The sequence below is a fragment of the Diadema setosum genome, chromosome 22 (genome assembly GCF_964275005.1).
Source record: "Diadema setosum chromosome 22, eeDiaSeto1, whole genome shotgun sequence".
Taxonomy (NCBI): domain Eukaryota; kingdom Metazoa; phylum Echinodermata; class Echinoidea; order Diadematoida; family Diadematidae; genus Diadema; species Diadema setosum.
Window position 1 is genome coordinate 4,900,862 of NC_092706.1, and position 144,179 is coordinate 5,045,040.

Consider the following 144,179-nt stretch of genomic DNA (forward strand, 5'->3'; position numbering starts at 1 on the left):
CAGTGAGCACGGCTCAAACCAGTGTCCCTGAGCCAATCATCCGCTGAACCATGGAACCCAAATGTACACACGACCACGAGCAAGGCATGCTTGCAAGTGCATCATCTACTTGTTCAGCATGTAATTTTTATGACTGCGATGCATTTAAAATAGAGTACATACCTGTTTGTGGTCACTGCCTCCTTATAGGCCTATACCTTACCGGGAGGGACAATCACAGTACAAGCAAGGAGCTTTGGAAAAGCTTCTTGTTAGAATTAAAGAATCTTTTCGCGCTTATTCTTGCCATCTGGATTTACTGCAGCAAGTATAGGAGCTATATTTTTCTTGTGCGAGTTTTTCTTTTTTCTCTGTGCTTCTATCCCACGAAACCCTTTCCAAAAAGTCAGAGAGATGTCCTAAAAGAGCGAAAAGAAAAGAAAAGAAGCAGAAGAAGAAGAAGAAGAAGAAGAAGAAGAAGAAGAAAAGGAAATGCAAGTGTTGCGAAAGCTCTTTCATGGAGCGTCAGTGGCCCCATGTTAAATTGTATAGTGCAAACACCCGCTGGCTGCGCAAAATGCGCACAAAAGCGGGGAGAGCGCAGGAGTGTGCCGTACCACTGCCAGCTCAAGCACGCTTGGGGACTGGGCGGACGATGACCCGAGACCTATGGCGGGATAGATACGAATCGACCGACCGACGTACGGCCGCGTGAGGGGATATAATAGCCTGATTTCAGACATCGCTGGATTATCTGCCGTTATTGTCGTGGGACCCTGCTTTTTATGGATAATTCACACACTCCAGCCTACGCACGACATATTTTAGACCCTCTTTCCATGGAGCGTGAAGGTCCATGCTCTTTCCCAAGTCGAATATTTCTTCATAGACCGGAGCAGCCAATACCCCCTCAAAACATATTCTGATAAAATGGCGCCTACGCATAAAGGGGCCTATAACTAGAAAATACTCACATGATATCAACACACATAGGACGTACTAAATCTGTGCATTTCACAGACAATTTCATGTTTTGGTTTTGTTTGTTTTTCTTGTGGAAACTCTCCTAGTTTATTATCGACATAATTATTTTACTCACAAACACAATGCAATTTCATTCCGATTTCCCCACCATCACGCGAATTCTCATTTCGCATCGCCGTGGTTTCTATATCACAGGGCCTGTAAGTGGTACATTATTTTGGTGTGAAGACGCAGAATAGATGCATAAAATCAGACATTTAGGCCTATAGTTATATGCACGAGATATGTGTTGTCCCTTTTGTGACTTTGCGAAAAGTAAAATGCCGTTGGATTTGGAAGGAAAGACGCAATAACGAGTCGTCATAACGTACAGTCGTTTGGCGAAAGTATTGTATTATCAGCGTAAAGAGAGATACGAGGTTCACGGACCACGAGTGATTTTCGGGTGACCAAGGAGGCAGTATCGCGCCTCCTTGCTGCTGTGAGAGTATATCCAGGGCCTACATGCACTCCCATGCTGCTGAGACCACGGGGCTCCATCACACCGGTCTTGTATGTATGTGGCTCCATGATTTAAAACACAGGATGAGTTTCATGGTCATGGTATTCTCCAAGTCACTATTCTTTCCTTCTTTCTTTCTTTCTTTATTTATTCATGTTTTCTTTAAAAGCAGGGTTGTCCCGTTCAGAGCCACATGGCCTGCTTTGCAAGGGAGCCCTGCATTCTTTCTGACATTTCATTTTGTTTCACCAACCAAAACCGCATGTATAACCATAATAGCAAGCATAAAGGTAAAACTTTCCTAAACCGATATATTGATATAGCACTGCCTGTAAGCGCATTTATAATCGAGAGACAAGACGCCATGGCTTATGTAAACAGATAAGAACCAGACGAAAAGAATGGTGGAAATGTTAGAAAAGGTCATCATAACATTTTATGCATTAACATTTTATACATTTGGTTGATAATTAGCAACTCCCCCAAGTGATCTTTACAACAGACAGACAGACACACACAGATACACAGACTCACACACACACACACACACACACAAACAAATCATACAAAGGATACTTTTTCAACTTGTGATTTATTTGAGAGAATAAGATTCTTTTGAGAAAAGCAAATATAATTTAGTGAAGATTAGTGTATGGCATGGTCAAATTTGTGAACGATCATCAATGCATATTATATTTTGAATAAAAAAGTTATTATATAGTGATTGGTTGAAAGAGCTGCAGGTGATGATTTGTATTTTCGACTATTTCAGAATGTTGGCATGCTTGACACTCCATAATATGCTATTTGTGAAATGATGTCACAAATCAATTATGACATCACAAGGCATTTGTGAGAACACAAAGTAGGCCCTACTTGTGACATTGCGCGCTGCTTACTTTGTGAAATGTTACAGAACAATTACTGTGACATCACAAATCACTTGTGACATCGCGCGCTTCTTACTTTGTGAAATGTTGTAAAACAATTATTGTGACATCACAAAGCACTTGTGACATTATACGCTGCTCACTTTGTGAAATGTTACAACATAATTAGTGTGACATCACAAAGCACTTGTGGCTTCGCGCGCTGCTTACTTTGTGAAATGTTATAAAACAATCATTGTGACATCACAAAGCAATTCTGACATCGGATGTGACATCGCCCCCTGCAGCTTCGTATAACGTCGCTGTATAGATCGTATATGTACATAATATGCAACAGTATACTCTGCCTAATTTCTAGTTTTTGGTTAAAAACTATGGGCCTCGGTGCCTCCAATAGTAATACTCACTTATCGGAACTGCTTCCTTCAACTACAGGAAGTATTATTTTTGGGTCACCTCTGCCCATAGTTTTACCAGAATCTCTCAATTATTATATAGTACACGTGTGTTTCCTATTACATTTACCATTACATTAATCATATTACTGCATCGCGACAACGGTTGTAATGCTTTAGTGACTTTCCTTTAGATTCGATATTGATGAACCTTTCTGTTTGTTTTTATTTTACTCAAAGCCAACTTGATCAGTGTGTAGCATCCCACGATACGAAGTGAAGGTTTGTTTAAATGCTTATGAGAAGAGTAAAATCTGGTTCGCAATGTTGACATATACTGAGTAGATGTGGGTATCAAACTTACGAGCAGTAAGTGCTGTTTGCGTGATATGAATCTGCCATTTGAAAGTAGTGACCAAGACCAAAGACACACAGAAAGAGAACAAAAATTCTGTTTTGTTTTGTTTTGTTTTGTTGTTTGTAAGTCTGTCTTGTTTTGCTGCGGTTTTTTGTTCTTTGTGTGTAAACGCGCAGACGCAGCACAGAGGAATTAGGCTTATACAAGGGGTCGGCAATCTCCATAACAGCGGATATCATTAACCACGTCGATTGCGCGCTGGAATACAGCGCAGGAAACTAGAGAATATGTCAGAGGTATCAGGAGGAATGGGACAAGCAATGCAAATAGAGAAAGAACCCCACTCACGACTAAAATGACAGTGATAACATGACAAGAATAAACAATTACGTCATCTTCCACTCAACAGGAAAATGGATAGATGATGTAATTGACAAGTCCTTAAGAGGCTAATAATGTCAGGGCTAGAAAATATTTTGGTATTAATGAAAAATTATGTAGGAATATAAGTCGTAAGCCTTATGTACAATACAATCTATCGACCTGAGGATACTTCTATCAGTATAAAGGTGTAGGCCTACAAGAAGAGCTGAATAAACAGTGGAGATTATAAACTCTCCAGATTTGGGATGAAATAAGCAGGGTTGTAGCAGAGTCCCTCTGTATTCAGATCTAACAAAGTTTATATCGTCAACTGCGACGAACTTATATACCACGTCAATATCTGTGAACGCAAAGCTACTGCGCAGGAAGCCATACCAGCTCCTAACCTAAATAATATAGCTCGTTCTGGTTTGTCAAATAAAATGGAGTGATCGCCGATGTTAATATCATATTTTGTTTTTATCCTTGACTTTTTTCATTTCCCAAACATTTTTAGTTCCTTCCTCTGCCCTTTCATTGCCACAAATTGCGACATAAAGTTAGTCTTCTATTAATTGAATCCATATAACATTTCTATGATGCATGATCGCGTAAATATCGAAAAGCAGCCACATGCTGTCTGCTGCATTGTATGCCATGTACCCCCTCTCGTCTCGACCCGATCACACGCTGTCGCTGGCGTAAAACGTTACGCAGAGTCCCGAAAAAATATATAGATTTACTTTTTTAAGGACGTAAGAAACTCGTATCGTTGAGAAACGTGTTTGTCTGATAAATTGAATCGACTTCTCGGTTTGTTGTCACATTTTCATGCAATTTTTCCAATGTTACTTTACTATCGTCGCAGGTACATTATTCGCGGACAACGTGCGTGATGCGGATGTTTTGCTCCGTGCTAAGAGCATGTTTAAAACTAGACTGACCTAGAATAGTCAATGCAGGCATAACGTTCAACGTTAACTTTGAATGTGCGATTTACGTGGAATTCTGTACTTTCTTCATTGGAAGTCCACATCTCCTGGACTTCTAAGGATTCAAGGCGATTTGTGAACATTCTTCGGACTTTTAGGGGAATCTAAGCGACAGGAGGATCGCGTGCGAGCACTTCGTGAAGTCGCACGATAAACTACATACCAAACTCTTTGGATAGTATTGTGCACGGTTCACGTTGAAATTGTCTCTCTCCGCTTCTCAATTGCTCACGTTGCAGGACGTAAACATAGGAATTCGGATGTGTTGTATACAGTGTGATACGCGATTACGCCTGTAACTCCGGTTTCTCTCAGGATTGACATTAATTTGGATTTCAGACATTGTCGTATATGTATGCAGACTGTCTCGATTGAAACAGGTAAGTCAATGTTAATGATTTTATTCCCTGTTTGTGGCGCCACGTTTGGATAACGAGTCGTTTGTTTGGTGGGGGAGTTGTGATCGTTGGCGTTGCATTGGTGCAGTGTAGTACTACACGCCAGTCCATTGCGTTGCACAACTCGTAGGGGTTCCTCACTGCTGCTCACATACACTATCGTATTTTATTGCTCTGCCACTGCCATAGACTGTGCAGACGTAATGGTGTGATGGATTTGGCACACTGACAAAGGTGTGTGTTGTGTGACTATGGTGTAAGATAGATTAGGAATCCATGCTGATTCTGTAATTGTGTGTAGATGCAAGATCCTAAAAATGACACAGATACAGTGTATATGACAGGAGTTACTGTAGTAGGCCCTACCATTCATTGCTGATCATATTGGCATATGAGTGCTTCACATTGTAGTCTAGCAAATTGCTGGCAAACAGTACAGCAGTAGCTAATATACAGTAGATGTGTTTGTAATAATTTCTGGTATCTTTGACTCAGTGTAATGTCATTATATCCTTCAAAAACTAATCCTGATGTTATGTGGTTGTAGTATTTTCATGCTAAACAAAATTAATTATAGTAAACTGGCACAAGGCATTCCAGTGTACTGACATATCCACCACTAAAATTCCTCTGTTTTGTTTGAGTGTGGGAGACTTATTTTCTTTGATATTGTGCGTGCATAATTTGTGGTAAAATGGGCTTGAATAAACTTGACATCTTGGATTTTCAAAGCTAAAGACTGAATACAACGGGGTTCAGGTCTGGTTGAGTAGAGAGGGTGATATGGTATATGAGTGAACTACTTGCATTGAAAAAAAAGTGTGCTGTTATGATTTATGAGCATTAATTCTTGTCATCGAGAGAAATATGCATCCAGTAGTTATAATGTCTGTACAAAATCCCCTAAAGTCTGGTATGTTGTATTTGTTTTGGTTTTGGCCTAATCTTGAAAAGAATGTGTAGCATGCATTGCATAACTTCCATTTATCATTGATATTGTAGAATATGGTGTATAGTGTTTATATTTAATGTGCTACAACCAAAAGTCATTGTGAAGGAAAGACTAACTCTTATATTGTGATGAGACAATAAAATTCATTATTTATCATCTTTTCATCTTTCATTGGAAGCCACTCAGGCTTTTATCTTGTACAGTGTATGTACCAGATTATGTTGGTTTCTTTGACCACTGTACAATGTACATGTAAGCACTGACTTCATTTTTTTTTTTCAACAGCTGGTATTTAGCTTTTTGGTATTACAATAGTGAATTTCTTGGTTTTTTTGTTGTTGTTGTTGCCATTATGTATGATTATATCCTTTACTATACCTTTTGAATACTTGGAAGATTCTACTGATTTAGTGAATGCTACCAAATGTGCCTTCCAATTTTACTAGTAGCCCGAGCTTCAAGCAATGTTCATGATAATTTTGTCATCTGTTTTAGATTTTGACACTTTTCGCAGCTAGAGAATCTTGGAGAATCCTAAATCCACAAACGTTACTCTTCATGACATTTATGATCTACTTTAGGACATTTATGATATCATTTATGACATTTTGCAGTAGACCGACCAGTTGCTGTTTTAGGTGTGTGTTTGGAAAAAAAAATGTAATGCAGAAGAAAGTGAATGAAAGAAGGAAGAAGAGAAAGTATTGAAAGAAAAAATGAAAGAAAGTTAGAAATTAGGGAAGAATATTAAAAAGGTACAGGAAAACAGGGACAAACTCAGTACTGTCACAAACTAGTTTGCAGTTTTTAGGTAGAAGAACAGTAAGATGTGTACAGGTACAAAGTAAACATTTGCACCCATACAGTGCTACAGAGATACACATTTCAGGTTTACAATGTACATTTTCCTTCTTGATCTATTTTACTGGAACAATTCGGATATGGCTGACTGACTTCTTGGCAGTTGCACAATGTATTTGCTTTGTGTGATTTGTATATATTTTTTTAAATCTTTTGATTAACTTTATAAAATCATGTTTTACTCAGGCCCTGTGTACCCAGACTACTTGGTCTTTAGGAGATAAAGAGCACAGTTACAGTAGTTTTGTTTTTGTTGAGGCAGATCGTTGTTGTTTTCTTTGTAATTAACATAAGTTGTTATATGTACATAATGGCTGCTTTACATTTCAGCATGAGGTACAATTGTACATGGATTTTTTGTTTGTCTTTTCTTATTGTTTCATTTTATAGAAATTACTTAAAATATACTTGAGGACTATGCCATACTAACATAGCTCTTTTTTTTCTTTTTTAGCTGTTAAAGCCATTTTTTCTAGACAGAATCAAGGGGACTGATTTCTGTGCTAAACCACTAATTTATGATGTAACAGGATGCATTTCATGTCAGGTGCATTTACCAGTTGTATTGTCCTTTTACTCAATAAATGAAGTAGCTGAAAAGATTATCCAGCAAGTACAATGAGTTTAAGAATTTGACTTTAATGGGGAAGAATACTGGTTAATATACAATATATTATCTAATATTTGATCTTTGTTGATAGGGACATACAAGAGGAACTCTTGAACTATATATGGTATAAGTACAAATGTACGTATAACAGTGTCATTTGAAGCATAGATTGCAAGTGAATATGGCTGTACATATTTTGGATAAGATTAGGTCACACCACTTTTATCACTACTTAGCATATCTTACATAACTGAAGAAGGTAAACCAGTTCTTTGTGGATTTACTTTTATTTTTTAGCAGTTATTGTGCAGCTGTAGCATGACCAATACCAAAATAATGATAACCATGTTAGTGGTAATACTGATGATATTAATATTATGCTGACAAGAATTAATACCAGCCATTGTGCATATCTTTAACATGGGAAAACAGATTTATGTATCAAAGTCACAAAGGTGTGTGAATTTTAGACACAGGGTTGCACGTAAAGTGTTCATGTTGTGGTTTGTGGTTTCATGCACATTTTGCAGGCCTAGGCCTACGACTTTCTTGACATTCATTGATAAAGTGATTCATATGACCCACAGACTTTTTCAAATACAGTTGGGAATATGCGTATATCTGCCTTTCAGTTTAGCGGAATGTTCCCAAATTAGAACTTAATGGCCAGCATTCCATGTCGTTCACAGGTGTTAAGATACTCAATGCATTTTTTCCCCTTGAATCGAAGATATGGAAATGTGATGACATATGATGGAATAGTCAACAGTGCTACCTGTCAACTGATGTATGCCTTATATGTTTCTTAAAGGGAAAGTAAACCCAAAGAGCAATGTGGATTGAGTGAAAGCAGCAACATTAGTAGAACACATCAGTGAAAGTTTGAGGAAAATCGGACAATCGATGCAAAAGTTATGAATTTTTAAAGTTTTGGTGTTTGAACCGCTGGATGAGGAGACTACTAGAGGATATGACGTATGAGTGGACAACAATACAAAGAAAATGTAAAGGAAATTCAACAAAAATTCACTTTTCTAGAATTATGAAAGAGCAACGGACCAACCGCTTTCAGAAAGCAGGGGGAATAATTGCTACCCTTAACATATGTCAATATCAAGTTGATGGAATTTGTAATTTTCATGAAAAATGGAATTTTGTAGTATTTTCTTTATATTTTCTTGGTATTGTTGTCCACTCATACGTCATAACCTCTAGTAGTCTCCTCGTCCAGCGGTTCCAACACCAAAACTTTAAAAATTCATAACTTTTGCATCGATTGTCCGATTTTATTCAAACTTTCACTGATGTGTTCTACTAATGTTGCTGCTTTCACTCAATCCACATTGCTCTTGGGGTTTATCTTCCCTTTAAGTATGCGGACAAATGTTTGCCATGGAGTTGTGGTCTGAGAATGGGCTGTATCACAGTTACATTGTAGATCTGTGCTGAATGTGAAATCTGTGGTATGAGAATTGGTTCAAAACACATACCAGACATATTTCCTCTTGACAAAGAACAATATTCTAGAATAGATGATAGGTTTTCCAGAAGCAAAATAATTTTAGCAAGGCATAACAGATACCTGACATCAACAGACGCCTGACATTGTGATTAAATATCAAACAGATTTTTCATTTCACTTTTTGCCAATATCATAATATCGTGTCTCTGCCTTTATCAAGAAGTACTTTACTGGGTATAATCATATACCATGTAGATCTTCTTTAATCACAAGCTCTTATTTACAGTGCATAATTTATGATGTGTAGGTCACTGTCATTTAATGTAAATTCCTTGGTGTTTATGTAGATTTTCATGTTAATGTGATTGTTGTAGGATTATATCTCAGAAGAAGGGAATGCTTGGCTATTTCTTGCTTTTGTGGTAAGGACATAAAATACAATGGTGTATTATGCACCTTGCAAGTTTAATGCAGTGTGTTGCATAATGCCATGATATGAAAAAGTTTGTGGTTGTTTTATTACTTATTTTTGTAGATATTTTTTGTTGTTGTTGAAATGGATGTCATTCTGTAAGAATGTGTTTGTGGTAACACTTAATAGTTTGTTCTCCAAAAAGTTTCACTACCTTGTGGTGGTTCTCTGTTTTCTTTCATCCTTCTGCCATCACTTCTTTTATAATGTTATGCCAAATTTCAAAGAAAAGAAAGCTTTTATTATTTTTTTTTGACAAGATGAAACAAGTCCATAACCTTGTGGCTTGAATGAAAAAGATATGTCAGAATGGAATGTTTCCAGATATCAATAAGGCTATGCTGTTAAAGGGCATTAAAGTGATTTATGTTGTGTGGTGTTTCTTAAAATAACTTTCAATATTGAGTCGTCTCACAGCATATATACATTGTATATGGTCTATCTTGTCCCCTCCTCCTGTCTGCCTTTAATTGTATTAAATGGCTCCGTAATGCGAATTTGATTTGGAATACCTGGGTGCTACAATGCCTCGGCCGTATTTGGTGACGAGGTATGTACCAACTGCGACTACTTTCCTAATTTTTGTCACATCATCTTCGTCTGAGTCAGGCACGGAGTGCCGGCCAAGTAGGAATGAATGAATGTGCAACTTGGGACTGGGGACTGTCACTCAGCTGTTGCATGACAAGGTTCTTTCTGTGCATCCTCTGCCGCCTCCTCCTCCTTCTCACGTTCTTTCTCTTTCTTTCCTAGTTTTGTGGAACAGGGCCAAGGTTGATACGGTGTAGTTGTATAGGAGCAGCGCATCCTGTGGTATGATTATTCCATGTTGAATCATTGTCAAGAGCGCTTTGCTGCTACAAGGCTGTCTCGACCTGCCATCACTTTCATTTTCAAAGTCTTGGCATTTCACAGTCACAGGCATCAATCTTCCTTATGTGAACATCCATTTAAGGTGATATTTCATCAAGTCATTACAATGGCAATTGACACAATATTTAAGATTGTTGTTACGTGAAGGGGGTGGGGGTGTTGCAACATGAGTTTTGGTGTATTCGTGAAACTGCTGTTGTAGACAGATATCTTAATGCCTCAGCTTAGCAGGCAGTGGATTACATGGTTTTGCTGTATCCAGCAACCTGGTCTGCTGTCGAGTTGCAATAAGCTAAATCTTATGTTCAACACATGTATTGGTGATATACAAATGAGGAGCCACTGCCCAGCAACTAGAAGATACCTTGTGACAGATTGTTTGCATTTTATAGGGCATGTCATTTTGTTTGAGCCTCTGCTTGTATTGTGCAAACGAAGTGACTATCTGTCATTAGTCCTCCCTCACAGTTTCAGAAAAAAATTAACAAAATCATTTTTCCAGCAAAGTAGGTAATCCAGTATGATTGGTTGGTCCTGCCTGTCCACAGCTGTCCCATAATTTATGAAATGAACTCACCCATATGCTCCTACCAGGTATTACCAACACAGATATGAATAGGTGGGACCATCCTTGCAGCCATTGCAATGATGGAATAATCAAACAGGGCTCATGGAGGAGTTAAGAAGTACATTGTGTGAAACAATGCAGACATTGTAACATGAATTAAATACATTCAGTGAAGTGAGTCTCATTGCAGAAACTACCACACTACATTTTTAATATGTATTAGGCCCAACTGTTAAGGTCAATGAGAGATAGTTTGACGGAAAGGAATTGGCTTTTCCATGAAATAGACTCATCAGTGCAACAAATTCAGATTATTTGACAAAGGAAGTGCCAATAGGCATTTGTTAAAGCACCTAAAAAGTGATGATGGTTGCATAACTGTCACATATTTTGCGTAAAAAATGGGTAAGTGTGGAGCGTTGCACAATGACCAAAAAGTGATTTCCTTCTTTTGAATACTATTGTATACTATTAAGGAATCTTCTATCTTTGGGAATATAATTTCCACAAAATCCTTTCAATGTAAAATGTCTTGAGGAAATAAAGTCCTACTGACACACACACACACACACACACACCCACAAAAAAACCCAAACAAACAAACAAATGTATTATATAATCATGACATTTTATACTCCCAATTCTCAGGTGGCTTATAAATGCATCAGAGGAATGAGCAAGGCTATATATCATATTTCTTTATTTGAGGTGCCCAAGGCATGTTGTGTGAAAGTACAGTGTTTGACTTTTAACAGACTGTCAAATTAGCAGCATTCTGTATTTGTCCAAGTTTATAAAAAAGGTGTTACAATATACAGTACTTCTGTATTGTTTGGCTTTGTTTAACTTCTTCGTAGAGTGCTAATTTCTATGTATACAATGTAGGTGTGCATTTCTTGATGTGAATGTTGTGTAAACGGTGCTATTGTACCAGCACTGCTGGAATGCGTCATTAAATACTGTGAAAGGATTGTGTATCCCAAGCTAAACTGCATATGGCTACATGTGTACATCAGAGTACTTAGTATGTGTATGATGCTTTGCGTACTATGATAATTTTCAGCAGTTTCATTCAGAGCTTATGCAATGATGGGTGTTTGAATGGGCTTTCAACTACTGTGTAAAAGAGTTGTTCTGTTCAGGACACAACAACATTTAAAATAATATATCTTTATAAACAAACATACATTGTAAAATCAGTGTTGCTATTTTGTGTGTGTTTGTGTCTGTGTAGTAATGCTGGTAATACATGTAGTTAATGTACACTTTGTACATTCTCTTTTAGTCTTTTCATTAACAGAGAGATAGAGAGGGCGGGGGCGGGGGTGGGGGTGGGGGAGAAAGAGATGGTAGAAATATGTTTATTAATTGTTTCTCCTCTTCAGTTCACACATTAACATTTTTCGGAGACCCCCTTTCATCCGCTAACATTTTATTGCTAGGCAGGGTTTCTCCTGTCGAGTTTCACACAAAAACCCAGTGAGAGGGTTCAAAGTGGCAAGCTTTATTACACAGATTTATCTCTTAGTGATGAACTTTTTTAGAGGGCAATAAGTCTTTCTTCATTGATTGCATTTATACATATAGGCCTACTTATAAAACAGTATTCTTGCCCTTATCATCTGATATTTGTGTTATGAAATTCCTTAATGCTGGCATAAATGCTTCGTTTTGGACTTTAAACTATGTACATCTTATTGTGCTTTGTTTGTCAGCTAGGATTATTCCGAGTCAGTTGACTTAAGAACAACAGACAAAACTTGCATAGATGGTGCAGACTGTGTCGTGTCTGCCCATCTTGACATGGTGTGTGACTGGATATTACTGGGTCGATACGGCAACACCTTCGTTAGTCAGCCGATGTGGTTTCCCGCAAAACACACACGGAGGCTCATAGCGAGGGTTATTAATGTGGGAGAGGGTCAGCTTCACCGCATCGCACATGTATGCACAGTACGCTGTCGTCTTCTTGGTGAGTTTTTATGTAATATCAAGGGCGACGAGAAACTCGGCCCTTTGTTCGATTAACCCCTTTATTCACCACATGCATCATGCCTGCGTCTACCATATGTGCAGACAAATGGCCAGAAGCAGCGCCTACAATGTACCTTCTTTTTTTTTTTTAGGGGGGGGGGTGATATTGTCTTGACCACAAAATGCCTGGCATGTGGAAACTACTTTCATTTTCAAAGGGAGAGGTGCTGCTTGGGGTTCCAGTCATTCTCATCCAGCAATGCATTGACAATGTACCGATGAGCTTGCCCAAGCTTCAGTCCCCTCATCCCATGCCCCCCTCTCCCCTCCACTTTATTCCTTTTAATGATTGATAGATGCACAGCAGGCATTTTTCAGTTGCATTCTACTGCCTTTGTTGTCTTTTTAGTACCATCATGGTTTATGAAATTCAAAAAAAGAAGAAAAAGAATGCACCATTATCTGATGCTGTTTGATATTTATTTTAATAGCTGTTTCTTCTTTTTCAACTTGTCGGCAGTGTGTACCAAGGCACTGAGATTTTGCAGCAGAATTCATTCTTTCTCATTCAGATGTGGCCGATGGCGATTACCATGACCTTTTCTTTGAAACTGGAGGATATAATTGGTTTGTTGAATGATGTGACTGTCCCATCAGCTATTTGTATTTAATACAGTTGCTTTTGTCTGTGTATAGATACCATGAAATGATTAGTTTGAAAGTGGATTCATAAGGGATTAATCCGTAGCATGGCAGTTTAAATGTTAACATACAATTCTCGCTATCGCCAATGACGTAAAAAGTACCCGGATGTTGATTTAAGCGTCATTTATGGTGCATTATGGGATAGTCCGGTAGCAAAATCACTTCCGTTCGTACGCGCGTGATACGTGACTAATGCTATTTACACACACAACCGACTGTATTCTACGTGTACTTCCGGTTTCCTTGACTTGAATTACAGCTTTGATATGATTTGAAATTTCTCCATTCTTAAGAAATTGCTGTTAATACGACTATTGGTTGTTGCTGCGAATCTGCCATGTGCTGTTCGCACGACAATAAATGAAAAAAATCTGCAGAAATAGGACCCTTACTGGCATGCGAGACGTGACGTGGCCGCGTGGATGAAGTTTGCGGGTGACTCCACAGCGCAGTACGTGCACGCGCGACTTACTAGTAGTGGTAGTGTAGGCCTAGTGCCTACAATGTACGTACTTACTTGGAAAAAATTGCTTCGGAGACGGGATAAGTTCGAGATCACGGTTCGTTCCCGATTGTGTTCGCGACATTTCGACAGAGAACAAATAAAAAAAAGATGGGCATTCCATGACGATATCCAGGTGGGTGAATATTTTCCAGCATATTTTCAGCGTATGCAGAGATGACTGATCTGTGATGTGCACATTGATTGCATGATCAAGCAGTACGCTGTACCGGTGTGTGTGTTAGCATATATCTAGTATGCGCTGCCTGCAGTGGTAAAGGTGCATGCTAATGCAAGGCCGGTGTACCGGCCGCCGGCGGGGACTCGACTACAGTGTACGAGTATGACAGGCCTGGCCACTCGCTGGGGGGCTCGGGCGGTACAGCCGCCTACTGTACTAGTATCCGTGGTCGGCGCGGCGCTATAGGTAAGGTACACGTACGCGCACGCTAGCGTTGTGCAAATTATGCTCCGCCCTGGAAGTGCCCTTGCTACCTAGTGCACTAATCTTGACGAAAAAGCCACATCTGGGAACTTTTTACGTCATTGGCGATAGCGAGAATTGTATTATTCACCTTTCCTGCTACAATAGTACAGTATGCAAACTTCTATGTTTGTGAATTGAATTGTTGGAAATGCTGCACAATCCATTCAATGTTGGGTAGTCATACAATGTCTACAGTCCTCGCTTTAGTTGTCTTTATCTTTGCTGTTGTCATCAAATCATGCACAAGATCTCATACCGCAGTACTTCATAAGATTTCATTATTGTTACTCCATAGTTGCACATGTGTGTATGAGATGATGGAGCCTTATCCTGTTTCAGGTGGGATTATGCAATTCCGTAGATTTGTTTCCTTTCTTTTCAAATCTGATTGCATTTATGGCTGATTGTTTGATGGTACCATTCATACTCAATTGAACATATGAGCAGAAGGAGCGCCAGTGAGGACTATGAAACTTTGTAGCAGTGCATTTCATATCTTGGATATCATCTTAACCAATAGATTTTGAACCAGTCTACAGTGTACATTTAGTCTCCAAAAGAAAGAAAGAAATCTTACAGTATACAATTGTGCAATAGTACATATGTACACTGTGTGTACAGTTGTACATGCATTCACTTTTATCTCATAATTGACTTTGCATAATATAAATTTTACTTTACTTTTTCAATGCAGTAGGGTATCACAACATGTGTATTACATTATGTACCAGGGGCGGATCCAGGAATTCCGTAAAGAGGGGCGCCTTTATAAAATTGAAGGGGGGGGGGGGATGGGGGGAGAGGGGTGCACGCACCCCTTTCCATTTTTTTAGATTTCTTTTGTTTTAACAAAAAATAAAGGGCGTGCACTACCCCCTGGATCCATTACTGTGTAGATACGTTGTACTGTATGAATGTGTGTATGTCTCTTTAGCTTGAAATTTTGTACTGTATTATAAATCATGTAAACATGTAGAAGAGGATGTGTCAACTGACCGTCCAACTGAACTTTATTATCTTTCCGCTATATCACTGTGATCAGTGGGAACCCAGAATGTAAACATGCATGCTCGATATTTGGCGAAGAGCAAACTTAAATTATTTGTCTACAGATCAGAGTTGCATGATGTCATGACCGAAGACTCTTCACAAAGTCTGTCATTACACAACTTCTTGTGAAAATCCCTTGCACCAATTTTGTTTTGTTTTGATATTTTGAAGCCTCCTGTTCCCCTCCCCCAAATAAAAATGATAACAATAATTGTGTTGAAATCTAGTTTTCTATGTCATCAGGTACAGAGCAGACATAACATCATTGAAAGAAAAGCCAAAACAGGAATAGAATATATGCTGAGAACTGAATTTTTCACTGTCAAATTCGACGGGGTATGTTTTCTTGGGGAAATAATGATTTGTAGCATTTCTTGTTAAGCCTCTGTATTTACAATGTCTGCTTGTAATTTGTATTTGCTTGCTGGCAGTTCGTAATGTAGTATTAAAGTATGAGTTTTAAGTCTATGCAACACTGTCTAGTTTTGAGCAATTTACAATGTAGCCAGTCTGTGAACTCGAAGCGCTTGTGGGATAACACCCAAATGTATTATTCAGAGTTGGATTCAGGCATTTTCTATGCATCATAACAAAACTATATTTAGGCATGATAAGACTGAGATCTTTATCTAATAGCTGCCATGTATAATCTCTCCCATGATTGCCTTATCAAAGGATTTAATCTGTAGAAGGCATGTTGTGTCCACAAGCTACTGTACACTAAGCAATTGTAGATCATGCAATTAAGAGTTCTGCAAAATGCTTTTTACTATTTATTGAGGTTTCCAATCTATGTTTTCAAGGTGTTGGCAATCCCTGATTTTTTTTTTTGAAATATTTATTTTAGCATTATTATTATTATTATTATTTTCTCTTTTTTTGGTAGGGAGGGTTGTATAATGTCGAGAACTGCTTCACACACAGTTTAGCGGATCTTTCCAGTGGGGCGACGTCTTATTCTTTGCTGATCTGTGTACATGTAGAGGGAGCTGTCGGCCACGACAGTATTAAGCTCGAGGGACTTTCTCCGGGGCGAGCCGTGAGTGTGTATTTACAGTACAGTATGTACTATATATGTGGTCTTGTTTGGGTTGCATACTGCTTGGAGGCCTCATCATGGAGTGAACCTGACCTTGTGGTTGTGTTGTGAGGTCTGTGTACTATCCTAGCTGGGGCCGACATGCGGATACCGTTTGATTCTGGCATTTATTTTTCAGCTGGTTATCATTTCCCCCCATTGTTTCTTCCTCTTTCATCCCTGTCTATACTCGTTGGCACTTCGTGTACTGGAAAACCCATGTTGTACAGATTTATTCTGGGCTGCAGTTTTACAGTGTACCTGTACATGCACGTTCAACTTTAGTGTACATAATCATACAATGTACAAGTAGGCCATAAAAATGCATACAACTTAAATTGTAAGGTGGCTTGATGTGGCTTCTGTGAAGCATGTTCCATCACTTTGTAGCTGCTTTGCACCAGGATATTTACATATTGTGTACTAACAATGTAATGATATGATATACTTTTCCTCGGCCTTGACCACCCCCCCCCCCCCACCTGAAGACCTACTCTAGCTTTACAGATAAGGTCCTGTGGGGTCAAGTTGATTTCCAGAGAGAAGGAGAAAAATTGTTGTAGGTCATTCTGCCCTTTGCTGACAGGTTATGAAATTATTGAGCTCGCCAAATGTAGATTTTATCCAAGACTTGAAGCAGTGGAATTATTTCTTGTCTTCATCTCTTTCTTGAAATCTCTGACTCTTGAAACTCCTTCTCTTTTCACTTTGTTGAGTATACTTGCAGGTTTTGTAAGCTTAACCTGTAGAAAGGTGGAAAAGATGTTCAAATGTGCCACAAATGTCCAATTCAAGAAAAGAATTTGTAGGTCATCTCTTCAAGGTTTGCTAGTCACTATATCTAGCTACTGTGTGTAGATGCTGTAAGAGGATTATGACAAAATTTCTGGGAATAGAGGTTTTACCCCCCTCTTGCGAAAATGTTGGCCCCCACACCAGCTGCTTTTTGTGCCCATTCAGCCCCCTAACCAGCTCTTTGTAAAGGGGTCTCATCCAGCAGGACTCCAGTGCTTGCGTCTGCCTGGCAGAGAGAGTCAAATCACTGCACAAGTTTGTCTAGCTGAATGGAAGTGGGAGTGGTCATTTCTGCCTGGACGTCCACTAGATGAATGAAGTGATGTCCCTTGTGAATTAAATATACTTTGTATTTTTTTTTCCCCCTGAAAAGGAGGACAAGCTTGTATTTGTACTTCAAGGTCGGGATCCTTGATCAGCCACAAAATTGTTGTTGTTACCTTTTTGTAATCATTTATTTATTTATTATTTTCTATTGTTGCGGGGTAGAGGAAGGGCTGCAGAAATCTGCTCTATTATTCCAGCTATTGCTGACTGCTATTCAAAAATAGTATCAATAATAATGATATCAATAACAGTGATATGCTATTCAAAATAGTGTCAATGATAATGACATCAATAACAGCAATACCTGCTAACATGTAACATTAAAATGACAGTATTGAGACAAATCTGATGAGTAAAAACAGAGGAGCATCTTCAGCAATGATAACAGGAATGATGACCTTTTTGATATAAGGAATGTCTAGATATTGACAGTGATTATACGATAGTAATGATGATGATGATCATGAATATCATGCTACTACAAATTTAAATGTATCTTGAAACTCTTCCACCACCTACTGCAAGTGATTCTGTTCAATATTCTCTGTCAGTAAACATAGTGTTGACAGTGTGTTTGCATGTATACACAGAGAAGTTAATACCAGTGACAGAAGGCCTTATGTCACAACCTCCTGGGCCTCATTGTCTCAATATCTAATGTACAAACCATGCAATTACCTTTTACAGTTGATTGCTGTGATAATTTGGATTATTATCCATGCAGATACATCGCAACTGCTATTATACGTTGTACATGTGTGTAAACATTTATTCTGATAGTATTTGCTGATCTAAAAAAGAATGTTTGTGAAAAATGTGTTAATCTGTGTATAAAAGGAGATTCTATTTGACTTGTTGGTTGGATGTGGCTGTATTTGTATGAAATGTTGTCGTGTGTGCACACATCTTTAAGGATAGAGGCTAATACTGTGTTTCAGCTGTGGTGTTCCCACGAATGCCTCAAACCCTGGCCGCAAAGTGCTGCGGAGAGGGCCAGCACGCAGACATCCTCCACGCCTCGGCCGCTATTTTCCCTTCCTATGAGGATGTAGCACAGACATTATCCTTCAAGACTACATGAAACATAAATAATGCACAGATGAGTCTGGGTGGATGGAAACTCAAGTTGTTGTTCTTTGGGGGCTTGGAAGTGAGCTCCGTGTAGAGAAATTTCTCATAGGCCTAGTGTAATAGAAGATCAAAATATGTATGACCTGATCAGTTCTAAAGATTGTCTTTCCCCTCTCCAGTCTCTACCCGCAGGAAAAACAAAAACAAAAAAACAAACAAACCCCCAAACAGCAACATGAAAACAACAGCAACAACAACAACAAACAAACAAAGAGGGAAACATGTTTTGAAAGTGTGCATAAGAATTTTGTGATCTGCATATCATTGGAAAATAAACTTTATCACATGAAGTACTAAATCTAAGAAAATGCAAATTTTAAAATTCATGTAAGATACAGAGGGAAACTCTATTAACTTTTTTCATTGAATCATTTGCTAACACAAATCTTCAAATCTTTATATACATGTATCATCTTGAATTCTTAAATCAACTTTGGTCTAGGGCAAGTCAGATTTTCTTTAGAAAACATTAAAATGCACAAAAACAGTGACTGTAGTTCACAAGTGGAAATACATAAAAGGGATGTCTTATTGACTAAAAAAAAAAAGAGAAAAATATTTGAAATTTCAGCAAGTGGGACATTAGTCTTTACAGAATTCAACTTGAATAGTGAACAGTCTTAAGCCATGTGCTGCATAAATGAAAACACTGAACATTACAAGTATTCTGTGAATGAATAGGGCCCTACATTATTAGTCGTGATATCCATAGTGATATTTCACATTTCAGTGATACTCAGTTTTGTACAAATACAGGCTGTACTTTAATACAAGACCAAGAGTATTCTGTTACATACACATACAAACGACATACATGTACATACAGGCCCTATTGACTGTAGTGTGGATGAGGATTCGGGCGAGTGTCCTCAAAATACTCAAGAGGATCACCATGTAAAGCATTCAGTGAGCAGTAAATGTATCCGTGCATTATAGGTGAACGCTGTCCGTGTGGTGTGCCTTTTCCATGTAGCCCACACCTTTCATGCTGTGCATCCGCACTGTCCATGCCATCTGCACTGACCATGCGTGTGGAGCTGCAGAGGATGAGGAGATGTTGGGATGCCTTACACTTCCCCCTGGCTGACTGGACAGGAGTCACTGTCCTCTGTGGGGCGGATAGCCGGCTGGGCAGACGGGGAGAGGAAAGCGGCAATGTTATACATTTGTCCGTTCTCTCTCTCTCTTTTCTCGGTAGCATGGCAGCGGCGGCGGCAGCCCCAGCATGCCAGGGCTCCAGAAGCATTGCAGGGCATCCATTGTTCCCGCTGCTCACTCCCTCTCTCTATTCTCCCTCCTCCTCCTCCTCCTCCTCCTCCCCGACCACTTCCCGGGGATTGTCTGCCGCCGCTGCGCCCCGCCTGGGAGAATGTATAAGTATACCCCGTGATGGCACACTAAATTTTCTTGACTTCATTTAGGAGGATTGAACTTCAACCCATGTAACACTAGCCACTGGTCAGGTATAGTTTGCAGTAGGAAAATTCTTTGAGGCAAAGTTTAATCAAGTAAATGTGTTGGCCGTCAAGATCCCTTCCCTCCTCCCCCCCCCCCCTCCCCTCTTTGTCCCCTGTCTTCTTTCTTTTTCGTAGAATTTGCCATTGGTTGGTTAACCACTGCTCCCATTGTATGCTGAACACGATGAGTCAGTATTGAGCAACATGCTGCTTTCTCCTGATGGAATTTGTCTCTAACTGACTGCACACATACTTTATATACCTGATTCATTGGTGGGAGGGGGGGGGGGGGGAGGAATGGCAGTAAAATGATATGAATGCTAGCTGTTAAGATATTTTCCATTGTCATTGAATGTGGTCATGTTTGTACTGACTTACGATGGTAATAACCTCTGCTCTGTCTGTATGGTTTGTGGAACGTGACTACAGCTAGGCAGCAATGTCATATATTTCCAGAAAGGACAATTTACACAATTTCAATGATGTTGATTTACATAGTATAAAATGAAATAAACTCTGCAATGTTTTACTCCTCGAAATGAATCTAATTACAGCTGTAGTATGATTTCTTATTTTGTATACACATGTATGCAGCACATTTCTAGAGGATATTGAAGTAATATGGGTGATAAAAAGCAATGTCCAGCCTTGGCTTTGAATAAAAACAGGATCAAGCTCGTAGTTAATTTTGTATTCTGATCCAGGAAGAGATCATGATTGTGCATGATAAACTTGATCAGTGCCTCAACTAAGGCGTGAAAGCTGACATATTTCATGTCTTCATGGGTGGACATTACATTTGCTCCTGCGGCAATTTGCTCGGGTCATATTTTTTTCCAGGGACTTCAGGTTGGGGTTAGGGCTGTGATAGGGTTTTAGGTTTAGTGTGATGTTAGAATTAGGATAAGGATTAGAATTAGGGTTATGTTTGTGGGTGGATGTCTGGCTTCACCTGTGCAGATTATTTCATGGGAGTGATTGTCCCAGGAGTAAATGTCATGGAATTGTCTCAATGACATTTCATTGGGCACAGAGACCATAACATGGCAGTGCATTTACGTGGTGGTTATTGTGTTGAGTTGCAGCGTTCTCTTCATATTTGATGTTAGTACTTCAGATTTATCTGTGCAATAAGTGGCATGGTAATTCTTTATGGGATGAAATGGGTCAAGTATGTACGGCATCAGAGTAGTGAAACTACTTGTCTCTGCTCTCAGCAGTTTTGCTCATAATTCTGTGGTGTGTACATAATATGATAGAATCCTTGAAATGAAGTGTCATAGTATGCCATATGGCTAGTGGGATTTGCAAGTTGTATTTGTTGTTGCTGGCATATGCAGTACAACAGTACACTTGTGTATAGATTAGTAGGGCCTATACAATATGAACTTGCAGATAGTACTGTATAAACTGTTATTTTCATGTACAGATATTTTCGCAAATGAGGAGGTCACAGACATTTTCGTGAGATGTTGTTTTTGCGATTTTGACACTGACACTACCATAAATGCACTAATGCCTATCGGTGTGCAGTCCTACATTGATTCGCAAACTTCGTAAAAATTAAACCCTCGCAAAAGTAACAGCTTTACAGTACTGTATACGTCATATATTTCGTGAGTCTAGTGAGTCTAAATTTTTGCGAATCGGGAGTACCCGACGTTTTCGTGAGTGGTTAAATTCACGACCGTCGAGTCCTGTAGTACTGAACGGAGAAATGTATGCATACGTCACATCCACATTAGGATCAGAGTCAATATTTTCGCGTGTCTTTACTTTCGCGAATAGCACCTGACTCGTGAAATTCGCGAAAATAAAAACCTCGCGAAATATTTGGCATATACAGTATGTCACTGGCACTGTTTCCTTTGAATGTGTACCATGTACAGTGTAGTCTGATTTCATGCACTGTATGTCATTCAAAGATAGCAAGGACAAATGACCGCACTCTAGACTCAGTGGCCCGAATTCCCGAAGGTGGTACAAATGAAACCATGGTTTAATCCATGGACAAAAACCATGGAGCGCCAAGTGTCGCATGAAATATTTCGTTACGAAATCAGTCATTTCGTCGATGAAATGATTATTTTGTAACGAAATGACAACATTTTGTAACTAAATGAACATTTCGTCCACGAAATGATAATTTTGTTAACGAAACGGTCATTTTGTCGACGAAATGACCAATTTCATAACGAAATATTCCGTGCGACACTCGGCACTCCATGGTTTTTGTCCATGGTTTAAACCATGGTTTCATTTGTACAACCTTCGTGAATTCGGGCCAGTGAGTGCTGGTGGATGTTTTGAGTGGTAATTATGATAGATAAAGCTTGGGTTAGTCACACACAGCATGCAAAACTTTGAACAGAACAAAACTGTATTCGTGTACAAATGTAGGCCTACAATGTGCATGCTTTTGAAAATGAAATTGTACTATGTAAAATGCTAGCGAGGACCTCTTCTTGTGTTGTGGAAAAAAACTTTGTCCGTTGTTGATTCTTTCTTGCATACTGACTGTGAGTACTGTTAAACTGTGAGTATTTGCATGCATATATTAATATATCTAACAAATTTATGAAATTCGTCATAATCCTGTGTAATGACTGTGGTCAGAAATTTTAGAACCGAAAGAAAGGCTTTAGCTTTGGACAGTATAGAGTGAAATCTGGTTTTATGTATGTTGGTTCTTGCCTTGATTACCTTGTGTTTGAAAAGATTTTTATATGGAATGCCTGAATAGAACATGTAGGCCCTTTGCGTTTGATGTGAACCATTTTGGAAAGCAAGAGTGTGACAGATACAAATACTGTTTTAGAGATGTCATATATTTTGCAGGGTTTGTATAAAATTTGCAAATTTAGGGAGTCCGGTGTTATTTGTGAATTTAACGTTCACATGAAAATATTTGCTCTGATTCTGACATGAATGTGATGTGCACATGTATGCACACTGGTGTGCAGTAGACCTACAATGTACACATCACATTTTAGGTGCTATTGTACTCCATAATCATGAATTTAACCACTTTGGAACTTGTTAGGTAATCCTGATTTGTGAAAAAGTAGACTTGCTATTAAAAGTGCATGGTATGGGACCCTATCCATTGACTTTATTTTCGTGGCAAAGAAATGCTCATGTGATACATCCGCATTATCTGCCATAACCATCACACTTTCATTGAGTTATGTTATAAATTTCATTATTATTATTATACCCTCTGTGTGTAAAGAGAGGTCTTCAAGTTTAATGTGACATCAATCTGATTTTGTGAATGTCTTTTCACTTTTTATCACTTCTAAGGCAGGATAATATTGCTTTTTTTGTTCAGTTTGCTGAGAGGTATGAATAGTACAGCAAAGAACAAACTGATATGATGCATTTGTGTTAGTGCCAGTTTAGAAAGTATTAGTCTTAGGGGGCAGTGAACTGTCAGCGAACAATGCCTCATTATGGTTCACATTGGTCCAAGCATTGTGCCACTTTTTCCCCTCCATTGTCATCCCTTTTTAGGAGAAATGCCTCAGAAATTAGATGGGTAAAGGTGTATTCGGTGGAGCATGTAGTGTAACTAATACGGAGAAATGATTTGTTGGGCTTCTCGGGAGATCTCAATCTCTGGCAGTTGAAAGTCACACCCTAATGGCCCATTATGTTTCGGGAAGCGACGCTCGTTTGTTGTCTGGGAAGTGCATCCCTCTCTGACCCCCTTTTGTGTTGCGGTCTCGGAATGAATGGAATGTTGTGAAACTGAACATTATGTTTGCACATTGCATCGCTTGTTTAACATTAGAGCCCTAAAGAACTGATATATCATGTCTTGTGTTATGAGAATTAAACATGCATTGTCTCTTCTTTGTTTTGTTTTGTCTTGTGTTTTTTTTTTTTGTCTCACCTTTGATTCAGTATAGTCACATGGCATAAATAAGGTACAGTTCTGTTCTGTTTCAGACTTACAACATTCATGTAACCAGATTTGTAAACACAATGCCATATGTTTGGAATAGACAGATACATTGTAGGGCCTATGCTGTGAAATTACACCTGTATGTTTGGAAATGTGAACAATGCAGGAGAAGGGGACAGTCCAATCACAAAAGTATCATACAAACTTATAAAAACTTATGAAATTTGAAATGAAACGATGTGAAAAAGAAAATGGGAATAGGTGCAGTATCAAGTCATTTTGCGTGGTGCTGGTAGATGTTACATTGTATCATGTGTATTCAAGAGCTATTCAACTCTGAAATAAAACAAAAACAAACAAACAAACAAACAACAAAACAACCAGAACACTTGAATTTAACAGATGTGTAGAATCTTTTTGCAGGGACATAATGGACCATGTTTTTGGTCATTATGAAAGATTCCATCAGTAAACCCTTTTGCTAGTCTTTTCAATGTGAATATTTTTTTTGTGCTTTTGTTTTTGTTTTTGTTTTCTTTTGCTTTTGTTTATATATATATCTTTAAATAAAGAGATCTGAAAGCTTTACAAAAACTCAGCCACTTTCTACCGAAAGTTTATATGGCCCATAAGTATGGTTTGCAACAGTAATTCACATAGAAAGAGAATATTGATGTAGAGGGAGGATAAGATATGTACTGTAAGAAACTGCAAACTATCTTACCATCTGTATTAAAAAAAAAACAACATTACTACAGAGGGTGACAAAATAATTATGATAACAATTTTGTACAGTTTATATTCATATAATTATTATAATGTCAGCAGAAATCAAAAGATAGGTTATAAAATTTCATTGTTTACCCACCAGAACACTACATGAGAGAGAAAAATATCCTTACAAACACAATAGATAATATGCTGTCAGTATGTAGGCCTATTACCAAATAAAATTGTGGTTGAACTTTTTTGTACAGATTAAGTATTAAACAATGATGGACTAATCATACTTTTTTTGACAAAGTGCACTAAAGAGTATGATGGATAGCAGCATGATGATAGTGACAATCACAAAAAAGAAGAAAGAAAGGAAGGAAGGAAGAGATGTATCAAATTACTGTAAGTAGTAGATGGCACAATTTTTATGTTTCACCGTTGAAAAAAAAAAAAACAAGAGCAAAGTACACATTCCATACATTGACATGTAGTATGGAACACAACTGTAGTTTGTTGTGAACCCTTCCTTGTAAGGCACAAATTCCTTGGTGGGAGGGAGGGAGGGAGGGGTGGGTGAATGGGTGGGGGTAGGAATCGTCCCGAAACAGAGAGGTATGCACATCGTCCGCTAGATATTTTAGGTGAAGGCAACGTAGTAGAGGGGAATCTTGGGTGGCGTGTAGCTTAGCGATGGGCAAAGATGGCTTTCATCAGGGGCAAGTGCTCCGGGAGGACTGGTAATAGCTCGGGACTATTGGGTTGAGGTGAAGTTCATGGCACAGATATGATAACCTTTTTTCCATTGAGGACTGCGACGGACGGGTGGGCCGGGCGGTGGGGGCCTACTGCTGCCGCCGTCACGGTGCATGAGAGGGGGAGGCAGAAAACGACGTGCCAACAGGTGAATTGATACTTGTAAATGCATCGTTTAGGCTTCGATTCAAATTTGTGCCGGGGGCAGTCATGACAGTTGTACATTGCACTTGCACATACAATGTCACACACGCACACGTACACATGCACAGACACAAGGGAACAAGGGAAGAATTACATATGACACTGTATCATATATTCATGCAGGAAATCCAGGAGAAGAGACAGTGCAAGAGAGATCTATAGAAAGGCACAAACAAACTTTAAAAAAGGAAGGAGAATTTAATGAAAGGAGAATTAAATGACAAGTGAGCATTTTGTCGCATTCAGAACGGCTGAGCTGAAAATGAAAATGAGACAACATATTATGTGATATTTTCAAAGAATTCCGGATTAACAAGGGAAATGGAAAACTGTGCATGTACAAAAAAGACATTTCAAGAGCTAGAAAATGCCAAACAGTTGTGTGAACCAATGAGATTGTCACAGACATTTTGTAGTTGAAAACCAACACCCTGTGCAAGGATTCTACTTGTATCTAAAAAGAAATCACATGCTGTTCATTGAAATATATATAATAGAAAAGACAAAAGTAAATATCTTTTTCAGTGCTTGATTATTAAATTGTTGCCATGTCCTTCTGAATTGAAATTCATTGGGGAAATGCAGTTTGTAATTTTTTAGCAGGCCTGAATGTGAAGTCAACCTCTATTTGTATTTCTGTGTGGAGCTACATTGTAATTTGCCAATTACAAGTGGAAATCCTCCTTAATGCAGCAGAAATGGATCTAAGCATATAAATATAATTGTATGTATATTGTCAAATATCAGTTGTCTGTACTGCATATTGGCAACTTAAAAGTGAGTTTGTCAAATGTAGGTTCATTGTGAATGTTCTGCAAGAAATGAATGGTTGGACAGAAAGTAACAAACGTACACATACTGGTGGTTTTTAAAGAGACATACATTTGTACATACAGTAACATCCCACTTGACTTTCCACTGTGACCTCGATCTCACATGCATCAACCAAGTTGGTCTACTTATCATTTGTAGCTATGGATGTCATGGTAATAATAAGATGTAACCATTATTTCATTTCATTTCATTTCATTTATTCTCACATTTAAAACAACAATCATTAGGCCTACAGTTTCAAGTCATAGTACTATAAACATATTCATTGTGGGGAACCAATTAAAACCTTTCAGGCTTGTTGGGAAAATGTCTCGAAGTAAATACAAGACTTTCTCAACTTAAAATTACGGGTACAAAATATCTAGAACATTACTAGCTGTCCATTGGGAAAAGCAGGTATTTTCTCTTTAAATCTTGTTTGATATCAGAGGTGAAGTGATGCTATTTTTTATGTTTTTTTTGTTTTGTTTTGAGTAGGCCTATATCAGTGATTTAATAGTTGTAGGCAAAAAAGGAAAAATGAGAAATTTGGCATTGTAAACAGTCATGGAATGTGTAGCTTCATGCTTGTGTGAAAACAAACAAAAACAGCAGCACCTTCAGAGAATATTTATAACAAGTCATGGCTGATCTTTTGTGCAACTAACTATGGAGAGTGGAGTCGTATGTCCTTCACTAAAGTGTGCAATTTATGAAAACATAAAGGCCTTGACTTCTGGAGACAAGGCTACAAAAGTTGCACATTAGTTTGCGCTAAATTCATGGAATTTTCGTAGGAGGGTACGGGATTTGAGGGGGCGATCCCATTGCCATCTCTGACCTTCTGAGTCACAATGAGCAAAGGTGGCAATGCAACATGCACCTAAACCCCAGGAGAGTGGTGTCGTACTTTGGTGGAAGGGAGAAGAGATGGAGAGATGGTGGGAGAGATAGATGGTAGGAATAGAGATGGGATAACAAATGAAAGAATCACAACAGATAGATGGATAGATAGATAGATAGATAGATAGATAGATAGATAGATAGATAGATAGGTACAGATAGATAGATATTAGTAGATAGATAGTCACAGACAGATAGATGATAGATAGACACATGAAAGACATGGGATAACAAATGAAAGAATCTTAACAGATAGATGGATAGATAGATAGATAGATAGATAGATAGATAGATAGATAGGTAGGTACAGATAGATATTAGTAGATAGATAGATAGATAGATAGGTAGGTACAGATAGATATTAGTAGATATATAGTCACAGACAGATAGATGATAGACACATGAAAGACACATGGGATAACAAATGAAAGAATCTTAACAGATAGATGGATAGATAGATAGATAGATAGATAGATAGGTACAGATAGATAGATATTAGTAGATAGTCACAGACAGATAGATGATAGATAGACACAGACAGATGATACAATAGATAGAGAGATAGGTAGATAGATAGATAGAGAATGACACTGGCATAGAAACTTTGAGAGAAAAAATTGGAAAGATATTTAAGGAGAGTGAGAGATATGAAAGTTAAGAGAGAATAGATATCGAGTAATATAGATATATCTTGAGAGGAAGAAGGAAACAGTTTAAAGAGAATAGGCAGAAAGAATAACCAGAGTTGTAGAGATAAAAAATGTAATTAAATGAGTGGGAAGAAGCTGTTCTACAAAAAGGAAGAAAAAGAAATGCACAAAGTAGTCACAACTCAAGAGTTAGCATTTTATAAGAAGGGAAAATATATCTAGAGAGAGGGAGAGAGAGATATAGGTTGATAGATATTTGGGGAAATACACTGTAGAGGGAAAGATTTTTTTTTTATCCCCGAGAAAGTGCATTCTAGCTCAAGGTCCAAATGGACATGGATTTACCTCTAAAGAGGAAGAAATACAAGAAACAAAGAAAAAGAGCCCTAAGAAGTAAGATCTGATCGCATCAATTGCAGGATTTAGATCGCAGGGATGACCCTGAAACAGACAAGTATAATATTGGCGGGGAAAATATAAAGTGCCTTTGTTTCAGTCTCTGTTTACTAATGATAGTCATACTCCTGTATGTATGATCATGACCTTTCTGTACTGGAACTTTGTAGAAGATAGATTATTGAGTAACAAATATATTTTTGAGATGTCAAAATATTCGCAAAAATATCCCCGTGTGTACCTCAGAAACAAGTGAAGTTTACTGAAATTGGTTCAGTGGGACAAATGAAAGCAGGGAAAGCAATGACTCATTTTTCTAATGGCATTTTGATAATCACTTTTGACCAATCATATAACCCTGAGGTATTTTCCAGTAGAATTCTTAGTGCACGTATTGTGCATATGCCATATATTTCGCGAGGTTTTTATCCTGGCAAATTTTGCGAGTCGGTTGCTATTCCCAAGTTTAAAAACACACAAAATTATTAACTCTGATCTCAACATGAATGCATCATGCACGCATGCATTTCTCTATTTGTTCCCATACTCTGAGATCGCGAAAACTACCCGCGAACTTGTAGGGAAGTTCTAATTCGTGAAAAGTTACACTTGCTAGATATATGGTGTATCCAGTATTGCTGTTTCAGTGGTTTTGATTACATTGACACCATACGAGGAAAAGGTGTGGCATAGCCTGACACCCTGTACACTGTCATCTGCAGATGTCACAGATAATTCATCATGCACTGGTGTTCTGAGCTGCATGCTGATTATCAGATCATGAAGTTTTCAACATAGGCGGTCAATGGGAATTCATATCAATGGCAGTTGGCAGTCAGCTTTTAGACTGAAGGGACTGAAGTGGGCATCGCTCTACACACAGTGAGAGATATATGTTCTTCAAATGTGATTACAAAACATAATTATTTTTGCAGTCTGAAACCGGACCAAGTGACTGGATTGTTAAAGCCTAATCTTCTCCCTATTTAGTGTCAGATGCAGTTGTTATATTATTACTCATAAATATGAACCAAACTAAGCATGAGTTAATACAGTCGACTCCCTTTATAACGAAGTCCTCGGGACCTGCAGTTTTCTTTCGTTATATTGTAATTTCGTTATAACCGAACATATAAACAATAGAAATGCATAGAGCGGATAATGTTGTGGCCTGAATTTTTACTTCATTGTAACCGGAATTTCATTATAACCGTGTTTGTTATAATAATGAGAGTGTACTGTATAAACATATCACAACCATATGTCCTTGTAAACTTTATTTGCTCAAGTTTTTACCATTAATTTGCTCAAACATGTACTTCCTGTGTCAATTTTTTTTAATGTTCATTTCCCAGAATTGACAAAATATACAAGGTGAATTAAAAAATGAGGGTTTAAAAAAAAATCAAGGTGAAGTGGTTTCTGCATCATGATGCTGATCGCAATAGTGATTTTGTACGTGTGTATGTGTGTTCACTCACAAGAATTGTCAGTTTTTGCATCATGTTGCAACTTGATTTATGAAATTCCTTATTTTGGGATGTTTGAGAACGAACCTTTTGATGTATAGGTCTTGTAGCTCATGAGATGTGCACTGTAACAGTCTTTGCACATTTCTCGTAATTTCACATCTTGCAATGCACACCTTGGGGGTATTTGTAAACGTATTACCGATGTAATTATGCAGATGAACTATTCTATGTATTTTTTTTTTTTCGTTTTTGGTTTTGGCATTTCATAGGTCAAACTGCATGCTGTTAGTGAAAGATACTGTGAAGTGGGTTTGATGAATATCAAATTTACAAAGATCAAGCAAAGTTCCAATACTCATAGATGGACCCATGTAAGAGGCAATTTAGGTGAATGCTTCACATTGCATTTCATGCACACACACACACTGATTTTAAAGAGAGCGACGCGTAGCTTTAATATCCATGAAAATTCAGATGATGAAAATTGGAGTTTGAGTAGATATTGAGAGGCAAATATGAACTTTTTAATACTAGGTTGCAAAATTCCCCTCTATCTACCATCTCTTCTCTCCCCCCCCCCCCCAAGAAAAAAAAGAAGAAGAAGAAGAAGAGAGAGAAAAGAAAGGAAGAGGTAGAAAATCGGAGGAAGGAACATGCATCACCTGGAGTTACAAAACAAACCTCGCACTATTTCGTGAACGTGATTCACCAATTACTCTGAAAAAGTCTTGTGTGCTGCTGCTGCTGCGCCCGCTTCTGTCAAGTTCCCCTAGTGACCCCCAGTTCACCCCTACAGCCTGCTGAGTGATAGTCTCGCACTCCAGACCCCCCACACGGACATATTCTTCCCCCCCTCCCACCTCTCAAAAAACTTATGTGATGCAATACATAGCTTTCCTGGTATAATGCGTGGAGATGAACTAACGATGTGATCAGTGAGCTGAATTTTTTGGAATGTACAACTTGAACTACTCTTATCTTCTTCTCTGACCAACACGGGAAATGTAGCGAGGCCATTTTTTTCTTCTAAATAAATGCCAATGTAACATCTGCTACAAGAATTTGCCGGGAGTGATGAAGTCTGTGAGTCCATCGTAGGACTGTATCAGGATAGAAAAAGGGCTATGACTTATATTTATGGTGCTCCTGTAAACAACATTGATGGAAATTGATGGTAAATTTGCGCGGGTAAAGTTTTATGACGCAGCACAGTCACTAGGAGAAATCTAGAGGCTCAGTGTCGTAAACCCGTTTTCATTATCTGCGCTGTTCCAAATGTGCATGCTCACAGCATCCATTATTGTTGTCCTTTGATATTTGCAAGTTTGCTTGATGATTACAAAAGTCGCCATGCATCAACTAAAAATCAGTATTTCACAAGATGTGATCCAAATGTGAATCATTGGCATGGGAGGTGTGTCCAAGTGATGATGCTGATGTGTGAATGCTGCACATATTATATTTTCTAGTACATTTTTTAATCACGGTTGGTATGCATACATGCTTAATGAGGAGCTGGTGTAATTGTGTATGCAGTGAATGCAACCCACAATGATGACTGTGCTCTGTTCATTTGTACTCTGTGATTGCTTGTGCAGATCGAACATCGGATTGTGTGTGTTTGTGTGTGTGTGTATGTGCCTGAATGACTCTCGTGTAACCTGCCGCGGGTACATTGAGGAACATTTTAAGATTACATAGGCATGGCTGTATTCTCAGATTTCATTGGGGGTGGGGGGGGGGGGGTGGGAGAGCAAAGAACAAGACAAGGTCGTATGCAGCAATGATCATGAAGCTTGCATGAGTAATCTGTACCGGTAATCATTTTGTCAACAGCTGATGTTTGAATTCTTTACCCAGTTCAGAACGTTAGAAAAACCCCCCAAATATTTAGCTCACCTCCCTTAACAGGCACCCTAGCAAAGGCCAATACTTGCTTAATTGGCAAGTGCTCATCCATTTTGCCAGTCCTACAGTGAGTTTCAACTGCCCTGGTGTAGAGGGCGAGTTCATTTGGGACACCCTGCCAGTGCAGCGCTGAATGCAATGAGCACTGCTTTCAAGTTGGGCGTATACAGATTCACCGTAGACTATTCTAGTAATGCGTGCCATGAATCATACTATAACTTGTCCTCGTCTTTGGTTTTGGCACAGAAGCTATAAAGCGTATGACTTTGCTTCACGCACTTTTGCCAAGTGCGTGCCTTCTTCGTGCGAGTTCCTGTGACAGCGACTGGGCAGATTCAGCTGCGCATCTTTTCGCAAAGCGAGGATGCCGAGCATGGCTTACTCTGGACTCTGCCGCAGTGTAGTGCGAGCGTTGTATCCAAATTCCGCTTGACGTCGTCTTCTTTTCTGTTCTATGTTGTCGAGATAGCTTGACAGATAATGGTCATGTGTGAATGCATCATGAGAAGTTTTCTCCAGTTGGCATTATGAAATTTGAATCTAGCATGCTCTCTGTGTCGTGTTTATTTGTTTGATTGTTCAGTAATTTAAGGGATGTGGATAGTCTTTAGTGATGATTTAATAAAGTCATTTTACATATAATACAGTAGTTTGACCTCTTTGAAAGCATTGTGATAGTCTTGGTTTGTTTGCAAAGAAAAATGCCCCATCCTCCCCCCCCCCCCCCCCAAAAAAAAAAAAAAAAAAAAAAAAAATAGAGAAATGCTTGAAATGAGTAGAAATATTCAGAAAGACTTTTCATTCACCATTTTGAAAAAAAAAAAGAAAGAAAAAAAAAGGAGATTATAATTTGTATCTCTTAAGGCTGCGAGTGGACTGGCAGATGGTGTTCCTTGACTACACACACCAGACGGAATGTATGGGACTGAGGAGATCCCATCACTGTTTAGAGTGAGTGAAAGGCTGAAAAGAGCTTGTAATTAAAAGAATTTTACTCTTCAGAATGTAAGTTATTCAACTTATCCGGAATAGAACGCATGGATAATTTTTGCGCCTACAGGGGGAAATGATGAATGAAAGTTCAAGCTTGACCAACTACGTTATCACGTTTCGATTTTAAAAAAAGGACTCGACTTCTTGTAGCGAAGAGGAAGTAATGAAATTGAATATATCTCCCAAGTCTGAATGGAGGAACTGTAATTCTATCAAAACCTGCCTCTATTTTCTTCTGTTTCTTTGTGTGATCAAATCCTGGATGCTTAGATTGTTAAAACTAAAAATAGAAGGACAGTCTGCAGTATACGAATGATTTATGAGTTGGCCATGCTCGTGACATCATGGCAGGTCTTTTTTTTTTCTTTTTTTTTTGCCTGGGACTGTACTGGTAAGGATAGAATTTGATTCTAGGGTGATCATCTTGTGAAAGCTCAGTTGGGAGTCGCATCCCTGTGTTTGCCAGAAGCTGGCTGTGTATGTATGCATTCAGTAGAATCTGATAACTGATTTCATGAAATCATTATATCTCTTTCTGTCCTTTGTTGTTTATAGTTACATGCTGATAGTTCATTGTGCATGTCATGAACCATTTTTTGTGTGTTGACAGAGAATAGATTTTAGTATCTGTGGGGGAGATATAAAAAAATGAGGCTCTTACTATTGTAAGGAAGAAAGAGTACTCACTTTATAGGATATGCTGGAATGACGATTTTAAGAAAAAAAAATCATGTGGGATCAACGTTTCAATTCTCAAAATATGCATCATTTTGTAATGAATGCTTATGAAACTTGGAAGTTCATTCAGATTTATGTGTATTAATCTGATTCAAGTTATCACAGACCCATAGAACAGGGAATAATTTTTGAACTCAAATTTGATTAGCAATTTCAGCTGATGAACAATATTTCACATGGTATCCTGTACACTTCTATGGATACAAAAGTTAAGTTTGTGCAGCAGTGGTGTAAAAATGCATAGCAAATTGCGATTCGATACCAGGAAAATTATTCCCTGTAGAATAAAATTGTGAAATTTTCAATGAATGATCCGACACGTTTAGCAAGAATGAGATTAGCGATCAGAACTGCCCCTGAAAAGCTCATTAAAACACAAAAACCAACAAGGGTAAAGACAAACCAGCTTCCAAGTACAATGCAGGTTTAGTACACAGAGTATATCACTTGTATGTCGATTTCTTTGTGCTTGAATCTGCCACACGATTAAGGTATGCGATCATGAATCGTGAAGGATGATTGGTTAGAGCCTGATGCCTCATTCTTTTATATTTTTTCTAACTACTGTGTAGCAATTTTTCGGGAATATGTTTGTTAGAAGGCACGATGCGGCAATAAATCAACAGGGTCATTGCTCGGAACACAGTCGGAAATACGTAATTTCACTCCTCCACTACCCCAGTTCTAGACTGTGTCGTTATCGAGTTTGGGTGCCGTTGCCGTGCTTCGTGAAAATCTGCTCTCAACATTTCTTGTCGTTGTCGCCACTGTCAGGACTGGGTCAGTGGAAAGGCAATATTGATCCGGTTGTGGCAATGTGAAGTTTGACACATGTGCAGATCTTGCGAGATTCTCTTGTTTTTAACTGTTCATTGAAGATAAATTATTGTCCTCGTTAAAAAATACATGTTCATATCTTTATGCGAGATGTTCATTTTTTTTTATGCAAGACATGGAGACTACATTGGTATCTCTTGCAATGGTTTGAAATTTGCATTAAAATTCCTTTATCAATATACAACTAAAAAGAAGAGATGCTGTGAATGCTCATCATTGGGAAATTTCCATGTATACATGATCACATTTCTCCATTCTTGTTGAGAAGTAAACATCAATAATACGTATTGTGAGCTGAAATGTTTGGTGCCCATAATTTGGTGAATTAAGCTTGGCTGGGCCAGCGGAAACAGGTTGTTGTTTCCAAGAGATATGGCAATAAAGATTCATGGCAGAGCTACAAACTGTAGGGTGGAATGGGGGTAATAGATTGGGGGTTTCCCCTCTAACAGAAAAAAATTTTTAATTGTAACTTCAGCTGTCAATCAGAATACAGTAGCAAAAACTGTATATGGCATATATTTTGTGATTCTAATTTTTTGCAAACTGGGGCTTGTAAGATCAATTTTGTAAGTTGATGAAATTCATGATTGAGAGCTACATTGATGGAATGTGAATAAGTATTGTCTCTTTTCAGGTGAAAAAAAAGTTAGTGATTTACCTCTTTGGACATGATATACAATGCATTTGATTTGCAGGAGGCAGTATATTTGTGAGTTGTTTATTTCGTGAATAACAGTCAATCCAAGTCGCAAAAAAAAAAAAAAAAGCATGGAAAAATATGTGGCAGATGCTGTACCAAAGTAGACATAATAATTGCCTTGTACTGTTTATGTGAGAGAAGAATTAAAAAAAATGTTTTAATTAATCATCACATTATGATGAGACATATCGCATTTTGTAGTCAAGCTTTGATATTCTCAGTGTAAGAGAAGAGCATTTTAAGAGGAATACTCAGATAGTCTTTAGGTTTTATCTTATTATATGTTGACAAATGTGCATTTTTTTTTCTTATCCCAATTGAATACAGTTTCAGCAGGAAAAGTTTTTGTCATAACATTGGTTATAATAAAGATTATTTGGTTGGATGTTAGATACATAATATACTTCTCTCTATATCTGTACGTATGATTTTGAAAAAAAAGAAGAAGAAAAAGCTGTGCATTTGTTCTTGTTGAGGGGGGTCATTCACAGATGGTTGACCTTAAACTCTTCCAGGATCTTCGCGGGACAAAAGCTTTTATAGGTGTAGGGTGCAGTGTAACAATGAGTCTTTTGAGGAACAATAAGCCTTGATAGATGGGACTGACTGCAGTGAATGGACTAAATGACAGCTTCTCTGAATTTGGGTCATAGGGACGGAGGACGCAGCGGCGGATCAGACACAAACTCTGAATGGGATGAGACTGTTACAAAGCGAGCTGTAGCGAATGACTACAGGCTCCCCGATGGAAAACGCTGCGCCACCAGAGTTTTATTGATAGCCCGCTTTTCGCTTGGCTGATCGCTGACAAATATGGGCCACTTCGCAAGGTTATTCGTGCGCCTTTTCAGTGGGCAGTACCTGTACGTCTCTTCATTTCCAAGGAGTGAGGGTATTTTTTTCCCTCCTTTTCTCTCTCTCTCACTCCTCTAGCTATTGACAAGGCAAAGTATGTTTTTATTAATACATATTGTAAACTCATAGCCTTGTGTCCTGAAAGGAATATATATATATACACACACACAAGGGTGGTGGATTCAGGGTCGAGAATCAACACTTCTTGTTTACCAGTGGGTCATAATAAGGAAGTGGTTATAAATGAGCCCAAAAATCTCTGCCATTGTCGCCGCTTCTCCACACTGAACTCGTCCTCAAACGTTTGAACCGGGCTTTTTATTTGGACGAACAGCCCCCATTCCCAAACTAAATAGATCTATAAAGGTGTTGACAAGTTTGAGAAGGCACGTGCACGGAATATTCTATTGTCTTCGAGTGTTGTATCAATATTTGTAGAACATAATGACTTGAACGACACAATAGCAATGTTTGAGGAGGCGATATCATGCTTCTTCCAATTACAGCAGCAATGCTGTCCTTAGGTTGACATGATCTTGTCTTTTAGAAATCACACATTTTCAAGACAGAAAAAACCCACTTTATCACTTTTACAACATTTTTTGCAAGATAATGATATCAGTGTTTGACATCAAATGATGAAATGCTGTAATTGTGATGTTATACAACTCAAATCAGTATTGTCCTATTCATAATTGAGTAGGAGGTTTTCATGTGACTGTTATAGTATATAAATGTGCAAAACACATTTTTCTTCAATGACAAACTGTGCATTGCCATGGTGGAACAATATTATTTTAGGAAAAAAAAGGGTGTATGCAAATAACTGGGATTGAGCTGACTCCCTCAGTTTTTGAGCATTGGACTTGAAATCTTACAATAAATGACTTGATATAGTATCCTTATAGATACTGTGCAAGTTTCATCTTTTGTCATATCATATGTTATATTGCCATTGTAAGAATTTCTTTTCTTTTTAATAAAAAGCACACCAAAATAGTTTAGATTGTCCCGATTCCTTAGATTTTGAGGAACTGACCTGAGATTTGAAACATATGACCCCCCCCCCCATATTCTAAATGTACAAAACACATATTCTGTCAATGCTGAAAAGTGCATTATCATGGTAACAGCATTTTCTTATAAAAAGCACACAGAAGTATTATGAACTCTCAGTTTTTGACAGGGGTATTAATTACATTCAGTGATAGTTCTGGTTTGTTTTTAAGGAAAAGGAGAGTACAATTTGTACTGAGATTATTATGTTCATATACTGTTGTAATAACCAATGTAGCATTATAGCAAACCTTGCTTCAAGCTTCTGCATCACAAATTTCCATGGCTTCAACAACCCAGCTGGCAAGCTGCTGAAGAAAATGCCATTGTTTGTCACTTAAAAGAGTGCTTGTCTACAGTGCTTTTGTTGTTTCTGGGCCTTTGTTGTGGGGAAATTAGGCTGTGGCTGTATTCTAATACAAGGTTCCTCCCTCTTTGAATTCACTAATAGTAGAAGTCATTAATTATCCAACAAGACAAGGGGGACAAAACCCAATCCAATGTCTCGAGGAGGTAGATGTTCTTCGTAGGCCACTCTATGTGATGCCATAGGTTTCTTGAGGCGATTACATAACATGGCCTATGTAGATGTTGTTGACTTCCGATGGAGCGTGGCTCATTAGCTACATCCAGGCCTCCACCAAGACTCTGCAAAACCTTGCACTCTTTAGTGCTGTTCATACGGACAAATCTGAATTATAGACCTATCTTTTTCCAGCAACTTTGTGAATAATTTGTGACATATTGTGGGAGGTGGGCACATTGAAATGTTTTTGTTACAGATAAGTGGCACTACATAAATTATGTTCTTCATCATTATCATCATCCTCATCATCATCATCATCATCATCATCATCGTCATCATCATCATCATCGTCATCATCATGCAGACTGTGATACACATGCAGAGATGATTTGTGCTCATTCAGATGAACAGAAACACCCCCGCTAATTTGTAAATTGCCAATCACATTAATTTGTCAGTCAAACTGCACATGCCTGAAATCTACTGAAATGATGACCCATTCCCCTGTGTTCCTGTGCTGTTGCGACGTGTGTCTTGAATGATTGGATAGAAAATCTGGAGATTATTTGCTACAGTATTCAGATATCCTACACTGTACTTGCCATGGGCAAAAACAACAAACAAAGCAACAAATAATATTGTGAATTACCGGTATTGCACTATTTCTCAAATGATCGCAATAATTCTGAAATAATTTCAAGATTTCTTTAAGTTTTTAGGTCAAGATACTGATTGAGATTTTTATCACAAGTCAGAATTTTATGTCCCCACTGGCAAAAACCTTTAAAGATACAGATCGCAATGCAAATGTCGAAATTTGAATCCTGCATATTATTTGGTTTGTGTGAAAGCCACTATTTTAGGCCTGTTATCAATAATAGGAAATATCATAAAATGTAAAGAAACTGTGATGTTTGATACATCCAATACTGCAACTCAATTTTGTGTTTTTGTTGCTGCTATGATATGCATGTGCAGTTGCGAAACAACCCCAAACTTTTATGGCAGCCCTTGTGATAGATTAACAATGTTATTATAGTAAATAAAAGCAAAGCCAAGTGTAAATGTACATGCCAGCTGTTAAATCCAGCAACTAAAGTAATGCACCAAGTCATGAAAGTTGATATTGGTTCATTGTCGGCCAATGCTTTGTATTTTGATTGTCTTTTTTAAGTGCCAAAAATTCAAGCCAGCAGGAATAGAGAGTATTCCTTTTTATTGGGTCAACAAACAAACAGAAAAGATGAACATTTCTCAATGCTGCTGAACAATAAGATTTTATGATCTTTTCAGAGTGAAGGTAGTGATATCGTCAGGGCTGTGTGTGATTGTGCAACCATGTGTTGCAACGAAGAGAAGTTGATTTTTGTAGAATGTCACCAAACTTGGTGTGTCTGTGTGTACTCATGTGTATGCGTGTCTGTGTGTGTGTTTGTGTATGTGTATAAACAGGTAGAACATAGACACAGTACAGATTGTATATTAAGAAGTAGATATTTATCTGTGAATGTGAGAGAGGTAGATGAGTAGAGGGAATGATAGAGTAAGAGGAGAAAGTAGGACAAGGTGAAATGTTCTTTTTCATGATATGTTAAGAGTATTTGATCTCGTGGCTATTGACATTCACCTTGCTCAAAGTGCAGCGACGACCCGACCGAGAGAGGTCGTCACGTAAGCACCTTCAGTGCAAGAGTGTGGATGGGGCGCAGGGATCCGAGGGAGAGAGACATGAAGGTAGGATTAGAGAAAAGAGGAGAGAAAGAAGAACTGAAAAAAAAAGGAGGGAATAATGAAGGAGAAGAGAGAAAGCTGCTCCGAGGGAGGTAGAGTCCAAGAAAGCTGAGGGAGGGAAGGATGATAGAAAAGGTGGAGATATGAGTGCAAGAGGGATCTTGCCCAGGGCAGGTGGAAATCAAAGTCGGGCAAGTGATTTGGAACAATGAGAAAAAATGTTAGCCTGTATTGGGCAAACAAAAAGTTTTGAAGTCACCTTTTTTCACTTCCCCCCCCCCTACAAACCCAAAAAGTCAACCATACAGAGGCCCAAGATAATGACTGTTCAGTGTTGCAACACACTTTTATTTAAATTCAACAACTTTCCAATACTCTTACGTGAAGAAGCCCCAATGCAGCCCAACCCAAAGAATGCAGCAATATTGTGTTCTACTATTAAATATTGCTGCATTCTGTCAATTCATGTGTATATGAAGGTGAACTTATTAAGGTGCTGCAGGACTGTGTGTAAGGTGTGTGCTGATAAGGAGCAGAGTCATTCTCAGTTTGCAGGGAACCAGGGGCATCAAATCACAGAAATGTGTTATCTGGGACTCTACGAGTTAAATACCTCTTCTCTTGACCTACCCTGACCTGACCTGACAATGAAACATCAAGTCTGATGCTTCTGATCCTCTTGCCATTTTATGATCTCCACAAAAAACATTTTTTTTTTTTTTTGGTCCCCACATCTAGGTGCCACTATTCCTTCTCATTCCAAGCCCCATCTTCATGATCTACCCTAACATAGGCCCGGAATGTCCATGGTATCTTTTTTCAATACCCATTTCAATTTCCATCAGACCCCTTTCGTGATCCACCACCTACCCACTTTTCACAGAGCCTAAATTTTCACCTCTATACTCCCATAAGGATACATGTTGTGTCTTTGTTTACCTTTTTTGATGTCCCTGGCAACGCATGTCAAACCGTCGTGGGCGCACGTCACTCATCGCAGATCTGACAGTAACCGCGTTATCGTCGATGACATTTTTGTCAACAGCGTGCAGCTCTTTAAGGCCACGAGGGCTTTGCTCGCACTCCGAAACTCCTGTTTCACACCTGCGCATCTCGGTGTCGTCCGCTGAGCTGCGGGGAGAGTTAAGTCGCATGACTGGGAGGATGCATTTGAGTAAACACAAAATGTTGTGGCACTCTCAGACAATATTTATGTAGTTGCTGGCACGTGGGTATGATTTTCAATCAGTTATTTTTCTTCTGCAGAGTAGAATTTGAAAGCGCGGTCCACCTCCTTTTTAACAGTCTTTGCAACTTTGCCAGTTGGGTTTATTTGCAGGAGGAACAGAAAGCGATGAGAAATAGGCACATGCAGCTGTGCAGTGTGAGACTGTTTTCCCCCATACTGAGGGTGCGTAACTTTGAAACACGATTTTAATGATGCATCAGTAGAATTGTGATTCAAATTACGCATTTTTACTGTGTGTTATGCAAACTGGCATCGCGGTGGGTGATTTTAATCGTGATCTCAAATGATAGTCGGGAAGTGCTCTCCAAGCATGATTCCCCAGAATTACAGAACGAAACAGTCGTTTGTACGGATTGACCTTCAATTTGTGTTTTGGGGGCGGAGCTTACGGCGACCTTTCAACCACTTTTGCAGAGAAACTGCACTCCTCAAATGCTCGCACTGCAGTCAAAGCGCACGCTACTTACTACTCAAGAGTGATTAATGAAAACTTGGAAAGAAGCCACACCTCTCCTCACTATGAAATTCAAAACTGAGAATCCTTGAAGCCTCTCTTCCTTGGTCATGTTTATGCACGACAATTTGAATTCTAATTTCAATCGTAATTGTAGTTCATCATTGCAAAAACGTTGCTCATAAAATGACTGAGGATATACATTCATCAGTTGCCAAACATTTGACCAGGTTCCCACTTTCATGTTGTAGACAAGGATATTTATATCCCCCCCCCCCCCCCCCCCATCAGACATTTTGTGCTGGAAGTTGGGTGAAGTATGCATAGGTACAAGTAAAAGTGACTGGAGTAAGGGATAAGGAAGCAAAAAAAAAAAAAATGCATAGGAGTTAAAAGACTACACTAAGATAGATTTGGAAAAATGTTTCTTTCGAATGTTTTGCGGGGGTCAGCATCCTTCGTGCCCAGAGTGTGGATGTAAATCGGTCTGTAGAATGCATTCAAATTGAGCCGACTTTCACACCCCTCAGTCCCACATGCACCGCTTCTGTATTATAGAAGTATGATCGGTAATCTGGGTGATTAACATCGTTTGCAGAGAGGCAAGTAGCCCACTGGTGCAGCAGGAAAACATTCTGGGTTCGGCTGGGGGTCACGTTCTGCGATACAGTCTGCAAAATTGTGAAGGAGAGAGAGGGAGGGAGAGAAAGAGAGAGAAGGGAAGAGATAGGGTAGGGGAGACTGGACTAAGTTGTCACACATGTATCATTTTATTATTTTTGTTTCTTTTTTTTTGATAGCATTGGGTAAATATAAAGTGCATTTTCAATTTTTTTTTTCCCCCGAATGTCCTATCCATGCTTGATTTCCCTTGAGTTATGTTTTGATGGGAAAAACATTTTTTCCTTATCCAGGTTGCGTATGACTACTGCACAATTGACACTGTGGTTTTTTTTTTTTTTTTTTTTTTTTTGTAACTGGAGGAATAGAGTGAGAAAGAGAGAGAGAAAAAAAAGAATGAAATGTGCAAATGACTGCAGAGGTGTTTATAGAAATGCTTTTTTTTTTTCCTTTACACAGAAAGAATGAGAAACTTGACATTGAGTGTCTACACAGAAAGGTCGGATAGACTTTCCGATTAGTGCGCAGTAGATGCGATGTGTGCTTATGTGACTCGAGCAATTTGATTTTAATGGTTCATTGAGCAAAATTATCACTCTGAATAACTGTGACAGGGTCGAGAGCTATTCTTAGGGAGGGAAAAAACAACAAATTTGTGGTGGCGGTGGGGGGGGGGGGGGTTCCTTGGGTGCAGGAATTCATTGATCACGTGAGCTGGCTCGTCTCGAGTCGGAGTCATGGTGCGGTCAAGTCCAAAAGTGTGAATGTTTGATTCGCGGATTTATAAGCGATGGCGGTCTATTGGATTCAGCTGGCGTTTCATTCATGACGTTTGCCCGATGCCCTGTGTAATAGTGCGTCCTGAGATCGTAGATCTGTCTGGGAGTCATGGTTTGTTTTGTTTTGTTTCGTTTTGTTTTTGCCATTGCCACTGCTGTCACTGTGCGGAAGAGGGTTGTCGATAATTCTCTGGACTGACATTACAGTGTGTAGTCCTCGTAAGGTATGCTATGGACATTGCTTCTTGAACATGTAGCCCCTACTTGTGCTTGCGATGTGTAATTCATGTAATTTCAGGAGTTCCCCTATGGAGTTTCCGTATGTGTTCACACGCATTGTACTTTATACTCGGGGCTTGGTGTTTGTATTCAGTATTAATGATCTATGCTGTTATTTGCATCTTTTTCTTTTGTAACTTTGATTTTTATTCTATCCTCCTATACTGACCCATCAATCCAAAATTCAAACGCTCTCGCACAATTCTGGGACGTAATGTGACGCATCAAGAATCATTGTCAATTAGCAATTTCTCACCACGCCCAAACTGGTTTGTGTACAAATAGAGTACAGTCAGACAGAGGGATGGATAGATGTTGCACTTGAATTGTATAAACTATTACAAAATTATAGAATTCAAAAGTTCAACTTGTTTTTACTGAATAAACAGGAATTGGTTGAATGAAGCAATTAGTGTCTTATACCTCACATGTCTTTCATTCATTTGTTTGTGCACAGAAATACTATGAACATCACATTTCTTATTTGGTTGATGATATACAGTGTCGCACCTGAAACCCCCCCCCCAAAAAAAAAAAAAAAAAAAAATCAGCTAAAAGGTCTGTGTACAAGACTATAATTGATGCTCAGAATGCATCATTTTCTTTCTCTATTTCTGTTTATGTCAAAAAGGGATTGTTTTGTGTAAGTCTTATAGTGTATAGTTCAGCTGGAGATTTGTGAGCTGATGTCATCACCTTTTGCCAATTGATTCAAACATGTGGATATGACTTATGTCACTGATTGGTAAAAACAGTGGACACATAGACATTTCATAGCTCTCTCTTTTTTAAGGTCGAATTTTTGTTTTTTTTGATACCTTGTCTATTGTTTTCAGTCAGTTTTACTCTGTGTATACATGCAAGTCGACCATCTCTAGATAAAAAGCTGCACTATTTGACAACATTAGTCAACTTTACTAATGTCTGCAAATTTATCATGTTCCTTCCCGTGGGAATTACACTGATAAGCCACTCCACTATTCTGCTATCAGACATTACTATACATGTACTTGGAATCCAGTTACATTAGTTGTTGCTGTACTGGGCAAACCTTTGGCAAGCTTTCTTATTCATTGGAGGGAACGAGTTTTGTTGAAGGGCACTGCCTGCCAGGAGTTTGTTTTTGCTGTATGACAGATACCCTGTTCATAAACAACATGTATGACAACATTTTTCTCTCCAAAATTGTAGAGACTCCACAAAAGGATGAGTCTCTTCAAAATTTGTATGGACTCTTAAAAAAGGATGACATTTATGCAATCTTTTGCTGGGTTGATGCTCTGTAAAAATACATCACTCCATACAATTGATGTGCATGCATGTAGCTTTTAATTTGCTCTGCTATTATTATCAATGCAGTAGACCCAATGATGTAGAAGTAATGCACTAAGCATAGAATATATGTGCTTATTATTAAAATGCCCAAAGAAAGACAGATTTAAATACTAAATGAATTCTGAAAATGCCATTAAGAATTTCTTGGTGTTCACCTCATAGACAACATACAGCGTAGTCATACTTTATAGTTTTTCGTTGGCATTTATTGTTGAAGAAAAAAATGCTCAGCTACAGAAAAAGGAATGCATAAAGTTTGAATATGTTCCCATACTGGTCTAAATCGACACGCATCAGAATACTGTAAAAGGAGGAATGTTCATATGCATTTTAATTTCGCGAATTTTGCGAGTGACAGGACGTTTTTGTCTCTACACTGTAAGCAGTGAATGCCAGTGGCAATTCATGAAAATTTCATGCTGCAAAAAAGGCCATCAGCACCATTTGGCTAAAATTTCATGCCGCAAATTGTATATCTTCTCTTACAGTAGACCAGATTACCGACGTATCATTTATTCCTTTGTATAACCCAGACTGGCTAAAAGGTTTAGGCCTAGTTGACAAATCAGCAAGTTTCTGAGAGGATTGCCTGATGTGACAAAAGCTGATGAGTTCATGCTTGATTCCAAGATTCTGAAATGCACTTAATGTATTTGAGCTGATATGTGCAAGTTTAATTCCTGGATACTAAAATGTATTCAATGTTAGCAAGTGAGGAAAAGAGTTCAACAACTGGTGTCTTCGATCCAGTTTCTGTTTGACCTGGAAATTTCTTTTACATGTTCATACCAATCAATAGGCCCGTTCACACACAAGGGAAAAAGTGCGATTTAAAAATCGATTTTCTTATCGCGATCAAAATTTCGAAATTTTTTCCAGTGTGGACAGAAAAATCTCACTAATTACCGCGATCCTTATCGCGATCCAACTCGCACTATTAGTGCGATTTTTCAGAATAATCGCGATTATTTTGCCAAGCGTCGTGTGTGTGAGCGCGATCGAGATTCGGAAATCGGTATTTTTAGTCCCATCGTTCGCAGCGCGTGCGAAACTCTATTGGGACTGCGGGGTCAGTCTTCGGTCATGCAAGATTCGCGCATGCGCAGTTTGGCCACTGATCGTTCTTTCCTTGCTGCGAAGTGCGATTTTTCCCTGTGTATGAACGATCGAAAAAAAAAATCGAAATTTGGATGGCGATTGAAATTTCGATTTTCGTTGTTTGTGAACGGGCCTATTGTGTATGAAGGTGAGAATAAGCAAGGGAGGGAGAGAGAGAGGGGTGTGGGATGGTTTTGCTTGAAGAACAGTTTTACAGTCCAGTATGTCAGTAGACTCCTGCATGTCCTGGAATGCAGGTCCCCCCCAGGTACTACCCCTTGACCCCGTGAACTTTACTTCCTGGAACCTGACAGGTTCCAAAACACTACATAGTCTTCCAGCATGACCCCTAAAGTAGGATTTGAGTGTGCCCAGTGCGGTGTAGTCTAGGAACTCAGACTTTCTTTCTTTCTTTCTTTCAGTGGGAATTATGCATCAACCCCATAAAAGTTAGCTATTGGTATTATCCTTTAACTGTGACACTTTTGTCACGACACAACCAAATTGAACCATTTCCAAGTTGGACATGCAGTAGCTGCTTGTGTGTCTGGTTGAACAACACATGCTTTATGGTAATATACAGCTGTAGGTGTGGTCCAGTCTATGTTGCCATCTGCTTCATGCAAACATTACAATATTCCCAGAGATAAATTAGTTTGTTGAAGATCTTGTGCACCAGTTGTCTGGGTCATGGGAAATGGAAGTTGCATGATATAGTGAAATTAAGTACCTCCCCCCCCCCCAAAAAAAAAACAAAACAAAAAAAACAACAACAACAACAAAAAAACCAAAACCAAAACCAAAACCAAAACCAAAACAAACCAAAACCAAAACCAAAACCAAAACCAAAACAGAGAAAAAGAAACAAAATGAAAGCCCAAAATGTATAAATGGTCAGTTATATGTGCAAAACTTCAAGTGATAATGATTTGTCTGTAAATGATTTTTAAAGGTACCAATGTGATTGATTGATGGAGAAGTGAGGAGGAGGAGGAGGAGGAGGAGGAGGAGGAGGAGGAGGAGGAGGAGGAGGAGGAGCTGGGAGGAGGTGGTGGTGAAGTAGGCAATATGAGCATTCGTAGCATCTGTAGTGCACATGGTTTACAGTGCACGGTGGATTGTGTTACCAAACACTGATGTCAAGACTGCAGGTTCAGCATGCATTGATAAGGGTCACTTTGTGTCAACACCTGTTGGATATGACAAATGTAAACAGAGAGAAGTGGTAGGAGAGCAGTGTCAACAATTCTTTTTTTTTTTGGTTGCTTCTATGAGAATGAGCATATATCAAATCCAGTAGGATTGAGTATTATTGTTATTGTTATTATTATTACTATTGCTATTACTATTATTGTTATTGTTATTGTTATTATTATCACTATTATTATTATTATTTTTATTATTATTATTATTATTATTATTATTATTATTATTTGTATATTGTTATTTTTATTATCATTTGTTATTATTATTGTTATTGTTATTATTCTTTAATTATCATTATCATCATCATCATTGTCATCATTATTCCCTTGTTATTGTTGTGTGCACACAGTTTGTACATGGTTTTTTTTGGGGGGGGGGGGCTGGGAATGAGTTTTTCCTTGTGTCTTTACTGGTGTTGAACTTTGCACCCTCGTAAAGAGACTGGTCCGTCATTGAATATGTTCCAAGAGTCTGGTTAATATATGACTAATTTTTTTTTTCTTTCTTTGATGTGTGTATGTAGGGCCTATATCTACTGATAAATGCCCTTGGACAATGATCTTGCCTCTCTACAGCTGTAATATTAGTACTGCCCTGCTCTTGTGTTATACTAGTATTTTACACTTCTATCTCCTAGTGTACTCAGTGTTATGTCATATAGGCCTATATGCATGTCTATGACATTTGACATTATATGTGTGCACTATTAAACTATAGTACATCATATATTTTATATACTTGTGTAGATGTATTTACAAGGCCTGCACATCTTTATATACATTGTTGTGTATAGATGTTTCAGGGATGCAAGTGCCAGTGTTCATAGAAGTGCCAATTGTCGTTCTTTCTTTTGCTCCCAATACCCATACATCAGGTATGCTCACAGCTTGAAACCAGCCAGTCTCGTCTGACGTAAGGGCAGTTCACTGACATCAACTTCTGTGTCAGTCAGTACAGGCACTGAATGCCCTGTCTCCTATCATTAACTGAACTCCCAATCTCCTCATCCTTTCTCGCGTTTGTTCCCCATACTTCGTGCGAGGTTGCACACATATGCTTTTCCGCGTTCGCGGATCCTCACATAGCATGCGGAGTGCAAAATCCGCACAAATAAAACTACCCCGCATACCCAATCCCCATTGATAGTGCAAATTAACTGCAAGACATTGGACCATCAAATGTATCTTGCTTACGGGGTGTTTCACACTTTAAAGAAAAAACTTGTTTGTACATTCGCGTTTTTGTGCAAATTACAGTGTGATCTAGGACCAGCAGATTTCTCGATTTTTGCATCACGATGCAAAAACGTAACTCCTGTGTGTGAATGCAGCTACCATCAGACTATGATTAGCCAATGTTTAACCCATTGAGGACCGGCAAATTTTGCTACAACACGCATTTCCCATAGACCCCTGCCCGAGAATACGCAGAACTCTTCCTCAACGATGGGTTAAGAGGACTGTTAAGACGTTTTTCCGTTGGGCCTAAGCAAAAGAAATCTCGAATAGTATGAAGCCCGTTTTCAAACAGATATTTATATGAGTTCCTTGCAAGTCTGAAAGGGCCCTTTAACATAGTGAGCCAACATTGTCCTTGCAGATGAAGTCCTGCAATCTCCAAGAGCTTGGCAAAACATTGGACCTGTTCGTGGAAATGGATTAGTATCTTATCCACTGGGACTGAAAGCAAAAGTGCCGCTTGTATTATTGCATTTATTTGTCAATACTTTTAATAGTTTTAAAGGTCAGTCCACCCTGTGGAGAAATTACTGTAAGCAGAGTAGAAAAAAAAAATTCAAAGAAAAATCAGACACAAAATTGTTGGTGGCATTCTACTATCGACAAGAGTCAGACTTAATTGAAATTTGCATTTTCTTTGAATGATTTGTAATTTTATAATCGATATCTTGCAATTTTTTTTTCTTTTTGACAGAGCAACCTTGGCACTGAAACATACAGGCATCCTCCGGGGGAAAAAGAAATTGTTGAACAATAATGTGCTAGGCAGCTGAGCTGCTGCGAATGAATTTTCTGTCATTCATGAGCTAGTTTTCTTCCTCTTTTCATAAATATTTGTGTTGTGTTGATGGTGCTGTGTAAAGGAGAATACCGAGGAAGAACGGATAATAATACGCTCTTATTTTCTTGAAGCTCTTCAATTTTCTGTCACTATCTCAGAGGCCATTCCAGTTCAGTTCCAGTCACAAGAGAAAAAGAGGAAGTGCTAAGTAGCGGCTGTCACAAATATGTTCTAAATGACCGATTATGCCAAAAGCATAAATTCCTGAGGAGAATGGAATTCAGTGAGCCCTCTGAAATACTTCATGTAAACAAAACTATAGAAACGGCTAAAGACCTTGTTCTCTGAAAACATATGACATACCTGTGGGTACAAATGTGACAAAAGGGTCTGTGACAGAGCTATTTTTTTTTGTTGTTGTTGAAAACAGTGTGTGTTGCAGGTCTTACCTTCGTATTCACTATAATGTTTCATTCAGAATTATAGGATAGCATGGGGTGTGAAGGGTCATTTTTTAAAAGCACTTCATGTATTTGAGTTAATGGCTGCTAGTGAAATTCCCTTAAACAAAGAATCATATAAACAACAAAGAATTAGAAAACTGTTGAAAAAATATGGTGAAAATTTCCTTTGTAACAGTGAGCATGTTTCAGTATTTACATCCTCTGTGTCAACAGCACATGATTGTGAGCCCATTTTTAAGGATTTTTTTGTTGACAATCGAGGAGAAAGTCTCCAAAAATTGACTGCTCGATAATGCGTATTAAATTGAATGGATGTTCTTTCTTTTTTCTTGCGTGTTTATGACTGAATTATAGACAGCTGCGTTTACACAAGAGTGGCTTGTGCTATATTGAGGCATGATACCGTTTGCATTGGACTGTATTGAGATGTCAGTCTGTAGTAATGTGTGCTTTTTACAAACTGTGCCACTGTTCTACAAAGAAATTGACATGTTTACATCATGTAAGCAAAAGGCAGGGCTTTGTTTATTTACGAAACTGCGGCAAACGGGTGTAATGCCATAGAGAAGTTGATACAGCTCTGTCAAAACAGAGGAAATGCTCTTAACTTGTCAATGTACTTTTTTCCCCCAGTGCCTGGGACCAAACAAATCTGTTAGGTAAGGGCCTGTCTTGGCCACTGCAACAATAGGCCTTATTTACCTGACTGACCCTGGATGTATATAAATAGGCAATCAATAATGGGATTGCCGGGGAGTCCACGCTACTGACTTGGTTGACCACCCTTGCCAGACAGACTGGTGTTGTTAAAAGCCGGGCAGGAGACAACTGGTCAAGACTAGTGGGTTTGGTAATAGTCGGTCAGTGTGCAGGCGCTGTGATCTCCAACGGTCATTTAATGGTACATAAAGTATCAACATACCAACCTGCTTGTCGGCTGTTTCCGTGGTGATTAATATGCTCCTGCCCAGGACCATGGTCAAGCAATAAGACTGACCCTTAAAAAAAAAAAGGAAAAATGGAGGAAAAGTTGATGACTGTATATTTTATAGACGACTCATTCTGTTTGAAATTTATTATTCTGCCTTTGGCAATAAGACTAGTTACGAACTCTGGCAAGTTATGATGATCAATCTGTACTTTAATATACGCTGAGCTGATAGCTGATTTTGTACTGTTGTCTTGCAGTCTTCGTCTTCTATGTCCATGCATGAGTTGTTGTCATTTATATGACATTCCCTAATATGAGCCTCAATATGCATGCTTATATTATGTAAGATCCATCATTAATAAACAGAAATGATGATAGTTCACTTCCAAAGACTGACTCAAGTGAAAACATATATATGTATTGAGGTTTGGCATTGTGACTAAGTGCAAAATTTATTTTCAAGTTGTAATGACTGCAATAAACCAACTGAACTAAACCCGTCTTTGCTAATTCTAATTCATGAGTTAGTAGACAATTGGTTTCCTGTGTCTGTGACTTATTCCCTCCTTGTTTTTAACTGTGTGGGACTATGAACAAATCAAAACAAATATTTACTCTTAAATAAAAGAAGGGGGGGGGGAGCAAAATAGGAGGGAAAAATTGCTGCAGGCATGTTATAGTGTGTAGCTTCCAAGCACTTAATGAGATTTGTCTGCTTCGTACTTTTCCAATGTACTCTTGAGCGGTTTCACTAGGAAGAGATGCCCGAAATTTTCACCTAGTCTTGTATCTAGACCTGGCCCTTTCTACCACCATCAGATGGGCCGGTTTGGAATGTTCAGGCGCTTGGCCACAAGCCACGCTTTAAATCTCCAGATTGCATTATACAAATCACTTTAGAGGACCCTTGCCCTGGTCTTTATGCAGTGAGTTGGAGCTTGGCATTAAAAGAATTGATTGATGCATTTTACACACATTGTATAGGAGGCAAATTATTGTCAGGGTTAAAAAACAACAACCAAAAGAAAAGAAAAGAAAAAAAAGAAGACAGCAACAAAAACAAAAAATGACTGATGTTTGCATTGCATTGTGAATCACAGTACCAATGCAGTGATTTGTGTGTGTGTGTGTGTGTGTCAGCATAAAATGATTATCAGTTTCGCTTTTCAAAACTCTATTGTCAAAAATCATCATTTTCTGGTTTTTTGGAACAGGGCGATTGTGGCTGTGGGATTGCACTCATTTCCTGTGACGAAAGCACTGTAATATGACTATCGTAACTAGGATACAGCAAAAAGCAACCATCTAGTAACAGCACTGTCAGACACAGACTCCTGTTTTTGCCCATAGGGAATAGCCTTGACTCAAGTCTAAATAATTACGTTCACACGCAGTTGCCAAACTTGAAGTTTAAGTTGAAAACTTAACTGTCGATGATTAGCTCCACTCGTGAATTCACCACGTGAGTTCACACGCGCACCTAAACTTTAAGTTACAACTTCCAAGCGAGCCCCACTCAATGATTACAACGGAAGTGCAGAGTCTTTGCTAGATGACTTTGTGCCCGTACAAAATAGTGCAGCGAACAAGATGCGAGGTTCACGCTAACTCACATGCTCGTTGATAATTGTGTTCACGCAGAGAGAAACTATGAGTGGGGACCCCCCCATGGCTCGTAGAATGAGCGTAAACCCTAAGATGTCTCGTGGTTTTAATCATCGACTAAACTTTAAGATTGCTAACTTTCAGGTGCGTCCACATGGTGCTAAACTACAAGCTAATCATCGAGAGTTAAGTTTTCAACCTCACCTTAAAGTTTAGGAACAGCGTGTGAACCTAGCTATAGACTCCTGTTTTTGCCCATAGGGAATAGCCTTGACTCAAGTCTAAATAATGGGGGGGGGGGGAGGAAGAGGAGGGGAAGAGGGAGGAAGGAAGGGGAAAAAACTTCCTGTAGCCTTGAGAGCAGGCTAATCAGGGAACTGTCAGAAGGGGAAACTGGTGCTGTGGCAATGACCATCCCAAGGACCCTGCAGACAATGCCCCGGGAGAGTAGCTTTGACCCCAGGCTCGATGAGGGATTTTAATTAATGAGGATGACAGGTGATAGTATGAATGGGTACGCTGGTTCAGGACGAGAGATTTGGTGTAATCAGAAGCCTTTGGTATGGTGCTCACTCGTTAGACCTGTTCACACACGCGCAATTACTCAAATGTAACTTGTGAAAAACACAAAGGTGTACTGTAAAATGTGATAATTCTGGAGTGTGGGCATGAAAAGTTCAAACAATCGTGATGTTCACCAAGATGCCAAATTCAGTCCATTTTGATTTTTGTTTTCCTAGAGCCCTTGCTATGATTTGCCTTGCACAGCGGGTGTGAATGGCACGTGAAGAAAATGTATATTGACCAATTCGGGTTCCTTGAGGGCAGCAGACATTTTATGGCACTGGGCGCAGCCATGAGCTCAAATTGCGGTGTCTCAGCCGACCCCCCCTGCTCTCCCCCACCCCCAGGGCAACATGTTTATCGCGCACTTGTAACAAAGGTTCGCGCACTAAGCAAGCATTCGCGCACTAAGCAAGCATTCGCGCACTAAGCAAGCATTCGCGCACTCAGTACGAGATGCCCATTGGCTAAAACAACCATGCATCAGTTTTTCATTCTGCGCGCGTGAGAGGGGTGGGGAGAGAGGAGGGGGGGTCGGATGATACACCGCAGTAATGGCGCTGCCCATGCCAAAAATGCACATAGCGCGTCACAGAATCGGTCAATATTTAATTTTTTTTTTTTTAATAATGCAATCGTACAATGCAGCTTGCTGCACTAGACACAGGGCAATGGTGCCCAGGGTTGTACTTAAATCATTATTTAAGCATTACTTAAGTCATTATTTGAGCATGCACAATTCTGAGATTCTGAGCATTTGAAGCGATTACTCTCGTGTTTGAATGGGCCTTTGTTTTATAGAGGCACACCAATGACTTTGCTCTTTGCATTCCCCATAGACGGACAGCCCATCATTGTGCTGCAGACTCTACTACAATGTAATTATTAGTCACAGTGTCCCCACAATTTCTGCAAAATGTGTGATGGCTTTCTGTACAAAACCAAGTCAAAGAATGCTGTGGTCTTGACACATACTGTCAGTAGTTCTAAGATGCTTGAATTTTATTATTTATTTATTTATTTATTTATTTATTTATTTATTTATTTATTTATTTATTTATTTATTTATTTATTTATTTATTTATTTATTTATTTATTTATTTATTTATTTGTTTGTTTATTCATTTATGTATTTATATATGTATTTATCTTTTTGATATTATTATCATTATTATTATTTTTTTTTTGGGGGGGGGGGAGGGAATGGTTGCAAAATTGAAATCCTTAAATTGGCAATATCCCGGTATGGAGATAGAGAAGAAACTGTTGAAGTATTTCATAGACTGAGAACTCGTGGAAGAATTTGGATCAGACCTTCTTCTCTGCCACTGTTTCCTCTGCTGATTACTAGTATACTATTCATGACACAGATACTTGCCACAAATCACTACCTGTCTGACTTTGTTTGTTGGAAGACAGGAAAATCAATTGAATGCAGTGAATTTTGACGAAGTAAATATAGATTGATGGATGATTTTATGGTTAGATCTTGGATCTATAGAAAAGACATCAGAAGGCCACCACCAGCCGATCAATACCCAACAGAAAGGCGGGTAGAGGTGAACACGGGGTGGGATATGAACAGGTGTGGTGTGTATGTGCGTGGTGTGCATGTGTGTATGTGTGGTGTATGCGTGTGTTTGTGTGTAGCTGGGTGTCGGCTGGTAGTGGAGGACACGCCCACCTCATCATCGGTCAAATGTGGAGTCATTTTGTCTTCTTCCTGGCATCAATAATATCATCTGGGGACTTGCTCTGTTGGCCCACCCCATGCCATAAATCATATTCCAACCCAGGCTGGGGGAAGTAGCTGGGTTGGTGGTAGTGTAATAGCCTTCAGAGAATAGAGACATCACCCGCTCTGTCACCCCATCTATCGTGCCCCACCCCCACCCCCCAAGAAGAAGTAGTTCTCCTCTGAAGGAGAATTCTTCTTCAGAAAGGCAGAATTGAACAGCATTTTCATTTGCAGAGGAAGAGCAATGAGAGTGATGATTTTTGACATTGTAATTTGTGAAGAATGCAGAAATATTTTTTTTTTTCATGGTGTGATTTTGTTGTGAATATGTATGTATGTATGCAGATATTCCCATGTGTACTTGCCAACAAGAAGAATTTCCTACATGGACAATAAATGAGTCTGAAATCTGAAAATCTAAAAAAAAAAATGCTTTAAAAATTGACCAAAGTTCAAAATAATACTCCTGATTTGCTACAAGTGTGCTGCAGGTGCCAATGAAATCAATAAGTGGGTTCCGTGCAAAGCAGAGGAATACATCTTAGAAGTTAATTGTAGTGTTGAGGCATTGAAAGTACAGAAGACAGTGTTAGATGTGTGCTTATAAAGCCGGAAGGGCGCAACTTGGTGCTGAATTTAAGTTGTAAGCCGTTGCCGATGTTTGCGATGCAATACTTGATGTGATGGTCGCCTTCTGAAACAAGAGCCGTGATGTTACCACTGTAATTTGAAAGCTGTTCTGGCCATTGGCTTCAAGGTCTGGGATTGTACCATGTATAATCTGAACTGCTATGATGTCATACATAGACAATGAATCATTACTGGGGGATTGAAGAGTTGTATTGTGCTCGTCTGTGACAATGCCTGAGTTAGCGCTGTTCGCCACTTTTTCTGACAGTCTCGACTGGGGGGCGCAGTCGTCATGCAATCATTTATATACCCGTCATCAATTTATGTGAGTGTGTGTTAGAAGTGCATGTAAATTTATGCGGTGATTTTTTTTTTCTCTCCTTTTTCTCTCCCCTTACCCAGGTCCTTAACTGAAGTTTCGTGCAGTCTGTGTGCATGTAAGTAAACCCCAACCCATCTCCGTATCGATGAATGTCTTTTTGGCTGCGCGTGCGAGACAATTGATTAATGCTCTTTTACTGACAGGCGCTGGAATCGCTGTTTTGGCTCGGGTTCGGCCACTGCGATTGCTGTTTTGGCACGAGTTTGGTTACTTACCAGTATGTCTCCCTGTGTGTGTGTGTGTGTGTCTTGAGAGTATGTGTGTGAAATTGGAAGTTTGTGAATATTTGTGTCTGCATTTTTGTTTGGATGTCACTTGGCTGCTCGTACAAGACCTGTCAATTGCTGTATGAGATTCAACTTCATCAGAAATTTTGCTGTTGAAGTAGTGTGCATCAATTCAACTCTCAAATCGAGTTGGGTATCAAGACTGAGAGAATTAACTGATCGCATTGGTATGGTTTCAATTGAATATTTTACTTTTTTCTTAAGATGTGTTCTAGTAGGCCTAGAATAAAAAAAAAAAAGCTTTGCATTGCCAAAGAAAGAATAACTGTTTTCACTGTTGATAAAATGATATGACTTAATTGCACTCTGCTTTGATTCTGTGCCACATCATTCTGGATACTAACAATAGTTTATTATTGTTATTATTATTTCTTTTGAATGATGGCTTGTACTCTTTAAGGAGAATCATTGGTATTAATGCAGGGGCTACAGCATCCAGTGAGCTGTTCCAGCCAGCTGTCTTTACACTCTAGTGATTATAATGTTTCTGGTACTGCACTCATTTGCTGTGTACACTGAATGACAAAAATGTGATTTTTTTTTTCTCTTTTTTTATTTGGCATTAGCTCGAAAGTATCTGATTTCGTCTGTCATAGCTATTATAGTGCGATCATACCAAAAAAGAAAAGGCATCAAATAACGTGGCAGACAGGCTAGATTGTCATTTCGGACACTGAAATGAATGTTTTTCGTACTTGAAGGGAGATGGTTGTGGTTGTATGGGATACTGATAGTCTCACCTACCAGGAGCCTTTGTTGATAATGTGGAATATGCAGCAACTCTTTTTGTTACTTCAGAAGGTAGTTTTGGTTGAGATGGGGTTTCATATTAGAACTTTTTGTAAGAAAATTAAAAACCACCCATGAAACTTAAAAGAGCATACAATTCTAACAGCAATTTAATTTTTTGATGATTTTTGTTTGTTTGTTGCAATAGCTACGATGTAAAAAAAAAGTATAACATAATGATCTTCCAGATGATGAAAAGTGGATCCCACCTGTTATTAGGACCACTTTGGTTTTGGATATCTTGGCCATTCTAAAACCAATTTTCATCAAACTTTGAATTCCTTAAAGAATTGCATACTCTTTCATGTAAGAGATTTCTTATTAATCTCAAATACAGTTGGAAACCTGAAGCCCCATCTCATTTAAAACTGTGCTATCCCTTTAAGAACTGTGTGCACTACCAAATTGATGTAGAATCTGCAGGAAATAGCATAATCGGGTATTTGGAAAAGATTTGCAGAGAATCTCTGGAAATTCAACTGGGTAGCATATCCCTTTGTGGGAACTAATTATCTCAGTCTGATTTTTTTTTTCTTCTCTATAGTACAGAAAATAGTAACTGGTTTAAACAGCTCAAGCCGTCTCTTTCTCTGTTAGCATTGCTGAAATTACTTATCAAATTCAAATCCCCTGCATGGACACAATGTACATTGTAATGGCTATAAACATACACAGCATCTCACTTTGACATAATTTTGTATCATAGAGGGATTTAGTCTTGAAAAGTATGACTTAAATTGAAAACACAGCAAATGTACATGTATCTTCTTGCCCATTTGTAGTCAGATAAGCAGTGAGACAGAAAATACTTTCTTTTGTGACTGAGAATCTTTACTGCCAATGCCATGATTCAAACAAAAAGCATGATAATTGTTATGTTGCACAGTGTATGAACAAGTTCTTGAAAATTTTCATTATTAATTTTTGTCTTGCCTGCATAGCTGAGGCGAGACATAGGTGTCACTTGTCTGTTGTTGTCGTTGTCGCCCTCGTCAACAATTGGGTGTATGTATACTCTCTAACTTTCCCTGGATTTGAGCTATGACCACCAAACTCACACCTCAGGTACATAACCTGAAAGTGTCAGTCAGGTTAGATGGGTGTAGTCCAACAAGGTCAGAGGTCAAAATGTCAATGAACCTTACCTAATATGCATTGCACACATAGTATTGTGATGTACTCTCAATAACTTTCCACAGCTTTGAGCTATGACCACCAAATTCATACAACAGGTACGTCACCTTAACCCTATATCTGTCACATACGCCGTAGCCAGACTGCTCAGACATTTTGCAGTGCACAGACACAAGATTGTTGATGGCCATTTCTGATTATTATTATTCACATTAATGTGTCATGTTATACATCATTTGAAAGCTGATGGTCTAAACTTTCATTTTCCATAATAATCTGAGTGAGGGCGCACTTCATTTTTAAGTAGGACGCCCTCTTATGTCACATAATTATCAATGCAGACTTATTTCTACATGTTACCACCTCATTTTTCCACACAACATGAGCTTGCATCACAGAAAGGTCTCACAGATATCGTAGAGAATTTATTCAGCTTTCAGATGGTATGATTTTTTCATCGATAGCATCAGTACTTTTCATTTTATGAACAAAAGTCTGTGGCAATTACAACCTAGATTTCACACATTTTGTGTAATTTCTGATTTTGTGAGTGATGTTGGCCTGAAAGTAGACAAAGCGTGTTTGTATCTTGTCAAGCTGAAAATATAAATTGAATTGTGCTTTTTTCTTTCAAATTTATATTAATCTTGTCCTATGATTATGCCATAATGATAAGATAATCTAAGGATGAAAAATGTTATTGAAAATATTCAGACGTTGGAGTGTCCATGCATTGCAGTTGATCATCATAATCTATGCTAGTCTACGACTTTCTGCATTTTCCTTATTGAAACAGAATTAACTATCACAGGAGTCATCTTCTTTATGATAAACCTTCATTGAACTGAAGTTTCACACAGTGACGGTTTCATTATGTAATAATAATAAACATTCAAACATACCCCAACATCAAGACTGTACAGCTTCAGGCCGCCAGCAGGAAGCTACTGTAACCCTATTGCTCCTTACACCTGCCCCGCTGGCCCCGGCTAACTAGAGACCCATTGCACTGCTGTTAGTGCTGCTAGTAACTGCTGCACCGAATGTGCAGTGTTCATCTATTCTTCAGATCATTTATGAGGCCGATATTACTGAAACTATACCCCTTCACAGAATTCAGAGATGTTGAAATCCCTAATCTGAATGTTTTCACTTCATGTTTTACTATTTTGACTTAGATAAAATAGATGAAAATTGACCCACGTGTACGATCTTTTCATCGCTCGCGGCGATCTCTATTACAGTCCCACATATACAGATTCGTGTAAGTTCTCCACACATGGCAAAACTGTACACAATACATTACAGTCTGAATGCAAATGAACATTGGCGGGGCCACCACAATTTCTTGGACTTTGAGAAAGCTTTCCTGATTGGTTAAAGGCGGGGAAGCTTTTTTCACGCTGGAAATCGTTTCCTTACACTGTCAGCCAATCACAAATGAGTTTATAGAGTGGTAGTGTCACAGCCTTTGAAGTAATCTGTCAATCAAAATAGGGCCGATAATATCGGCCGAAGCATTTCTATTGCAGTTTTTGGGCCGATTTAATCGGCCCGTGACAGAGATAGGGTTAAGATGCTGTTCAAGTTTGAATATTGGTGAATTCTTACAAGGTCAAAGGTCAAAATGTCGATGAACTTTTTCTGATTTAAGCGCCATATATTGTGTGCTCTTAGCAACTTGCCACAGCTTTGAACTTTGACCACAAAACTCACACCACAGTTATATATCACCTAGTGACGCTAGTCAAGTGTGAATATTGGTGATGGAGAACAAGGTAAAAGGTTTAATAAACGTACATTGAAAAAAAAAAAACCCACTATAATGGCAAGACATCACATGGCATGTCATTTTCTTTACTGCTTGAAACCAGTCAGATTTCCTTCCTGGAACATAAAGTACATCTTAGAGGACTTGCACATAGTCTTTGGGTCAATGTTCCTTGGTAATAGACATCGGGATGCTGCATGGCTGCAATGAATAAATCTAGCGGTGCTTAATTAAACAAGCAGTAAAAGTACTGCGAGTGTTGACGCTTGAAGTCCTGTCTAGGCAGTTTTCCGCTAGCTTTACCCCGATTGATTGCGTAATCGGCATCCGTGATGATGAAGTATCTCGTGTCCAGTATTCTGTCTATCACGTGCCGTTGTGTGACGTCTGTCTTCATGATTATTTGCCAAATGAAGCGATGTCCAGGGTATGTCAGCGAATACGTATGTAATAATGTAAACTGGTTGGGTTAGGGTGGGACTTAACACCACAATCTGAAAAACAACAAAAATAGATTGATTGAGTAAAATCAAGCTACACCAAACTTTGTGTAGCCAGTTTGTCAACATTGGATGATGGTCACTCTTGTCTGTACCTTGTCACCAATTTCTCTGTCCAAGGGTCGTTGATCAAGTTCCTATCACACTGTAGACTCGAAAGGAAGTGAAATCAGTGTGAATTTGTAATGCTGACGTCCACGGCAGAATGTGAATAGAGTCGCAAATAATTTCCGCCCTCTAGTTTCGAATTCTACTGGTGTTTCATCGTGTTTTCCCCAGCAGCATAATTGTACTTCGTGTTTGTGGATGGATTTTACCTCTTGTTTGTACTTTTCGGCACAAAACAGAGGGAATCGGAGGAGAAGAAAAAGATAACCCCGTGGTATCAGAACACTTTGTAAGATAGATCACGGAAGCGGCCAGGCAAATGAGATCAAGTGGCAACGACTACGTAACATCCGATGGTATAGTTTTTGGAATCCAACAGGAAGACCTATTGCAAAGTGGCTTCTTTATTTTTTTGTCCACAGTCACTGGGGAGGGGACACCATGAAATGGATATGCACACACAAGCTAGAAAGAAATAGTCTTAGAAAGCCAAAAGTGTTCTCAATTAATCCACTAGCAACTCAAGATTCTGTACAAGATGGCCTATGTTTCCCTGGAAGGTACAGCAACATTGCTGTCATTTCGACAACTTTCTAAATGATATGAAATAAGTCACTATTTATGCTAATTTTTTTGTCTGTTATAAGTTATGTTTATTTGAAAGCCTTTACTTTTGTTGACCTTTGACCTCTTTCCAATTACATAATTATATCTATATGAAAACAAGATTCTAAAGCATAAAACTATTAAAAAAATGGACGTGCTGTTTCGGGTGTTTTAGGGAGTGATAAGACGGGCGGTTTCGGGCATTTCAGTGACTAATGGGTTAAATGACTAGTTCAGTTTAATTTTTCATGACATGTATGTGAGGTTTTACGATTGCAGTGCCAATGATTTTGAGATTTGAATGCAGAACATAAAAAAAAAAATATTTTGGTGTCTGAGAAGTGAATACATTTTACAGTAGCTCTGTGTGAGTTTTAGGAAGGTTTTTTTTTTTTTTTTTTTTTTTTTTTAATCATTGTCACATGCACACAGTAGTTTGTAATATAGTTTTGTTCTTCTGTTTTGCTCCAACCTTCCCCTCCCTGACAAAATGTGTGAGATAGAGACATACACTGTACCTATCACAATAACAATTATCATTTTGAGCCATGAAGTCAGTAAGCCATTTCACTTCTATGAAAGATTGTAACATCATGTTTCCCTGTTAGCGATGAAGTTCATTTCCCAGTTTTAGTACGACGAGGACCAAGTGGGTATGTGTACGACTGCTATACATTTGAATGAAAAGCATTTTAAAGACTGTTGGGGTTATTAGAGTCAGTCCCTCTAATGCACAGAAGTACAGCTGTATGCTGGCTCCATGGGCAAGGGCGAGCATTTCTAACGGACAGGGAAAAAAATGGGAGATAAAAAGTGCAACTGGAAGTGGTTTTGTGTGCAGTGATGTCCAGAAAGTTTTTTTTTTTTTTTTTTTTTTTTTTTTGGGGGGGGGGGGGGGGTCTGAGGCTACTGCTCCAGTGAACTTTTTTTTTTTTTTCCATTATTCAATTTTGTCTCCCCCTGGTATTGTTCACCAAGGCAGGGCTGTGTGTAACCGCAGTCTCGTGGACTCCAAATTATTTGTATAGCAGAGTGTCTGATCAGGCACAAAATGCAGGATAAATGTGCAATATTTGCGCCAATCGACTTTTCATTTGGTGTGAGGGCAGACAAGATGTCTGTGACAACATGGGCGGATGATATGTGATGAGCCATCCACCAAGCATGGTAACTGATAATGAAGAATGGAGAAAAAACAACAAAAAAAAAAAAACCCCAAACACAGTCAGTTTCATTTCCTTTCTTTTCTTGTCTTGGTTTTTGCAAAGAGAGTAGTAGATTATGACAGTATATTGTTTTCAGAAGGATGAACTGAATTCTGATCAGAAAAAAAAAATAGTTGAAATATGAACAAGGTTATGATGACACAAGAGGCGTGTGTTTTCATATTTTTTTGTCCTTTTTTTTTTGAATAGCAGTTACCGCAGCCATTGTTTAAAATATTTTTGGTCTCAATGATGTTTACTGTACACCGTCTTTGTTATGAAATGTTGGAGCGCGGGAGACAATCATCTCACCCATTCAAAGTAGTTCGAGTGTTAAGTAAGTGTCGCACACTCTGAACCGAACCAACGACGACGTGAAGAGGTGGATCGGTTTGGATAACGTTTCACTCGTATTCTTACAATCGTGAGTGAGAAAAGTGCTCGACCGATAAATTTTCGCGATTCTCATGTCTTATGTGGCTTCACTGTACCCTGTAAAGCTACCAGATAGGGATAGATAGAGAAAGAGAGCAATAAGCGGGACTGGAGCGAGCAAAGGAGAAGTCTGGTGCGTAGACTACGCAGTGCGTTCACAACCTTTCCTATCACGTCATATGCTGCAAGACGGGCTGATATTGGGCAGGGTGAGTAACGTGCGAGATGCTTTATTAACATCTACACCTACTGCTGTGTGTGTTGTGGGGAGCCTATGATGGAGGGGAGGTTGGATTGAATTGTTTCAGATTCCATGGGGGTGGGGGGGGGGGGGATGAGCAAAAGAAGGAAAAATAGTGAGAAAGAGGAAGGTAGATAAAAAGAGAGGAAGAAAGATTTCAAAGGAAATAGGGGAAGGTGATGAAAGGTTCCGATTTGTTTGTGGTGTGTAAGATTATATTCTTTGAGCCCCTTACTAACATTTGCAGATGGAAAAAACAAAACCCAGCTTTAAAGCTCCAAAATAGTTCTGAAATGTGAGGAAAGGATGAAAATAACCATAATAAAAGTGTTAATCAGTATAGTTAATATTGTTATATGTACACAATGGGAACAGTAGTCTTATTAAAAATGTTTTATAGACTAATAAGTCGACACTTATGGTTTATTGAGAAAATTATTGATGTCTCCTTAATTTGTTTTAATATTTTCGATTTCTAATTTTTATATAGTAGTTTTGTGATACAACTTAACTATATGCATTAAATGTGATAATTCCATCAACATTTTTTTAATCACTGCTTCCAGTGTTAAATGGTAGCTTTGAGAATGTGTGTGTTTGTGTGTGTTTCAGGGCCATATACATATAAAGGGAATAAAATTGACTTTGATTTTCACTTGCCCCTGGCAATGGGGCAATTACTTATGTAGCACCTTGTCTCCAGTTAGCAAAAACTAGAGAGTAGCATGAATTTGCGTGGAGTCTTGCTTTGTGATTGTAAAAGAAAAACTCATAGCTCTAATGTATTATGATGTATGTAGGGCTACTCTGACTGCAGCTTTTGTGTTCATATTTTTTCTTAACTTGGGAAATAAATAAATATAATACCCTATATTTCATCTGTGCTGATACATTTAGAAAAGGATATAAGAAATTCTGTACAATATTTATCAAAAGGAAACTTCTACGAGTAGAGCATAAATCATTGCTGCTTAGTTCTGATAGCATGGACACTGGCAAAAACGAAAGGTTACAAGAACATCCAACAGAATTGAGATGTGGGCATATTGTAGCAGAGCAGAAAGGGATAAGTCTTGCTTGAAAAAAAGAATGTGTGCTGAGAAATGTCGAGTGTGAAAACTGCCGTGGAAAAGAGGGTGAACACTGATGTGATGTGGCTGAGAGCGGCCGCCAGGCTCTCACCGGGGCTCGGGGAGGAAGGAGGGGAGGGAAGGAGGTGGCAGGCGATGCAGCGATGCAGCGTGTGACGTCTTCAGCGAGAGTCAGCGGCCTCAGTCACATCCCCCGTCATGCTCTCTCTCTCTCTCCCTCCCCCGCCCCCCCTCTCCCCCCCTGCTCCCACGGCGAGTTCAGCCAGGGGACAAAGTTCATCGCAAAGTGCACAGCACGCTCTCTTTCCCTCTCTCCCCCATCTCTTCCTCTCTCCCCCATCCTCTCCTCCGCTCTCCCCCACTCTCACCCCCCACTTCCACTTGCGCACTCCCTACCCCAGTCATCCGTTCACTCTCTCCGCGTCTTACTGTCTCCTGCTCTCCACTCGTTCATCTCTCTGCAGCCCTTCTTTTCCCCTCACTCTCATGTCTCCCCTTGCTTACTTGGGCCTCCTTCTCTCCCCCTCTCTCTTTCCGCCAATCCGTCTTGTCTTTTTCCATCCCCCCTCTCTCTCTCTTTCGCCCCCTCACTCTCCTCCTTTCTCTCCGTTCTCAACTTTCTGTCATCCCCCGCTCCATCTTCTGCCTTCCCTCTGCGTCCATCTGCTCCCGATGTAGGTGGTTAGATGCACGCGTTCTCTGCAAAATGGTTTAGTCATGGCACATGTGAATAGCTGGGGGTACGGACACTACCCCCTCTCTTTCCCCTCGGGGTATTGTCACCACCCCCCCTCCCCACCACCAGTGCATCTTCTTATCCTAGTATCATATCCTCCTTGTCTTTAAGCCAGCAACTAATTTTCCAAATTGGATCATGAAAGCAGACTTTGGGAGGGAGGGGGGGGGGGGGGGGAGGGGAGGGGGGTGCAAGAATGAAAGGGATGGTGGGGGAGAGGTTCCTCTTGTGAAATAATTGAGACGAAGATGGCACGAATATTCCACCCCCGTAATATTGATTTTTCAAGCAGTTATGATCATTTGGGACATGCGCAAATGATCTAGTTTCCTCCCAATTAGTGTGGAAGCGGAAGCGTTGCATCTCTGCTAAAATCATCACTGTTGTGGACCAGGAGGAATGCGTCATATTTTGTACAAATTATGGAAGGAGCGGGGCATTGTTACATGCGTGCAGTTGAGTCAGGCCAGAAATAGCATCAAAATGTGCCCGGCACCAAGTTGTGTATGGAGTCATACTTGAAATTAGACACAGATATCAAGGTTGGCGTGATGGAGTTGTCACCACAACCAGAGCAATAAGACTGTGCACTTGTTTTTAAGGTTATCTAAATTTACTTGTGTCTACACTTGAGTGTGTGTGTATGTATGTCTGTGTGGATGGGTGGGTGATTGTGCAGTGTATGCATATAATCATGTGCATTATCTCAAAAACTTTAAACCATCTTTAAAGTAGCCCCATGATGTTTGCTATGATTGTATGTTTGATTATCCGTAGATGATTCAGATAAATTATTATGTAGGTTTATGAGATTGAAGGTCGTGAAGCGATCTACCACCCCACAATTTTCTGTCTCGGCAATGGACATTGGAATATAGAAATTGATCAAATATTTTACAAGCAGTTTGGTGCAAGTGTAGCAGGGGTCAGAGTCAGTCTGAAATATTACAGTGTCTAATCACCTGAACTATTTATAGAGAGTATAGTAAAAGAGATTGAAAGTTGAACTTGGGTAAAGCAATTAACAATGAGATGCTGTTGAGCTTGATGGATGGAAAGCCAATTATTAAGGGATGAATGCTCAACTATTACACTATTGAATGGATATTCACATTGTTATAATTTATGTGAATGAATTTCAGTAGTCTATCTTCATGTAGAAATCAAGTGTACAATCTCTTCCCCCCAAAGAGCACCCCATGCAGAGGTTCTTCACTTGTCTGTTGAAGGTCTTGTTTACCTTTGGGAGCAGTGATTTCAAAAATGTTCAAGATATCATTTTTGATGCATATATGTAGGTCAGTCGTATCACAAAACACCCTACCATACAACATTGTTGCAAGAAAGCCTAGAATATAAGGAGATATCACTATTTTTCTCATTAAACCATAACTGTAGATGGTCTAGTTTGGAAACATTTCTATTATAACTATTGTTCACATTTTGTATATTTAACAATACTTACCATTGATCTAGTCTGGAAACATTTCTATTATAACTATTGTTCACATTTTGTATATTTAACAATACTTACCATTGATTATATTGTTTTCAATTTTTACATTGGTTGTTTCTAGCCCTAACTCACATTTCAGAACTATTTTGAAGCACTAATGCTGGGTTTTTGTTTCATCTGCAAATGGTAAATTATGCCTTTAATAGTGATCCACAATATGTGGCAAGGTGATCAGGATCTATTTATTCATTTATTGATTTTTTTTTTTGCAGATATGAAAAAGAAAAATGTGTAAAGGTTAAGTAAATAGATGACAAAAAACAAAAAACAAAAATAAAAATAATGTTATTATGTTTCTCTCTTTCCCCATCTATCTATCCATCTATTCATCTCTTTGTCTGTCTGTCTGTCTATATGTATGTGGAGAGAGAGAGAAAGAAATGCATACAAACATGTATATTTCTTATATGGAGATCAGTCATGACATTATAAAGTGCACATTCTTGTGAGAAGTGTATTCAACTGCTTTCTTTATGTGAATTCAGATATTCTGTTATTTGTTTGCTTTATTGATCAAGCTGTGAAAAAAACAAACACAAAAGCATTTCAAGGCCTCATAGAAGAAGAAACCCTAAACAAACGCCTCATTTGCTTTTCGCTCAAGTGTTGCAGTGCACCCGTTAATGAGATATTTACCAGGGACCAAGTGTGACACTGGCTTACTAGCCAATGACTACTGTAAAAGTGGATATTTTTGCGCGACTAATTTTTGCGCTCAGCCAAGTAAGAAGAGTTTCGCATGTTTTTAATTCCATGGAATCAAGACGTCAACTACTATAGCATATATGACAAGCAAAAACATTTGCATGCTAAAGTTTTATTTTCGCACTAGTTTCTGGTTGCGCGAAATGTGCGAAAATTTCAGCACCACAGAAATTTCTACTTTTACGGTAGTCAGAAAACGCTTTGCTCACAGCAGACCCATACAAAAAAATTCCAAGTGCGTGGGTGGAGATAGAAATGGTCTTTTGCTGATTATGATATTGAAATACAAGGAATACTAAAGTTGGGTCCCTTGTGATACAGTTCCTGTGAACATGGTAACTGTCTGGTATGTGGGGAGAAGTAAGATTATCTTTCTGTTAAGGGTATTGACTATGCCCTAGCTATCCCTCCAATATCTCCCCAAAACTACAGCAAGATAGTCAAATGTAGGCGCCGGCTCTGTCGATTTTAGTATGAGAATTTAGCTGTCCAGCAGTACCTGACAAGGAATTAAGCCTTCGGTCAGATTTTGCATTGGATGAATGTGCAATAGAATGATGCTGCCTCATTTCCCCCCCCCACCCCCCAAGATGAAGATGATGAAAAAGATTGTTCCTACATGAGTTTCATTTTTATCTTTGTCTCTGTCTGTTTCTGATTCTTTCCTCTTTCTGCTTTGGTGTGTGTATGTGGTGACGCACCACTTCTCGTAACGAGCGATGGTCGAATGCATGTAACGGTGCTGGCACAGAAGCTCGAGAGCTCCCAATGTAAGCAATGCCAGGTATGCCTGATATTTTCCGCGTAACGAGGCGGCCAGATGCGGGGCTTGTTTGCCGTGGGAATGGCCTTTGCATGCGTGGCGCCTGATCGGCTCTGCTCCGGCGACGCACACACGGGCTCTCTGCTCACTTTACCTAGCCCACGGGCTGTGGGGAGGAAGTTTATGAGGTAGAGGTGTTCCTTTTTTTTTCCTCCTTTCATTTCCACAAATTTCCCCCTATCTCTCCCGTTGCCAAGCTATAGGCGTCATGACATCTGCCTATTGTATGATTGTCTGTTTGTGGAGTTTACATGAATTGGTTATGTTTGTTGTCGCTTTGCGTACTTCATCTGGCTTGGCTGTTTTTGACTGCAAAACCACAGGTACAACGAGAAACACAAAAGGATCAGACAAGGTGCAAATGGAGAACACTTTTAAAAGAGAAAAACAGGATGTGTATTTTAACACACACACATACACACATGCATATGTGCAAGAGGTCAAAGGTCAAGTTCTATTACCCTATTGACTCTCTTACTACCTTATGCTTTGTAACCACAAATTTGAAAGACTTTGCATCCTAGCACATTTATTTCTGCAGCATCTGGAATTCCCCCACCAATTGAAATGATTGAATTACTGCAATGGATCAGGGAAGATCTGAGTATAATCATTTAAAGGTAGGGAATCCCATTTGCATGCCTTAAATGAAGAGTTGTATAAATACAGTGGTATGTTGAAGAGAGTATCATTTTAGAAACTCCCATGAAGTATTGAAAGTGGAAGGTAACATTTAATACATTTTTATTGACCGTTAGATTTTGAATTGAATTTTTTTCGGGGCTCACCGTAAATTCCAGTACATTCTAGGCTACCTTTGCAGACCCATGCACTGCATGTGTGTCCATCATGTATATTTTTTGAAGAAAGTTCATCAAAACTTACAAACATTTCTATATACATTCTTGCCACACACTCTATATGTTATTACATCAGCTCTTATACTTTTAGATTTGTGTTTATAGATAAAAAAAATACAGAAGACTGCAACAAAAATGCTTAAGTGTGGCTGACACACAGAACTACTGAGTAGTTGAGTTTTGTGCATTATTCAAATTGTAGATAACTGTTGACTTCCAAATTTCTCAGCAGTGGCCTAAACAAGTCCCCTGAGGTTCATATTTAATGTTTTGCTGCATTTTGGGAGGTCTGTAAAAGGTATCCCCTACCTTTAAGTTACAGTTTGGAAATAGGAGTACAACATACATCAAATGTGACATTATGAAAGATATAAGTGGGTTACTGCATGGAGCTACGTTTGTAGCTCCATGGTGACCGCTACATGCTTATGTGCTACAAACTCAATCTATGTGAATGAAATGATGCTGTACTAGTAGTTTTTCTTCTTTCATGATCACTTATTACACATGTATTGTTGAATACAGTTCAGCTATTGCATATTGTGTGGAGTAAAAAAAAAAAGAGAGAAAGAAGAGGATATGATGAAACTGTTAGCTAATGATGAATTCATTTGAATGAATTATAAATACATACCAACAATGGAGGCAGTTGAAATTAATGGAAACAAAATTAATAACATATTGCTGTAAAAATACTCTGTACATATCAGATCAGAAGTTTACAATCATTTACCACCCCCATGACTACGTAGTTGCATCTATTCTGTCAAGCTATCATGAATTTAGAAAAAAAAAAATACCAACACCACAACAAAACTATGAAATGGAAACTAGACTGGCTGATTGAAAGATTCATTTATTTGTGGAGGTCTGCCTTCATTATATGGGATTATCAAATTTAAGGATTCCTAATGTTTTCTTGTTCAAATTTCTTCCCAGGATATTCCCCATTGGTATGTTATGTTACAAGATAAAAGAAAAAATTCTGAATCTACTGCTTGATTTTTTTCTTCCAAGCACTCTGCCTCCTTGGGGTAGATTGCATATGTACAGTCAAACCTGCCATAGCGGTCACCTGTCTATAGTGGCCACCTGTCATAAGTGGCTACTGAAATGATTCCCCCACCAAGCGAAAACCATGTTAAAAACCTTGTCTATAGCGGCCACCTGTGTATGACGGCCACTTTATTCATCCTAGTTAGGTGGCTGCTGTAGACAGGTTTGACTGTATTTGGTGACCAGTGACTGCCAAGAAGGACAGTGACCCTGCCACACATCTTTATGTGTAAAAGAAGGATAACCACTGTTTTGAGATTGACCTAAAAAAATAATTCTTTGAGTATTCACTGATGTGAGATTAGTGCACCCCCAGAAACCATGAATTCTCATGAAATGAGTAGTCAAGGACACAGGAGTCATCATTTTTAATTTTTAAGTGGCTTCAGCTGGAATACAAAATGATTTCTGACTCCTCTCCCCCTTGAGTCCCATAATTGCACTTTAATGATCGCAGACTTAAATGTTTTCATAAAAAAAGGATGTGATTTGCAATGGTGGGTGTGCCAACCTCACCTTTTTAAAATGTCATAGAAATACCACGGAATAAAGCTCATTGTTATGGAAGGCCATATCTGTTTCTAACCGAGGATGTAACACACAGGAGTGAAAGGCAAAAAATATCCAGATTTCTATTGATGCCTTGAAGGATTGGCAGCCCTCTGTCACGTCATTTCAAAATGTCATCCCTGAGCAACCCTTCTGCAGTGGAAAATCGTACGTGATGAGTGTGCTCAATAAAAATCTCTCGGCCTCCCCCGTCCGTAATTGGCGGATTCGCACGTCGGCGAACGAGGCGAACGACAAACAAGCCGTGGAAGCTGCCGGGGAGAAAGTGGTGCGGGGCAATTCCGAGAAAAGAGTCGATGATGCAAATGCGGTTTTTGCCGATCGTCCAGGTTCGACGTTTTGTTCACATGGCTCTGAGTCATTGCGAATGTGTGACCACTCCTTTCGGAAGGCTGCCTACCTGATCAATAGTCGGTGCTATCCCTCTGACCGTGCATGTGAACATTCTACAGTGCTTCCTTTTTCTGCCTAGTGCATGCACTCATGTAATATGCATAGATGAGATCACAGTGGAAATTATAGTACAACATGTATTCAGTTTTTAATCACATAAAACATTTACCATAATATCATTTTACTCCTTCTTCCTTTTCTCTTTCTTCTTGTTTTTCTTCACCTTCTTTTCAGCTCCGTTTTCTCTGTTTTTTCCTAGACTTTTCTCATTGATTTCTTTTTTTTTTCTTTTTCCTGATTCTCTTTTCTTGATCTTCTTCATTTCCCCCATCTTCATAACCCCCATTTCTCTGTCTATTACTGTTTAGAATCTACTTACCTAAAGTCAGCACAAGCTCTTCCCCCTTCTTCTATACACCCATTAATTATTTCTTAGAAGAAAATTAAAGTGCTCTGCTACCTGCCTTCAAAAGTCGATGTCGAATGCAGGGGATCATTTTTTTTTTTTTTTTTTTTTTTTTTTTTTTTTTTTTGCTGATGACCAGCATCATGATGAGTAGCAAACTTATGGAAATGATTTTCCAATTTATCCGAGATGATTATAAAATTTTTGTTATGAATTTTGTTCTCCCTCCCCCCTTTTTTTTTGCTCCTCTAGGTGACTTGAAAAGATGATTTTTTTTTTCTAATGAGTTTTTGTATTATTATTATTGTCTTTTTAAAAATTTTGGGTGAAGTTTTGTAGACCTGCTGTACTAAATGTCGAACTCCAAGTGCGATGCATTGTGAATGTGAATAATGCCATTATAACTGTTACACAAGATTTTTTAAGTGCAAATAACATCAGTAAGTTCTGTGCATCACTTTCAAAACTGTGTGTCTTTGCTACACGTGTTTGAATCACATTAAAGAATGAATATGTACACCAATTACAGGGAACAAGATTTTGCCAAATGAAGAAAGCCGTCCCAATGTTTGTGTGCTGGCATAATTAGACATCTGGAACTGGGGTGACATTTTCAGACAGAATCTGGTCCCAGAATTCTCAGACTTCATCAATTTGGGGCAGGGGGAGATGGATGGAGGAAAACCTGGTTGGAATGGTGAAAAGGAATTGCTGTTAATATTTTGAACTATTCGTTCGCAATCTGGCTGTGATCTTCTCTGTGCTATAGGCGTCACTGCGAGCATTCTTGCACGCCGCCTCGTAACAGGTCTCTGCTCTCACGTGGCAACGATCATGTGTTTGGATTACGTCTGTGCACAGCAGACTCAAACACGTCCCGAAAAAGGGTCTGACGAATTCGGCTGTTGTGAATTCATGACGAGATGAATGTGCATTTCTATTCTCTATGCTTTTTTCAACTGTGAATAATGGAATAAAGAGGGGATTTATTGTTGAAAAGGAAGAGGAAATATAAAAACATATTTGAACGGAATTTCAGCGTATTCATCACAGGGGGGCATTTTTGATCTATGCTCTCATGATCCTTTGTGTAATGAAGAATGTTCACATTTTTGTAACAGTTTCAGGTATTTCTTAAGACCTGTATGAAAGGAGTTTGAAAAATAAATGCTCACAGTGCTTTGTGATCTCTCTTTTGTTGTATGTAAAGCTTTGTGATGATGAGTTTAAAAGACAGGATTTGATCAATATGTTTTTCTATTTTTCTCTTTGCCGAAAGGTTCTAAAGAGGTCAAGTTTTGTCTGTGAGACAGCATGCGTTTAGTTACGCGAGTGACGACCAGACACGGTATAACCTTCTTCTTTTGTTCCGCATCGTAATACGTCACTAAAGCAATTGTGATTAATGTGCCGGAAAGAGTTGAAAAGTTCATGCATTGCCCACGCTGCAACACATCTATAGTCATGTAGTCAGCCCCCCCCCCATATCAACTTAAACGTCCTAATTTATTTGCATCTTCAGAATGCTAAATGATTCGAATATTAATTCCTTTTTGTGCTTGCTCAAACTGGAGCATCTACCTGATGGGGGAGACCACTTTATCTGGGCCAGCGAAATTGACCCAGCAGGACGTATCTGCAGGTTGCGGCCGCACATACCCTGAGAAACGAACTGCAGCCACTGAATGGTGCGGGGGGGTTTTCCAGCCTCAGAAGGAAAAATCGTGTTCGCAGGGGGGAGTGAATGGTGGGCATTAATTCGAAGTCTGCGTTTTCGTCGCACAAAACCGTGAGCAAGGTTCATCTGATAACCTGTCATTTGTGCTTGTGTGCTGGTGGGATGGTGTGGAAATGTAGAATTGATGTTAAAAGAGACTGCTTTTCTGTAGATAATGGGAGTGGGGCTTCTAGACTTTATCGTTTTTGTGAATGTTGACTGCTACTTTGTGCACATTGAATTGAGAATCATTTCACAACAAGGCTGTAAAGAGTCAGTTTTTCTTTGCAAGCAAAGTAGAGAGGAAGGAAAATGGTAAGGAGAGTGGGAAGATTTGGGGAAAAAGAGGGAAAAACTTGGAAAAAAAGAGGGGCAAAGGAAGGGGGCAGGGGAAATAAATTTTCACGGCAAGCAGTCCATTGTGTGATGCTTATCAATATCTCATGTCAATTCTAATCACTCTTTTGACATATTTTATCTTTAGCATCTGTGCAACTGTATGTACCTGTATTGGTGGAGGGAGGGGGATGGGCGTGTGTTGTAGTTTTCTTGTCGTTGAGTACTTGGCCATGGGCAAGCTTAGAAACATACAATTCATGTAATGTATATCGTGCCACATGCTGTGCATTACTGTCAGCATAATATACTGGGTAGTCATTTTGTGAGAACATTCTTTCGATTCGATTGTAGATGGATAATCACACACACAACCCCCCCCCCCCAAACAATCAAATAACAAGACACATATCGTCCCTGGGGTGACAAAACCTTGTATCTCAAAAAGTCGTGAATTTTCAGTAGAGCAAAAAAACGTTTAATATGTACAGCATTTCTGCAAAATAACATCACTGTTGACATTAGATAATGTAATTCATATATATCCTTATTTACACTTGGGAACATTTGGTTTGTGGATTGCTTTTCGAAAATAATTTGAAAGCAAAAGATTTGGATATATTAACGTGTGAACTGGACTACCAATAATAAAACCAGGAGTGTTCGCAGCATTAAACTTTCGTCAAATGGAGCCGACAGCCTTTTTCACGGCATGAAACATTCACAAATTGCTGCTGACATTCAGTGTATTGTGGAGACACAAACTTTTGCGTGCATTTCGCTTCTGAAAATCTTGGCTTTTCTTGAAATTTGTGAAAATTTCATGCACACAAAAAATTCTGCTGTTTTGTAGTATTATTGTGAAATGGACCTTTACTTTGAATGGGACAATGAGTATTAGTTAAAGCATGGGGTGATGGAATTACCAAAAATTGAAGATGTTGAAGGAGTTGGGGGGGGGGGATAAATGAGAGGTTACAGAAGATGAGGAGGGGAAGTTTAGGAGGAGAAGGAGGGGGGGGGGGGGTGGGGAGGAGGGGTAGGGTTGAAGTGAGGTTGGGGCAGGGGAGAAAGATGCGGCTGGCCGGATAGAGAAGTGTGAACTGTCACAGGGGGACAAACCGCGTGGTGTGAGACATGTGTATCAGGTGGAGCGCAAGTTTTGCAAACGTGAGAGAATGCGTGCAGGGGAAGTGGGGGAAAGGAGCACGCACATAGAGGAAGTGTGAGGGGAAAGAAAATTGAAGTAAAGCACGCAGAGAAATTCCAGCCCTCCCCCCAAAAATGTTGCAGAAGTTAACATATATTTAATAACATGATAGAAGACATCATTTGATATAGAAATTCAAGCAAGAGTAGTATTTCAGCATGAAATTACTGGCATAAGTATTTCATTGTTTGCAGAGATTGACAAAAAGATAGATCGACATGTATTTGCTTGGTCCCATGCACTTATTTTCATGTTGGAAAATATAGTCATTCGTGGTCTTATGCAAGTTTTTGCATGCCTCCTTGATCGTGGCTACATGTACATAATGCTAGTGTGTATACCTTGTATGTATGGTTGCAAAAGCTCAACATCAGTGATGGCCTGGTGCCCTGGGGTCACTAAAAATTGGTGTCGGGCCACCAAAGCTGCCTTGTGGTGGCCCAATCAGGCAACTAAGATTCAAAATGGATGGTTCCTTTTGCTTTTATTTTTGGGCCACTACAATATTTTTTTTCCTCCCCGGCCACCAAAATTTCAAATTTAAAGATGTTGTAGCCACCCGACAAGAAAGTTGGTTCTGAGCCTTGGGTTGATATTGTGTTAACTTGAGAGAACAGAGGCATCCCAGTTGAATGCACACCAGAGTAGAAGACTCTGTTTTATCATGTGTTTCTTATAACCTGGGCCATGTACCATTGGTAGCTCTCTTTACTGGAATTATGAGAACTGGGATTGTGGCAATTTCCTTCTGTGTATTGAAAGACTGTGTGTTTGAATAATTCATAGGAAACTCTGAAGAGAGTGAGTTGTGTGGTTAGCATTGGTCAGCCCTGATTTTGCTGTTCAATTAAACTCCAATATTGATGAAGAAGTCGCAAACCGTTCTGTGCTGTTTCAATTTTGTTTTTACCTTTTTTATTTTGGATGTGTAATGGACCTTTGGTGATGAACAAAAGAAGTACATCAACTGTCTTCTCCAAATGTCAGACAATTATCCGTAGATGCTGTGGCCTCCCGTTTCCTTGCATTGAGGGAAGTTCTGTAATTTCCCGCGGGCCGTTGCCGAATGAGGAGAGTTCCATGATCCCGGCTCACAAATCGAGCCGGAGCTGTGGTCTGAGGAGGGATAATTAAGATGGGGGAGAGGATCGGCCCTATGATGTGGTTTTTCTGAGAGAGGGAAGCCAAACTTTGGGGCTCCCTTCTCGATATATTTATTAATAAGGGTCTTGTGCTTCGTGAGCCGCAGCGATATTTGATGTCTTACCACCACGATCGCGTATCATATTCGTCCCCTTTGCTTTTCTGCATCTGGATCTCTCTCCGTTGTCTTTGTTTCCGTATTTCTCACATTTCTCTCATCACTTTTCCTTCCACATCTTTGAAGTTGGAGCCTTTTTTTTTTTGTCTCAAGTCTCTCCTAATCTTCCATTTTTTTCCCATCTCATCTCGTATTCAAATTTTTCTTCCTTACTCATCTCAATATCTGTTTTTTCTTCTCTCCATCTCATCCTCTCTATACTGCACTGAATCTCTCTGTCAGTTTTTGTGTGTCATAGTCTGTCAGTCATTTTGTATGTGTAACTCCACTAGTCAATGTGTATTACACCTGAGTGGTATATTATCTTATCAACTTTCAAGTATTCATCATCTTTGCTTCGTCTCTCTTCTCTTTCTCGTTAATTTCCTCCTCCACCTCTCGTCTTTTCTCTCTCTTTAAACCCTATCTGTCTTTTTACTTTTTATTTTCCCCTCGCTGCCCTTTCCCTTATCCTTATGGTCTCTTTCTGTGTTTTCGTTCTTTTTCTACCTTTTTTCCTTTGTCTTTCTTTGATTGCACATACTTTTTTCAGACATATTTTTTCCTTTACTCGCTTCATGTTTTTGCACTCTTTCCATGTCTTCTATCAATTTACTTCTTTTTGTGCCACTCTCCGACCTCCTGCCATCCCCATTAATTTTCTTCCTCTTCCAACACCTTTCTTTGTCTTGTTGCTCTTCTATTCTCTCTCTCTCTCTCCACTCTACCCCCCCCCAAGATAGCATCATCTGCCCCGTTATTAACCACAAATGGCTCAACCAGCCTGATCGGCGAACAACAGCCAAACTTTTGATTCATCGGGCATGTATGTGGTTATATCATTCTTCTAGTCTCCTTCTCCTAAGTTCTCTCTTTAGCCCCCCCCCCCCCCACCCCTTTTCCACTTTTGTACAGAGGAGAGAAAAGGACTCCTTTGTTGCCGTTGGATACCGTATGATATAATGAGATGCCAGGCTCATGGTTTTATTTTCAAAAGGGTCATATGCGCTTACATGTTCATGATGAATATAATACTGGTATGTGTGTGTATGTATATGTATGTATAGGTATACACAGATATGCATACATTTATACACATGCGGTCATTATCTTTATTATATTCATCCTTCCATGTTACATTAATTTCTGATTTGAGCTACTGTGAATTTCCCTGTGTTTGTTTTGTTAGCTCATTTTCCACACTTTGGCAGCGTGCCATTGTTGTCACTACTGGTGTTGTCCAGTGTCGATGCTTTTCTGTACAGTTGCGATGAGTTCTCAGCTGTGAATGGCGTTACACATCTCTGGTATGCCATGCCATCATGCTGTGCACCTTATCAGGCAATATTACATTGTTTTTGTTGGTCAACTTTGCTTTAATAGAAGTGTGCAATGAAATTGTACAGGGATTGGTGTTAAAGTTTCGCCTGTCTGTAGATTTTAGGTATCAGAACATTATGCATCAAATTGTGCATGCAAGGTGATCAGGGATTTAGAATTTGATTAACAAATGCATAACTTACAGCGCCCTTCTATTTTCCTTCTCAAGGAGTCATCGGGTTTGCCCTACGAAAACACATCAAGTTTTTGAGCTTTCCCGCATTTTTTGGCCACGAGTACAATGTTGTGTGATATATTAATCACGTAGACCATTATTTTAGGTTATGATTAATAGATTGCTATCAAATCTCCCCCAACCCGCTGGGATATTCTGGGAATTAGGTTACAAGCTGTAACACACTCTGCAAGATATATTTAGTAGAGTTGCAGCTGATTGGCTCATGTATGAAAACACCTGCTGATTAATAATGAAAATGAAAGCCGCTCCATCTTTATGGGGTCTTCCATAAGTAGAACAATATCGTTCAAATGAAGTGGAAGAAATATTATGAAAGTTAAACAGAAAATGGAATAAGTCTTTCCACTTTTGCATGTTTCTACAAAACATTGCCATTGCTCTGTAAGATAAACATATATGCAAATTAGATAATGATGTCATTGCCTTGCAACTCTCCCATTGATTTGTACAAGAAAAATGATGAGAAGTCTTGTTTGTGGTTTAGCCCGTTGAGGACGAGTCCCGAGTATACTCGGGCAGGTGTCTATGGGAAATGCGTGTTGTAGCAAAATCAGACCGTCCTCAACGGGTTAATAAACAACAACCGTAACCACATCTTTTCTGACAGTCACAATTCCTATGATATCAAAACCTACATTTGTTTGATGAAAAGGGAGGATGTAAGTCATTCCAAGAATAAACATTAAGGACATTTGGTAGAGAAATATCTGCTGCATGTAATTAGGAAGCTTTGAAAGGGATGGCATCACCTCAGTGTAGCTGTATGCCTTTGTTATCAAATCCCTTTTTCATATAAGCATGTAATATGGTAGATTCCTTCACTTTTTGATATTGTGTCTGAGATCGAGGGAATTTCTGCCATTCTGCGCAATTTTGCTTCAACTTTGAGCAGAATTTTACAGTGATACTTTTGCATTCACGACCTGTACAAATATACTTGTTGGTAGGTGTGAACATGCCATGCTTTAAAAAAAAAATGATGATAAACTCTCTATTTCAGTGAGTGAGCTCATCAATGCTACACTGATTCTATAGGTCTATTCCTCAGTAGCTCTGATGCGTCATACATGGGAAGCTCTATTTTCGGCTCCAGGTTGGCTAACAAGAGACAAGGGGTTTGCTACCTTGAGAGATCAGGATTATGAATAAGAGAATAAAATAGCAGTTTGTGGTTTCTCCTCCTGGTGTATATTACTATTAGGTCTATGAGCAAGAGCTGTGTTCCCCACACGCAAAGGGGGGGGGGGGGGGGGGAGCATTCAGCACTCGGTGAATGCTGGTTTCGGTGAATGTTGGCTTAGGACCCCACTATCAATTCTTCGTTGTTGCTTTTTGTGTATGTGTATGTGTATGTGTGTGTGTGTATGTGTGTGTGTGTGTATGTGTATGTATGTGTATTTATGTTTATGTGTATGAGTGTGTATGTGTATGTGTGTGTGTGTAGGTATATATGTGTATAAAAATGTGTGTGTATGTGTATGTGTATTTATATGCGTATGTGTGTGTACGTGTATGTGTATTTATATGCGTATGTGTGTGTACGTGTATGTGTATGTGTGTGTGTGTGTGTGTATATGTGTATGTATGTGTATCTATGTTTATGTGTATGAGTGTGTATGTGTATGTGTGTGTGTGGGTATTAATATGCGTATGTGTGTGTATGTGTATGTGTATTTATATGCGTATGTGTGTGTATGTGTATGAGTATGTGTCTTTGTGTGCCTGTATGTTTGTGTGTGTGTTGTTAATGACTGTCATACAGGAAAAAAGGATAGGAAGAGAAGAAGGAGAAGGAGCAAAGGAAGGAAGTTGTGTCCAAAGAGTAGAGTGTTGTGAGGAGTGGGAACGTGCCTTTCCCCGTAGAGGTGAACAACATGGAGAAGACATGGCGAGGTGAGGTTCGTAGCGATTCGCTTTGGTTGCAACATTTGTTGAAGCAGGTGCCTCTGAATGTTTCCTTTGTCACTTGTAGCATTGTCTGCACAGTCATTCGTGAATTGTTTTGATTGACACCGATGATTGTCACAGAGCGATTGTCCTTTGTCCCGCATCCATATTTCCTCTCCCGTGTAGAGCGCCAAATTGACAATTCACCATTGTCACTCGTGTGTCTGCTCTCTTTGTAGTAAAGTGAACTGAGGATTGGGATTTTCCCAGCTCTAGATTACAGCTTGTCCAGATTGAAACAGTAATGTCATTGAAGTAGGGCGTAGTCAAGGTCCATTCACCCCGCGTTCACATTGGTCCCCGCGACGCCGGACAGCCACAAGAGATCTTATCTTTTTTACGACCGACCGTTCACATTGGTATCTCATCTGTCCCCGAGCTGTGGGGGCAATTGGGGCTTGGGGCGAGCTCTGCCAGGCATAGCGCATGCGCACATTTGATGACCACAGCTGGACGTTATCAATTGCGCCCCAAGGTCACTCTCCCCTCCAAATCTTGTCCCCGTACCCGACTTGCTTCACGGGGACAAGGGGACAAGTCCCAGCGAGCGTTCACATTATGGTTTTTGAGGAGAAAGTCCCACAGCTCGGGACTTTCCCCTCGTCGCGGGGACCAATGTGAACGCGGGGTTTGACACATCCAAAAATTATGTTTTTTTTGTGGTTTCAATCTGTTAAATGTAAAAATCAGTAATTCTTGTTTGAAGTCACAAAAATCCCCTCATTTTTGCAATATGCATTGCATTGTAAAAATCAATCCATCTTGACATTTTTGTTTTCAACCTTTGCAATATTAATTAATTTTTTTAATCACATGATCCAACTTGGCCACACTAAGCTCAGGTTGAGGGTTACCGTTGTCATGCGCTGATAATGGTCATTGTTTTTGTATAATTTATAAGACTTAATATACTGTACTCGCAGCAAAGTGATTTTTATCTGTTAAAAAAAAAAAATTGTTTGCCGCTTGTGTATGGCATGGAATTAAATACATTTTTGCATTCTGAATGAAATATTATGATTCTTGCATATGAATGGGCGTTGTGATTCTACAAGAACACTTAATTACCAAAGGTAGATGGTCAGTGTTACCTCAAGTTGCTTTGTAGTTGAAATAAACAAAAAGAAGCAAACTGTCGACATTATAAGCAAATCCCAGGTGTAGCAAGCATCTCTATTATAATAAGGGACAAGGACAGGTGCTATGTAGATAGATAGATAGATAGATAGATAGATTAATTTATATGCAGATAGATAAATAGAGAGAAAGATACATGGTATATATATATATATATATATATATATATATATATATATATATGTATATATATATATATATATATATAGTTAACGAATCAGTAGAAGAAGAACGCCGTAAAAAAAAAATAAAATAAATCCTAGATCTTGAAGATCTTAAAAACGGAGCATAGCTCTCAAATACTGAAAGGCAAGGTCACACTCTTCATCAGTGCCCATGGTGTGACAAAAGATCTTAATCAAACCCGTTTCTGAAACAGACATGAAACACGTCTGATCATGGGCAGACGGATTTTGAAACTCACCTTTCAAAGAAGTCACCGCGCTAAACAGATGGAGGTAGCGCACAGTGTCCATAGTGACGCATCCAATGACGCGTAGTCATGACTGCAAGATGACATGGCAAATCTCCGGCTCCAAAACAGTGAATCTGAAAAGGGCCTCATCGCCAACAGTCGGAAGAGTAGCAGAAAATGTACACAGTACAGAAACGTAATAAGAAAATTGGTCTGCTCGGCATCTTGATGATAATAAGTTAACGAATCAGTAGAAGAAGAACGCCGTAAAAAAAAAAAAAAAATAAATAAATCCTAGATGAACTAGACCCGGAATTTGTCAAGACTGACAAATTAGGTGATCCGATTTTTTTTTTAAATCAATGATTCGAGTTTTCACCTGAGATTAGGGACATTGGTCGTGTGATGTTTGGATTCTCATTTTGAAAAGGGAGTCAGACCTGCCATCTTGGGTACCGAATTCCGTATACACTATCAAAGATGCAGAATGAAGTATATTTGACCTTTGACCTCACTTTGCACCCCCAAGATGGCATCTGAGCAAAAAGTAGTTATTTTGTGAAATGATTCTTGTAACATGGTCTTTGCGTGTGCAAAATATGGGAAAGATAAGACATGTATTCACCAAGATACAGGATGAAACATTTATGACCTTTGACCCTAGTTTACATACCCAAGATGGTGTCTGATCAAGTAGCTGTTATTTTATGAAATAATGTACGTCACATTAACTAAACATGTGCAAAATATGGGGTTGATAGGGGCTATTTTTTTTTTTAGTTATTGCAAAGAAAATTGGAAAAAGAAAGAAATATGAAAATACATCGAAGATAACCTTTAATTTCAACCACGTTTTTGGACGTGATTCCGACACCATATGAAAAACAAAGGGCATACGTACGATAGCGCAAAGTCTCAGCTACAACATATTAAAATCTGGGAGAAATTCACCGAAGGGTAAGTGAGTTAGTGCTCGATAAAGACAATCATGTCAATTTTCACATCTAGAAAAATTCCCTCCCATAGAGATAACACGTCATAACGAAGATAAAGAAAGAAGTACATATGACCTTTGACCCCGATCTGCACAGACAAGATGGCATCTGAGCAAAAAGTGGTTATTTTGTGAAATGATCCTTGTAACGCGGTCTTTACGTGTGCAAAATATGGGGAAGATAGAACATGTAATCACCAAGATACAAGATGAATCATTTATGACCTTTGACCCTAATTTACATACCCAAGATGGCGTCTGATCAAGTAGTTGTTATTTTATGAAATAATGTACGTGACATGAACTAAACATGTGCAAAATAGGGTGGTGATAGAGTATGTTTTTCTTGAGTTATTGCAAAGAAAGTTGGAAAAAGAAAGAAATATGAAAATACATCGGAAATAGGCTTTGACTTCAACCAAGTTTTGGACATGATCCAGATACCGTATGAAAAAATGAAGGGCACACTTACGATAGCCCAAAGTCTCAGCTACAACATATTAAAATCTTAGAGAAATTCACCGAAGCATAGGTGAGCTAGTGCTCGAAAAAGATAGTCATGTCAGTTTTCATTTCCAGAAAAACTGCACTCCCATTAAGATAACACGTAAACTGGTCAAATTTGACAAGATTACTTTCAATCCAATATTACGAGGTGATGCCGTCATCTAATCAAAATGTTGTTATTATATTAATGAAAGAGCATTAAGTAAGCTACAACATACTGAAATCTGGGTGAAAATTGGCAAAGGATAAGTGAGATACGATCGAGTGAACTTGTAATTTGATGACGTCATTTTGAAAATTTACTCTTTTTATTTTATTAAGAAATTTGATATCTTTTAATCATTTTTCCAGCATTGCCAACCCATGAAATGATATGTACAACTCATCAGCTTTCAGAATATGTAAAGAAAATGGGGGGTCACCGTCCATCCTGACGAGTAAAATCGGATTTAAAATTGGCAGTTTTTTGGCATTGTTGCACTGTATATCGCCATTGACGCGCGCGCGGAATTTCAACTTTGACGGGCCCGTATGACGTCATATTGAGTCGGATTGACTTGAAACTTGGTAGACATATTCCCTGACATTTCAGGCAGGCGATAAGTGTGAAAAAACGGGAAATTTCTATTGCATATGAGCTGTGCGTGCGTATATGCGCGCGCGCGTACGCGTCCGTAAAATTTTTTCAATTTTTCAAAAAATGCTCTAAATGGTCTGAAACGTGTGCAAAAAAAATTTGAGCTCGATTTGAGCACACAAATATTTCAACGCGCGCGTACGCGCACGTTATAAGGTATAGATGAATTTTGAGAATATGAGTAGAATGCGCTTGACTTGAAATATATGTGACGTAAATTTCATTGAAAAATTCCATTCCATTAATGAGATATGATTGAGAATGTGTTTTCATATAATGACGTCATAGTGACGTCACGGTCGACTGATCACTTTGATTTTAGTTCGATTGCCGTCTTCTGGAGACGATACATATATGGTATAAGTTTGAAATTGATAGGAAGAGGACTTTCTGAGCTAATCGATGCACAACTTTTGGGGAGAAAGAAGAAGAAAAAGAAGAAGAAGAAGAAAGAATCCGTACAAAAACAGAAGGTGATCCGAGAGGATACTCGGATCACCTAATAAATAAATAAATAATAGATGAATAAATCCTAGATGAATAAATCCTGATCTTTTGTCACACCATGGGCACTGATGAAGAGTGTGACCTTGCCTTTCAGTATTTGAGAGCTATGCTCCGTTTTTAAGATCTTCAAGATCTAGGATTTATTTATTTATTTATTTTTTTTTTACGGCGTTCTTCTTCTACTGATTCGTTAACTTATTATCATCAAGATGCCGAGCAGACCAATTTTCTTATTACGTTTCTATATATATATATATATATATATATATATTTGAATAGACAAATAGGTAGATGATAGAAAGATAGACAGATGATAGATAGATGATAGATAAATAGATTGGTAGATAGATAGATAAATGATAGGTAGGTAGGTAGGTAGGTAGATAGATAGATAGATAGATATATACTTCTGGACATTGATAGATAGGTAGATAGATACAGAGAGAGAGAAAAAAAAAAGAGATAGATAGATAGATAAATAGAAAGGAACAGAGAAAGAGGATGTGGCTTTCCGATCCAAATATCTGATCATAATCAGAGCTGTTTTGATTTGCACGAATGAAGAGGGGAACCCCTCTAGTGTGGTGCTAGATGATCTTAACTGTTGAACAATTTGTTGTGTACAGCCAGGTTAAGCTGTGACAGATATATATATATATATATATTTTTTTTTTTTTTCCCAGTTATGGGTTGAATGTTCTCAGTGGCAGATATATGTTTATACCATGAAGAGGCAACGGGGCATTACAACCACAATATGTCATTCTATAAATTCATCCCTCCTAAAAAGAAAAATAGAAATAAAAAGAAAACAAAACAACAATAACAACAATAAAAAAAAAAAAAAACAAACAAAAAAACACCCAATGGTTATGGGGTATTTACAGGAAATGGACAACCCTGACTTTAAACTAGACAAATCTGACTGTTGAAGTTCGGCTCGAGAGATTTTGGTATCAGTCCCCTTCAGGTGAAAACAAGTTCGCTGTCAATTCGACTTTGACTGAAATTATGTGGTCGTTTTTAACGATGGTATTATGAGTGCGCTTGTGTTCAGAGGGAGTGAATTTATGCACTTTTTGTTTTTAGTGAGTCTAAAGGGGACTGAGCTTCAATCCTATAGCAGAATCGTTGTAAGTTAAAGGACAAGTTCACCTTCATTAACATAAGGATTGAGAGAATGCAGCAATATTAGTAGAACACATCAGTGAAAGTTTGAGGAAAATCGGACAATCGATGCAAAAGTTATGAATTTTTAAAACTTTTGTGTTGGAACTACTGGATGAGGAGACTACTAAGGCTTGTGATGTCATATGAGTACAACAGTATAAAGAAAATGTAAAGAAAATTCAACATATTTTCACTTTTTTTCGCATAATAAAAGAGCACTTGACTTGCTGCTTTCTAAAGGCAATGGGAATAATATTACCCATAACATATGTCAGTAACGAGTCAAGGGAATGTGTACCTTTTTCAAAGATGAAATTTTGTGAAATTCTCTTTATATTTTCCTTATATTGTTGTACGCATGTGACATCATACACTGCAGTAGTCTTCTCATCCAGCGGTGACTGCACAAAAACTTCAAAAATTCATAACTTTTGAACGGATTGTCCAATTTTCCTCAAACTTTCACTGATGTGTTCTACTAATATTGCTGCATTCTCTCAATCCTAATGTTTATGAAGGTGGACTTGTCCTTTAAGCAAGTGTGTGGGGTAATATGTACTTTTTCTTGTGTGTCATGTGGAATGCATGTGTAATCTGTGTTTAAGGATGAAAGGGAGGAGAAGGGGGAGGAATAATTAAATACAGAGTAAAAAGCCCACGTACCAGACTACTGTGGCAGCATTTCACTTTGTTATCTTCAACTTGGCAAAAAAAGGTGTACTAAGAGCCCTATTCACACTTTAAAAATCACCCTCTGTGCCAGTCAGAACATGGTTGCAAATGTTAACCCATTGAGGAGGGACTGGTTTTGCTATAACACGCATTTCCCATAGACACCTGCCCGAGTTTTCCTGGTACTCGTCTTCAACGGGTTAAAGGTGTTCAGAGAAGAATGCCAAATTTGCAGGTTCCCGGTTATAAGCTGTGCAAAATGGTTACATCAAACATCAGAACAGAAAGGAGACAATGAGCTGGAAAGAGCAATTTTTAGCTTTCAACAAAATCCAACAAATCATTGAGCAAGACATGGCTGTCTGAATGCAGTGATGAAGTTCTTGTGGCTTGGTAGAGATGGAAGTCTAGATTGTGTACACCTGAGTTTGTGAATGTGAGTTTGCTGTAGCTTAGCAACCAGGAAGCTAAAAACTCTGCACTCCAGGGTGCATATATTTGCTTTTTTCCTTTTTACATGTAGCCTGTGTCTCTTCCCCCCCCCCCATCTTCTTGCAAAATATAACAGTGGGAAAAATGAGGGGGTGGGCAACTTTAATAGCAGTGTGTTGTGTGTGTGCCATTGAACCTTGATTGCCTAGAGATTGTACAGTTTGCTAGCAGCGGGGGCTGAAAATGATCGAAAGTATGGGGAATGCTTGTTTGTATGGATAGGGAAATCTGTGCAATGGATCACTTCATTTCTATTGAAAAAAGATATATATATATTTATATTTCTCTCTTTCCCTATAGCTCTCTCATTTTTTTCCCCTTCCTCTACTCCCACCCATAACATCTAACAATTCCAGTTTCAGAATTTCTGACACCTGATAAATGTCATAACGTGCGCAAGAAGACAATCAATGTTTACCCATTCTTGATAAGCTGGCCTGTGGTGAGGATTAGGGTATCGGGGACATCAGAATTGCAGATCATTCCCCTTGGTTCTCACTCGTTTTGCCCCGCCCCTCTCGAAACTGCCTTCTTCGCTTCGCAGCTTCTCTGGGCTGCTGCGCTCTGCGATTTCTTGGATGTGCACAGCCCGTGTGATCTCCCCCCAGGGGCATGAATGGGGACAGAGAGGTGGAGCGTCCACACCATGCTCCATTGTCATGTCAGAGTCTGTTAGATTCAGCGTTATATAGTCCTATAGACCCATCTGGCACATTTGAGGTTTCCTAGGCATTGGTTATGAATCCATGCATGCATGTCCTTTATCATTAATGAAACTTCACATTGACAGCTATGTTTCTCTTCCCGTGAGAGACTTTCGCACCTGATTAATCAAACTTTAATTGGAAGAACTTTCTAGTTCAACTTATTCTCTGTCAGTGTGAATGAGGTGTAGTTACTAGATATAGAGCAGTTGCATTTTTTTGTTTCTGATTTACACAGTTGGTCACTAATGGAAGAACAACTTACCAGGGAATTTTTGCCCCCTTTTTGGAGGGTTCAAAATATAGCAGAATATGTCATCAGATTTGTTATGCTGCTTGCAGAGAGCCTTTAAGCTGCATTTTCATTTCAGGCAGAGCCCATCGTAAATTTTTATTGTATTCAGTCACAGTCTTCCAAATATGGAGCAAATCTGTAATTCCGGTGCCTGCTCGTGAAATGTTATCCATTGTAAAAAATAGAAAAAAAAAAAGAAAAATAGTAAGGTTTGAGAAACTTTACTGGCATACCAGTATGTGAGCGATATGAACTTTGTAAAGTAGAGAGCATGAGAAAAGGATTCTTAAAAAATATAGGGAGGGGTAGAGGGAGTGTGTGTTGTGGGCGTGCCTGCTTTACCGCTATTCTACCTAGGTGTGTGAGCTTCCCGCGGAAAGGACTTGATTTGGGGGGGGGGGGGTGGGAGAAGGTGCCTGTGACTTGAGACGGAGGTACATGTTTCATACGTGATGACAGATGTCGCGTCAAATGGGGCTTGAATTGGCAACAAATTTTTAATTTGATTTCTTCGATTCACTCACAGAGATTTCCTGCGCCGTTCCTTCTGTTTGCGAGATCGCGATCGCGTCGCCAGCGCTGCGTCCGTTACTTGTGAAAGAGGAGGGGCAGAAGAGAAGGAGATGTGTTGGAAGAGAACCAACTTGGATGGGGGAATGTGGAAAAATGTGTGTATTTATGTACATTGAGAGAGATACGTAGCTGGAGATGGAAAGATAGAAAAAGAGTGGTAGATCAATGGAGAGAATGAGAAAGGTAGATAGTGACAGACATAGTGTAGAAAGAGAAAGGTAGATAAGGAGAAACATAGTATAGAAAAAGAAAAGTAGACAAGGAGAGATATAAAGTAGAAAGAAAAAGGTAGATAAGGAGTAATATAGTATAGGAAGAGAAAGATAAAGAGAGATAAAGCGTAGAAAGAGAGGTAGATAAGGAAAGATATATTGTAGAAAGAGAAAGGTAGATAAGGAGAGATATAGTGTAGAATGAGAACGGTAGATAAGGAGAGATATAGTATGAAAAAGGTAGATAAAGAGAGATATAGTATTAAAAAAGAAAGGTAGATAAGGAGAAATATAGTTTAGAAAGAGAAAGATAAGGAGAGATATAGTATAGAAAGAGAAAGGTAGATGAAGGGAGATGTATAGTAGAAAGAGAAAGGTAGGTAAGGAGAAATAAAATGTAGGAAGCGAAAGGTAGATAAGGAGAGATAAAGTGTAGGGAGATAAAGGTAGATAAGGAGAGATAAAGTGTTGGAAGAGAAAGGTAAATAAGGAGAGATAAAGTGTAGAAGATTGAGATAGATGGTAAGAGATTAAAAGATGGAGAGAAAAGTAGATAGAAAGAGAAAGGTAGATAGGAAGAGATATACTGTAGAAAGAGAGGTGGATAAGGAGAGATACAGTGTAGAAAGAGAAAGGTAGATAAGGAGAGATGAAGTATAGGAATAAAAAGTTAGATAGGGAATGATGTAGTATAGAAAGAGAAATGTATGGATATGGAGAGATATAGCGTTGAAAGAGAGGTAGATAAGGAGAGATATAGTGCAGAAAGAGAAAGGTAGATAAGGGGAGATATAGTGTATGAAGAGAAAGGTAGATAAGGAGGGATAAAGTATAGGAAGAAAAAGGTAGATAGAGATAAAGTGTAGAAAGAGAGAAAAAAAAAAACGGAAAAGGAGAAATTAGCCCAATGAATAATCCATAGAAGACTCTGTCTACCACTGAGAGAAGTCTACTTGCTGATGACATAAATAGAAGAGACAAGACTTTCTCATGCACCTAAATGTTTTGTAATGAAGTCACATAGCTTTTTCCCTGTTTATGCCGGAAGTTAGAACATGTTCAAGCTCCGAATTCTGTGACTAACTTAAAAGAGATAATGTGTATCAATGAAAATATTATATTTCATCAAATACGTGCTGACACAGATCCCATGAACTGTGGAATGCCACGCTACCAGCATAAACAAAAAAATGGAATGATTTCCCTTGCATTATGCCTAGCGTGGCTTTCTAAACTACTTGTCTTTGCCTTCTCTATGTGAGAAGGGTTATGAAGTAGGAAAGTAAATAAATAAGTATTTTTTTTTATGTCTGTTAAAATGTGTGTACATGAACATATGCTGAAGCTATTTCTGGTTTCAGGTGTTTGTTTATTTGTTTGAAATCTCAGTTCGATCTGTGCTATATCAATAATTCAAGATGCTGTCTATGCTATGCATTTTGGTAAAGTTACAAAAAGAATGTCCAGTTCAGTAAAAGAAAAACAAGATGTATTGTCTCAACTATACAAAGTTGACCAAAGTTGGTGTTGTAGAAAGTTGACCACCATGCAGCAAATCTGTCACATTGCTTTGTTTGTTGTTTTATGGCCAAACAGTTCCCAACCCGCAATGCCAACTGTAAATGAAACTTGCACATTAACTTTGCTAAAATTGTTAGTGCAATTAGCAATAAAAGATCACTACATGATAAAACTGGTCTGGTGTTTCAGAGTGGACTCCTGACCCAGTCTTACATTCACTAATCCAATGCAGTCACCTGTGGAAAACAAATGTTCCACATATCAAAGTGATGCAACAAAAACAAACAAAGAAAAGTGGAACTAAACCCCAAAGTCTCAAAAGAAAGTTGAATCAGAAGAAAACAGCCAATTCTTGCAGTTACCATCATGGGCAGGGACAACTCTGTCAAGGCAGCCCTGGTATGGAGTGAACTCCAAATTGGGCCGGACATGTTTGGAGTTGGCCCAAGTGGCTTTTGACCCAGTCACCATTTCCCTCAGCAGCACAGCTAACTGCAGAGTAAGAAGATATCATATCAACATTTATGATGAAATAAGATATCAAGCAGAAAGATTTCTCTTCCTAGAGTATACAATATCAAGCAACTTCAAATTTGATTCAGTGATTTGAACAAAACTTTAATAATCTGTTAAAAGAAAAACTGAGAAAAAAGTTTGAGTTCAGCAATATGGACATTTAGTTTGCCATGCAAAGCTTATATTCTGACCATGAATAATAACGGAAACTCATTAAAAAAAAAGGGGGGGGGGGAGTTTTGAAGAGAATGCCCATTTGAGGGAAACATTGTGGTGGGGAAACCGGCAGTGGAACTTTTGAGATGAAAAGACAGCTGATGTGTGGCCACATGGTTGCATTGATTGCATATCACCGTGGCAACAACACCCACCTGGTGAAGTTGCCACGTTTAGGGCATCTCAACATAAGTGCCATGGCAGTTTCAGATTGTGTAGCATGTAACCATGGCAACTATCTTGAAACAGCTCAAGCCATCATTGAAAGATGTTGCAGAATGCTGATGCATTCATTCCCTTGTTTTTTTTTCCCTCTACCATTAATGAAATTGTAGGAGACAAATGAATGCAGAATCATACACAGAGACCGCAATAGTGCTGAAGCAGCTTGATGCAAAGTAACAACAGACTGCTAAGGTAAAGATATTCCTCCCACTTGCCCATAGGGACATTTAGCAAGGGATCCGCATTGAGTTTTAGTTACCCTCGGCGACCGGGAAAGCAGGTAAGAGGGTTTATAGCACCATATGACTGTCAAAACAGTTGTTTGTCAGCAAAAATAGTATTTACAGTACTGTAACAAGTATTTGGTACACAGGACAAAGCTTAGAAAGAGAAGAGAGAGAAAGAAAAAAAAAAGAATTTCAAATGTTTACATCTGTTGTCCTTTGCACAAAGAGGTTAGCGATCACTGATGAAGAGATTGTGATAAATCTAATGTACATGGTGGCATCCAGAAAACAACCAATCAGATTTGAGCTTTTTAAAGGGGTGGTACAGTATTGGTGGAGATGAGAATTGGGCTTTTGATTTTTTTGCAAGATACCAAGAAAACACTTATGATATAGTACAGAACATACCATTTTAAGAGGAATTCAAAGTTTTTTTAATGAAAATCGGGTTTGGAATGACTGAAACATCCAAAAACAAAGTAAAACAAAGCGATCGTAATAAAGTGTGGGTCCCACACTTTATTAGAATTGCTCTTTTTTGGATATCTCAGCCATCTCAAAATCAATTTTCCTCAAAAAAATGTTGAATTCCTCATAGAATTACATGCTGTTTCATATTTCATAAGAGGTTTCTCAGTATCTCACCAAAAAATGTTAGAAACTGGAAATTAGGTCTCAACCAAAACAAATGATCCGTTTAAGTTTGTTACTTGCCTCAGTAACTGCAAAGATCGCAAGTTACGATCATTGCAAACAGCTTGAGGGACTGTTGCTCTTGGTCAACCCTGATAAATTTTAGATATTTGTAATGATTGAATTATGTCTTCTGCCTGGTGTCATGTGATAAATAATGTAACCACAAAACAAACAAACATAAACAAACAAGCAAACAGACAAACAAACAAGGCACACATTGTACTTGTTCTTGAACATTCTTTTTTTACCCCCATTTCCAGATTCTTGCTGTGATCATGTACATGTCACAACAAATTTTCTGAGTAGCATTTCCGCAGTTTGAGTTTGCTTCCTTACATTCAACCTGCATCCATGTACAGGGCTCATATATAATGGAATAGTGAAGTTCAATGTTATCAGTTTTGCTGTTGAAGGTTTAAAGGCATAATAAATGTTGCAAACTGCGTAGGATAGTCTTCACAAATAACTATGCCATAAATGTGCCGACAAGCACAAAGAAAGATAAGGTCATGCACGTACGCACAACGAGACAAATACTCGGATGTAAATTGCAAATGTTTCCTGTTTTTGAGGAGAATATGATTACTCACAGGTTGTTTTGCAACATATCATAATTTTATGCACGTTTCCGTCGGAAAGGAATTCCCACAGCAACTCTGAAGCTTGACTTTGGGTTCCGACTGATGCTTGCCAGACATACCAACACCGCTGATATGTGGGATGGTACATTCTGCTTGTAAATATGATGTCACTTGTGAGCATCTCGGTGGGATTAGGATTACAACTTCCTCCCATCAGATATGAAGAAATGGGAACTTACACAATGTTTGAGTTCATCAGAACAGAGACCAGGTTACGCAGATGGGAAGATCTTTTGCGCCTTCGCAAGAAAGATCATTTCCTAAAAGCCAGAAAACTTGTCCTGCATTAATAATGCATTTACACTGGATGCCAAGTAAGGTTTTATTTATTCAGAAAGGCCAGAGTTAATCTTCATGGACATTTTTACCATTGAAGATACAGTGATAAAGTACTGTGTATGCCATAAATTTAGCGAGTCTAATATTTCGCGAATCGGGACTTCCCAACAATTTCGCGAGTGGATCAATTCGCCATTGTGGAGTACAGTCTTAAAAGTAGAAATGTATGCGTGCACGTTACATTCATGTCGGGATGAGAGTTAATATTTTTGCACATTTTAAATTTTGCGAATAGCACCCAACTCACAAAATTCATGAAAATAAAAACCTCACAAAATATTCGGCGTATACAGTATTCAGTTTGTAGTCTTTACTTTTGAATTTCTATAGATGTGATCCAGTGTGCAGGTATACCTTTGCAATATCAGCTATAAAGTCCTGACAAGCTTCATTACTGTATGGAACAATCTTTTTTCTGAAGGGTATCCAAATAATTAATATGTTTGTTAACCAGTCTATCATATGTACGATTTTTTTTATTGTTTTAAAGTGATGTATTAAATTTGACTTAATTTCCTTGTCTCTCCATGGTGATAAATGTTAGCAGGTGTCGTTACAAGCCTTTCATATAAAATATGTCTGAATATTGATGTGAAACTAAAATAGAAACCGGTCTGTCATAGGCTATTATCAAAAAGGTCTATGTACGGTGCTAGTCATGATTCTCTTTTTCTGCGTGTGTATATCTATGTTTATGCGTATTTATATGTACAAATGTATACACATGCATGTGTATGTATGTGTGTGGTATATCTTGTATGTTTGTTGATCATGTAGAATAAAGGATTTTGTTACTTTGTTGTTTGTACAAATATTATTGTTGAAATAATTTCTAATTATTTTGTTATGAAAAAAAAATATGAAAATGAAGAATATGAAAAAGCATGATGTGTATGTTGAGGAGACGGTTGCCTTTGAAAGTTCCCCACTTACTGGAACATGTAGGTTTCTGTACGAAATCTATGAGGATTACAGGAACTCGTTCAAAATGTGTAAAGTTGAACTCAAGCATCTTCCTTCACTCACTGGAACCCCCCCCCCCCCTCTAAAGAGCGAGAGTATGAATGCAACAAGCAAATTTGTTGATAAACAGATTATGTATCCAAAGCATGTATTGACTATACCTTAGTTAGTACTGAAATATACAGTGTATACATGTACATCATTCATGATTTTTTTTTTTTTTGCTTTAATCTCTTTTGCTTGATCTTCGTATTAATATTAGACCCTTTCGTTTTTTTTTCAACTTTCATTTGTCCTGCTTTATAAGCTTTGATTTGGTGTTGAGATAAATTTTTCTGCAAATGAAAAGACACTTTGCAGAGTTCCACTGCATCAGAGTGAGAGTTAAAACAAAATTTGCCCAGTTTATCCTTGTGCACATTCCGCTGTGATTTACGATTAATTTTAAGCGTGACTGACGATCCCATCCTGTTTTGTATTTTTTAATATCTTCCTACAGGCCAGTGAACTTCCCTCGTAGCCTTCTTACCTCTCCGGCACAACTGACGTCGAAACGGGCCTTGCGGATATGCAAATTTGAGAGTTGGATGTAATCATTTCTTCATTGGATGGTGTGCGCTGAGTGAGCCCTCTGGAGTTCATTCGTGCTCGATTGTCCAGTGGAAGAAAGCACTTGCCTGTTATCCAGCTCTCGCCTACTCTGTACAGGGCAGTAACATTTTGTGGAGAAATCATCGGTAAGTTTTGCTGGGGAAAAAAAAAAATTGTTTCAGAGTCAGGAGCATCTTTTTGATAGAATCTGTTTGAGGCTGAGCTGAGAATTTTTAGAGTAGCTGTGACCAAGTCATCAAGCGTGCATACGTCAATTAGTTTTGTAGAGCTTTCTCACTGTTGTTTTTTAAACTGTGAACTTTTTGCCCCCACCCCCCAGATCAATATCAACCAACTTGTTTACGATTGATATCTCCTGAAAGTGTTTGCATGTCTTTTTTTTTTCATGAGCTCAGTAGAGCATGAAATTCACCAATCTTGTGCACCATGAAATACTCATGCTGTCATTATGACATTGAAATTATGGAATACTATGCAGAATACTGCAGTATTTTACCTTGTGAATGCACCCTTTTGTCAAATAAATTTGGAAGTTACATACCCCTGTGGTTACTTGGAATTGTAAACACATTTTGCATATAATGATAGGTAGCCTTCTTTCCTTGCATAGTATAGTTTGAAATGACATGGAAATGGGGGGGGGGGGGGAGCAGGAGGGAGGAATAGAGAGGTGAAAAGGAAGAAAGATGGCGTGTGCACATATTTTAGATGTATTAAAGGGATCATATAGTTTTGGTTGAGACTTTAATTTCAGGTTTCTAACATTTTTTGGTGAGATAATGAGAAACCTCTTATGAAATATGAAAGAGCATGTAATTCCATGAGGAATCCAATGTTTATTTGATGAAAATTGGTTCTGAAATGGCTGAGATATCCAAAACAGAGTGATTCTAATAAAGTATGGGGCCCACCTTTTTTTTATGATCGCTTTGTTTTTCTTTGTTTTCGGATGTTTCAGTCATTCCAAACCCGATTTTCATCAATAAACTTTGAATTCCTCTTAAAATGGTATGCTCTGTACTATTTCATAAGTGTTTTCTTGGTATCTCGCAAAAAGTTAAAAGCCCATTTCTCATCTCCACCAATACTGTACAATCCCTTTAATATTATCACTCTGAAATCGTCCTTAGAATGCAGTGTCATGTCTCTTGTGAAAGTGTACATTTCAATTTAATCAGAAAATCTTTGAATTGTGTGTACATGTATGTATCTTTAGAATGCATCCAAATATGTATTCTTCTTGGAATTGGGATGGATAATATTCCCTCCCAAGGGGTCACGGCAAGGTCAAATCCGTACCGTGTTTGCAGTAGCGGGCATTATTATTTGCCCCGTAACGAGGAGTTTCCACTCGAAGATGACGATGTTGCAGATCAGCAGGAAAGCGTATTTGAGCGCAAATACGACGGTGGAGGGGGCTGTTCGTGTGGCCATTGTCAATAGATGATAGCTTGTTGTGTCATGTTATTAGAGGACTGGGTGTCGGTGTGTACTGACGGAGAGAAAGAAGATACCGAACAAACCAAGCCTTTCTCATCACGTAGCCGTACAAGGAAACCGTCAAATCATTTGTACCATTTCATTTTGTTAGTGGTTACAGAAGAGATTTCAGCTGTTTGCACCCATTTCCTTAGCAAAACTAAGAATTTTTGCTTTGTTTTAGTCTGTATAATAGAGAGTCAATGTAGATTTGTGTGCTATAAAGCCAAAGTGACCAATCAAATTGGCTATTGATTATTCATACTTGTTACAGTCCAAAGTGGGATTGGAGGGGGGGGGGGTGGGATTAGGAGAGAACAGAAACTCAGGCAGCCAGTTCTGTGTGAAAACTGCTGGATATGATGAAGGCCTATTCAGATGATGCAGTCAACGTTTCATATGATGTCTTTTGTATGCTCCATTAGTCCTTTTCACATCTGTGGACCATTCTCTGTTTTGGTTGCTCTTGTCGCGTTTTTATCTGTAGCGATCCTTGTTGGAGCTGGCTTGACTATCTCCAGTAGAATCAAATGAATAGAATCAAATGAACGTTACATGGGAAATTTTCATTCAGTGCTCCATTTCTTTTTCACTGTTACCCCTCTTGTGTCATTCTCCAGTGTTGTTTATGCATTGTGCCTAATCAGAAGGCCTGGGGTTCAAGCCCTGCTGCAATGCTTTGCGTCCATGCGCGGTGGTCATTTTGAGCAGTGTCCACAATGCTCTCTCTCTGCCCAGATGTCAGAACATGAGTACTTGGTATGAACTTGAAGGTTGAACTTAAGATGCGAGTGTCAGTTCATGTATGACTAGTGAACTTGGAGACTGGCGGGAATTCGTGCAAGGGAATGGACTTACAGCACTTCGGGCGCATGTTTGATTGTGGTGATGGTGGTGATATTACATGCTGTAGAGATCTTTGAGCACTACATTATTGTGGAAAAGTGCTTCATAAAAGTAACTTAATCAGTCATTGTGATTGTCATTATTTCTACTATTGTCTTTGTGTTTGTGTATCATGGTATATATGGACACATCTAAACAATCATTGCATGCATGCATAGTGCATGTTTGTGTGTATGTATGTATGTATGTGTGTGTGTGTGTTGTGTGTCAGTCTGAATGCTGAGCTGCGTGTCTCTGTGTCTGTCTGTCTGTCTGTGTGTCTTTTCTGTGGACCCTGTTAACACATCTATTAATCTATTAGCTGTCACCCTTTCTAGCTCTCTATCAATTGCTTATCTATTTTGTCGTACACATATGTGCACCCATTTTTTAACCAGTGCTCTAGATCTATCTGTCCTTTTTTTCATCTCTCTTTTTTTTTTCTTTTTAGTCGCGAAAAGGATAAGATAGCTTTAGAGAGTGTCACTCGAGAAAAGGAAACCGAGTTGACTGGTGAAAATGAAAAGCATTCACAAAGAAAAATCTCTTTCTGTTTGTCACCCTGGAGGCATAGCTGGAGTTCCCCCATTCCTCATGTTTTGTTCGATCATTCAGGAGTTGGTAGTGAAACAATTTTTGAGAGTGACGTCAAAAGAGATGAGCTATGCCTCTATTTACCCCGCGTATCTGTTCTCTTTGATCCTCCTCAATGTCAATGCCTTCTCTCTTTCTTTTCATCTTTTTTTTTTTGTCAGCAAATTTCTGATTTATGGTCACATTTCTTTTTATCCCCTTTCATCCCTGTATGGCAAGGCTTAGCAGAGGAGTGACGCCCCATCCGAACTTCCATTTGTGAGTTTGTGTGTGTTCGTTCGTTACGAAACAGTCAAACAATTAACAGTGGAGTCGTCATGGTTGATAACAAGATTTAATATGGAAAAACTTAGTGAATTATAGTTAATACTGTTCATGGCCTGCCTAGATTTTCAGGATACCAAGATGTGCCCATAGTTATTTGTAGGAGTCATTGGGGTGTGTGGGTTGGGGGATGGGGCAAAGGGGGTGGGGGTGGGGGGCTGGTGGTGGGATAAGGAGTGTCAAACCCTACTGGTAAGGTCCAGCTACTTCCCCCCCCCCCTAGAAAAAAAAAAAAAACAACAACAACAAACAAACAAACAAACAAGTTAAAACAGTGACAGGAGTGTACATGTTCTTGAATAAAATATGAAATTGCTGCGCTTTGTATAGTTCATGAGTAGAATTGCTCACTGCAAAAAAAAAAGTAAATAATTCATTCATACTGTAGTTGTAGAGCTTGTATTTATGAAGTTTATTTCACAATGGAATAGCTTTTCCATTAACCAAAATCGTTTTTGCAAATAATGGAGACATCTTTGGAGAAAAGTTGAATCAGTAATCTCTGATTGTTACAAGTCCCCTTTCAATTGTGTTATATGTTACTGTTTGGCTGTTGAAGGGGCAGTAAAAATACTGTTTCCACCAAAAATATGCCTTTTCATCCACAGAATAGTGCAATGCAGTAAACAAGGGTGGCATCCCTGTATTAACTAATGTAGAGAAGTGAGCATGTATGATGTTTACATGCTTAGATTGGTATCATAATGCCTGAATTAATATCTGTCAGCTATACTATACTATTCTTGCCAATGAACTTTAAAATGAACTGGGTCGTGTTTGTACGGCTGTGTTGATTTCCATTTGCCAATGTGCATTAATTCCACACAAAGCCCCAGTGACAAATCTGTTTGAGAAGTGGCTTAATGAAAGTATGAGTTCAACAGAAGACAGGCAGTTGTCTCAGAAATGGAGAAAACAAAAAGTGGGTGGGGGGGGGGGGAGGGTTAGGGGTAGGAAAATCATCAAGTTTGCAACTTCTGTTTGTATATTTACATTTTTTGTCACCTCTTTTCAACATTTCTTGACACGTATCATGTTGATCCAATATTTTCAGACACCAAATGCAGATTTGTTTTTGTATAGAACTTGAGTGGAGATGAACGGAAAGAAAGATGAACTGTCAAGTTAGATTACAGTTGGAATCTAATATATTGCAATTCTGTAAACAAAGTTTAATGAAGACATGTTTGTAAAATATGTGTAGCTTAACATTTCATACCTTTTTAAAATGAAGTAAATCCACCTGCCCAGCTAAGTTACTTGACAGAAAATAGTTAAAGGGAGGGTATAATATCGGTGGAGGTAAGGATTTGGCTTTAAATTTTTTGCGAGATACCAAGACACCACTTATAAAATAGTACAAAGCATACCATTCTAAGAGGAATTTGAAGTTTATTTGATGAAAATCGGTTTTGGAATGGCTGAAACATCCAAAAACAAAGTGAAACAAAGCAATTGTAATAAAAGGTAGATCCCACCTTTTATTAGGATAACTCTGTTTTGGATATCTCAGCTATATCAAAACTAATTTTCATCAAATGAACTGTGAATTCCTCTTGGCATTACATGCTCTCTCATATTTCATGAGCAGTTTCTCATTATCTCGCCAATATGTTAAAAACCTGAAGTTAGGTTTTCACCGAAATTATATGATCCCTTTAAAGCTTTATATGGTGCTTGTGTGTTTCATGCATTTGACCATCATCACACTGTGCAGTTGGAACAGTTATTATTATTATTATTATTATTACTATTATTTATAGTGCGCTTTTCCCACAAGGCCCAAAGCGCTTACAAATCAATTCAAAGCATGTACGACAGTTTAATAATAATAATGATAATAATAATAATGATAATATTAATAATAATAATAATAATAATAGTAGTAGTAGTAGTAGTCGTCGTCGTCGTCGTCGTCGTCGTCGTTATTATTATTATTATTATTTTTTATGGAGCCACCAAAATGTTGAGGGGTTTCTTTAGTTTAATAATAATAATGATGATAATAAAAATAATAATAATAATAATCATCATCATCATCATGATCATAATCATCATTATTATTATTATCTTTTTTTATTGGAGCCACCAAAATGTTGAGGGGTTTCTTTAGCAGTGAAGCAGGCTGTGCCATTTTTTTTGGGTTTTTTTTTTTGGCCATAGCTGAGGGGTAATGGACGCAGATGAACTTTGAGGAGTCAGAAGCTCAAAGCGGATTTCTATACATGTGTATGTGTGCGTATATGTATTTGTGTGTATATATGTATGTGTATATGTGTGTTTATGTGTGTGTGTGTGTGTGTGTGTGTGTGTGTGTGTGTATGTGTGTGTGTTTGCATTATAATGCCCACTTTTAGTATAACCATAGAGCTGTAGTAGTAGCAGCTCTGTGATATGATAGATTGTATCCCACTCCCAGTGGAGAACGTAACGGCCACGGAGAAAATGAATGAGATCGGCTGGGGATGCCTTGATGGTACCCTCCTGAACCCTTTCACCACTGTATTCTTCACACTGTGAATGTCATTGTACATGAGAGTGTTGAACTATGGTTTTGATGGGGTTAGTGTAGTATTTTCTCTAAACTATCCTCCCTGTCCCCTCCCGCAATCAAATGTAAAACAAAATAAGCAGAATTTGAATAACAAAGCAGTACCCGCTGCATGCTATAAGGATTAGAACCAACACTTGCTGTCGGGCAAAAGCTCGGTGGTCTAGTAGAGATGACGCCTGTCCGGTGATCAGAAGGTCGTAGGTTCGAATCCTGCTCGAGTATGTACGCCCATGATTTTTATCATGGCTACTACTAAAACACTGATCAATTCAGTGCTTATTTACGTCGATGTAGGGCAATTTGTCAATCAGTTGCTACAAAATAAGCAGTGTTTTCTCAAAGATGCCATACAGTTCAGTTTGAGTGTATTTAAAAGCTATCAGATTATATCAGCTACCAAAAGCATCAGGCAGATATGATTGTATGATTCTTTAGATATCCTTTCATAGATTCATTTCTTAATTTAAAAATTTGTTTTTTTTTTGTTTTTGTTTTGTTTTTGTTTTTTTCAAAAGGCAATGCTGGCAGCTGAACATATAAAGTCTGTGCTGGAGGAGTGAAGGGTTTTAGTGCTTGGTAAAGTCCAATATACAAGTCATTGTATTTCTGGTTCTTGCCTACAGTTTATCACTGTCATCATAAGCCACTAAGGTTATAGTTCTGTTTGATGCTCCCCCATTGAGGTATTCAATGTACATGAGACCGGCTAATGTACTGTACATTTGCAGAGAGATAAAGATCTTTCCATTTTTACTGATCAACAAACACAAGAGCACAACCCTCTAGCATTCAAGGAAGATACACATAAGATTATTCAAAGTGTGCTGGCCTAAAGTGTGCTGTACTTGGCCAGTAGAAAGCTGAAATCGCACATGTGCTGGTCTGATATTAGTACGCCGATGAAAAAGAAAATGGCGGCAGTCAGGAGTGACAATCAAAAGAGACTGCTACCAGTTTTTTTAAGCAATTCAGAGGAGATTGCCTGCATTGTGGGTGGGATCATTCAGACTTGACCGTGATGATATACTGTAAAGCGAGGAATGTTTGCGTGCATTTTAATTTTGTGAATTTCGTGAGAGCCAAGATTCGCAGAATTAAATTGCACGTGAAAGTTCTTGTCTACACTGTACGCGTTGAATGTTAAAGGCAACTCGCCAAAATCTCATGCTGCGAAAAAGGCCGTTGGCTCCAATTCTCGAAAATTTCATGCCGCGAAAATATCGTGTTTTAGAGTAACAGTGTACCCGAGAAATACACAACTCCAGCATCTAAAAAAAGAGGGATTACAAAAGAAGAAAAATTATCAAAGATATTGCGACCCATTTGTTTAAGAGTGCAGATTTACCAGTTCCTCCATTCATGTGGTCAGATTTTGACTGCATACATGTGCATCCACTTCAACGTGGCGATTGCTTAAAAATTGTGGGTTGCTGGACAAGATGACATACATTATTTCCTGGTTCGAAACGAGGTTGGTGAAAAACAAACATATAAATGCACCTGTCTTTTGTTAGTTATGACTTCTGATATCGAAAAAGAATAGAATACTCATCGTGGTGTGTTGTTACGTGGTGATTCCCAATCACAGGCTAACAAAATTAACCCATTGAGGACAAGTCCCGAGTATACTCGGGCAAGTGTCTATGGGAAATGCGTGTTGTAGCAAAATCAAACCGTCCTCAACGGGTTAACAGTTTTTTGAAAATCACTTTTTGCTCCTGGCGGTTCTTTGATGTGGACACAGACAAAAGGAAATCATTAGCTCTCGCGATATGCACTGCGATGTGAAAAATTCTCCTTTTAATTCTTTCCCGCTGTACCTTGAGCACATTGGTCATGTGGAATTGGCGCATTATAATTTAGCGTGTGTTGTTGTTGTTGTTATCATTATTATTATTATTATTATTATTATCATTATTATGTGCCCTGCACAGCCTGTGTGAAAGGCATGTGAAGAAACTATCAATTTTTTTAATCCTAGGACTGTCTAGGTGTGGATACTCAGATGCCTAGGATCACGCTCCCGTCATTGTTAAGGCTTGCGCAATTTGGAGATTCAAAGCGTTTTCCTATGTACTGTAGCAGAGTGATTTTTTTTTTTTTTTTTGCTGCGTGGCAAATATGATAGATTTTGGTATCACAATGCAAGAAAACAATAATTCCTGTGTGTGAGTGTTGTGATTTAGTTTGCACATGTGATTGGGACCAATGTCTTTTTTTGGTGAAATCTTATGAAACGATGTTTCATAACTATCCTATAACTATGTGGGATTTAGATTGAACTTCTACCATTCTCTATGTCTGAATTCAATCTTTTTAGTATGAAAGCTTTCGGGAAGACAGTGTGAAGTTCATGGCCTCAAATTGTATGATGTGATGTCAGAGCTGCAACAGTCATCATCATTGTATTTTTTTTTTTTTTTTTTGCGGGGCAGGGTGGGGAAGGATTTTCGCAGCATGTGGAATGTGTGACTTTTGTGTATCCTTTGGCAGGATTTCCTTTGTGAGTATGTTTTTTTTTGCTGTGAGATTCCATTCTCTGGCTTGACATACAGTAAGTGCCATATTTGTGTAAATGTTTAAATCCTTACCAGTCCCTTAAATGATATGTTTCGGCGATCAAGTACAAAGCTTGAATTTTGGCGTGGAAGCCAAAAATTGAGAAATATGCCTGGCTTCTCTTTCTGCATTCGAAATGAACCTCTGCACCCTTTTTTTATGCAACTTTTCTCTTTTCTTTTTTGTCAATAGTAGTGGGTGAAAGACCTTTGGTGTATGTGGAGATAGCCCGAGGCTTGGGAGCTTGGATCGAATGGAGGATGCATTTTATCACCCACTCGGTTGTCATTGACCTAGGAATTGCTTTGTGCTCCTATCGCCCATCCGACATTAGGAGTTGAAAGGGGGGTAATTACGGCTCCCGTGGCCGGGAAAGGTGCGAGGATGCCTCCCCGCACACCCACCCGCTCGTCCTGCGCGCCCCGGCCCCCGCGAGCGAAACTCCCGCAACCCAACCGATGATGACGGCGGCGGCCGTGCAGGCGCACAAACCGCCGCCCACAATGAAGAGCACAAGGTCGGACGTAAAGAGGGGGAGACGAATCTGTCGGTGAAGCGACATTGAATTAAGTGGGGCAGATTTGGTTTGAGGTCACTGCTCTGGCTGCACACGTCAGAGAAGGAGAGGGGGAGAGAGCGAGAGATAGATACGGGGAGGGGGGAAAGAGATGCTGCTAATTTTGATGACATTTGTGATACTGAGTAGATAGTATAAGCAGAGATAGTGTTGCAATGCAGGAAGAAAGTCTCACTGGCGTTGGAGCTGTATAATATATAGAAGGAGCAGGGAGTACCTTTCAACTGTGTGTGTATGTATATTTGTGTGTGTGTGTGTGTGTGTGTGTGTGTGCATATAATATATGTGTACATATATATATATATATATATATGTATGTATATATATATATATATATATATATATATATATATATACGTATACATAATATAATAGTACATATTAAGTATATTATTTTTTTATGTTTGTGTGTGTTCTTTGGATGGATGTTGTATGTGAATTGGATAAAATGGAGAAAACAGTAGAGGGCAGTATAACACTATTTGAAAGTACTTTATTTTCTCTATCTGGCTGAAGCAATAGTTATAATCATTTTGTATAAAAGATCCCATTTGTGCAGATAGTAGGAACGTCCACACCCCCCCCCCCAAAAAAAAAAAAAATGCAGGAAGGGGAGATGTATGCCTTTAATTCTAAATTCCTCTAGTCATAGCTTAGTTGTGAGAAATAACACATCCACAAATTATAGAGAAACTCTGTTCCATGTTGACTATGACACTCGGGCTAAGGTCAATCAAACAGAACAATAAAAAAAAAAACCCAACTATTCAAAATCTGACAGAAAATAAGAAAATTGAGGAAGGTTAAGATTTTGTGCAAATGGTAGATTAGGTCACAATGGGGGAATATTCATACTTATGAAGTCGATCATTTCATCCTACATAAACATTTTAAGTCATTTTGTAGTCAGTTATGTAGCAAGGATGTACATTTGTATGTATATCAAAATATACCCCCCCCAAAAAAAAAAAAAAAAAAAAAAACTCATTGCAGACTCTTGACAACTTGAATTATTTGAAAATTTTATAATTCTTATACTGTGGAAAATTCAGTTCAAATTTTGTGGAAGAAAGTTTAGCTAAGATCTGAGAGAGAGAGAGAGAGAGAGAGAGAGATGTGAAGTTTAAAGAGAACATTCACAGTGAGACAATTATATCTGACTGTGTGGTAGCTATCACAGATGATCCTATTTTTGTATCGGGTCTCCACCAATAGAGGGGGTAATTTCTGCTCAAGTTCAATGCCATTTGCAATGGCGACTGGGCAGAAGCAAGTAAGGGGGTGGGGAAGGGGGAGGGGAAAACTGTGTGAGAGTGAGAGCATGGGGGGGGGGGATATGAGTTACGGGCAACCAACGAGGGAGACTGCGAATCGGGAGTAATTTCTGTCCTGAAATCAACTCATTCTATTACTAAGGGTTGTCACATTTGGCATTTAACATGTATAGACCACCATACATGCACTTACATATAATTCATGGATATGAATGTTTTATTACATTAACAAGAAATCATTGTTTATGAGAAGACATAGATGAAACTGTAGCCTTTTTATGTCTTTTCTTGAACCTTCTTATTACTGTTGGCAGAATGTTTTGAATGCAATATCCATGACAGTCTGATATGATGCTATAATAGTGAAGGGATTAAAGAAGTTTGAAATTAATGTCTAAAGTGAACAATTGATTGTTTTCTTCTTTTAGAGAAAGAGGTAGAAGACTGGTAATTCATTTTCAAATTTTATTGAAAGTGGTGAGCTCTTAAAGAGACAAATATTCATTAAGAATTTGAAAAAAAAAACCCACCAAATTTACTCCATTTTCAATTTTGTTAAAGTAAGGTCATTATCAAATAGAGAAAAATAAGATCCTTTTAATGATATTTTCCTTGTTACATAACAAGAGATATTTCAACGATATCAAAATCATCACATATATTATAAATAGTTTCTGTGTTTTCAGCAGCTTTAATTGTAAATAACTGAAATTGATACCGATGAATATATGTTTTTGCATTTTAACACTTCATACATACACACACATAAGAGGGTATTTGACCATTTATAAGAGTTACCGAAAGTCCCAGCATATTAAATTACGTGCATAGATTGTCTGCTTACTATACTTGAAATTAATTGCAGTATTGAGGAGCGATTTCAAGTAGATGCAGGGGACTGCCTGTAGTCCTAAGCTTCAAGTATGTAGCTTGACAAGGATGAAGGCCTTGGGAGGGTTACAAGAATGGCAGAAGAAAGCAAGGGATTTGAAAATAAAGTGATGTAGTATATATGCAATTTCTTAACCTGTTGAGGACGAGTCCCGAGTATACTAGGGCAGGTGTCTATGGGAACTGTGTGTTATAGCAAAATCAGCCAGTCCTCAACGGGTTAATAAATAATTAGTATCTATTCAATACATATGATGTTTAATGAAAATTGTGTAGACATTTGGAGTGAAGGTGATTACCATAAAACAGACATAGTGATACATTGTATATTAAGAACTGAGCATTCACATTTACATATATAACACAACATAATTTTTAAATACAGTGTTGTCTATTTGTTTCTGTGTCTTTGAAGCATGCGAGGAATATGCCTTGAAGGAGGTATAAACTTTGCTCTTTTCTGTTTGCATTCATGGCATATACATCTCATCTACCTACCCACACACACACACACACACACACACACACACAAGAGACAACATCATCCGAACTGGAGTTAACTAAAGCTGAGTGATATTGAGAGAACAAATGTACTTCCTGCATCGTACTTTAATCATCATGACTCTTGATACGACTTGAATTTCATCATGGCCCTGCTATTCATCAGTCACCCTCTAAAACAAAACAAAACAAAACCAAAAACGAAATTGATAAAAAGATAAATAAAAGGAAATGAACTTTAAAAGGTCACATGTGTCACACAAAATGTATCGTGATCCTTGTTATTGTGGCCAAATAACATCCAGCGACAATTTTATGAAGCTCGGAACGTGTAGTTTTGATTAGGCTAGAGGCCATATATTGCATTAAGAGAATTATCGCCTCTGAGGTTGCGAGTAAGCACTTTCAAATTGCTTAAATGTATTTGGGGGGGGGATGGTTGGAGGGGAGTTGGGGAAAGAGGAAGAAACATTTTATGAATAAATGTGAAACAAAATAAGGTTTGCTGGCTGGATTATATCTACTAAAGGATGAGGTTCTGAGGTCATTGAATGAATGGGGGGAAAAAGATGGGAAGGAGGCTGAAAAAAGAAAAAGTTATGCCCTTGATCATATCTGTGGGAGTGCTTACGAGTTCCCATTGGTGGCGTATTTAATGAGCGAAACGTGTGAATGAGCAGAATGAAAAAAAAAAAAGAAGTGATGGACTTCAAGGCAGATATGGCGCGCGCGACTCCCCGGGGCAAAAACATTTCTCTGAAACGTCTGTTATTGTTGTCACTTGTGTTTATATCATCTTCGTGATTACGTGTTTGTTCCGAGCCACAGTTATGGGCGCATTTGGACGAAGCATCAACGGGAGTTAATGTGTGACGTGAATAGCATCAAACATGATGAATTTGTATGAGGTTGACGCAGAATCTGTCATTACAGTAATCGGTAATGGATAGACCACCAATTTATATTGATTTCCCAGTGTGTATGTAAGCAGTGAAACATAAATCATAGGGCGATTAAATTGATGATAATTTCCTTAGCATTGGCAAAATGGCACAGGTGTTCCTTAGGGAAAGACATATTTCAGGCACGCAGATGATGCGTGCGTATGGAAGTTGACTAGTGCCATTTACCCCCTCGTAGCCTCCAAAGTATAGTACGTCCCAAAAAAAGTTATAATCAAATTTCATTCAAATTCATATTTTTAATCAAATTAAACTGTCTAAATGCCGCTTCAGGGTCTTAAAATATAACATCTTAGCTTTATTTTGCAGAAAACCCCATTCAATTTGGTTAAGCGGTCACAGAGAAATGTGAAAAGTTGTAAAGCATGTCATGCATCTGATTCTTCCAAGTTTAGCACTTTGTTGCTTTTGTGTGTGAATACAATAGACAGAACTTGGAGGGAAGAGATTCTCGACATCCTCTATAAAATTCCTCTTTTCTCTTTGACCACTGAAGCAAATCGAGTGGGGTTTTCTGTAAGATGTGGGCAATGAGTTATAGTTTCATACCCTGAATTTGTATTTCTATTGATTCACTATTTTTAAAGATATAATTGCGGAGGGTCCCACTGTATTTTTTTTTTGGGGACATATGGTATAGTTTTTCAACTTGCGGACTTGACTGTGACAAACAGAAACAAACGGAGAGCAAAGAAAGAAAGAAATCTTCAAATTCATGAAATTCTTCTGTCGAGATGTTTTCATTGCAACTGATTTACAAACTGCCCTACATCGACGTAAATAAGCACTGATCAATTGATCAGTGTTTTTGTAGTAGCCATGATAAAAAACTCATGGGCTTACATATTCGAGCAGGATTCGAACCTACGACCTCCTCATGAATTCATGAATTTGAATAATTAAGCAGTACCCGCTGCATGCTATAAGGATTAGAGCCAGCACTTGCTGTCGGGCGAAAGCTTGGTGGTCTAGTGGAGATGACGCCTGTCCGGTGATCAGGAGGTTGTAGGTTTGAATCCTACTTGAGTATGTATGCCCATGATTTTTTATCTTGGCTACTACAAAAACACTGATCAATTCAGTGCTTATTTATGTCGATGTAGGGCAATTTGTCAATCAATTGCGAAGAAAGAAATCATAAGAATGATGATTATAGAATGTTTATTAACAAGTGGGAAAAAAAAGCCCTCTTCTTCCATAAATATTGGTAAAGTTTTCATTGGAAGAATTATTTTCTTCTTTTTTTTTTCTCTTCCTGCATTTGTGCAATATGAATAATGACAAATCAGATCATTATTATCATTATTGTTATGATTATTTTTATTTTTTTTTGCATGGGAGGGTGGGTGTGGCTGTGTTAACTACTGGATGTATTTGAGTGATCTGTCATGTGAATATGCGGAATGAATGCAGCAAACAAAAGCAAAATGGTTCTTCACAGCAGATGTGAGGGTATTGATGTTTACTTGAAGATCTCTGAGGCAAGAAATGTGACTTCTAAAATATGTACAAAGTATTGCTGGTATATTGTTGTACTCTGAAAAAGTTACTTCATCATCTTATCACATTAGGTGAAGCCATCTTCCAACTTGTATCCAAGTTTTTCTACACATGAAGATACTAAAACAAAAGAAAGATCATATTAAACCAAACTTGTGCTTGTCATGAAAGTGTCTTCCATAACAATCTTCTACTGTATCGTTACTAGGTCAGAGATAAAAACTGAGCCAAAAAAAAAAAAAAACACCCAAAAAACAAAATATAAACAGAAAACAAAAAACTGAGGAAAAATGGCTGTGACGTGCTTAGAGCCGCTCAGAACACAGTTTGGCCTATATTGTCTGGTCTCGTTGGCCGTGGGCCGGTGGGCAGTCCTTGGCCCAAAATTACATTTTGTAGGTATATAGTTCAGCGATGAAATTGACATTCATTAGCCAAAATGGGAATGGCATTGCTGTGGTCCATATGTCGCATCGTTAATGGCGGCCACAGTTGGGCAGGGAGTGAGAGAAATAGATGGAGAGGGAAAGAAAGATACAGAGAGAGTATATGAGAGAGGAATAAAGTAGAAGAGAGTGAGAGAGAGAGATTGATTGATTTAAGATAGAGAGATATAGATAGAGAAAGAGATAGATAGAGGGAGAGATAGATAGAGGGAAAGAGATAGATAGAGGGAGAGAGATAGATAGGCAGATAGGTAGAGATAGGGGGGAGATAGATTGAGAAAGATAGAGAGATAGAGATAGAGGTAGATAGATTGATGTAAGATAGCGAGATACGAGAGAGAGAGAGATAGATACAGGGAAAGAGATAGAGATAGATTAAGAAAGATAGAGAGAAAGATAGAGATAGATAGGGATAGATAGATTGAGAGATATATAGAGATAAAGATATATAGATAGAATGAGAGAAGATAGATTGAGATAAAGATAGATTGATTGAGAGAAATAGATAGACAGATAGATAAAGATAGATAGAGAGATAGCTAGATAGATAGATAGAGAGAGAGGGGGGGGGGGGGAGATAGAGGGGGGAGAGGGTTAGAGGAAACTAACTTGTCAGAAATGGTTTGTTTCCAGTGAGGAAATGCTACAGGAGTTTGGCTGTGACACCCATGACCTCCATCAAGTTTGTCCATGGATAATTAGTCTCCTGGATTCTCATTAATACTTACACTGAATGTATTTTTTCCCTTCTTTTTTTTTTGTTTGTTGTTAGATTGTTGTTTCGTTGTTGGGTCTTTTTTCTGGTAACACAGGGATCAGGGTTAAGGAAAGCTATATTAATCAAAGTCCTCGCTAATCACAGGGACATCTGTATGAATCAGGGTCCTACATCAATTTGACGCTATGATTGCTCTTGCGCTGTAGCTTTCATTCTGAATCGCTAATATTCAACAACAGTCAGTGGTGTTTTTAGAAAAATAACAGTAACAGCAGCAACAACAAACAACAACCCAGAAACAAACAATTAGATACAGGCCACGGCCAGGGACATTTTCATTTCATCGTGTGAATTTGGGGACGGAAATGAACTTCTGATGGATTTGATAAAAACAGTGTGATTAGTGCTTGGAAGTCTCTTTGTCTCCACGTGTGGGTGCCCTTGTCTGCTTTTGCAATATTTGCAACAACCACTCAGTTTATGATACCTCCTGGTCCGCAAACCCGTGCGCACCATCTCCGACAAATTGGCGAGTCGGTGCCTGCGCCCTTGACGCTTGTACAGGCACTGCATGAGTCAAGAGATGGTATCTCAGATGCATCTGAAGCTTAGGGGGCGCTTTTCATCAGGATGGCTGGATAATCTGCATAGTTTTATTTGCTTGTCTTTGAAAGCATGAAGGATTTGTGTTTTGCCCAAATGTCTTCATCCTATGATGAATGAAATGCCTTATATGCCAAATGTTTTGTGAGGTTTTTATTTTTTGCAAATTTTGTGATTGGGATGCTATTCGCAAATTTAGAAACACGCGAAAATGAAAAGACACAGGAAAATATTAACTCTCATTCCGACATATTAAAATGTGGTATGCACACATACATTTGTCCTTTCGGTACTGTGCTCCACGGTCACAAATTTAACTTCTCGCGAAATTGTCGGGGTGTCCGATTCGCGAAAAATTAGACTTGCTAAATATATGACGTATGCGGTATTCAATGTGCTGGTGCCTATGGCACTATGGAGATTTCAGACTTACAAGAACTCACATCTGCAATCACATTTTCTCAAATGCATTTCTAAATGTATCTAGAAGGGGAGTGGTGAAACATTGAAATCAGTTTTCTCTCTGATTTGGTGAATGCGAAGGAAATTTCACATAACTGCTGTATCATAAGCTCCATATGGACTGCGAATCAAACTGGTAGCACTTGTTTAATTTGCTAACACGCCGGAGTATTCACATAGATACTGCACTATGGTGGAAGTGAATACAAGGTTAAATTGTGCTCCATCCCTTTGATTGTGTTTTAAAGATCAAACCATGTGCACAGCCCGTAATCCCAAACCGTGATTGGCGAAATCGTGATTCAATAAACATGTTTTGGAGAAGCACGTTTCAGGCGTGCTCTCCAACTTAAAAACAAGAACAAGAAAACAAAACAAAATACTAACAAAAAGACAAAAAAAAAATGCAAATCACAGATTAACTTGATTAGCTTGAAGCATGTTTCGACATACGATTCTAACGTTAGGTTTATGTGTAGGTGCGAAAGTCCTTATAGGGACTGTTACGATGCCCCTCAAGGCTCTATCACATGGTCTGCATGATGATGTGTCCTGTCGTAGCTCTTCTTCATTGCTCTTTATCTCTCAGGGGCTTGTTGAATCTCCTGGCATTCTGAGTTAAAGTACATGTTACCCTGATACTTTAGCAGTGTGGGAAAACCAAGTTGTAGGCTTTATTTGATGCCCCCCCCCATTATATTTTCTGTTAAAAAGTGATCATGAGTATACATTGTTATAATGAGTTAGATTAAAGCAGTGAAGTTAAGTACAAATTGAAGTTCACCATTGGTATTTATTTTAAGCACCAATCTCGCAGTGCTTCTCAAACTTGAAACTTACCGCTCATTACTTTCTTCAAAACCCATGCATCTTTGCTATTGTCATCATTTGTTCCGACGCGGAGACGAGTATGTGGTACTGGGTGTCATGAGTGCTTTTCTGTTGATTGTTCCTTGAAACCTAAAGGTGTTATTTCAATAAATACTTGATTATCAAAAAGGCGATCAAAAAGTAAGCCTGTCTACATTGTATCCATGTTTTATCTTAGTTACCCAGCCCTGTGGTGTCTCATGTTAATGATTAAAAAAAAAAATAAGGGGGGGGGGGGGGTGGAAGCACTCGAGCTCCACCATACTCTCTGTTGTCATTAGCCTTTACTATGTATGTGATATAAATCTGTATGACCGGTAGGCAGTATTGGTTTCATGTTGTCATTTAAAAAAGAAACCCAGAGAACAAAACAGCAGTGACAAGTTTAACGGCACTGTTTAGGAAATGTCTGGGTCTTTCTTTGTGTCCACAGTCGAATTGACAACTCACTTCCGCGGCACCTTGATCGCCCGCGATTGATAGTGGTCCTCGAATCGAAAGTAGCCTCGTAACCGCAAGCATCTGCCCGTTTCCTCCTCCACTATTGACACAGTCGCCCAGTTAAAGGATTAGACTCCTCTTTGTTCGCCGAGATCTGTGTCTTATCTCCAGCGAACCCCTTGCCACATTTCTATTTTTCTTTTTTTTTTCTTCTGTGGAACATTTTCTCGGCCAGAAGTAATGATTAGTTTCATGTTGTGGTTTGTGGTAGGCAGGGCAAGGGAGTCTTTTGTAGATTTCCTCCTCCCTACCCCCTCCCCCCCCCCCCCCCCCACTCCACCCCCATTTTGGTTTGGAGAACTAGAGAATGTACTGGCATATGCTAATGAAAACATGGACCGAGATTCCAACTCTCGTGCTTTCGACAGGAGATCTCCCGCCGAAAGCCCATTCTTGTAAAATCACCCGTTCTCCCGCTTGAGATTTAATTTCTCCCGCCCTGGCTCTTTGTCTCCCGCTTGTAATGATTTCTTACTCATTGCCGTTGTATGTTGAAAATTTAGCCTTAGATAGCACGAGAGAGCATCTAGAACCAGCCCTTAGGCAGGCCCTGGACCCCAGCCGCAAGGAACTTCACGCTTCGTACTCGTGATGTGCGCTTCATCATGTTGGAGGCTCCCGTTTGCTAGGGGTTTCAGGCGGGAGAATCTCCAGATCAAAGTGTGCTTGTGGTTGGAGTCTCTGCATGGAGAGTACTGTATAAGTTCTTGTTGACACAGGGGAAGAGCAGTCTTGTCTTGTTGGACATCCGCTGACTCCTAGTTGTAAGAATATTTCAGGGTGTTCAGACGCAAAATTTAGACTCGAACAGTATAGCTATACCAAAACGGTACAGCTATACAATGAATTTATACGTCTGAACGCTGACTAACGAAACGACGTATAACGAAATGATGTATAACGAAATGGCGGTCAGAACATCGTTTGAAGTAGAACTCGATAAAGAATCAGCATTCCACCGTGTCCATTGTGTGTCTGAACATATGGCGACCATAGAATTGGGCAGGGCATAATGAGAGCGGCCGCCAAAGGCGACCCCATAGCTGTCACTCATGACCATAACAGCAGCGCAGTGGGAAACTGCACATCTATATGACGTTTTCTAGAATGGTCGAGATTAGCGTCTGAACGGTCTGTCGGCTATATGATGATTCTTCATATGTTGTTTCTTTATCGAGTTTTGGTATAAACTGGCTTGTGTCTGAACAGGGGATTTCAATGTTGAAGTTCATATTGATGGCAAGAATGCATAGATGTGAGGGGTGTAGTCCAAGAAACGTCATGAGAGTACAGATTTTCTGATTGATTCCCATTCAACAACTAGATTTTTGAGCTGTCAAAATTTATGCAAATATATCTTTCAGTAGAAAGTGATTACGCTACACTTTTATCAGAAGTACAATAGAGCAGGGTTCATAGACATGTACATAGGATTGGTTTCATGTAATTAAAGGGAAATTATCACTGGCAGATGATGTACTGTAAAACCGGTAATGTTCGCATGCATGAAACGTTCATGAATTTCACAAGGAGCCAAGATTTGTGAAAGTAAATTGCACGCAAAGGTATTTTTATAACACATTGCTTTGAATGCCAGGTGCAATTTATAAAAGTTTCATGTTGCGAAAAAGGTTGTCAGCTACAGTTGGTGAAAGTTTCATGCCACAAATGTTCCTGGTTTAACAGTAATACGAAGGTTGGCCCAACTCAGAATAGATTTAGGAATCCTTGGAACACTCTTGAAAACACTCACACAACAGACTCTTGCAAGCAGTCCAATTCAGAGATGACTATTTAGGAGTTACAGACTTCTTTCGGCCAACCTAAGTGTAAGTTTAGGGTTCATACTGTCATACGCTTCGGTGCACATATTTGCTGATGAGTGATGCTATTCTGGCAGGCCTGCACTGGTCATGGTTTTCAAATGTTTGGTGGTGGGCAGTTAGTAGAGATCGATTCAGTCAAAGAACCATAATATCTTCAGATCTTTTCCCTGAAAGAAAAGAGTGGAATAGGACATTTAGTTGTTGTTACATTTTTTCCCCCTCATGAACCTAAAAGGGTGCCAAATCTTTCCCATGGTCTTAGAGTTTACACTGTTCTGCTTTTCCTCCAATGACATGGGGAGTAATCTCATCTAGTGAACATTGGTTCATGTGATGTGGAGCTTGTCGGAGCAAACATTGTCAGGTTCCTTTCCTGGATCTATGTCATTTTCATTTTTTTTTTGACTTAAAAAAAAAATAACAAGAAAGGGAGATTGGGATAACTCAACATGAGGGAGGATATGGTGGGAAGATTTGATGATGAGAAATGCAGAAAAAAAATAAAACAAATATTGGACATCCAGGATGCAAAAGAAGAGGGCTAGGGGATGTGAGAGAAAGCGTCATTCGAGTTTTGTGTGCCTTGTTGATACTCTTGTGCTCCTTGACTCATAGATCAAGCTAAGAAAAGGAATCAAGAATTAAAGATGCCAGGCAGTACTGGCCGTAATGATGATAATGATAATAATTGTAAATTTACATTGCACAGTTTCTATTGTAATGTATTTAACTGCGCATAGATAAATCAAAATAAAAGAAAAACAGATTATTAATGGATAAATAACATAAATCAAATCTTAACTGAAGATCTTAGGATACAATGAGGATACAGAATTAAAAGGGACTGATAATACCATAAATCATTAGTAATAAAAAATGTATCTTGAAAGCCTACAGAAAAAAACAAAACAAAAACCAAACAAACATGGCTATGGAAACTTTTCCTGGAAGAAGTCAGATTTCTGAAGATTTTTGAGGATTTTGATTGATGATGCTTGGCTGATTGAGAGAGGGAGATTATTCCAGAGTTTTGGTGCAGCACTATATCAAAAGCATGTTCTCCTAAAGTTATTTTTGTCTTGCATCATGGATGGCTATGGAGCACTGTGTTGTGGGAGCTACGAAGCCTGCAAGACTGGGTTGTTGATTTCAATGTATGGAGTTCACCGAGATAAATGGGGGCCAAGCCTTGAATAGCTTTGTACATAATGAGAAGAAGGTAAAGATGAAGGGGAATTATATGAAGAAAATAAGGGCAAGGAAAGTAGGAGGATAGGATTATGACTCATATTTTTGTCGGACTCTGTGTTGCATTGCACACCATGCCCACCCCGAGCCGTGCCCATGTTTACACACACACACCTACGGGAGCCTTGAGCGGAGGCTAAACCCAGCGAGCCATGCTCCCTACATTAAAAGTTCATGTTGGGTCAATGGCCTCGCTAATGACTGCACTGCTATTCATTAGTTCCACTCCCTGACCGTGGCGCAGTAACACAGGCGCACAGGGCTGTGACCGTACATGCTGTGTACATTCACACCGACACACTCACACACAGGCACAGACACATACACATGTACACATGGCAACAAATTGTGCGACACAACACATACGCACACACACTAGAACGGGAGAGAGACACATACATGCATGCAGGGCCCCACCCGCCCGCCCCGCAGTGAGACAGGAGTATAAATGAAAATGCATTGTGACTGGAAAACACATACGTGGGGACAATGGACAGAGTTTTAGAAGGCATTAATGACAGCCGAGTAAGAGGAGAATGCTCCTGGGTTTACAGTCACTACCTCTTAAAGGTAGAATCCACCTTTACTAGCCATGTAAAGGTAGAATCTCCCATTACGATTTGCAAGAAAGAAAAAAAAAATCACAGTGTAATACTCGACATAGGAGTGCCAGGTTCTTTTTCACCAAACATTACCAGTCAAATGAGAAACATATCAAGACATATAGAATGCTGTAAAAGTGGAAATCTTTGCCCACATAATTTTTCATACCCAGTCAGGAAAGATGAATTTCGTATGTCTTTAAATTCTAGAGAATCAATATATGAAGAAGTATTACATACAGTAAGCAAAAGTTTTGCATGCTTTCATTTTTTCCGCTAGTTTCATGTCACAGGAAATGCGTAAATATTTCTACTTTTAAAGCAACATTTCCTCTTGTGATGACACACCTAGAGGGTGTCTGAAAAATGTGGATGGCATGCATAGTAAAAGACAGTTTATGGTACACTCTGATATCTTATTTCATAAACCAATGTGTTATGTATCACAGAGATACCAGTTTCTACAAACGAATGAAGAATTTAAACCCAGACAGTAAAATTTTTGTCTCTCTCTCTCTCTCTCTCTCTCTCTTTTTTTAGCATTATTAATGGCCAGCTGAAGATTTGTCATTTTTGTTGTTTTGAATATGTACTTGTTCGAGGCATAATTAAAAAAAATGTAGCATGTGATTTGATTCTTGGATATGGAGAGAGAGAAAGAGCTTTCCTGCAAACTGTTCATTATTTGTTTTATCACAATGAATGAATAGCAAGGTAAAAAGATCACAGGCAGATTTATATATATATATATATATATAAAAGTATCTCTTTTGTCCACACTCGTGGAGACTTGCTTTATCCCAGCCTCATTTGTTCTTCACCTTTTAATTTTGTATCAAAGTAGGGGCATTCAGATTTCTTTTGATGAGAGTACAATGTTCTTCTTTTTTTTTTTTTTTGTTATCTGCAAAGTGGATAGGGATGTTTTTGTGAAGAAGTATTTACTTCCAGTCTGTAAAATTTGATAGTGCCCAGTGGGGTGCCACACCTATTTTCCATCATTTTTGGGGTTTAGAAAGACACTTACTACTTCCTATTTTGTTCAATGATTTTCTAAATGGTAATTCTATTTATGTCACAATTACATATCAATATAATATCAATATAAATTTTGCATATTCAGTTTGGTTTTTTTGTTATGTGAAGCTCTATATTATGATACCAACCTAGTTTTCATTCTCATGCACACGATATGCATTATATATGTCCAACAGACAATTCTATGGAGAGACTTTGTGGTTAGCATTGATTTCGAACACGTCACAAGTGCAGTTTCTTTCATAAGATTGGTGATACGGGGGGGTTGTCGAAGAATTTTCATAATTGTTCTGAATGAATGTGATGTACTTCCTATTGGAGCATAGCGTCATCACTTTATTTTACGTTTACAGACCAAAGAAGACGTGGTTATTTCAAAGGTTACTTTTACAAATTAAGAACATTTGCATATCTCTTTCAGAATCATGTAACTGTCAACATAACCTTGTATGCGGCTGGATGAATAGTGATAGATAACATTTTGTTTTATTAGGTGATCCGAGTATCCTCTCGGATCACCTTCTGTATCTGTACTGATTCTTTGTTTTTCTTCTTCTTTTTCTTTTTTCTCCTCAAAAGTTGTGCAGAGGTTAGCTCAGAAAGTCCTCTTCCTATCAATGTCAAAATTATACCATGTATGTATCATGTCCCAAAGACGACAGCGCAAGTAAAATCATTGTGATCAGTCGACCTTGACGTCACTATGACGTCATTATATGAAAACACATTCTCATTCATATCTCATTAATGGAATGGAATTATTCAATGAAATTTACGTCACATATATTTCAAGTCAAGCGCATTCTACTCATATTCTCAAAATTCATATTTATCCTTAAAGCGTGCGCGTACGGGCGCGTTGAAATATTTGTATGCTCAAATCGAGCTCAAAATTTTTTTGCATACGTTTCAGACAATTTGGAGCATTTTTTGAAAAATTGAAAAAATTGGACGGACGCGTACGCGCGCGCACATATACGCACGCACAGCTCTTATGCAATAGAAATTTCCCATTTTTCACACTTATCGGATGCCTGAAATGTCAAGGAATATTTCTACCAAGTTTCAAGTCAATCCGACTCAATATGACGTCATACGGGCCCGTCAAAGTTGAAATTCCGCGCGCGCGTCAATGGCGATATACAGTGCAACTATGCCAAAAAACCGCCAATTTTAAATCCGATTTTACTCGTCAAAATGGACGGTGACCCCCCATTTTCGTTACATATTCTGAAAGCTGATGAGTTGTAAATATCATTTCATGGGTTGGCGATGCTGGAAAAGTGATTAAAAGATATCAAATTTCTTAATAAAATAAAAGAAGTAAATTTTCAAAATTACGTCATCAAATTTCAAGTTCACTCGAGCGTATCTCACTTATTCTTTGCCAATTTGTACCCAAATTTCAGTATGTTGTAGCTTACTAAATGCTCTTTCATTAATGTAATAACAACATTTTGATTAGATCACGGCATCACCTCGTAAAATGGATTGAATGTAATCTTGTCAAATTTGACCAGTTTACGTGTTATCTCTATGGGAGTGCAGTTTTCTGGAAATGAAATTGACATGACTATCTTTTTCGAGCACTAGCTCACTTATGCTTCGGTGAATTTCTCCCAGATTTTAGTATGTTGTAGCTGAGACTTTGGGCTATCTTAAGTGTGCCCTCCATTTTTTCATACGACGTCGGTATCACGTCGATAAACTTGGTTGAAAATGACACGAGGCTTCGATGCAGCGTCATTTTGCTTAATACACAGGAACTATGGAGAATGAAATAGGTCATGCGTAGCGCATCCGACTCGTAATCCTAGGTCCCTGGTTCGAGGCTCACCCTGCCAACATTTTTTTTTCAATTTTTTAAACACTTTTTTCTTCTTTTTCTTTAGTTAATCTTAATCTCCCTTTCCTTACTTTATCTTTTCTGATTTTTTTTATGCTTCTCCTTCAAATTTCTATAAAATAACATAATTTTTTCTTTATTTTTCTTTCTTTCTACTACTTTCTGTGCAATAGATGAACAACGACAATGGCTATCAGTCCCATATTTTGCACATGTTTAGTACATGTCACGTACATTATTTCATAATATAACAACTACTTGATCGGACACCATCTTGGGTATGTAAATTAGGGTCAAAGGTCATAAATGTTTCATCCTGTATCTTGGTGAATACATGTCCTATCTTTCCCATATTTTGCACACGCAAAGACCATGTTACAAGAATCATTTCATAAATCACTTTTTGCTTAGACGCCATCTTAGGGTGCAAAGTTAGGTCAAAGGTCAAATATACTTCATTCTGTATTTCCGTTAGTGTATACGGAATTCGGTACCAAAGATGGCAGGTCTCACTTCCTTTTCTAAATGAGAATCCAAACATCACACGGCCAATGTCCGTCAACACAGATGAAACCTGTATGGTCATGAATATTTGGATCAGGACTCAAATCATTGATTTTCGAAAGAGATCGGATCACCTAATTTGTCAGTCTTGACAAATTCCGAGTCTAGTTGGTATTTTCCCCTTTTCTTTTTTTTCCAGACATAAAGCGTCAACGAGTGCCTGATCGTGCGATTTTGTTGACGTAAGTGTCACGCCATAAGTGGTGTGCTGTGCCTCCCAGTGGCTTGGTACCACCAATCTCCCACGGCCACACGAGGTAAGAAGCTCGCTCAAAGCTTCATATCGTCAACTAACAGAATAGGATAACTGATAAGATGGTGACCTCAGTCCAACGTTCTGCCCTTAATCTCTGGCAGAAATATCTGGACACAGTCACCAGACTCAACTTTGTCTTGGGTAGAATGAGATAGAGAATTATCTTTGCAAGTGGAGTGCACTTTGGAATCTATCAGATGTAGATTTGTGTGATACACTTTCTGCGGTGGGGTAGTCCCATGGATATGATTTTGTGTTGTGTTTATGAAGGAGTGCATTGTGAAAGAGGGATGGAGTGTGAAACTGAAATAACTAGGTATGGCAAAGCCCTCAGCTTCCTTTTACATAGTAATCAGTATTCATTTTTATTGGAACCGTCCCCTCCTTGTGACATAACCATCATGATTGTTCATCGCAAATCTTTCTTGAATGATTGAATCCTGCCATCTATCTAACATGGTATTTCCATGACAATTTTGCACCAACCAGAGACAAACTATTAATATCACTTTCTCCACACTTTCTCCCGCATGCTTATTTTTGTTTTCCTCAAGTTTAATCAAGCATGATTCAAATCAATTTAGTTCAGTTTAGTTCAGTTCAATTCAATTCAATTCATTCAATTTCACTTAAATTCAGTTCAGTTCATTTCAGTTCAATTCAATTCAATTTAGTTAAGTTCAGGTCAATTATATTCAATTCAATTCAAATCAGTTGAATTCAGTTCAGTTTAGTTCAATTCAATTCAGTACAGTTCAGTTCAGTTCAGTTCAGTTCAGTTCAGCTCAGTTCAGTTCAGTTCAGTTCAGCTCAGTTCAGTTCAGTTCAGTTCAGTTCAGTTCAGTTCAGTTCAGTTCAGTTCAGTTCAGTTCAGTTCAGTTCAGTCAATTCAATTCAATTTCATCTTCCACTCACTGGATAGAACACCCTTGTAAGTCAAAGGCTTGTTTTCAAAAGGGTTCTCATGATATCAAGCTCTAATTCCATGACTGTCCCAAGTTTTCAAAACATGAGATAAATCCATGTCTTTTAAATCTCACCATGCCAGTTGGATACGAAGAGCAAGACATCTCAAAACATCAGATAAATCCATGTCTTTTGCATCTCACTGTGAGTGTTGTGGGCCTATTTTAAGAGCAGGACATCATTCACTTTCATTATTGAGAAGTGATGCATAAGATGTGTTATTGAGTCATTTTGTCATTCTAGTTGTGTATTTTCATGTATACACAGCCCCTTACCCCCCCCCCCACATAACTGAAGGGGGGGGGGTGGGCATTTTTGAAATGTTTATAAGGGTGAAATACATGTTGTGTCAAGGGATCAGATGGACAAATATAAGGTGATGTTTCCCACAAGTTTTTGGTATGTGATTGTGATCATGATTTTTTGTTGTTGATTAGATACATGGGATTCAGGCAGTTTATACTTGTGTAGACCCCCCCCCCCCCACACACACACACACACAAAAAGGTACTGTAGTACTGTATGACCTTTGATGTGTTGTGGTTTGCTCACAACTATATGAGCACAGATGCACTTTTAAAAGAATTCTTTCAAACTTCTGCATTTAATGAAACTTGACTGTTTCATAAAAGTTATTGATGGTACATTGACCTTGTCAGAGCCACGTTTTCTAAATTGAAAATGAATAATGCTGTCGCTGATAAGCTGCTAGTCTTGTTCACAGGCAACCCCATCTAACATTTCATGAGAAGGTTTAGTAGGGGAGTAGGCCTAATTGATTGCCAGTTTCAATGCTTTTAAAATGAATGTATCCCTTTCTGATAAAGCTCTGATTTTCATGTTCAAATATTTCAGAATTGTGCATACCAATGTAATCAAGGTTGTTCATTAATGTGAAACAAACAGTAGGCTCGCTTGTCCCAAGCCTGCCCGACATAGCTACTGCTATTGCAAGCAATGTAGACGCCATGAATCGAAAAGAAAATGACAGGCACAATTAATAAAGGGTTTTGAATAGTGTAGTTTATCATGAGGATCAGGCAATCCACATATTAAAACATTTCTGTGAGTAACCAGCTAATGGTGCCTGATGCCGTGTTGCTAGAAAACTTTGCCACCAGACTTCTCCTTTAGCTGACTGGCGAGGGGGTAGCACATGACCCCCATTTTCCCTCCTACCCAGACGAATGTGGGTATTGGCGGGCGGCCAGAAAATGCGCAAGTACTCAATCAAATTGTCCCCCCATATTGTCAGATTAGTGTGCGTGAAAGTATTCTCCTTGTCGTGTCTTTGTGTCCTTTCTTTTTCTTTCAAGGACTACAACCCCAGGTGCTGCAAAATGTCTTGCAGGAGTTAAAAAACAAAACTCAAAAGAATCGTGTCTCCTCCAATAGAAAAGATTTTGCAACATCTGTCGTGCGGTTACATGACTTGTGTGGAGTGCGGGTAGAATTAGACGAATGGGGGAACGAAGAAGAAAAACTTTTTAGACTTTGCATAAGAAAAACTTTTCAGACTTTGTATAAGACTTTGTATAACACCATTCTGTAACTGAGAGGTGTAGTACATGGCTTTATGGCACTCTATTCTGTTGTCGAACTTGTTCTTTGAAGTGTAGATCAAATGCATTTATCTATTGTTGCATCTTTTTTGTACAAACCCCTTACTGCAGTATCGTAAAGAACCCTGTTTGATCTGTTCAGGGTACTCAATGTTTTCAGCTTGCGAGTTGGCTTTCTCCCTCTTCCCTCTTCTGATGGTATTATTTTTGATTTATCACTACCAGTTAATTTGTACAAGACAGAATTCAATGAAGATTTGCTTGAGCATGGTAATATATTCTCTTATGTATATATGAGTGTAATATGTCCACTAGTGATGCATGATATTCTTGCGACCAAAATTGCTGCATTGTAGCTTGTCAGGGAAACTATGTAGATAACTTTTAAAACTCAAGTAGTCATATCATGCATTGCAATTTGGTGGATTTTAGGATGACTTTGAAAGGCATGAATAATATTTCAAACAAACATGAATAAACCTTTAAATAAAAGATGAAAAATGGCTGTGTGCTTGGAAGAATCTTAGTTCACATCATTTTATTCCTTCTATATTTCCTTTGTTTTGGGAAGCTGGGGGAGGTTAGTGGATTCAATTCTTTCACTGATATAACTAAATCATATCTACCCCAGTAATACGTGAAAAAAAGTGCTTTCACTGAAATATTTTATATATTCTCACATCTAAATGTCCATTTGAAATATGTGTGTGATAGGAAATACAATTGTTTGTTTGTTTACTTTTTGGTGGTGGGATTATTGATATGACATAGTATCTGTTCTATGGGTCTTTTGTCAACAGCTTGCATGCCATAGATGGCAGCGTTGATATTGATAATGTGATGCATCGAGAAAAAAAAAAGCACAAAAAAAGAGAAAGAACTTCTTTTGGTCATGTTTATTTACAGCTTTTGACACAAAGAAAATGTGATAGTGACACAGAACAAAGACTTCCACAGATGTATTGCCACAGTCTCCTATCTGGTCACATCACGTCACGTAAAGTGACAAAGGTTTGACTTGCCATGCCTCGGCAGTCATTATTCTGCAAAAATGAAAGCTTGAATACATTTATTCAGATATATATGCAAACAACCTCCTTCACCCCCCCCCCCCCTTCCCCCATTGCCAGTTCACCTAATAAGGAGCTGAGAATGTTGCGGCATAGAGAAACCAAACATAGCCGCCTGCCACGCATTAATGATTAAGCAATCAACACAAACCTCACTTCAAAATGTAGAGCCTCTGTCTGACTTTATGCTTTGTGTAATCTGGCGCCAGATTTGGCTCTCCTTCTCCCCAGCCCCTCCCCCCCCCAACCCCAACCTCTCTACTTCATCTCTTACCTCTCCTTGTATGCATTTTGCTTTCCTTTTTCGTTTCCCAATCACACTTACTCATTTCTCTGTGCCATGCCTTTGTTCGGGGTGGCTGTGGTGTGTGTTTCTGTGAATGTTTGTGTGTGTGTATGTGTGTGAGAGTGTGTGTGAGTGTGTGCCACTGAGCAAGAGGCCAATGACCCATGCGACTGTGGAGTGGGGGGGGGGGGGGGAGAGGACAGGGGGTGCCACGTATAGCATTGTTCACACAAAGCATGGGTTTATGTTCACGCTAGTGTCCGTGCACCGTAGTGGGATTAGCCCCGTCTCGCAATCGGCTCACTCCGGCTGAGTTGATGGAGCACTGCTAGGGGGTTGTTGAGCCCCTGAATGTCTTCTCTTCCACCCCACCCACCCCTCCCCAGGAACTAAGGGCACTGCAAAGAATGCTGACAGCAGACAGCATATACCCCCATCCCCCCCCCCCCAAAAAAAAAAAAAAAAAAAAAAAAAAATGTTTCCGTCTGAAGTGATTAATATTGAAGCTTGGTCTTTCGTAGGGAAATTTCCACATTGTTGGTGTTTATGTTGGGATTCCAATCTTACAGCAACAGCAGCTGTTATGGTGTGCATAAATGAAACATAGCCTGCTTGGGCTGACTTGTTTGAAATGAAAGACTGCATACAATTAATAGCCATTGTAATTGTGGCTGAATTCACATCTTCAGCAGGTGAAAATAATTGTATTTTTCTGAAAAGACCCCCCAAACCAACCAACAAAACAAAGGTAAATACACACACACATAAAAAGGTTGTTTGTATATATACGCAAGTCATTAAAGTTCCTAATGATGGTGTAAAGTTAAGCAAGGCTCAACACTAACTTTTTCTTTTGGTGGCCCAACAATGAAATTTGGTGGCCCGATTGGGCCACTGACACATCTTTCCTTAAAATGTGGTGGCTCGACATCTATTTCTGGTGGCCCATGCCTCTGGGCCACCACTGGTGTTGAGCCCTGTTACGGTTGCATCAGAGGGTACAATCCCATCAATTCCATGGAACATTTGATATGATTTTTCTGTAATGATGTAAGGGAAATGTGAAACTTTTTCTTCCTTTAAGATAAAGTGTCTTTTTGTAAATATTCTGTCATATTAATGAGCAAATTATATTGTTTTCTTTCTTTAAGACAAGGTACTCATCTGTCCTTATTAAGATCATAAAAGCTGATTACAAACCTTCTCAGCAGTACCAAACCAATGTTTTCTTTTTCTTCTTGTAATTTTGCACTTGAATACTATGGATCTTGGTTGATCTAGAGATGGATTAATTTAGGAAATTTTGTCTATCAAATATTGTGTTCAAGCTATTGATATCACTGTTTTAAGTATCAAACGTTTGCGGCAATTTGCTTTCAATCAATCATTAATTTCAACACAGAATTTCTGAATTAGAAAGTCTTCTAAAGTGACATTTTCCTTTCAAAGTAGGAGGACTTTGAGATGAATTTCAATAGGATTTAGGAAGCAGTTTATGCATAAAGGGACTAACTGATGAACTTAGATCTTAACCCGTTGAGGACGAGTCCCGAATATACTCGTGCAGGGGTCTATGGGAAATGCGTGTTGTAGCAAAATCAGCCCGTCCTCAACGGGTCAAATATTGCAAAAAGAAAAAATGAAGAAGCTATGTCGTCTGATATTCAGTGATTTGAATGCACCATGGTCATATGTTTGAATTGGTCACTTACAATCATATTTGCATTCAAGTCGCAACATAGTTTTCAACTGACCTCAACAGTGCTAGAAACAACGAGGAGTGACTTATGCAGGACGTGTCAGCGACTATCGAACAAAAATCACAGAAAGAGGGGAAACTTGGTTATAAAAGCAGTCATAATCGCAGGTTTCAGATGGTTCTGTGAGCAGGGCTGGTGGGCCATTTAAGCTATGTGTTATTTTGTGGAATTCGTATAGCAGAGGCGACTTCCTGCTTTGAGAGTTTTCCAAAAATTTGAGGAAACTGTCTCCCGCTCGCGACCATCGTGGAAGGGTGGTGTGATATTTCGCGGCATGCCTCCTCGTGTGAACAAGTCGCGCACTTGATGAGTATGCCACACTCCATAACTCTCCGCTCCCGTCTCCTTTCTCAATGGCGGCGCGAAGAGAAAAAAAAAAAAAAAAAGAGGAAAAGAGTTGCCTGTGATATGAATTATAAATGCGGCATACAAGAAGTGGATGGGATTATTAGCACTCGGGGGCCGATATCCCCGGCCAAACCGGCTTGTCAGATCTGTAGGAAAACTGATCAATCGATGATGGATGGTGACTGTGAAGAAAGGAAATTGACGGGTAGATTTTATTTACTGATTTCAGACATTCCTGTCCCCCCTCCCCCACACACACAAACACAGACACTTTTTCCCAGTGAACGGACCAGAGCTGCCTTACGTATATCAGTGCATCAGTGGTGTACCCGGGGGAGAGAGTAGTGTGCACATGAATGTATATATGTGAGGAGGAGGAAGGGGAGGTTGGGGGGGGGGGGATTGTGAATGTTTTATGAAACTTTAATTAATCACCGACTACTTGTGACAAGTTTCACGCCTGAGAAGTAATAGGCGATGGCAATCTACGCAGTGCGCACCTACCTCCAGTATCAACCTGGGAAGGCTGCAAAAATGATGCCCAGCCATTTTTCAAATATTCATTCTCTCTATTGTGATCCTTCTTTTTCTTTACGTCCCGTGAGCCCGATGATTTTTTCGTTTCACATTCTAAATACAAAATTTGAGGAATGGCAAGTTCTACTCATTGTCTCAAGTGAGGTATTTTCTGAATATATTGATGCTGGAGTTGAATACCCACAGTCCCAAGACACTTTCTGGTCATATGTTTTGGCTTCAGACATGTAACAAAAAGGATATTTTTCATGTTTGTGTGTATGTGTAAGAATGATTGATTACTTGATGATATATTAGTGACAAAATTATCTTTGCTGTGTTGGATGAGCCATGCAACTGAAGAAGACTTTAGAAGTATACTTGACACTGAGAAATTGGACAATATATCAAGATGGTCATTGATGCATGGCAGTTGTTTTGTGAGGGAAATTTTATTCTTCATTTTGGGAGCTAAAAATCATGTATGTCCATCATGTGATTCCTAAGACTGAAATAAAGGGGAAAAAAATGTAATAGTTGGTATCAAATTAGCCTCAGTGTAGTCCTGGTAAACTGCTGTGAAATCATGGTCAATGCTCCCTTGTATATCACTACAGTATCAAAGAAAACACTAAACTGCAAAATGTATGTGACAGTAGGATCTGAACAATGATTGCTTATACCAATTATGCAAGTAGTATTTCCTTCCTAATTGTAATAATCATACGAATGACATCGATTATCTTTAGCCATCAAGACTAAAAATTTGTTGCGAGGCATTATCCCACATACCAATGACTATCACTGCAGGCATCAACCCATTGAATGCAAGCTGATTTTAAAGGGACTGTACAGTTCTGGTTAAGGTGAGGATTTAGCTTTTAATGTTTGGTGAGATATTCAGAAACCACTCCATGGGATGTCAAAGAGCATACAATTCTAGGGGAATCAAAAGTTTATTTGATGAAAATCGGTTTTGAAATGACTGAGATATCCAAAAACAAGGTGAAACAAAGAGATCCAAATAAAAGGCGTGGCCTGTCACCTTTTATTATTATCGCTTTTTTGATATCTTGGCCATTTGATGACCACTTTTCATCAAATCAACGTTGAATCCTTCTTAAAATGACATGCTCTTTCATATTTCATAAGAGGTTTCTCATTATCTCACTTACATTGTGTAGGAATGTTATAAACCTGAATCCTCCCCTCAACCAGTACCACTGTACAGTCCCTTTAACCATAACGTGCATTTTCCGTAGATACCTGCTTGAGTATCTTTGGTAGCAGTCTTCATTGGGTTAAGATGTAAATGTAGATGGGAATTCAAATGATTCCGAGGGAGTTTGTGGTTTGTCCCCGCATTCATCTCCACCTTTCGGGGGAGCAATAAAACCGCACTGAAGACAAACGCTATGAAGACCAAATCAAACCTGCAAATAAATGCTCTTGAATTTTACCACGGGGCTCCCCCTTTGACACCTGTCTGGTTAGATGTTGAAAGGATAATGCACATCATGTACATTCAAACATGAATACATTTTTTTTTTCTTCCAGAGACTACCAATTCAAAAAAAAAGTGAGCCTGTGGTGGTGATAGATCAGCCACCAGAATGCTAGCGGGGCCAAGTTTTGGTTTTACGTCCACAACTCTCGAGGAATGCAGGGGTCACTTATGCCAAAAACAATGTGCACACATCCTTTTACAAGAAAAAGAAAATGTAACTCTGGATTCTGATCAACACCAGAGTGTTCGTTTACTGCAATGGAAATATCCTGAAGATTTTATCAAAATCTGATTTTAACTCTTCTAGTCATATTGGAAACAGACAGACAGACAAACAAATAAACAAATAAATAAACAAATTCTGACTAAAGCATAGCCTCCTTGGCTGGAGTAATTATATGGAAGGAGGTATCATGTTAAAATGTGGCAGGTGAGGTACAGTTGTAACTAAAGATAAAAAACAAAACAAAACAAAACAAACACAACAATACTTTTTTTTTTTTTTACAAACAAATTTGGACGATCTTTTATTGGCATGGATGGAGGTTTCTTTGTTTCTTCAGGAGAAATAGAAAAGTAAGTGCTCCTAAAATGTATCCTCCCGCAGTGCTACACATACAGTGTATCTTATAGGACAGTAGTTATTTGTGTACGTTGTTTTAGGCTGGGTTTTAAACTTTGTGCTGCAGCTTTTGCTAGTCCACATGATTGGGAATGTGTACGGAGCGTGCTATCAGCCGCTTTGATTGAACATATTTTCCCCCTCTTTTTGCAGAGATACTTCATTATTTTCAGGCATCAGCGGTCTAAAAAGGGGGGATTTCGGAGTAACAGATGCATTCGAAGAGAAATGTGTAAATGCCGGGATAGTAAAAGAAGCCAAGCAGAAGGGGTGGTGGGAAAAAAACGAAAGGAGAGATTCTTATTTCATGTACTCAATCCAAGGAGTTATTGACCTCCCCGCCATGCTTTCCCTTTGAATGGGAAATTTTTTTCGCCCCCTCCCTCCGGAGGTACGTGCCCGCAATGAATTATGGAACGTATGGTGAATCACAAACCTCCAAGACCCTGTGAGCGAAGCATCTATTATTGTTGTTTGGGGTGTAATTGTTAACTGCTTGCTACAGAGATAGCCTTCGTTTAAGGCACATGTATGCAATCGCTGATATGTTATCAAAATAACTTTTACACATTTTTAGCATGAATATGGCACCTGTTTATCATGACATATAAAAGAATGATTTGTATTTGCATGAATCAGATGGATGCTGTATGACTTTTTCCACTATTTACTAGTTCCTGGCCACCTTTGCTCAACCTTGTCTGGTATATGATGTCAGACCTGGTGGTAATGCTTCCCAAACTTCCCAAATTAGGTTCTTAACCGACCCAAATGGAAATGTGTGGGACTAGGGCTTTTCTTCTCTCCTGGCACCTACATCCAGTGCTTGACAAGTTGACTGTCACCATTTTAATCTTGAGAAAAAAAGAGAGTTGTCAGAATGCAGTAGTTAAAGAAAGAGAGAACTCGAAACCGACTGCAGCAGTCAAAGGATTTTTACCTTCAGTGAAGTTTTGAGAAACTCTCAAAGAGGAAAGCTGTCCAAAAATGTATAAATTGAGGGAGACAACTTATATCTTTTGAAAATCCAGGGATTCCGTACTTTAAGGGTGATAGACCTTTTTTTTCCCCTCTTCATCTCTATCTGTATATCGGCAGAAGTAGGTCTCATAGTACCCCTGCTCGCTCTTCAGAGTTGTGTCTACTGGTAGTCAGTCCCTTGGAACTTTTTAGAAAACAAGAAAGGACAGTGGCATTATCAGAGAAAGATGTGATTTGTCACTTCTGCTGCCTGTGAAAGCCCCAGTGCCAGTTCAACCAACTTTGCAATCCTGCCTATATTTATTGACCAGTGGCTCGCTCAGTATCGGCTGCGATGATGCCGCCGGATGTAGTGTCTCAGAACATAGAGGCACCCACCCCCAGAATGTTTAGGCATCCTAGGGCAGACGCAACCATCACTGCCAAACATTCCATTCCGGTATTTTCTAAGTCCGTCTTGTTCCACAGCCAGCATCCGTCTGGCAGATTTAGCGCGTTGTAAATGCCTACTATTATGATCAGTGTGGTAAATACTGTTATTATTTTGTTGTTGCTACTATTGTTTCTTATAATAATGATTGTAATAAAGATAATAATGATAAAAGCTGAGAGTGATTTTCATTATGAAATTTTTATTCTCATCATTATTAGTACTAGTACTATTGTCATTATTATTATTATTGTTGTTGTTATTATTATCATTATTATCATCATCATCATCATCACCACCATCATTATTGTCATATTAGTATTATTGTTACTGCCTTTACTACAATTACTGCTACTACTAATATTATTATCATATGATGATGAGGATAGTAATGCACATATAGTTGAGCAACATTTTTTTGTGTCTCACCGTGTGAACAGGCTTCATAAAATTTTTTTTAAAGGACTGAAGTTGCAAATATTGTCTAGGGATGTATCAAAATGATTTCCTCCCAAACATTCTTGCAAAATCCCCATCATCATAGACCTACCACGTAACACAGGAAATTTCTGACTAAATTAGTCAGGAGTGCCACCCCCAAAAAACTGATGAAAGAAATGCCTCTCTCATCTTTCCTCTACTTTTTCTTTTCATGACCAATCAAAACAAGCAAGCAAGCAGATTCCTTCAAGGAAAAAAAAATTCCCAATTTAATTCTGCTGTCTCTATGATCACTTTGCGAAAGGTCTAAAATAAAATGTCTTCTATTAAAAAGAAAAAAATAGTATGCGAAATTCTGCCTTCAACAGATTGTATTTCTGACCTTTCAGCAGGCTTGTCTGCTGTTACTTAGTTATAAGAAAGAGAAGAAAACAGGAAAAGAACAGATTATTTGCCAAATCCTGATTTGAGATTTTTTCTCTCTTTTTATTTTTTATTTATGATGCTTAAAATGTCAGAGATTTGGCAGCTTGAAAATGTTAGAGTTTTGGCAGAGAAGTTTTTGATTGGGAAGAATGCCAGAGTCTAGATACAGACCCACTTCTATCCCTTACCAAGCCTTGGCCGTGAACTCTCTTTTAAGGGATGATAGAGGTTTGGCTGAGAATGAGATTCATATTTCAACTTTTTGCGAGATAATTAGAAACCACCTGTGAAATATTAAAGAGCATACAATTAAAAGAGGAATTCAAAGTCTATTTGGTGAAAAGTCGTTTTTTGAAAGTGGCTGAGATATCCAAAAACTAAGAAGAACAAATTGGTGCTAATAAAAGGTGGGTCCTACCGTTTATAAGGGCCTCTTTGTTTGTTTGTTTTTTTAAATATATATCTCAACAATCTTAAAACCAATTTTCATCAAATTAACTTTGAATTCCTCTTAGATTTGTGTGCTCCGTAATATTTCACATTGGTTTCTCATCATCTCACAAAAATGTTGGAAACCTAAAGCCACCATCTCAACCAAAACTTTGCCCTCTCTTTAAAGTTACTATTCGTACTCCATATTCAAATCGTAAGATAAATAAAATAAAACCAGACAAACAAAGATTATGAAAGTCTTATTAAATTAGGAAGCAAAGTAAGAGATGGGTGTATGGTGGGGGGGGGGGGGGGGGGAGTTGACAAAGGTGGCCAAATTCGTTCGGTATCTGGTCTTCTGCAGTGGTGTATGTTGCAATAGCTATACAGTGAAGGGCTATCCATGGAGTATGACATTGAACGTAAGGTATTTCAAGTGCTAACAGATTGATGTAGAAAGATTGGTAGTTCTCACGAGCTATGTTCATTCAGGCATGGAGAATGCACTGGGTCAAACACAGACACATTATACATGTTTTTCTCTGAATCTTCACAGGTTACGAAAGGGGGGGGGGAGAGGATGCTTGGGGGATGGGTTGGGCTGGGGGTGTGGGATTGTATGAAACATTATCTCAGTGTCTTGAACCATAGCTCTCCTTTTACCTCTTCCGGTTAGATGCAGATATGGCATCAGATTTTTTAAATGATGATGTCTAAATGGGGACTTGGCAAATTGCAGGGAGTAATTTGGTTATGCCAAATTGCAGCACCCCCCCCCCCCCCCATCATGAGTAGATGTCTGAATCGCCAGCTCAGAAAATATGTTGCAGAACCCTCCTCCCCCATCCCTCCCCCAACCCCATCATCCCCACATACGGGGGGCTTCAAAACTTTGCTCCTGTCAGCAGGATTGCCATGGAGCTGTCATCCCAGTGCCTCTGCAGCTCTCCTCCTGCGACCCATCGGGGGAGCGGAAAGTTGATAATCCGTGCCTTTCACATCAGACGGAGCCATTGTCTGGGCAGAATTCAGATGTGCCAGGGTTCTGATATCTGTGCCATTTCCTGCTGCTCTTATTTTCTGACAGGTTGCATAGCAATTATTCTCATTCTTTGCTGTTTGAAATACAACAAGTGGAAGAACTTTATCACAACTTGTTAACTTGTGTATACGTGTAAAGATAGAGTATGCGGGCTAGGAAAGAAAGTGCAGTGTCACATTTAAATGGAAAGGACCCCGTCCTAGAAATTCTGTGTGTGTGTGTGTGTGTGTGTGTGTGTTCTTTTTTTCTTTCATTGCATGCGATGAATTCCTCATGCTTCCAGTGGGAGAAGTTTGACCACAATTGGAGAAAGTACCGAGGGAGTATAATAATGACTCTTGGACTATCTCTGAGTCATACAATGATTGTGCCTTGTAGGAAACTTTGAAAAAAGACATCTTGCTTCATTTCCCCTGATGTGGCTTGAAGGAGTCGTTGTGTTTGTTTTGAATGGAGAGGGAGAGAAAAAAAGAATTATGAACGTGACTCATTTTCTAGTCGTAAGAAGGAATCAACATCCTTTGTCTTTGCGCTTGTCTCGTCTTGTAATGATCTTATTTTTATATAATGCCGAGCAAAGCCATGGAGAGAATGTGTATGCTATCCCAACGGAGCATGAAGCAAGCGACACTTTGCCCGCAGAAACCACAAATGACATGGCGGTTATGTGATGACATCATCTCTGCTCCACGGCATCGATGAAATGCTGAGTTAAGATGACCGACAGACATAAGCATGACAGTGGATTTCTCATGATGTTGGCGGCTTAAGATTATACCTTGATGCCGATTTTTTGCTTTTGTTGACACTAAAATTTACATCGGATGGAAACAGTCTCCTTGTAAGATATTACCATAGTAGAACATTAGTCCCCCACACACAAGCATGTTTGTGTATGTGTGTTTATGTATGTATGTATGTATGTACTTTATACACATAGATATAGAGGTAACATTCTACTTCTAGTCTTCTACTATGGCTCAAGATTACTACTTGCTTGCTTGACTGGGGCAAGTAGAATTGTATGTTGGGCAATTGAAAATACAAAGATGCTGAATAATGCTTGAAAATCAGAAGTTCCTCAAGTAAATTATTACATTGGTGCTATTTTGGGCAAGTACTTTTTTCTCTTGGGCAAGTAAAGACTTGAACATTGATGATTTTACCTGCCTGATGGGCAAGTGAAAGAGAAAATTGATAATGGGTCTTGCCCAAACAACACAAAGGATACTACCTTAAAAATAAAGGATACTTTGGTTGTTGGGGAAGGGGGTGGGAGAGGAAGCAGGGGGGAAGGAACTCTGATGGGCTACGTGCAGAATGGCCTGGTAGGACCATGGGGAGGGGGGTGTGTGGTGCCCCGCCTCTGCCAAGATGAGGGGGTTATCGCATGCATCAGGACCGACCCAACGGAGGGAGAACAAACCAGTGGGGAGATGGAGGACGGGCGGCGCGCCCCTCGCCCGGTCCCCTCACGCCCGTGTGCCCTAATTGAGCTGACACTGTTTACGTGGCAACCCCTCACCACTGCCATGGCTACCAGGAGTAGCCCCATGAGGGCCTGAATGTTCGTCTGGTCTGCCGGGGGATCAGTGAGGATTAAAGGGCAGGTTCCTTGCCCTCTCATTACGACCCCTTCCCCGCTTCTCAAAACCCGAACAAACCCAAAGAAAGCAAAACCGAAGCACCCTGAAATGAAAACGGAAACAAAAAGTTAGGACAAAGAAAGGTACGGAATTGTGTACCATAACATATTGCACACTCATACTTACTCATTCACTCACTCATTCATTTGATCACACAAAACTTACGAGCTCCGGAGTAAGCCTAGGTGATACGTAGTATGCCATTATGATATTGCCATCAATTTTTCTTTGACTCATGCTTACTTTTATGGGCTTAGGGGAATGGAAATGAGTGGCCATTATGCATCTCGTCACCCTAGTAGTCTCGCTCATCTTCCAGTAGACAAGATGTACATTCACATTGAAATTACCGTGGTATTAGATACCACGATAATTTGCTCTCCTGTTCTCATTGGAGAAATACCACTGTAACAGATACCGCGGTATTTCATTCGGTACCGTCCTCATTCGCAAAATATCATGGTATTCCTGACCCGAAAATACATCTCTCTGACGTAAGAACTGCAATTACGCATACCTCCAATGTGGAGGAGACAGGAAGCGTATTGGATCATGTGAGAAATTCTCCGCTCTGCGGTGGGTGGTACTTCGTGATGCTATTCACGCTGAAAGCCTACATTCATTATTTTGCGCAAAGTTTGAATAACCAGCCTAAATACCACGGTGTATTTCGCAAGATACATGGTGGCACATTTGCGTTCACATTGACGAAATACTGGGCGAAATGTGACAGTGTTCTACTGTAAGTGTGAACAGGTCTTATAGTTGCAGTGTTAGGTGGCCCAGATCTTCTCATTACAAGAAATTGTTAGAGTTATTATGGGCGCCCCCCCCAACACACAGACTTGCAGCATAGACATAGATTAACAAACCCCCACAAACTCTTGAAGGAGGAATCGAAAGTTGAAGTGGGAGGAGAGAACTGGAAAAATTTGATGGGGGGGGGGGTAGGGATGGGTAGGGAGGGATGAGTAAGGGGAGGGGTAGGGAGGGGAGGGGAGGGGTGGGGTGGGGAAATGAGGGGAGGGGTAGGGAAGGGGAGGATGGGTTTGTGGTAGCGGAAGTACAATCATAACAGTGGATCACTTTTTTTTCTTCATTTCCTCTGTCTAACATGGCTGTCATTTTTTTTTCTTAGCATATATTCTGGCAAGGTCTAGACAGTACCGACAGTGTTCCTGCTGCCGTGAAAGTCAACTGCAATAATCGTAAACGGTGGGGATAGTTATTTGAAAATAAAAACCATTGCTGCAGCAGGAAACTGATGAGTCATATTGAATGTGTCATATCAAATGTTGATACTGGAATCAATTCAAAATTTTGATACAAACACACATGCATACACACACACACACACACACTCATGTATAAATATGCAAATATACACACAGATCTATTACGAAGCCAGCTGTGGAGATTATGTTCATAGTATGACTTACTGTATACATCCTGTTGTTTTACTCTTGAATATTACTAACATGGAAATTGCTTTGAAGTTTTGATTCTGAGACAACAAAGCCTATAGCTAGTTGCTCACACTTTAAAAAAAAAGTCTGTAAAAATGAGAATTCTGCACCCACAAATGACTTTTGATTGGTTTCTTTTGATTAGTTTAGAATTGGAGGGAGAAGCAAGCAATGCGAGGGATGCCGGTGGGAAGTTTGCTTCCGCTGTCTGATAGTGCGGTGCCATTTATTGCTTTGAGTTGCCATAGCAACAAGAACAATAATCACTTTTGGAGCACGCATTATTACACATACCTGTGTGACACAAGAATTTCACAAATTTATTGTTTGGCAGTTAATATATCTACTGCCACAGGTATAATGTGAGTTGTTCGTCCATCTTTACTAGGATGATCTCACCGTGTAGGTTCTCGTTCTTTTGTTACAAGATAAAAGTTGTCCAGATGTTGATTATGGATTGATGCTGATTTTTCTCCCCAAACGCCAAAGTATCCCTCTTACATTCATATTTATTGTGATGTCAAAGGTACAGATAATCATTTTGTATTTTATTGTGAGCAGAATATATAGATATTTTCCCTTCTCTTCTCACCCCTCTTTCTTTCTCTCTCTTATTCTGTCTTTTGTCGGTGTTTTTTTTTTTGTCTTTTACTGTGCAAATACAATTGTTCAAAGATACCAAAATTTTCCTGTGAAATTATAGAAACATTGTGATTTCAAAGTCAAGGATTATATGTTTTCCCATTTCGCTGTTGGGGAAACAATTCTTCTCTGATCTCAGTTCTCTCTCTCCCCATCTCTCTCGATATGTCTCTCTCTCTCTCCTTATGTTTTTTTCTCTCTCTCTCCTTATGTTTCTCTCTCTCTCTCCATATGTTTCTCTCTCTCTCCATATGTTTCTCTCTCTCTCCATATGTTTCTCTCTCTCTCCATATATTTCTCTCTCTCTCTCTCCATATGTTTCTCTCTCTCTCCATATATTTCTCTCTCTCTCCATATGTTTCTCTCTCTCTCTCCATATGTTTCTCTCTCTCTGTCTTTGTGGCATATGTTTTCTCTAACAATGCTCTCTAGTTCTCAGTGCATTATACACAAAAATGGTGAGGGAGCCTTTGTGTTGAATCTGCGGGTGTCTAATGTATTAACATTCTATGCATAGGTCAGTGAACTCCATTCACTCAGAAGTGGCAACCGCGAGCAAGCCGTCTCAGAATTGTGCCCATTTGTTGCTTCCCCCTTACAGACACTGTTGAAGTATTGCTGCGGCTCAAAGGCCTGAAATTGTTGCGATTTACTGAGTGGTATGGTGTTGGCCGAATGTGTTAGGAAAGAAAGAAAGAAAAAAACAACAACACTCCAGTGTACAAAAGTTATATATATCTACTGTCACTATGGTGAGATTTATGAACAAATATCGCCATGCTCATAAATTGTGTTACTAATTTCCCTGCTCCAACACTGCAGCTTATGGAAAGCATTGAAAATGGTAAATAACAGTCAGTCATAGATTTTCTTTTTTTTGTTTAAAGCACCCCTGGTTTTTTTTTCCCCCAAGCTTCTTATTTATACATGTAGGGCCTACTTGTCGTAACATGTTGGTCAGATTTCCCAAACTGGAAATAATTTTGAAACAATACCTTTACAATGGAGTCATTGTAAAGTACACTTAAGGAATTGTTACCCTGTTCCAGAGTGGACTTGAAGCCCCTTCCAGCTGATGGTACAATTGTATTTGTTCTTACTAAGTAGGTATGTAGCAGTTGATGTTAAATTTATTCATTGAAATATGCACAGATGCAGCTATATATATATTTTTAAATGAATTTACTTGATGGGAATTTCTCTCCACTGAAACAAAAACAAAAACAGAGCCTGAAGCCAACCACGACAAGATGACAAAGTCGAAGAATCTAGTCAGAAAGTTTACTCCAGCTGTGATAAAAGGGTCTGAGGAAGCAGACTAGTCAATGTTTTGCCAACTTCACAGCAGTTGGCACTTCCTCCTGTTTCATTGGTATGGAGTTCAGGACTATTTGGGACTCCTCCCTCGGGTGTAAACTCTGACCCCGATATTTGATCTCATGATTCTCTTTTCCTCCCCTTTTTCATTGTTTGGGTGGATGGGGGGGGGGGGGGTTCCTGGGGAAGAGGAAACTTTGAGAGAAAAGTAGAAAACTTTTAGAGAAAATACCTCACAAAGCATCTCCAGGAGCAAGTGTACTTGAAAGGTGAAGGACCTGTGGTGTAAATAGAAGGTGATGGTTGTAAGATGAACTCCAGCACAAAGCTGTTTTTGTCTAGCCTACATCCCAGTCTCTAGAATGTATTTTTTATCGGTCTTGCCCCAGCTGTTCGGCAGATGTTCTTTCTGTCCTATTTGGTTCATGTTTGATGCTTTATTCATCTGGAAGAAGGGGTAAAATGCAGATACAGTACTTTTGCGAGAGTAGGGAATGTTGTTTTGAAAGTTACATCTTGAGTCTTTTTAAAGCATTTCTTTTTAAGTTTTGAAATCGATGGAACATTAGGTGAGGAACTTCTTGCAAGCTTTTTACTAATTGCACCCATTTTTATTTTAAATACTCAAGAAATGTGTGTTTGATGTATATTTATTTTGTGACATTTCCTTATGGCATCTCCTTTGAATTACTGGTTGTGTAAAGTTCAAATGATGATTTAAAAGCTGCGCTATTGAAGTGCTATCATCTGCAATGCAGTGCTATGAAGATGTGGACATATTGTTCTTGTATTGGGCCTGGAAAAATTAATGAGAACTGCTCCCATCTTCTATCCATCCTGAAATACACATCATCATTTTTTCCTATCAATCTTTGATACCCGCAGGGAAAATTGTTCTAAACTGGTGTTTACCCGCGATTTCAACTTGTTTCACTTTTTCCCTAGCGGGGGCAATCATTTCACCCGATTCAAATTCCAAACTCTATCAGGCTGAATCACCCCTTTGGGATGCGTTTACACCAGTAAAACAACCGCTGGGAAGCCTATTGGATGATGATGACTCTGGAATCATATGATGCTAGTATTTTATGAAAGCCTTCTCAGAAGCAGTATATCAATAAATTTGGTATGTTATAAAACTCCCAAGTTTTGATGAAAGTTTCTTGCGTCTTTGACACTTTGTTTTTTGTCTTTTTTTTTTCTCCTCGATTATTGAACTACAATCACAGATCTGCTACACCTTATCATCAATATGTGATAGATCGCATGCAGCCAGAAAAAGAGCGGATTTTTCTTTTTCATGTGCGTGTTTGTAGATTTTGTCATCATGTTTTATTTCACTCCACCAGAGATTGTGGTCGTCGTCCCCTGGGAAGAGTAAATAGTAATATGGGCAGATGTACTTTTTTTGAGTCATCCTGGACTGTAAGCCTATCCTTGTTTTGTGGTCAGCTCTGATGGGGGGGGGGGGGGGGGGGAAAGGAATGACTCATACGGTTTATTACAATATTTTCAAAGAGCTAAAAGCAGATTTCCGTGCTGGACAGGCTGTAAGCTGGATGTAAATGGGAAGGTATCATGTGAACGGGAGGGTGGGAATCACACACGGAGATGGCGCCCATGTTGTTGAAAGTGGCATCTTAGCTAATAAGCCGTTCAGTGCCACTAATCTGCAGCCATGTAATTAATGAATGTGAGAAAAATGAAATCTCTGAGGATTTTGAATTAAAAAAAAAAAGCTCAAACAGAAAAATTACTAGGCATGCACAGAGTGAAAAAAAAAAATTGAAGTTTTTTTTCTTGTGAACAATAAAATTGAAAGTACTCTGATTTTCATTGTAAATTTGTTCAGAATTTTGATGGCAGATGCCATAGAGCAGGTGAAATTTTAATGGAACTTCAGCGGCTATGAAGATATCTTCATTAGATGGTAAAGTAGTATTCAAAATGCTCATCGCCCAGCATAGCCCAGTTATACATATTGGCAATGGGATTGCAGCAATGATGCAGTGTGAGTTGGGTTTTTGAGATTAACCAAGTATTATCAAGATAGAAACCAAAATTTAACTTTGCATATTGTAACCCACCGAGCATGCACTTTTCTGCAGCATGAAGTCCTATGGGAAGGTCACCGTGGAACGAGATGGTCAAATAAGGGCACAGGAAATGCAGTTTATGAGATGATGCTAATTTGTATGGGGCTATTCATTTTGCATGCTTCATATTTGACCATCTGTCCTCTCGAGGCCACTTGGACACAGCTGGACAACACTGGACACCTACCATTTGCCCATACTCACAAACCAACAAGCACACCCACCCACCCACACACACACACACATACACTTTCGTTCACCCCACACATAGATACACATACACTCGCACACACACACACACACACACACACACACACGTACACACACTTACTGGCATTGATATACACATACGTTGTATACACACACATACTCATTTACATACAGCCACGCAGACACATGCGTGCACACACACACACACGTACCTACAAACTGTTCCAATGCATTTTTCTACATCACCTTGCGGACCAGCGCCGGGTTCCAATTCTCCGGCAGCTCTAAACTGGACTAGAGCAGATCCAACGTCCAGATCACTTTCTCATCAAAAAGGATGAGGTCAATTCTATTTTTGGGAGGTGACCGCTAATGACTCATCTCTTTTTTTTCCTTTTATCAATTTGTTTTGTTTCCTTTTGTTTTGACTCAGAATTCCTCCGGCACAGATTCTGAATACCTCATCCTTGGTACTGGCACTGGGTTGGATGGTGACATGCATTGTATCTCTTCCACATTCTTGGAGGTCATCTGCAAAGTTAAAGGGATGGTATAGTTGTGGTTTTAGATGGGGATTCAGGTTTTTTTTTTCCCCCAGGATAATTAGAAACCACTTATGAAATGTTAAAGCACATACAATTCTAAGAGGAATTAAAAGTTTATGTGATTGAAATTAGTTTTGAATTGGCTGAGATATCAAAAAAACAAAGTAAAACAAAGTTATCCTCATGAAAGTTGGATCCCACCTTTTATTAGTACCTCTTTGGGTTTTTTTTTTTTTTTGATATCTCAGTCATTTCAAAACCAATTTTTATCAATAAACTTTGATTTACTCTTAGAATTTATCTGCTCTTTGATATTTCATAAGAGGTTTCTCATTATCTCATAAAATAGTTAAAAACCTGAAGCCTCATCTCAACTAAAAGCTATACAATTCCTTTTAAAGGACGCGCTATTGACCTCTTATCTTTAAGACCTTGGACTATGTATCAGAAGGCAGCACAAGGCATCCAAAGAGCATCTTTGCCTTGAGCTGTATTGTGGTTCTCAACAGACCATTCGCTATGGGCACCATATCAATCCTAAAGCTGAGCTTTCAGCCACAAATGTTGAGCACAGAAATATTTGTTTTCTTTGGTCTTCAGCATACTTGGCTTTTACTTTCAGACACAAGTTCAGATTTAGTCTCAATTAGTTCTCAGTTTTGTATTTTTCATGTAGGCCCTCAAATACATGTACTTCAAATGATAACATTGATATGCATTTATGACATCACTGGTGATTGAAAAATTGAAATGCAACCACAATCGATAGTCAAAGGTAGTGTAACAAAGCATTCTGCTGAAGAGTCACAGGGAAACAGGAAGAAATATAGACAGACTTACACATTGCCTTCAGAATAGTTCACTTTGCGGCTAGAATTCCTTTGTTTTGTAAAATTAGTGCAGGGGTGGTTTGTCAGCGGAAGCAGACCCAGTTTGTAATGTATATAAGTTACAAAGACAGAGAGATAGAACGTGGGTGCTAAAATGTAGTTTGTGGTCACAATATTTTCTCTAGTGTTATCTGTATGGAAACGCAAATGGTTGGTTACACTGCTAAGGGCTTCTGTGACATGAATGTTTGGTATATCATATAAATCATCTCAGTGCCTTCTAGTTGCTACTGCAGTGCAAAAATTTGAGAGACTTTAGCGGAAGAGAAGAGGAAAGAGAGAAAAATGATATTGCTGGCTGACTCTTGGTTTCCTTTGTGTGAAATTCACACCCAGGGCTCCATCCTGCACCAGACATTGTCAGACACCATTGCTACTCTACCCCCTTGCTTCTTCTTCTCTCGATTTCTTGTCCCCCCCCCCCCCCTCCATCCCCTTCTCTTTCCCCTCTCCGTCAATCAAATGTAGGGCAAACCAGATCCCACTGGTATTAGCTCCACTGAATGAAGGGTACATCCTCATCAATCAACGCTCATCTCTTGTAGCCTCTTCGGAGAGATTGAGGAAGGGGGAGGGTGGGGGGGGGGGGGGGGAGAAGGAGAAAAGACGGAGAAGTAGTTCTGGCACTTGGCCCTGTCGTATCCATCTCGCATCACCAAAAGTATCATCCCGCAGACCACATCCTTCTTCCTTGGATACCACCCCTGGGAGCTTCCTCCCACCGTGCCAAGACTTGGTAGGGTCTTCCCACCAAAAGACTCGTCAGAGATTGGTACTCGAGCAGGGCAACGGGAATGGAAATGGGATTGTGTTTGATCTAGGATTTAAACAAATTGATCCCAAGTAAAGTAGAATCGTGTAATGGTAGTTTGCTTCCTGGTCCTTGTGGTCGACATCATTTTCAGCATCAGTATCATCGTCATCATCATCATCATCACCATCATCATCATCATCATCATCATCATCATCATCATCATCATCATCATCATCATCATCATCATCACCATCATCACCATCACCACCACCCTTATTATCATTGTCTTCCATTTGCTCCAAAGCTTTGGTGTGGTGATAATCTCATCTATGGTTGGATATAAACTCTATGGTTTGATATAAACTAATATGCTATTATGTAGACTAATATAAACTAATAAACTAATGAACTAATCCCTGAAACACTGACCATCAGTCTGGATGGGCATCCTACAGAGATTTAGGTTATGTCAAGATCCCCTAAACTCTGCTCATAGGATGAGTTCATGAGGTGTAACTGCATTGGATGTTATGAGGTGCATTTGCATTGATGATGAAATACTGCAGTATGTTGTGGTGTATTCTGTAATGCGAATGTGAATATTCCAAGAAATACACCACAAAATACATTATGAAAAAGTGTGGTATTTAGGGTGGTAATTCAAACTTCGCGTAAAATGCTTACAGGAGATATTGATTCCTGTGCAGTAGATTCACTGCTCAAACATAGACTTTGTATATCCCTAATATCCAGACTGGTTGTACGCTCTCTCTCTATAGACTGTAGAAGTGTGCCTGTTTGCACTTGAACAGCTGTTAAAACTCTGCCAAACTCTTGACAGGATGCAAACGCCTTTAAAAAAAAAAATCTTATTGACTGAAGATTCCAAACCCAGATTTGCTTCAATTGATTAATGGATGCATGATCCTCTGTTGCCACTTTTTAAAAGTTTCAACACATTTTTTTTTTTTTTTGGGGGGGGGGGGGGGGGAGGGGGGGAGATTCTCATTTCTACTCAAGCTTCTGAGATATGTTTAGTTATTGTATTCACCGTTACCGCCTTTTTTGATACTGAGAATAGCCATGCAAATGCAATATTTCATTAAGATATCTATTTTGTAATTTTTGGCCCTGAATTTTGCTCTGTTGTGTCCAAAATTGTGTTATAACTGTGTTTGTTGCAATGGGAGCGCACTGTAATTGTAAAGTGATTATTTCAGCTCATCCCACGAATACCTGTTCTTGCTCCAACTAATGCACTGATATGTTGTCATTGTCTGTGTTTGTAGTTGTCCATGGTGTTGTGTGTTTGTTTCTTGTGCAGCAGTTTAATCTTGTCACAGTTTGGCGGTTGTTGGTCTGCGTATGGCAGGTAGAGATCAAGTCTTTTATCTTTGAGATGTCATCATCTTACGTGGAGGCGGGGCGATTTTCATCTTCAGTCACACGTTTCCACATGGAGGAGGTGGCGCGCTGTCACCTGTTTGCACAGGATGCAGTGTTGGCGCTTATCCGTGTAACATTAGCTGTGCTATCTACGTGAAATCGAACAATGTGGAATGTCCTACTTTCTCACCGTTATCTTTAGCTCTTCTCAGGTCCTCGTTTTCCTCTTCTTCTGTTATTTGGTTTGTTGATTTGGCTAACCTTATCTAGTTTTGTCTCCTTGCTCCAAATCTGCTTTTCTGTTATGTGTAAATACACACATAAATACACATATATTCAAATACATACATTCACACATACATACACACATACATACATACATATCATACATACATACTCAACAGGGTCTGCAATGTCACTGTATGCACTTAGGCTGAGTTGAAATAGGGCTAAGATTTGGCAGGTATCCACTTCCAACCCACTCCTCCCCCTCCCCCCCCCCACACCCCTTCTTTGTTTTGAAGCGAGCTGGCATCAGGAGTAAAGTTTCCCTCATCGGCGCATCAATGCAACCGCTCTTCCTTCCCCGCATCAAGTGTATGCTTACTCTGCTCCCCCTCCCATCAAATCAGCCAAATTAAATGCGATATCTTTGAGCGCTAACAGAAGCGGTGCTGACGCTTCGCTGACAGTAGGGTTGTAGCCGACACCCGTGACGCGCCTGTGCTGATGTGCGGCTACTGCAAAGTTGCAGTGGATTCTCGCTGCGTGACAGGTATATGAAATGCTATATACACTCTCCTTCAAATGTTCAGAAAGAGAGAAAAAAAAAAATACGTAGCTCAAAATACCTCACTGAGACTTTTCTTCAAGAAGTGTATGGTCAACTCCTGGGCCAAAGACCATATAGGCCCTGTTGCTCTGAAATGATCGTTTGAGAGGTGCAAAAAATTTTGTCGATTGTTATTTCTGCATCAGATATTGACCATCCTAGTACCATAGCCTCAAGATGCCATTGACAATGCGTGCAAATACCTTGCCAATGGTAATGCACTTTATATCCTCTCATCCAGTATATATGCTCATAGTTACATAGATCATACACATAGTTCATGTGTACTTGTTGAAAAAAAAATCAAATTTGCTACATGTTTCCAATGTGGATATGAGTTGATGGGGCTGAAATGATTGTTGAGTTGTCAGCAGAAATCATTTACCAGTTATTTGACTGCTGTATTTTTTCTGCCAGAAAGTAATCTGAGTATTTGTTTGAATGATATCACTCATTTTAGTTGATGCTTTTCATCTTGCTGTCATTACAGAATTAAAAAGTGTAATGACATTAGTTACGTTCACACGCTGTTCCGAAACTACAAGTTTAGGTCGAAAACTTAACTCCCGATGATTAGCTTGTAGTTTAGTGCCACGTGGACGCACTCGAAAGTTAGCAATCTTCAAGTTTAGTCGAAGGTTGAAGTCAAAAGAAAGTTAATGTGTGTGTGTGAACTCGCGTCGTGAATTCACGAGTGGAGCTAATCATCGACAGTTAAGTTTTCAACCTAAACTTCAAGTTTGGCAACTGCGTGTGAACGTAACTATTTTCACTGATGGTCTCGTAGAACCATGCTGAAAACTGTGAACGCCATGTAAGAAGGACAGTGAACTTTTATTTTTTTTTTTTTGACAGCCAATCAAAGCACTCCTTATTCTCCGTCATGTTTTTTGCAGCTGGCTTGACCCTTAACCCCCTCATCCACGGGCTACCCCTACCCCGCCCCATTCCGGCAAAGCCTCGACGATCATGTGTGTTGCCTAAAGTCCTGCAAACCCAGGGAGGGTGAGTTTCAGACCAGCTGTCTGTGCAGAACAAGAGCCTCAGCACCTGTAAATACACCATTTTTTTCCTTTCTTACCCCTAACCTCTCAGAACAAATTTGTACTCAAGATGTGGATAGGAATGGGAGGCCAAACTCAAGTGATGAACGTTGGTAGGAAGTATGGCTCATTGGCAGTGGCCTAAATGAGGAAGCAGTTTGCTATATATATGAAGAGTGTCGGCTTTGAAAACAAAATTGTGATTAGGCAAGGCCAACGAGTTACACCATTCTGCTGCTCATGTAATTGTGTGAGGTACACAGCTATTGATTTACCTGTCAGGTAGTTCAAAATAAATTTGAATGAATTGATTTTGATTGAAAATAGAAGTTTTTGACTTGCGTTGGGACTCTGTGGTCTCTATGGATTAAAAAAAACACAAAAATACAATGTACCTGTACCGGTGTTCAGGTCTATGAGCAGGTAATGCAGCTTCTTTGTGTGAAAATTGAATCATGTGAACATGAAATTAAGGTTTGCTTGGTTTGGTAAATTGTAGAAGGCTACCTTTCAGGCATTGAGGTACATGTGCATGTGTTTGTGCATGAACTCATTAAAAAAAAAAAAAAAAATCTCTCAAAATCAGTGGGTAGGTGATACCAAGGTTAGTATGTTTTGACTAGCACTTCACCTGGCTTTCAGCCAACATCGTGCACCTTAAGGTGAAGTAGGACGGGTCACTGATAGTAAGAAAAGCCCCCTCCCCCCCCCCCCCCCAACCATGTTGAGTTTTCTTCCATTCTAAAGGTCTACAGTACCCAATAATTTAGGAAAGGCATTATCACAAAGGCATGTTAAAGCCACTGTACAATACTGATTGAGGTAGGGATTCATGTTTTGAACATTTGTAAGTGAGATACAGGAGAAACCTCTTATGAAATATGAAAGAGCAGGTAATTCTAAGAAGGATTCAACGTTTATTTGATGAAAGTTGGTTTTCAAATGGCTGAGATATCCCAAAAAAAATGATAAGAATAAAAGGTGACAGGCCACGCCTTTTATTAGGATCTCTTTGTTTCACCTTGTTATTGGATATCTCGGCCATTTCAAAACCGATTTTCATCAAACAAAACTTTTGATACCCCTTAGAATTGCATGCTCTATGACATCTCATAGAATGGTTTCTGAATATCTCACAAAATGTTAAAAGCTAAATCCTAATCTCAACCAGAACTGTACACACCCTTTAAAATAGTTCTAAAATGTGAGTTAGGAATAGAAACAACCACTGTAAAAATTAAGTCCATATTATAGATGTTAAGTATTGTTAAATACGCAAAATTGTGAACAATAGTTATAATAAAAATGTTTCCAGACTAAACCGTCTACACTTATGGTTTATTAAGAAAAATACTGATATCTCCTTATATTTTAGGCTTTATTGCGAAAATTTCATACGGTAGGATGTTTTGTGATACAACAGACCTACACATATGCATCAAATGTGATATCTTGAAAAATTTTCAAATCACTGCTCCCAAAGGTAAACTGGATCTTTAACATCTAACATTTTTCTTTTTAATTAAAGTGTGCATTTCACAGCTTCCAGAAATTAAACCTCTCTCTCTCTCTCAAAAAAAAAAAAAAAAAGAACAAGAAAAATGGTTAAG